The following is a 142,170-nucleotide window of genomic DNA, read 5'->3' on the forward strand; positions in this document are numbered from 1 at the left end:
CTTGTTTTCCTGCATTACGTCCTGACTGCATATTAAAATGAAATAAACATATGATTTCGTCAAAGTTGTTTACAGCTACTCACCATACGGCCCCTGAGATACTGTACTGAACTGTGCATAGGGAGGTTTGCCTGCAGCAGTCGCCTCCGTACCCACTGAGACAGCACTCCCCTCTCATTTCATTTACTCTATCACCTAATATTTATTCCACTTGTATCTCCCTATGGGTTGCTTCTTTCTCTCTCCTCGCCCACCCCTCCACCGTATCCAGCTTCATTAGCACATAACAGGCTATCAACATGCATAGCAGGGTCCTGATTTAGATGTTCAACCTGATTAGCTCTTAATGAACCGAGACCGGCTACCTGAATGGAAGTGCACACAGTGGCATAAGACAATAACATACAGTATATGTGTGTTCCCTCCTGCACGAACACAAACACAAATATAAGCCCTCAGACGTACATACATACATACATACATACATTCCCTGTGGAGGCTCATTATCACACCTTAGACGCTGAAGTATGAGAAACTGCCAACTAATTATACCATACGACGGCAGACGAGACACAATGTAATTTCTTCAAAGCAAATTCTAGAGATGCTTCATTGTAACGACAGACTTCTAAGTATAAGAGACCATATAATAGGTCACGGATTCTTTTACTTTCTTTTATGTGTGCTTAAACAGTGCATATACGTAGGTGCAATGCATAAATTTAGTAAAATAAACGGCAACACAGACGCCTGGTTTGTCTGGCTATTCATTAAATCTTGGATAAGGAAAAGTGGAAAGATAAACTCTGCAACATATGTATTATTAGTCAAAGAAAATTATAAAATCTACAGCGCAATTTTATTTAAATATGCTGTACAGTAAAAACAGGCAAAGCATGACATTTGCTGCGTATTTGTTCATTAAAGACAAAAAACATAGATGAGTGGCCTCTACTTTATCTCCCCTTTCCTCTCATTCTCCTCTGAGGGAGTTTATTAAAGGCCCACGCTGCCCTTGGCTATTCAATCACTTTTCAGTCAGAAGTAATGAATGAATGCAAAGGCTGGCAATTCATTACCACAATCAGAAAATGAACACCCCCCCTTTCCCTTTCTCCATCTCTCGTGCTTCACTCTCCTCTTTGCGTAGTTTTCGGCGTTGCACAGAATTCGGGCAGCTCACCTCTGGCTTGTTTGGGCTAATACGCTGAGTTGCATATACGCCCCTGCAAGTAATGCAATGTATTTTAAGCAGAATAATGAGTGTAACCCTCTAATGACAAATGGCAAGATGACGCATTAACATATAGCAGATGGGATGCATTGCAACGCACTGTTTGCTGATCATCACGGATCAAGTTCACACCTTCTGCTCTTCAAATCTGAAGCAGAAGGGCAGGTCGGTCACCGAACATAAAAAAATACCTTAGTTTTATTACATGAAAGAATACTTTTATGGCCGTGCTGTAGTGTGAGGTTATTTTTGCCTCAATTTTCTTGGCAATTTTTCATCTCTGCTTAAGGGCAATATATTTTTCCGCCCCGTAATTTTCTCATTATCGCCCACTTCGTCTCTGTGTTTATTTTTTCCCGTCTCTCACCCTCTGCTGCAGCTCTTGGAGTTCTTTCTCACTGACGGGGTTAGCCTTGGTCACCACTGCTTTCCTTCCCTTAGGCTCAACCACGACGGTCATGATGCAGCACATGTCCACGAGCCCTTCCTGACATCTCCTCATCCCGGCATCCAGCTCGCCTCTCCGGGCTGGGTCGCGCTTCAGAGCCCCCTTCTCCGCCACGGAGAAGCCCAGCAGGCTGGTCAGCACCTCATCGGACAGCTCCACGTCCAAGTAACCAGTTCCGTCGGATATCGTAGCGGAGACGCTCCAAACACCGCTGTTGCTGCTCAGCTTCCCCAAGAGAGTCACAATGAAAGCTTTGACACGGATCTCTGTGGTGTGGGGTTGAGGTTTGGACAACAATTCTTCCAGCAAACACAAGTATGTAAAGGGAGGAGAGGTCAGCGTGACAGCCGGTAGCGATGGAGTGTCAGATTCTGAGGTGCTTGAGGTATAACTTTGTCCACGAGGTGTGCCATGTGAACTCGCAATTGCACACTCCACCTTCATTTTACTAGGTCCTGGTTGAACAGAGGATTGATTTAGTTCTCCAGTTTCTCCCTCGACAAAAAAGCAGTCCATGTCTTCGCCCATAAAATCACTATCAGTTACAGAATCTAAATCATGTGAGGGCTCCAAAGCTGCTGGCCTTGACGCTCTAGGGCATCCTTGATAGTCTCTTTTCTGTGTTGTGGATCTTGAGCTGTTGGACGCAGCGCCATTCGAAGTGTGTGGTTTTGCAGCTCTGTCCAAACCGTTAGGATTTGCTGTTATTCTGATGTTTTGCGGGGTGACATTATTATTATTATTTTCCTGAAACATAACACCGTCCAACTCATCCAGGGGAAGATCGTCAAAGTCTTCATCAGGAAAGTCCTCGGCCGCCATGACCTCATCTTGATGAAAATCTTCTTGTTCGCCGACGTCGCGATGACCTTGGAGCGAACCACCTCTGTCGCTCTGGGTCAAACCGCTTGTGTAAGAGAGTGCGGAGGTTTCACTCCTGAAAGACACCAGCCAGTTGAGCAGGACTCAATTAAAAGAGCTCTTAAATCATCAGGGTTAATGGGGGCTCTGTTCCACGGCTAATGCTAGCTAATAAAATTCAAATGTGGTTTTAATCACATGACGATCAATGTGATACTCTTCGGAGACGTTTTTAAAAAATTAAAACCTCCAGAAATGAGGGGGACGAGACACCCCAACAAAGTGACAGCAGCAGGGTAGGCAAAGATACAGGCAGCCAACAACAACCACAAAAGCCTTTTCTAAAATAAGCTCCTAGAAATTCTTTGTACGGTATTTTTGCTGAAGACAAACGTCGTGCTAAAATTATATTATAAATATATTTGACCCTCAGTGTAAAGTGAAAAGTTGTAGCTTCTAAATGTAATCACGCCGTTAACCACCCACCTTGATGAGGCTGCTGAGACAAAGCTCCTGAGAGAAGAGCTCCTCGAAGACTGAGTGGGTGTCTCGCGCATTGTGCCGTAGCCACTGTCTTGAACTGGTTCAACCGGGAGCATCTGAACCTCATCCTCCAGACTGGCCAGCAGCTCTGCGTCATCAAGCTCCAGATCCTCCATATCCTGGTTACCTTGAGAAGAAAACAGCAACATATTTAATTAATAAAAAAAAGGTGCCATACTATGTGTTTGTAGCTTTGAAGCACATGATCTACCTGTATAAACAGACAAACTCTCATGAATATACCTTGTTGCAGTGCTGGTGGGGCCTCCTCTGCATCTTGCTGCTGCTGCTGCTCCTCAGGAAGTCCCAGCGTCCGGCATAGCACCCTGCCCTATCAGAGTATTATGGAAATCTGCCTTCATATTTGAATCTGTGTTATCGCATCTTATCCACAATTGTATAAGACCTTTAACAATGATTTAACAATCAGATTAAACACAAACCAGACACACGCATTGGTTAAAGTTTACCTGGTTATTCCTGTCCACCAAGTCCTCTACTTCACCACCGAGGACCTTGATGTTAGATGGCCCCAACAGCAGCATACCAAGTCTGCAAACCATCTTCCCTTGCAGCTGCAGCTTTGCACCGGGCCTGGCAACATCCAGATGTACGTAAATCACTTGAATGCATGTGCTGCTACGCTCCTTCTTCAAGCACACTCATCAACACAGCAGTCACGGGGTTAAGTTAAGTGTTTCACAGATCAGTCCTTTACCTCAGTGTTGCATTGAGAGCAGGGATAGACTGATACTCCATCGCCTCCAAGCTCTGGACTCCATCTGTCAACTGTACAATAGAGACAAGGACCAAGAAATACTGTTGACATTATTACAGATTTAGATTATCATAAGAGCAGATTAAAAGACAATTCTGTGTATTATTATCTAATACAGCTGACATGACTTTCAGTTACTATAATGTGTATGTCACGACATACTGTAGGTTGTTTCTCACAGCAGCTTTAAACACAGACTGTTTTTTTGTCACTATACATGCTGGAAGTTCCTGGCCTGAAGTTTTTGAAATGCAAATCCGGTCTTATCGGAACAGATCAGCTTTATTGCCCCACTTTTCAGCAGTAATTCCACCGTATATTTCTACAGCCGTAAGCCTTTGGGTCCTGTGACTCCTAGATTTGTGGGACCTGCTCAAAATGGTTTGAGACGCGGTAAAAAAAAAAAATAAAAATGTAGAAAGTCACTGCAACGTTTCTAAGCAACACCAGCACTCTGCTTGAAAAATCATAAAGCAGTGACAAGTGCATTACTTAAGGTGAAAATTACAGTCTGCGTCATATATTCCTGCAATTTACTTTTTCATATGCTCTCACTGATTGTATCTGTCCACTCCGCTTCGGTTAAGGGGAGAAGCAGACGTCTTCTTACAACTAAACACACCAAGATAAAGCCTGGTCACAGATTTAGGGGCAGGGCACCTGAAAAAAAATAGCCTAACACTGTAGTCAAGACTAGTTTGCGTATGGTGAATAAAAAAAGTGAGCAACAAGTGCAAAAAATTGTTTTAAACGATAGAAATGGACTGTGACATAGAGAAAGACATAGAAAGAGTGGTTGACAAGCATGTTAATTAAAGACAATTAGCCCAGTTGGGTTCTTTTTGAAAATACATTTTGTGTTTCAAACCTAGAAGGACTTATATTCCATACTATGTCCCTTCAAGGGAAAATGTTTTAGTTTACAAATGCCACTGACCTGCAGTACTAGCATACGGGTTGGTCTGGCTTCCCAGGGCCTCTGTGTGATCTGTGTGACGGCCGACACCTCGTCATTGGTACAGTCTGTGCCCTTCCACTTTTGTAGCTGACCATATGCAGGCTGACTGACGTCGAGTAATGAGTCAACCTAAAACAGAGTCCAACCTTTGATTATGTTGCCGTTTCTTCCATATTAATTTCCCGGAACATCTACTAGAGTGTTGCACAGTTCATAGTCCATATACATCAAAATGTATTGTGAATTACTAGACCAGGCTATCAATCTACGTCAAATATTTCCAGCTGGGTTTGTTGTTTTTTTTTTCATAATATAGCTCCTGACTAGACAACAATCATCTCTTTTCCATGAATTTCCCGAGTAATTTTCTGTATCACACAAAGGAACACACCAATCAAGAAAATAAGAACTGCAAATATCCATAGCGTTGTTAAATGTTTCACAACAAATATAACACAACAGATATGAAGACATAAAGTACAAAGAGAGCATTCAATATGACACCTCCATTAAATAAATACTGCTATGTGCTTTACATCAACACGATTATGGTCGTGTGTGGTTGTCACATGTGAGGTTTTCTTGTTCGAGCCTGTGTTCTGCTGCAGGGACACATATAGTCCTCAGTATAATGTTTATTGTTTAGTTGTAAGCAAGGATTAATAACCCTCTACTCTGGCCAAATAATATTTGTTTCGTGGCGAAGGGACATTATTTTCAACTAAAATATCTGAATTAAAATGGAATATTACAAAATAAATGACCAACAAGCCTGTACCTGGACGCAGAAGGTGCCACTGAGTTCGGTCTTCTGGGCCTGAGCGAGTCCTTCAGGGAGAACCGGGTGGTCCAGGTCTCTCAGGTCTGTCAGTAGCCACTGATCCAGCACCTAAAATGTCACATCGTACAGTAGAAGCACGTGTGGCTTTAGGCCTTAACATTGTCTGACATGACCAATAATCATTTACATTCACTCCAGTGATATGAATTGACATGTAGTCATAAAACCCAAAGTAAAAAACCCCATAAGACCAACATTGGTCACAGTCAGCGAGACAGATCCACCGTTACCATTAGCAATGATTCAACAAAAAGAGAGAAACGACTCATGCAGTTTGAGGCAAACGGACTCAGTAGTGTCATCGGGTTCTTGCAGATTTTTTTGTCTCTCGTTTCTGATGTGAACATGGTCCACATCATTTTTAAAAGTGCTCTGTGAGGCTGAGGTCTAGAGGACATGTGGGCCTCTTGAATAAAGCGGTATGACCGCCATGAGGAGATGAAAAATTAAGCATTATCCTCCTCAAGTATCTATATGAAAAGAGATAGAATTTGGCCATGGAGGGACACAGCTGTTGAGCAACAATATTTCGGTACACTGTGGCGTACAAATGATGCGTCAATGCAGGAAAACATACCCCACATGACGCCACCACCAGCTGGTACAGCTGACACCAGGCAGGATGGATTCATGCTGTTTACACAAAATTTTTGCCCTGCTATCAGCATGTTGCAACCGTAACCAGGATTTGTCAGACCACGAGGCGTCCTTTCACTCTTCAGTCACCCACGTTTGCTGATCATTACCTACTCTAGTGTGATCTTCTTGGTCTCAGCTGACAGCAATAGAAATATGCACAGTCTTGGGATTTGTTGTGCATCTGCTGCAAGCTTTAGTGAGTTTTGCTTCTGGTATGGTGAAAGTTTGCCCAGGGTCTGACAAATATTTAGCCCGCAAAGATATTGGAATTTCCTTCTGTCCAAGAAGAATGCCAAGGAGAATATTCAATCTGTACTACTCTTTCTAAAGTGATTTCTGGGCCATTCTCAATAATTTTTCTTATTATTTAGTCTGTGAATTATTATCAAAAGCAATAAAAAAAAATATGTGCCCGTCTCCTGCCCCAAAACCGGTCCAGGAGGACGTTCACATCCAATGCCAGCAGAGACCATGTTCAAACGGAGACGGGTTAACCATATTCACCACGCCAGAAGTGCCTGAACAGGGGTTTTAGTTCAGGGTAAACATACAACCCAATCTGATCTCAAGCGGGGCAGACCAGTAACATAATAACAACTCCAGATTTTTTTCCATTTGTTTTAGTGCAAAGCAGTAAAATACGGAGAATGTTAACATTTAATAAACTATTCTTTTTATTAAAAAAAATCTTAAGAAAAATAAGTGCAATTTGGGCACGCCATATACTGTATGATCACCCTTGATCATATGACCAATACCAAAGTTATGTGATAACAATGCAATAAGAAAGACTACAAGGACGAACGCTCCAGAATCAGCTGGGAAACTGATCTTAAATAACTTCACATCTGCCTACCTGTTGGTTGATTTGCTGCTGTGACAGACGAGCTGTTCCTCCTGCCTCTCCTTGTAGCCACTCTACGCAGGCTTCCAGCCAGGCAAACGGCACCTGGACCTGCCAGGTGGTCTTCAGCCAGGCCTGAGTAGCACGTACCGCTGCCTGGATCTCAGGGGCCATCCTCTTCCTCCGTGTCTTTAAGGCACTTCCTGATATCTTCCTCACCGTTATCTGCAAATACATACAGGAACACAACTCAGTTCTGGTAGGTGGTTATTTTACAGATCCATATAGTTGACAAGTGAATACAGTCATTCAGATTAAACTGCATTTATCATTAATTACTCTGAATAGCATGTTTACAGTTTACAGTTTCCTTAATGGTCAATAATTTTAAAGGGTTTTGTAATGAGGAAACTTAGAAAATCACTCAGTTACTTATAGTTTAAGTTAAGGCAGAGTAATCCACGGTTTTAAATAGTATTATTACTATATTATGTTTTCTGGGACTGTAGCAGCAGAATAATGTACGAATACTGTAGAGGAAGATGAGAGCAAAGGGATAAAATGTAGGCAGTGATAGCATGCTAATTATATATATATATATATATATATATAAACAACTTGGCTTCGTGTTGTTATGAAGGATCCCCCCGAGAAGCATGAAGGCAGACTCTTACATCAAGTGCAAAGGCGCCAAAGTTGACCAACCCATTTCACTGAATTAGCAACAGTGATGCTACTTTACCTTAGCACTGTGCCCATACAGAATGACACCAGACGCTCTTACAATAAAGGTTCTTAAACCAGACTGCCCTGTCTTACAAGTTCTTTGGAAACATACGCATTAGCCTCGGAGACCGTACCTTACCAACAAGATTAACTCCACTGTAAATAGCCGCTCCGAATCCGGAAATAGGGCGTTTTGCGTCTCTTAAGAAACGCCCCAGTTCCTTGATTGACGTCTGCTCCAGCCAATTACAGTTGCCACGTGTTTGATTGGCTTTCCGCTCAGCCAATGAGATCGTGTAACCCATCGTCTCATCTGGTGTTGTGTATTTCCAGGTTCGGTAGAGAAGGAAAAGGGGGACGAGCAAGGTGTTGTACTGCAGGTTTGTGTTTTGACGATATTTTTTCGCAACGTTGAGCTTAATGTAGTTCAGTTGCGCATGCACTTTCAAAATACTTGCGCCATTAATATACATTCGGTAAGACGTTTACTTCTTGCGGTGTGCGGGGTATCGCTGCCCAGCTAGCAGTGCTTTCTAGCTCCGTTTGTGCCCGACTGAAATGATGGCAACATGGCGATATTGGCTAGTGGCTAGCTTGAGTGGCTCGGCCTGCCCTCTGTTTTGACCGAGTGCTAATGTTTTAACGACCCCTTTCGCTTTGGATAAACTAAACACTACGATGCCCGACTCCCTCGGGAACTAGTTCCGTATCTGAAAGTAGTTTGAACGACTTTCATGCAAATCTCCTTATTCAAAACTACGCGAATTAGCTCGATGCTAACGCGTTGCCCTACAGGCTAGCTAGTTAGCTACGCCGGTAGCTAACATTTAACACACAGCTAAAGTAACATCGTCAGGTTAGCTTTAGTTGCGCTAGCTCTCTTTTAATGTCATCGTTTATTTATCTAAATACTAATGTGAGCTTTAGAGATGTACATTTCTTGAAATTTAGATTATGATGGCAACAAGTTTCAGTTTCAATCTGGCTTCTAATGTAAGTACCATTCGTCATTGACTGGTGATTATAGCGCCGAGGCAGTCGTGTTTCTGTTTCACTAACACTGCGAAACAATCCAATTAACGCACCGATGTGACTTGATAACATTACACTGATAATAGGCTCTCTTTAAACAACAATGGTCTTTGATTGCCCGCCAGATTGGGGATCGGTCGCATTGTTTAATATCAATCGCGGCAGCTCAGACTTACGTGAAATAAAATAAGCAGTAAATAAAATGTATGCGATCACATCGTGTTTTTAGACTGAGAGACTTCCTTGTGTGGCTGCATTTGAGTATTTCATGTATCCCTCCCTCCCCGACAGGTCACAGAAGCTGTTTGGTCCTCGCTTATTTAGATCCGCCTTCAACACGCCCTTGTCCTTGTAATAAATATCGGTGAGTCCCGGGTTTCTGCCAGTTTGTCACATTTCATCCCGCTTTCCTGAAAAATCATCGTCTCATTCACGCTGGTTTCCCCTTTTCCCGCTCCGAAAATGTCGACAGACAGCCGCAGCGTCCAGGGGCCAGTTTTCTACTTCTCTTTCCCTGCCGCTGCCACCACCTGTATCCCGGACCGAGGTTCTCACCTCTTCTCCCTCTCTGCCGGAACACCATGGAGACAGAAATTGACCAGCAAGAAGACACTTCATTCAGCAACACCGAGTCAAATGGTATAATTTAAAGCTTCTTTTATAATGTTGGGAATGTTTAAAATATTACTGACAAATCTGTGTGTTATATAATGAAATGATGACAATGGCAGCGGTACTCACAGCTCTAATTTGTGAGTTTAATGCATGATGTGATTTTAGATCTTTCACTAGTTTTTTTTTCTGTTTTTGTAGAATCATTTTGGACTAGAATATGAGAACAGGGTTTGAAACCCTCCCAAAGACTCGTTGCTTTCTGTGGTCGATGATTTAATTTAGTCTTGTTGAAGGTTGTGTGTGTGCGTGCGTGCACAGTTGTCAGGGTGTGTTTTTATCTCCTTATGCCAGGTAAGCGCCCTGCTGAGGATGCAGATGAGCAGAAATCATTCAAGCGCTCCAGGAACTCGGATGAGATGGTTGAGCTGCGCATCCTCCTGCAGAGCAAAGTAAATCAGCTCCCCTTTCATTTCACATTTCATGCCGAACCCTTATTTGTATTATTGTCTCGTTCCTTTGGGCACTCTTTGAGTCAGATGTACAATTTCTTGTTCTCTCTCTCCAATTTTGAAAATGTTTTATTTTTGTTGTCCTGGTCACATTTCTGCCTTACGCAAACAGTTATTGTGTTGTTGTTGTTGTTTTTACATGAAGTGAAATATTATTTTGCCTCTTGTCTTTTATTTATAGAGTAAAAGAGTCCTCATTTTCTCATTTGTATTCCCAGAATGCAGGAGCTGTAATTGGGAAGGGTGGCAAAAACATCAAAGCCCTTCGTACAGACGTGAGTACATATATTTTTTATATACTCGGAATTTTTTATGGTTAGCATTTTTTTTACTTAGCTATTAGTTATTTTTCTTGCCACCGGCCTCTCAACGTTGCACATTTTCGCTAGATAGCTGAAACCGTACTGTGGTATTTGACATAGGCATTTTCTGCCGTGTAAATAAGGGGTGTGGTTACCCGATTGCCCGGTTGTTAGGCTTTTGTTATTGAGATCTTTTGACAAACCCTTTGGGCATGGTTTTATCTTTTTCTCACATTAACATTCTGTTATTGTCTCAGCTAAACTGGCCCTAGGCACAAAAGCCCAATTTCATGTCCATTTGTTTCTCCATAATTCTAATTTATTGTAACACTGCTGTTACAGCAACACTGTTGCTCTTGTTAATTTAAATTTATGGCCACAGTGCCGAGTTCGTGAGGTCACCTGCAGCGCAAGCTAACATTTTTATATGTGTTAAGGCCAACCGGCCGTTTCTTAATTCATTCAATGTCATTGCCTCTTTCTCTACAGAGCCCTCACCAGTTTGTTCTCCCCTCTTTCTCACTGTCTCTGGTTTAGTCCCCAGCATTGAACTCATGTTCTTGATATGCCATAACCCATTTTCCAATGTCTCATTTTCTCTCTTTGACAAACCAATCTCTGAGAGAATCAACTTGAAGTCACATTTGAACAGTGTAGAGCCTGTATATTAAAAATGTATTCCTCTTCCCTCTTCCCTCTCCCTTGTTTATTTTTTTACTGTTTACTTTTTTGCCCACTTCCTCCTCTGTTGCCCATGTTCTGGATGGCCCCTCCTGCGCCCGCCCACCTGACACCCTGGTTGGCCCTGCCCATAATCGTGCCCTGTCCCTAAATGGGCGCCTTACTTGATTGACATCTGTGCTCGAATGGCCCTGGCCCCTGCCCATGCCACGCCCAGTACAATGCCAGTGTGTCAGTCCCAGACAGCAGTGGGCCCGAGCGGTATGTCCCTAAGCTCCTCCCTCTCACTGCCTGACTACAGGTCAAACAAGAAGAGATGAATAATAAATAGTCATCCTGCCTCTGTCAAGTCACTGTATTTTAACCTACCTGTTCTCACAGTATATTAGCCTGAATCAAAATACCTAAATGCGTTCATGTCCAAATCTGCCTGTTGAGCATGTAAAAGCCATGTGAACATCCTTAATATGCCATTGTTTAAAGTCACGTCAGCATTGAAACTTACTTAAAACAAGCTGGTGTTGTCAGGGTTTTTCCACAATCTGCCACTGTCTTTTTAAACCTCTGCTATAATCTGTGCAATATGTCCGTGTTTTGTTATATTTTTTTGTATTATTTTAATTGACGGTCATCTGTCCTCTTCTGCATTTTCACTTCCCTCTCCCCTCAGAGTGGATAAACTGGTGTCCTTGTTTTTTCGTTAGTTTCATAAGCTCACCTGTTTCTCGCATCATTCCATTCTTTCCTTGTAATGCCCTCCTTATATTGATAAACTCAGATTGTCCATCCATTCTGAAATGTAAGAGGCAAACTAAGATTCAAGTGGTGTGTGTGTGTGTGTGTTTCCTTTCCTGTCTCCTTCTTCTTCTTCTTCTTCTTCTTCTTCATCATCTGAACTTAGTTGTTGACTGCCGGAGCTATTGAAAGTACAGGATATCTTTCTTTTTCCCCACTCACACTCTTTTATTTTATATTTATCGCTTCTCCCATCCCTTAAAAAAACGCATCAGCTTGAGTGGTGGCAGACTTCATTTACCTTGGTACAATCTGCTCTGTCACTTTTCCTCAGCTGCCTACCATTCTGCTTCCATGTCCAAACTGTGCTTAAGTTCTCCTTTTTAATTAAATTCATTGTGTTTATTTTAGTATGGCAATAGGTGGATGCAGACAGCAAAACATGTAACTGCAGTTTGTTGTCCAAATTAAGCATCAAAGTCCCTGCCTAACCAAAACATCTAAGATTATACAACTTGCATGTGATTAACTATAAAATGCTTTTAGTAGTAATACGTTCTCTCTGTTCTGATCTTAAGGATTCAGTATTTGGAGTCCTTGTAGGCTTTGTGGTGTGCATCCACCAAACTTTAGGACTCTCTAGGAGTTCTCTTTGGCACCTTTGGTGCTTATTCCTGCCAGACCCCCTCCAACTTCACCCTCTCCGTCTTGCCCCTTCAGTGGTCACCAATGCAGTCACTTTTCTTTGGGTCCTTTTTAATTTTGTCTCTTTACTTCCTTTCTCTGGACAAAGACTTTCTTTTCGTTGCATTGTTTGGGCGCCAGCTTTTTGCCAGTTACAGTGTAAATTATGAGTGATATAGCATGCGAGGTTCAGAAAATACCAACTTCAACAATTAATTCAGCTGACTTAGCCTGAGAGAGTTTTTAATGGGGGTTGACTGATTTTTCTGTGGCAAAGGGGGATGTTGTGAATTCCATGATCTGAATTGTTGTTCCCTCCCTCCTGGGATACCTTGCTGGTACCCCAACCCCACCCTGGCTGTGCTCTGTTTTGTTATTGGTGGCTGAAATATGAAGCATCTTGAGCATCAGTGCCGACATCGAGACCGTTGGAGAAATCCTGCTGAAGATCATCCCAACATTGGAAGAGGTGTGTATACGTTGAGATCTTTATTATTATGTATATTGTAACCAACAGTAAATGTATATTGAGTTAAAGAGATGCTTTCAGAACATAACTCTGCTTGCTATACTTTTGTGGCTTAGGCATTTTGCAAATAAGTAGTTTAACTCAGCTGCTTAATTATGGTTATGGTAAACAATCCCATAAGAAGTGTATGACACCCATTGTCTATGAACTATGTTAATAGGTTCTTATTGACAGCCACTATACGTGCTACGGCAACACTGGTTCGTTTGCCAGACTGACAAAGAAGAGTTAAGAAAGGTTTCAAGGATGGCATCATGGTATGAATATGCTAATTGTTCCCTACAGTACCAGCAGTACAATGGCATGGATTTTGACTGTGAGCTGCGTCTCCTGATCCACCAGAGCCTGGCTGGCTCAATCATCGGGGTGAAGGGAGCCAAGATCAAAGAGCTTCGTGAGGTATGGTCATACAAAGAATGCCGTGTGCTGTTAAATTGGAGCAGCATGTATTCTTTTGCAGTCTTATACTGTTGCGTTTTCGAAATGTAACATGAATCTATAATAATAATTGAGCTGGATATAATTTTCTTTAATCTACTGTTTTGATATTGTTTCTGTTTTTGATTAAATACATTTGGTATTTTGTACATAGTGTGTGTCAAAGGTGTGGCGTTTCACCAAGAAGTATCTCAGCTTTGATTTCAGAGTGAAATGCCTGTTTGTGTTTCAACGGTGGAATAAGCTGTTGTGTCGTGTAGTAGCTTTCCCTTTTCTGTGCCCACTCATGTGTGGCTTCTATTTGTCTCCAGAACACAAAGACCAGCATCAAGCTGTTTCAGGAGTGTTGTCCCCAGTCGACAGACCGCGTAGTGCTCGTTGGTGGTAAAACTGAGAGGGTGGTGGAGTGTATCAAGACTATGCTGGAGCTCATTGCTGAAGTAAGAACCTTTTACAGTGTCTGAGAGGCTTTTTTGTGGTTGGTGCTCGATGATTGTAAATTTTACTTGATCATTTGAATTTTGAAGATGGGAATGTCCTGTTTGATGCAAGACTTTTTTCTACAATTGAAAAATTCATTTCATATTGTCCTAAGCAGCTCATTATATATTTCTTTGTTCTCTTTAGGCTCCCATAAAGGGCCGTACGCAGCCATACGACCCTAACTTCTATGACGAGACCTACGATTATGGTGGCTTTACCATGATGTTCGAGGAGAGAGGGGGTGGCCGCAGACTTATGGGAGGCTTTCCCATGCGTCCAGGCAGGTCCAGCGGTGGTGACCGTGGGTTTGACCGAATGCCCTCAAGCAGAGGGGCGCGGGGACCAATGCCCCCCTCTCGCAGAGATTATGATGACATGAGTCCCCGTCGAGGTCCTCCACCACCCCACCCGAGTAGGGTTGGCAGGGGGAGTGGACGTGGACGCAACATGCCCATGGGACACCCCCACAGAGGAGGGTAAGACATAGGCATATATGATGCACAGTTTGTTCTTCTTTTCTTTGTTGCTCTCCTGCTTTGCTTTTCTAGTGCACAAATGTGTCCTGTCAAATGGTATGGTCACTTCATTGAGCTTGTGCATAATACAGATTATTTTTGTTTACCTGAAAACTATTTGAATGCATGAACACAATCATGTTTGAAGTTAAGTTCTTTTACTGCTATAAAAGCCTTGAGATTTAAGTGTTTAGTATCGTAGACGTACAAGACTTACTCTTCTAGAGCACTTTGTTTGTCCCTTATGCATCTGCATACACAAATGTTTGCTGGTGCATTTTCTTCACCAGCTTTGCTTTACATTTTCTTGCATTGGGTAAACTTAAGTAGTCTGCATGTTTTCCAGTGTACTGCACTATTCTTGAAACACTTTTGTATTCACATTTGTCATTCCATCAAGTGTATGTGCTCACCACTGTGTGTCTTGGTGTTTGTGTTTTTTTTCTCCCATTTCCACCGTGCCCACAGAGACGATCGTTACTATGACTCGTACCGCGGCTCAGATGACAGGTCCAAGTAAGTTTCTGTTCCCAAACCTCTGACTAAACTTCTTGATTATTTTTAATAGGGATACTTTGACATTTTGCTGTTTCCATTCACCTGAAGCAACAGTTCATAGATAAATACCATTGAGTGGTGCTTACTGTTGAGTAGCATTTTACTCTTTGGTCTTTGTAAGGAATTAGTCACCAATGCTGACTGATGTTTTGCATAGTTTCCATTCACAAATGTGACAAATGATTTGACCACAGTGTATTTAAAATTAAGTGTTGAGGTATCCCTACAAACCCCTTATTTCACTGCCTTACTATGTCATTGTTGAATATTCCTGGGTATCCACTTATTCTGAAAAACTAACACTCCTAGTAAACTTTTGCCCTCCTGTCGTATCCTTAACCCTCAGTGCACACATCCATTGTGGCGTCCTGGCCTACCTTCCCACTTTCTTGATCCCCATTCACCTGTTCCACTTATTTAGAGTGCTTTGTAGGGAACAGCTGTAGTGTACATGACAACCTCTTTCCCTTGTGAGTAACCCATCCAATCTGCCACTCACTCCACATTGCTCACGTTTGTCGTGATTCGTGTGAGGGTTGTGATGTGATGCTGGCATTTTCCCTTTAGTCCCCTGCAAAAATGGCATGCTTTCATCAGCTGGGTTATAATTAGCCATTTTTCAGTGATATACAATCTCGTATGAATTTAATATTTTAAAAGATGATTAGTTATCTGCTTTCCCTCTTGAGGCCAGTTTAATAAACTATACATAAAATAAGTAAATTGTGAAATGGCAATTTATGTGCACTCCTCAAATCTGATATCTTATCCTCATCTAGATATTAATGGAAATCGAAAATATATATGGTTGATACTTATTTTAAAGAAATGTCATGACATTAGTGTATGATAGCTCATGCAGTATAGCTACAGAGAGACACTGTCAAGCAAAGGTAAAGTAATATTAAGTCACGCTAAGACATCATACATGTTGTCTTTCTCGTGTCCTTCTGCACGAGTACCGAGTACATCCAGACAAATTTCTTGAGCTAATTCCTTTATTTGAGCTCAGTCGTGGGGGGGTGGAGCAGCAGCAGCCCTTGGCTCTGATCATCATCACCACCACCTGTCACTCCTCTCACCATAACACTGTCAGAGCTGTTCCTGTTACTGTGTGGGAAGATGGCTGAGAGGAAATGTGTTTATACTGTAATCTTGCTCAGCGTGTGTGTGCAGTTTGACCTAGACCAGAAATTTTCTTTGGAATGTTGTCAAGGATTTTTTTCTAAGCATTTTCTATTTCTTCCCACCCCAACCCACATCTCTCCTCTTTCTCTTTTTCTCTCTCTCTCTCTCTCTCTCTCTTTCTCTATCTGCACATTTCTGCCCCTCCTCCCCGTCACCAGTGACAGAAGAGGCAGACCGGATCGCTACAGCGATAACATGGTTAGTGACCCTTTGCTAAATGCATGCAGCTCTGGTGCTAGCATCTCATTGGGTGCCAGTGCCACAGGCTAGAATACTGGTTGCTTCTAGCACTGGACAATATGCTGTGATTGTCCATTGTCCTGTTATGACAATAGTGGTTTATTGACAGTATGACCATAGCTGGTCACTCGTGCACATGCGTATATGCACACAGTCATGTGAGCCTTGTCCACGGATCCAAGCTAGCATCCCACTAAATGACCATAATCACCACAGCCGGAGACACCCCATAATAATCAGCTATAATTGCCCTCTTGCTGTGTACTTTTCACGGCCAGCCTGTTTTTCCTGCAAGGAGAGGGAGGATGTTGGGGGTGGGGAGGGTGGGGGTGGCCATGGTTGGTTGCTAAGCACTAATAACGCTTTGTTGACAGACTGGAAGGTCTCTCTCCCTCTTTCTCTCTCCCTCTCTGAGAGCTGGCAGGATACTGCCTGCCGTTGCTCAGCAACAGCTTTTTGAATTGCTTGTTGCCCTGGTGACAACAGCAGCTGAATAGCAGCTGAAAATGGGGGCTGATGGAGATGCACGGAGAGACGGGAAGGGGGGATGGAGGGAGGGAGGGAGGGAAGGAGGAGGAGTCTGCCTTATGGATGAAAACTGGGTGGCTTTTAGTTGATTCTACTCCATGAACGAAGCTGCTGCATTATCCATACATTTATGCTTATGCTAGAAAGATGAAAAGAACCAGCTGTACTGTATGTAACCCGTCTGTGTTTTCCGTTTGTCTTTACAGGGCGGCGGAGGATATGGTAAGTGCTAAGCCTCGTGTTTTTCTGTGGCATATGGATGTGGTTACAAGGCTGTTAATGTATCTTATGCGCCTAAGAGTACAGGCCTTGCTGTTCTTTCCAGTATAGTGTAGTGTCAAGTATTTTGACAATTCTGTACAATAGTAAACAGGCTGAAGAGACATTGCTGGTAACATTAATGTGTTTGGTTTATAATAATATTGTGCATTTATTGACTCTAATAGCATGACATTTTATTTAACATATCTCTTTACTACAATCAAGGGTATGCATGCACAGTTAATTATGATTCAACTGATTTCTTCAGTAGAGCTTTCTAACATGTATAAGTGGGAATATGTATTAGTTTATAATAGACATGGGTAATTTAAATAATAGTTGTTCACAAATGTCACATAAATAACTTGTCTCAATGTTTGTTACTGAGTCAATTTTCTGTTTCGTTTCTTCCCCCTGTTCAGACAACAGTTCCTCCTGGGATGGCTATCAGCCAGGTGAGTCTCTACCCTTTGTCCATCAGTATGATTAGAAAATTTTCCTGAAACACATGTGATTATGTTGGCAGCAAAGTATTGATTTTTAGAGCTACTTGTATGCTTTTTCATGACCCCTTTCCCTCTCACCTTCAGGTGGACGCAGCTCCTATAATGATATGGGTGGCCCCGTCATCACCACCCAAGTGACGATCCCTAAAGATGTGAGTGAATAAGAATAACACGAATCCAGATTTGCATAAAATCCCGCATTACCGCATGTGAACATGTTATCCGTACTCTTATCATTATCGTTGTAACATTTAAATGACATTTGGTCATGTTCCATCGTGCATACATGATATGTATCCCAGTTGTAGAGATTATTTGAAGTAATCTTGTGCCTCACACATGGTCTTTTTCCACATTCACCCACACTAGACTAGACCTTTCATAATAGGCTTTTCAGTATAATTAAAAATGAACTATTTTTTATCTTTTCATATCTGCAGAGTATTTTAAATGCTTGAATTATTTGACACTACATTTGTGTGTGTGATTGCCTCCTCTTGGCCTTTCCACACTTTTTAAAGATGCACGTTTGCATCCGTACCTTAAAATGTTTCTTTCTTTCTTCTTTCTTCCCCACCCCTCTTATTCTGTTTTTGGAATGCCCCTCTTAACAGTTGGCTGGCTCCATCATTGGTAAGGGAGGCCAGCGGATCAAACAGATCCGCCATGAGTCAGGGGCCTCCATCAAGATCGATGAACCCCTGGAAGGTTCTGAGGACCGAATCATTACCATTACTGGCACCCAGGATCAGATCCAGAACGCCCAGTACCTTCTACAGAACAGGCAAGTTCTTATTTGATGTAGAAATGATTGATTCAACATCCTAGTTGATCAAGCAAGCTGATTAACCATTTGAAAACCTTAATGAAATTGTTCTATGGGGATGTTTGTTTACCCCTCTTTCAATGCATGGAACTACTCATATATGGATGCAATAGATAACAATGTTGGGATTGCATATATGTATATAAAAAATATGTTGTTAACTTGCATTCTAATATTAGTTAGCCCAATTTTTGGTTGGTTATGCAGTTCTGTTTCCTGCTGTCTCTTTTTCACTAACCCCCTTCCTTTCTTTCCCATGCAACCTGCATCTAGTTCAAACCTTCCTCTTACATGAAATGGCTGTGAAGGAGTAGGCAAACTTGTATACATTGCATTATGATTATTATTTTTATTTATGTATTTTAAAAAGGGTCAGTGTGATTGACATGTTTCTTTGACTGTCACACTTGTCCACTGAATATGATTAGTAGAAGAAGAAAAAAAAAAAAGCAAAACAGTATGTCTATTTGCCATCTAAGCCGTTTCACTGTGAAGCAGGGAGTGGATTGATTCTTCCCTGGCTGCTGCTGTGTGGAAGACTAGTGATTTTGTTGTTTTTAGTTAGATCAACCGACAACAAATCACAGTCTGCCAAATAGCACAGGCTCCTCCTCTTCTGTCTCCCTTGGCAACCAGTAGGCACGTATAATACACACTACTTCCTTGTTGATGCTATCTGAGCTTTGCCCGAATGCTAATACAGCTGTAGACCTGCTGCCCTGTCTCATGAGTAGTGTAGTGTTGCCACGGTAACTAACCCTGCCTCCCTCTTCCTTCCTCTCCTCCCCCTTCAGTGTGCTGCACCTGCTTGGACACAAGGACTAACCACACCCCTCGTTTTCCTCTTCTTCACCACTCTCCTTCAGACACTTGTCAAATCTTTGACGACTCCCCACTCTGTCTCTCTTCCCATCCTCAGCCTTCTCCTCCCAGAGCTCCATCCTCCCATAGTCATAGCCATGTATTCACACTGTCATTGGCTTGTCAGTTGAATTTTTCTTCTTGTGCATTTTATATATTTCCCACTGTTTTTATTTCAGCGTGAAGCAGTACTCTGGTCATTTGCTGTAGACCCAGGAGGCTCAGATTGAAGCAGATTGCCCCTCCCTCCTCAACCTTTTCCGCCCCTGTCCAACACATCCGCTTCAGACTATTCTGGACTGTGGATGTCTTTTTTTGAATTTTATTTTTGTATTTTTTAATGAAATACATGTCCAACATTCCTGTGCATAAAGGAAATGTAGATGGTATGCGTTTCTAAGAGTGTAGTACATTAGTTTATCAGATACAATTTGCATTTTTTTAACACTCATATATCAGAATATCCTTTACACTTCTCACAAACAAAAACAAACATAACCTTTATTTTTTGATTGTTTTTTTTTATGATTTTTTTTTTTTAATGTGCAAGTTTGTGTCTCTGTGTAAATCTGTCCTGTGTGTGTATGTGTGTGTGTGTGTGTGTGTGTGTGTGCGCGCGCGTGTGTATGTCGGCGTGAGTGGGTTGTTGTGCTTTCTTTTGCTTCCGAGTCCCTTCACGCGCAGTTGTACCACATTACACGCAGAATGTAAGCTACATGTCATTTTTCTTTAAGAGCTGTGAGGAATTTCACCCTGTAGAAACACTTTTGGGATGTTTAAGTTGGGATTTGTGTACACAGATACAGGACAGTCTAAATTGTATGATTATAATAGATGTGTGATGAAACAAAATACAGAATCATTTGAGTAATTCCTCGGAAATGGAATGGTGTAGTTAGTAATTTAAGGCATTTTATTGGAGATTTGACAAATGATATTGAACTATTTTTTTTTTCCTGTGTTCTACACTTGTTTGCTCTCCATGTTGTAGACTTCACATTGTCAAGTTATAAGACAAATAAAGATGATGCCACTTTTTACAGAACCACTTTTGAATTTTAATGAGCGTCTTGGTTGTTTTTGCAGATGCTTCAGTCATATCACTGATGGCATGTTGGGATTAATAGTTATAACGTTGGGTATTTTCTAAAGCGCAAGGAGAACTTATAATTGTTTTTCAATCAAAACTCCTATTTACTACCCTGTAAGACAGAGAAAAGCAAAATAAATCAGCAGTAAAATGTTTTTACGTTTAGAAGATACCAGTTGATTATTGGAAGTCTTGCCGATTCCTCTAGCATTACACAGTTTAGGTAAGCATAGAAAATATACTTTAATTAAATATTTTTCATTATTTTGTGTAAACGTAGTTTATAAATTATATAATTAATTTACATTATATATTTAGTGTAATGTAGGTTCAAGGTTTTCCTTTTTGTAAAAAAAAAAATAAATTCAAGACGGGGATTGATTTCCTGTTTCCTCTCTTGGCGTCTTCTGATTGGTTTAGCAGCCAATGACGCGCCCACACGCGAAGCTCTGATTGGTCAACAGCTGTGAACCAGGTAGTGGTGGAAACAACATTGCACGAGCTTGCAGTTTACGGTCCTTGCAGTTGTAGGTAAGTAAAGTCCAACGTAATTGGATGCAAAGCCTGAACAATATTAGTGAGGAAATGCATTTTGATCCATTGTTAACTCATCTGAAAGCTCAGTGTACTTATTAATGGAATAATAATAAAAAAAAAACAGTGACCAACGTGAAGGCTCAGTCCCTTCTAAAATGCACTTTGCTCGTCCAGTTCAGAAACGTGATGTAACTGGTCTACTGACTAACACGGACTGTAAAACACAACACAGAATAAAATGATTTATTTTTAAAGCAGATTTCTGAGTGGAGGCTAAATCATGTGAGTCACCAGAGCAACAGCAGTGAAGCTGGATTTCATTCAGTAGGCCACTGTAGTTGTGCGTCACTGGCACCATTGACACACAGTCCCTGGACACTTGAGAGAAAGAAAAAGGATATAATTATCTTCTTTTGCTGTAAATAATGGGGTTGCACAGAGATGGTCCTGTGTCAGGGCTATTACTGTTTGTGCCCTGTCCTTTTTGTGAAGTGCCTACACAAAAACAAAGTAGTCCAGTGCTAAAAAAATTGTAAGACGAGTTTAGAAACCTGGCTCAATCTCAATTGAGAAGAGCAGAATTACTTTGAAAACGTATTTAGTTTTTGAGATAGTAAATGCTTTTACCTTGTTGCATCCCCTTTCTTAGTTGTGTCTTTTAATTATGAATTACACAATCGGGACGAGAGATCATCTTTAAAATGGCACTACCCCAGAGATATATGTAGGATATTGGTGTTTCAGCATGAAAAGGGCACTGGTATTCCTATCACCATGCATCAGCAAGGAAGCTGCTCCTGAATCCTGTATGTTTTATTAGAACTAGTCTACTCCAGCCTTATTTAGCAAATGTTAATGAGTTTGCAAATGTAAGAAGGCATAATTATTTTCTTGCAGTTACTTCAGACTCATTTGGTTTTAACTAATTCTGGTGAAAACCAATGCATTCTAATGTAACAGTCTTGCATGGCTTCATGAACGTTATGGTATTCAACATTTGCTGAACTTTTGTTTAAAATAATCGAGTGAGTTTTCATTTTGAAGATTTGTTTTTTTTAGTACTGTTATTGTTTCTGTTATTTTGACAACCCCATTTTACTGAGTGGGCTAGGCTGAATAACAGGAACACTTTTGTGTTTAAGTCTGTCAGGTTAAACAGCACCACAAATGATCATACAGGTGAATTACCACCTCTCTTACACTGTTTAGACATAAACTGTCTTGACAGTAATGAAGGGATTTAGTGCCGCACTGTTTGAGAATGTATTTGTTTTCCCTGGTGTACCCAATCAATACTCAGTGTGCTCATTTTCATGAGACCCCAACAATATATTTCAGTTGCGTTTTCTACTCCAGACAGTATTCATCATGGAAACGCCGCTCTTTCCCCGAGAGTCGGCCCAGTTTATAGCAGAGCGGAGTCGGGATGTATTTGTGGAGGATGAGGGAGTGCAGAAGGCGGCAGAGATGCTCTACGGACTCCGACACAGCGACGATCTGACTGCCAGTGGCTGGAAGAAGGCAAATCCACTGGCCCCAGTGCCCACATCTGACCAGGGGAGTTTGTCACCAAGGGCCACTCAGAGTGCTAAATGTTTCTTTACTTTATCCATAAGTAATGAATCAGATAGAGGTTTTTGTTCAGAGGAAATAAGGTAGTAGTGCAATAACACAATAAAAGTCAGTAGCAGGGTGACAGGTGATGATCCAAGGGACCCTTATGAAGAGGGAACACAAGAATCTGAGAGAGATGCATGAATGATTATCTCATTATTAACAGGAGATGTGACAGGAATTACTTGTGTCAAGATAACAAGGAGATGTTAGCTGATTTGAAATTGAGCTGTTCAGTGGAGATTAAATTTCAAACATTTTGTAGCAATGATTAAATGTGACCATATGTATTTTCAGATTTACATCACTGGATACAGAATATCTTTGGATTTTAGGATGTTAGGTGATCAGTTTTAGACATTTAAGGCATATGGCTCAGGAAGAAAAGGTTTGTCCCAAACACATTCCCCAAAACCGAGGCTCAGACTGAAAATGATTAACTTCTTTGCCAAAACTCCAAACCATGTGCGCAAACGTGCTCCTCATCACATGCTTATCCTTCAGATAATCAAATAAACGCTAATGTGAACAGTTCAAAACACTGCCATCAAAAGTGTCAGTGTGTGGTTTGGATTCGTGAGTTCTGGTTACATATTCAAATGTACACAAATGTGTTTTTTCTGTATAAAATGGAAAAAACTATGTGGGAAAACAATCTGCATGTTGTGTGTGTACTGTGTTTGTGAAATACTGGTCAAAAAACAAATTTAATTAGAGAAAGTCTTTGTACTTAGTAAGACATTAGAGACTCTCATATATTAGATAAGGTTCTTATATTAAGTGAAATCTGTCCCAGAAGTATTGTTATTAATAATAGGAAAATAAGAAAGGGATGTCTATATTCATGAGTCTCCATCACTAGTTGGCACACTGAGAAATTTAAGAAAACAGAACATAATCTCTTCATCAACTGGATGCTTTTGTTTTTCTTCTTTCATTCATAGTCATGTGCGTCTGTTCTAAATGCAGGCATTGAACTGGGTGTTTGTGGTAGACACCATGAACTTCTCCTTTTGGCCAGAGACAGAAACTCAGCAGTGTGAAGTGACCTATAAAGGGACGACATACACAGGCTACATGACGCTATGCGCTGCCATCACCAGGGCCATGGAAGAAGGTGAGAGCGCACATACCCTTTTTCACAGCAGACATTTTTGTCATTAGTGATCATTAGCGTAGGGGTACTAACGATGGCTCGGTTCAATCAAGTGTCCCGGTTAAACCAGCATGCACATAAGTGAAATGTGTTCGGTCTTCTGTACACCTCTGCTTCCACTGTGACAAGTCAAAAAAACGGTATTCACCGCACTTACACAAAAATAAACCATTAAACTTGATTAAAATAATCTGAGTGATATCAATATCTGTATTATGAAATGTTTGCCACATTGTGCTCTTTCACTCTTACATGACACCTTTGCCTTTTACAGAAACTGACTGATCCTTTCTGTTAGTTGGTCTCCGGAGAAAAAGAAATATATTTTGATGTCTCTCCTTGTCCCTCTATTGTGTGTCATTGCTTATTATTGCGTATGCGCCCTTTCCTTGAACTTGGGCTGCTGGCAAATTGCTTGTTGCTCTGCATGCGACTGTGCAACATTTATAATTAGCATGAATGGGTCCAGATATGAACCAATTATGGCTCGTATGGAATAGTGCTCTCAATGTGTGGTCGCTGTGGCCTTTATAATTACAAGAGAGTCTCTTAGAAACGCACAGGTAGCTTTGCTCCGGAGTGTGAGACTCAAGGGTTGGCAGCGTGAGATCAGAACAAATTATGTCTTTTGCACCTCTTGCAAAAAAATGTCTGCTGTGAAGTTAATATTCTTGTTATTACAGCACATTATAACTTCATAGCTTAGTATCCTTTAGAGTCCTCCTTCTCTCCAGTAGTTCCTGTGTAAAGATACATCTCTGTCGCTGCTTCTTCTCCACACTCCACAGGTATACCCATTACTGATCCGAAGTACTTCTCTCAGATGAGCGTGGAGGAGCTGGGACATGTCCTTCGATCAGACAATGAAACACCCATGCCGATGCTTCAGGAACGCCACCAGGTTCTTACTTTACCATGGGAATATGCAACAGCCGTGACACTAGGAGAGTAATGATGCCTTACTCTGGGGCTGCTTTCAGTAATGTTGCTTTACTGTCACATCTTCAGTCCAGAGAGGACATCTCGAGATTATATTTCTGCTTTCTGTTAAAATTATACGCTCGCCTCAAAACAGTCGTCTCAGCGGTAGTGTAGCAAAAACAAAAGAGGCGCTTTTCAGTGGAAAGACGAACAGATGTTATAAGAAAAACTGTCCGTATCATCTCATCTCTAGTCAGCCGACTGTGAACCCTGCGTCCTGTTGTGTTCATATATGCCACCTTGTGTTTGTATTCAGATGAAACTCGAGCCTTAACCACGACACTCTTTTTAGTGCTGAGATGATTTTATTACAATTTCCAACATCTTTCTGTGTTTATTTTCGTATTACATGACGCTATAGCTCAAATGATCATTTTGTTTATCAGTGACACATTATATATTAAATCTTTCCAACAAGGTGCTGACTGAAGGCGGCCGTGTGCTGCTGGAACATGGCGGAAGCTTCCGTAGTTTTATCCAGCAAGCCGGAAACGACGCCCGGAGGATGGTGGAGCTCATTGTGGAGAAGATCCCTTCCTACAGGGACGAAGCCACGTACGAGGTTAGTGCACCCGCTGTGAAGCTGTCACAATTTTCTTACAAACCTCTGCAACCGCTCTGCAATTGTAACTCATTTACAACGTATTAGATACTAAATAAGCATAATTTATGTATCCAAGGACAAGCCCTTCGAATTGCAAATATTAAAAAAAATAGCTTTGACCTTTTTATCTTTTAAATATTACCGAGTGCAATCCAGTAGTGCGCCCTTCAGTCTTCTCTCACAGTTATTGTATGAAAAATGAATGCATTATACAATTGTGCTGCCAGTTTGAATTCACAGCAGTGTAAACATAGACACAATGTATAAAACATCTCGGAAACATATAGGAAATATATGTGAACTGAAATTAATGTATGCATTCAGAGAAAATAACCTGTGATGTGAGAGTTCCACCTCCTGGCCAAAGATAGTGTGGCAAGTTTCGAATGCTCTCGTCTTGTGTTACAATCAGTGAATGAGTAAATTGAGTTAGGTATACACTTTGCTGTGTAAAAACACCTCTAGTAACAAATGGCCTTTTTTTTTTTACACAGGGGAAAAGAATCTCATTCTACAAGCGAGCCCAGATCCTGGTGGCGGATTTCTGGGGCGTCATGGAGGCCAGAGGACAGGGAGACATCATTAGCATGGACTGGCTCACCATGTTTGCTGACTACAGGGTTCCTCAGGCGCTTGTCTATTTAGGAGCACTACGATACTCTGACACACTGATGAAGGCGTTGAAGAGCGGTGAGGCAGGAGTGTGTGGGTTCCTCTTCTGGTACAAAATAAATCACTGAGAAATTATGAGCTCCAACCACGTGTGTGTGTCTTGCTTTTCCCTCAGGTGAGCTGCTGTGTTCAGGGGACCGGAGAGAGGTTGAGATCCGAGGTTGTTCGATATGGGCCGTGGAGCAGATTAAAGAATGTCTTTGCAAGATGGTGCGGGAGAGAGACGGACAGACCTGCGCTGTCAACTCCGCAATTATCGACTTCTACCTGTGGCCTTACGCCAAGCAGCATCATAAAGAGATGGCCCACATTCCCATACACCACACACGCTGTATTTACTACTGATGAGCTGTCTGGCAGCTGCACATACAGTAGGCTGCTCCTCACGGTGTGCAGCCTTGGCGTCAGTGCCATTCTCTGGGATGAAGCCAAACATGTCTCTGTGCCAGATACATGTACAAACAGGCTTCTCTTTGACTGTAACGGACACAAGTGTCAAGATTTAATAGAGTTTGTCGGGCTTTATCAGTTAAATGTTTACTGTTGATCATGTGGAACATTTCTAACAAACCTTTCTTTCTATGTAAACTGTGTAAACATGCACATCCAGGCGGGATGTGAACTTGAAATAGCACTGGTCTGACAGAAACTAAAATAAAATATATTGTTTGGATGCTTTGTGTTTCTTTTTTTAAGCGATTGTTGCAATGATTTGATTTCTGTGGATCATATTACCTCCTGCATCATCTCCTGCTGGATTTATAAAGCAGTAAACCTACTGTTAGTCAATGAGGGGATCTACACACTTGAGTGGTAAATAAATAAATAAATGGATAAGCCCAATGTTTAGACAGGTAAGCACTAATTAAATTAAAAACTTATTTTAGGAAAAGAAATTGACAGATAAATTTGGGATATTTTTTAAAAAGTAAACGCATCAACACACATAAACACACATTTGTGTCAAATAAAAATCAAAAATATAAAAAATAAAAACGTATTGGTATTCTAATACATAAAACTTGAGAGAATTTAACCTTATCAATCATTACTATTAGGTTTTGGCCGTTTAATCAAACGTTTATTTCAGTTAGCTATAATTCAATATCTATTGTTTTCAGTCTGTATCCTCCAAATATCAATAATAATCTGTGAAAAAAAGAAAAGACCAAATAAATGCCTAAGTAGCCCATATTAATGGGAAGCATCTGTCTCGGAGGATGGCGCTGTTGCCTTCACGGTACCGCTTGCTCCGTCCTTGAACGCCTCTTCCTGCTTTCCTCGACTGCTGCGGCGGTTTCCCGGGCAACCGAGAAGCGACAACAAACGAGATGGGACGAAGTAAAGAAGAAGAACAACAACACGAAAAATGACGACGAGGGTAAATAAACCCGCCTGAACCGACGCCAGGCGGATGGTTTTCACAAGTTTTAGTCAAGTGGCTCGTTTTAATTTCTTATTAAACAAGTTAGAGAGCTCAGATAACTCAGCTGGGAACAAAGTGTAACTCCGTTACTATATACTTCGCGGTCATGGGCGAGGAGTGTGTCCGGGTGGCGGTCCGTATTCGCCCTCTGCTGCCCAAAGAAGTCCTGCACCATCACCAGGTGTGTGTTCGTGTGGTGCCGGGCTCCGGGCAGGTGATGCTCGGCACGGACCGACTCTTCTCTTTCGACCACGTGTTTGGACCGACAGCCAGCCAGGACGAGGTGTACGAGTCCGGCGTCCAGCCCCTGGTGGAGTCCCTGGTCAACGGCTACAATGCAACCGTCTTTTGTTACGGACAAACGGGGTCGGGCAAGACACACACACTCGGAGGGGGGACCCAGGGTAAGTTGGGTAAATCCAGCCTCACTGTTTAGCTACAGTGTTTAGAAAGAAGCCAGATAAGAGCTGTAGTTTTTATTCATGTGGACTATCTATAGTGATCACGGTATTGTGTGGAAAAAGAGATGTAACCCAACCAACCCAAAAGATGTATCTATTGTTGTACAACATGTACCTCACAGCAAATTGTCTCTCCCTTACGAATCCCGTCTTAGATGAAGAGGGGGGAATTATCGAGCGCGTGGCCCAGGATGTGTTCTTGTTTCTGGAGGACAAGAGGAGTGACGGCGTGGAGGCCACGGTGCAGGTTTCATACATGGAGCTGTACAGAGAGGAGCTACGAGACCTGCTGGAGCCAAACACTGTCCACAAAGAGCTTCATATCAGAGAGGATGAGAGGGGAAACACGGGTAATTATGATCTGTCTGACTGGCAAACAAATAAATAAATACCACCACAATAAAAACTACTTAAAGAGGAGCTTACACTCACTTCACAGAAAGTCCTTTCTTTGCTTAAAAAGGATCGTTGTGTGTTTTCAGTGGTGGTGGGAGCCAGAGAGGTGGTTGTCGCCTCAGCCGAGGAGCTGCTCAGCGTTCTAGAGATGGGAAATGCCCTCCGCCACACGGGCACCACAGGAATGAACGAGCACTCCAGTCGCTCTCACACCATCCTCACCCTCCAGGTCATCCTGGGTTGCCGCAAAAACAACTCCTCCGTGAAGTCTTTCCGCTCCTCCAAGCTCTGTCTGGTTGACCTAGCAGGTTCAGAACGTGCTGGAAAAACTGGAAACACTGGGACGCGACTCAAAGAGTCTGTTCATATCAACACAGGCCTGCTTGCGCTGGGCAATGTCATCCGCGCCCTCTCTGACCATGGTCGCAGTCGCCGTGGTAACAGCTGCAGCAGTGCACACATACCGTACCGTGATGCCAAGATCACCCGTCTTCTCCGTGATTCACTGGGAGGCACTGCACACACGCTGATGGTGGCATGTGTAAGCCCTTCCCACCACTTTGTAGCTGAGACTCTGAGTGTCCTGCAGTTTGCATCAAAGGCGCGTCACATTCGGAACCGTCCAGGAGCAATGACTTCTCACACAGAGGTTAAATCGTGCTCCACAACCTGGCACCCTGGTGAGGCTCGGCTAGGCGAGCTGGAGTTTGAGGTGCAGACACTGAGAGAGCTTCTGAAAGAGAAGGAGAGAGAGGTGGAGATGGAAAGAGGGAAGACAAGGGGAAGAGGGGAAGAGGAGGACAGTCACATCGGGGTGTCTGAACCACATAAGAAGACGAACCAAAAGGAACCATCACAGTACCTCCTTTTAGCGCAGGAAGCTGCAGCTCTGCTAGCAGAAATATCTTCTCCAAGTGTTTCTTTCAGGCAGCGACTGCGAGACTGGGAGGAGAGACTGGCAGCTGTCGATCAGTCAGTTCAAAGTGAGGATAAGGACTGTTCAGAGGAGGGAGGAGAGCAACCTGGCCATGTTACTATTTTAAAACTCAGAGGAGAACTCAAAAAATGCCAGGTAATTATAAAAAGTTTGAAAAGAACATTATGATAAAAGGTCCCAATGATTGTTGTCACGAAGCTGCGGAGGTCATCCAGAAAAACACACACAGAATTGGTTTGACTGCTAAAATAAACCCTAATATGTTTCTGTTATTTAGCTTAACCACTAAATTCAAAATAATGGAAACATGTGTCGGTACAACGCAATACAATTCAACTGTACAACAAACCACAGCCTCCAAAATGAACACACAGCTATCTCAGTTATTTTGAACAAATCCTAAATACCACAACCTTTAAGATTAAGTTATATTACAATGCATTGGTTTTCACTAGTTTACCTAATGAACATGGTGCTGTTCATACTGGCTTAGTGGCACCATATGCAGAATTAAGCCATTGTTAATTCCTTAAGGTATTCCTGGGTCTCCGTTTTGACAAGTCAGATTTTCCACCGCTGCATCTTTTATCTCCAGGGAGCCTAAGATGTGTTAATGCGAATGGAAGTAGTATATGTATTGGATTAGCTGAGTTAGACAGCTAAAATAGCTGGTTGGACCAATTTATTCCTTTTTGTTCTGACTTGTTTTTCTCTCGTATCTTCAGGAAGTTCTTCATATAAAAGAGGAGCTGCTGGAGCAGAAAGATGCAGAACTGAGACGGTTACAGAAAGAAGTGGAGGAACTTCTTGACGAGAGAAAAACCTACCTTACAGCCTCAGAGGAAGCAAAAGAGCGTATTCGTATACAGGTGAGGAGAAGAACAGAGAATACTGCCCTGTAACTATAACATGGCGGAAAACAATACTGCATTCAACACAGGCTTTTATCTGCAAATGAAGCTTCAAAATTGTCCTGGAATTTAACAGCCCCTTCGCTGTTTTTCATCCGTTGTTTTAATGTGAACGTTCAGACCGAACACCTGATCAACCAGCAGATTCTGATCGATCGCCTTTGCAGCGACCTCTTGACCTTTCAGGGGGCAAACTCAGGACAAACAGTGGAAGCTATTGGGTGCTCAGACAAGAGACCCCACAGTGTCCCTCTGATGAGACACAGCAGCGTCCACAGGCCTCCCAGGAAGGCAAGTAGCACCATTTTTGTTCTGTGAGTTTTTCAGTTCTGCCAGCTGCACTCGAGTTTTCCTTGAGGCTTTGAAAACCTCATTTACTGAACACCGTTGCTCCATAACATTTATATGTGCATCCACACGCTGTTGTTCATGGCTGTGCATATTTTTGTCCAAACACCGGCGTGTTTGTAGATTCACTCCAGCCCGCCAGCCTATTCACTGGAGAGGGTGATGGCAGCTTTTAAGATGCGTGGTCATCTCCTGCTGGCTGAGATCGAGGAAAAGGATGAAGTGTACTGTCCATTCATAAAACGGCAGGCAGAGAGCGACGAGAGGGGTCAAGAGAAGGAGGAGAATGGCAATCTTGGGGGCGGAACTGGATTTAGGTGAGAGGCTGTATATTTTCTTCAGAAGTGGTAGCATTTATTCCTCACCTCTGCTCACTTTTTACAGCAGTGACCTTCTATGCACCACTGTGGAAGGACAGAGTCAGTAAGGGGTTTTGTACCACTGGTGACATGCTACATTTTTGGTGTGACTGCACTTTGTGCGGCCAGCCACCTGCCGGTTCGGACAACAAAGCACCTGTTTGATGCGTTTAAGTAGACCTCTGAATGTCAAATTCACATTTTTATACAACTTTCAACCAATAGAAACCTTTAAATGACTAAAAATAGTATTTCAACTCTGGCAGTCTGCACAATAATAATGGTGAAATACAGGTGAAAAGAAGAAGTTGTCACGAAATACTGAAATCTGTGCTCTTGTGCACCTCAAAGCCTCCTCATCTATGTAGATCAGATTTTCGGGCATATAGTTCATCTCTGCAGGTTCAAAGCAGAAGGGAACCAGTCTCTTTTAATATACACAGTAAATGTTTAACAGTTTCTCCCTTTTAATACAAAAAAAGTGTGTGATCTACGTTTCACACATCAGTAATCTTTAGTTCAGAAGATATATTTTTTTCACACAGCAGCAAGTTGATCTGAAATCATCTGCCTGTGACGTTATTTCAGGCGTTCTTTAAATCGAACTTGGACCGGCCGGCAGAAGAAGTCAGCTCGAAAAGACAAAAACACCCAACTCAATCAGACATGTGCTGGAAACCAGAATCCTCAGCGAGCCACAGGTGCACTTTGTCTTGCATTCTTTCATTTCCTGTTTGTTTTGTTTAGCTAGTGGCATGTGTCCCTGCCTCCGATCTCTTCTGTTTTCTGTTCTAAGGGGATATGTTGTATCCAGAGGTGGTTTCCTTTTCTTACTGTCACTAGCTGTTCTTTCTCAGGCACAGAGGAAAAACAGCTCAAACAAAACCATGTGAGGAAGCTGGGAATAAGAGCCAGTGTCACTGAGAGAAGGATCCAAGATCTGTCAATCAACATGCGCATGAAAGAGCAGCTCATTAAAGAGCTTGACAAAACTGGTGTGTTAACATAATTATATTATGTGTATCCCCGAGATTTGCTGAGATGAGACAAATGGAAATGTTTGACTGATTTTTCTTGTTTTCTTAGTTTAACGCTGCTTCCAGAGGCTTTAGTGGAATTCAAAGTTTACAAAAGAAATTTGATGATGTACAAAAATGCACACTTATGACCAGGGTATATATAATAATATAATGTCATAATTGCATTATCAGTTATTTATTTTACAGATAATAATATCAGTATATAAAGAGTCTTTCTGTGCTGTTTCCAATGGATGGGCTAATTACTATTTACCTTACAAATGTGTTCCTTGTGCAGGCAACAACTGTGCAAAACCAGCAAATCATAATGATTTCTGATGTCTTTATGTGTTATCTTTAATACTGGATCTCTAAATGTTTACTTTTTGTTTCTCAGACAAGCAAACTCAAGCAGTGAACAGACACGACAGGAGCAGTGGCGATGGCCGGGAAGACGTCGTGTTGGCGAGACTTTCCATGCAGAGCCAGCAGGTGCGAGAACAGATGTACCACAGCCTGCAGCACATGAGACTGCAGAGAGCACGGCTTCAGACCAGTCTCAGGCAGCTGAGAGAGACCGGTGACAACAACAAAGACCTCCACCAAAACGGGGTTAGCTGCACAGCTACAACAGACATGTTATCTAGATCGTTGAAAGTGTAACGGCCGTCTCTCAGCATGGGTAAATAATCAGTGACTTTTATGTTGCAGAGCCAAAGTGCAGGAGATCTGAGTGCGTCCAAAGACTCTCACTTAAAAGAGACAAACAAAAAGGTAAACTATTGTTACATACAGCTCCTCAATCTAAAATTAACCGTTTAAAGTGTTTGTTTTTTATACCTTTCTTTTTCCTGATACCACATTTAACATCATCTGTTTATATTCTCTCCTCACTGTAGCTGTGGGACAGTAGCTGGCTGGAGGAAGAGGAGGAGCGGGTTCTTCAGAAGAGAGCACAGCTGCAGGAGCTGGAGGAGGAGCTGAGGAGGAGAGAGGAGGTGCTCCTGCGCAGGGAGGCCTGTCTGCAACAAAAAAACAAACTAGAGATCAAGATGCTGCGCTCCAGTCAGGTTAACCTGTGTTTTTGTTATAATTCATTGAAAATATTGTGACAACTTTTTTATTTTTTTTAAATGACACTTGGATTTGAATTCACTTGCTTTTCAGGCCTTAAGTCAGGACCTGCTGCACGTGTCAGTGCAGTTGGAGTCTCTGGAGGAGAAGCTGCAGAGGAGCAACAGAGTGAGGAAGACTGGAGGAGTTACTATAGAGGAACTGGAGAAAGAGAGAGACATGCTCAGCAAGAGGAGAGACGCTCTGGACGCCCAGCTGAAGGACAACAGAGTGCTCACACTGGAGGTCAGACTGTGTGAATGATGTAAAACGATCATGGGTATTTCTTGGTGCATTTTATTGCTTGCAATTCCCTTTGCGCTCTTTGATTTGTATGTGTTTGTGCAGGAGGAGCATTCCCTTCTGCAGCTGGAGGAAGCCATAGAAGCTCTGGATGCAGCTCTGGAGTTTAAAAACAAGTCCATCCAGGACAGACAGGAGAAGCTGTTAAGCCCTGACTCCTCTTTGCATCAGACCCAAAGCAGTGACCTCTGTGATGTCATCGGGAAGCTGAAGGAGCTGTCGCCACCTGAGGCTTTGGAGCTGCTCATCAAATATTTCAACAAGGTAATATACCTAACTGCAACATATAAAGGCTACATGCCCTTCATTTGAGGTCTGTTCAGGTGCCTCATGATGATGATGCCGGTTCTCCCTTTATGTACCTGCCTGTTGATGTGTGTTGGGCATTTGGTATTGCCAAATAATAAGGCTATATATCACATTTTGAATTGCTACAGTAAATAAAATATACTAGGAGATAATTCTGATTTTCTCAACATAAATTCATTCAACAAACATACTGTGCGAGGTAAATTAAGAACCTATGCATATGCCATTATCCAACTCTGCTTTGTGCCTTTTGAAGCCAGGCCACAACATTACCACATTCTTATTATTTATTATTCGATTCAAACTGGAGTCGTGCGACACATAGTGCCCCTGGGTAATGTAGTTTAGGTGCCATTATGAATAGACAGGAGAGGTTGCAGACTGCTTATGAGCCCTGATACACCAGTGTATTGGCCCACTTAAAGCAGAGAAAACAGTGACATGCTTTATGCGGGTGAGGAGACACAGGGAATGAAGTGGTGGGCCGCTGCCCCCTATTGCTCCCTTGTGGCTTCAACACTTCCATCCTTTTTCTCATTATTTCATATTCACAGGTAAATTCCTTGTGCCTGCTGTGTGGCGTATGGTGTGCTTTGCTGAAACATTTTTTCTTCTTCTATTATTTACCTTCTCTTGCTTCTCTCTCGAGGTGAAGCTCTTCTATGAATCAGAATCTCAGCTGCTCTATTTCTTTATTGTGAATGCAGTTATACTTCCTCTTTCTTTCTGCTCCCATAATGCTTCCTTTGGCTGCCTGCATTTTTTTTTATGTTTTATTAGTTTAATATTGTGGGTTTTTTTTAAAGACTATGTTTTTTGTGTTTTCTTTACACTTTACTCCCCTCTTTATCAGGTTGTTTGTCTTCGTGAGGCTGAGCGCCATTTACATTTGCGTTGCGAAGAGCTGGAGCTTCATGCTGGAGAGCAGGAGGTGGTGCTAAGGGAGATGGAGGCTGCCATGCAGCGTCTGGTCCTGGACGCAGACCGCAGGCTTACCCAACAACACAGAGATCACCAGAGCAACATCCAGCTACTGCTACAGAAACTTAAAGGTGACTGGAATATGTCAACTTGTCAACTTCCTGTCCCTCTCCATGATGTATATGCAGAAATTGTTAACGAAGTATTGCTGATTAATTTAATTTTATCTCTCCTTGTGCTTGTGTGTGTGTGTGTATATATAGAGAGTGTTTCAGGGGAGGCACAGGAGGCTAAAGGAGACAGACTGCAGCATCTGGAGAAAGAGCTGTTTTTCTACAAAAGCACCAGTCGACAGCTCAAAATGAAACTCAAAGAGCTCCTCAGTGATGCTGTGCGCCCTGATGGCCAGTCCTTACACCCACAGGAGCACAGACACGTGCACAATACGCTGATACATGCAGGTGCAAATGAATCTCCTGCTCATCCTGAGAAGGGTCAGACAAGTACACGTATTTCAACAACATACACAAAAATACATACTGAGCAGACAGACAGAAAGACACATAGCTTTGAGAACAGAAATGCTGGCCATCCACAATGTTCCTCTTCATCTTCTGACCGACAAGCACTCAAAAAGACAAAAACTCCTGAATACAATCAGATACAGGCCCAGGGGAGGAGTGTAAGCAGTTCATCGGGGGAATGTTTAGAGATGACGCCAGTTCGACTGTGCCGCAGAGAGCTGAGACAGATATCTGCAGCGGACCTGCAGGTCTCTGGTTCTGCCACAAGAAGGCGACAGTCTGTTGTGGACACCAGCACTGAGTCAATGGTGGAGGACTCTATAGAAGTGTCCAGAAACGGTGACAGATGATCACTTGCGTATCTATTCAGTGGCTTTACGTAGATGGTAGTACTCACATTTAGTGTCTACTCACGTACTGCTTGATGGAAAATACTTGATTTATGGACTCTGTTGGGCTTTAAGGTCAGTGATAAGTGACCAGAAGTGTATTAAATTACTTCATGTAACATCATAATCATATAATTACAGTGAGCAATATGTGCAGAACAACTGGAGCAGTTGATGTTCCTTGACTTTTTTATGTCCTTTGTAGAACACATTCTCCATGCCACTATTGACGCATTGCCACAGGATGGTAAACCCATGAAATGTGAGAACTTTATGACGTTGGGAGAAGAAGATGGACTAGTTCGTCTCCTTTTATTTGTCCGTCTTCCATGTCGGTCACACGTTTCCCAGATCATATCACTGCTGGATGTTGTTTATAACAGAAAGTGTTCTCACGGCAGAGGGAAACTCTCTGTTTTGCAATGATAGGCTGAGTCAGCTGTTGTCACGCACAAATACAGCACTGCACTTCCCATGTTGTCCCTCTCCCTACATTATTTGGAAATCTTAAGTGTGGTTCTTGTCCTAGAAAAATCTTTGTCATGCCATCAGTTATTCTGAGGTGAATAAGTTGTATGCATACCCTGTAAGAAAGGGGTTTATGATGTAAGAATCAGCACTTTTATGATACTACTTCTATAGTCAATACATTAAATTATTCTGTCTTCACCATCTACATCCATTAAATCTCCCCTTTTGCAAACACCAGTAGTTCAGAATACACTGTAAGTTAGGATCTTAAACCTGTCGTTAAATATGATCAAAACAAACTTTGTCTTTTGTCTTCTTAATTTACACTATTGAGCACTTAAAATGTCCAGTAGACAGAGTTTATTATTCTGCATTACAACTGTGATAAAAATCTTTGTAGACTTTTTTTTTTTTTATTTATTTATAGTTTTTGATATAAGATTTGTGTGCACTTCAGGTGCTGTTCATTGTATGTTGATTGCAGTGTAATTAATTTCTTTCCACATTTTCCACTCCTGTTACACTAATATATTAAAATTCCTCAAACGCATGTGTCACTGTTTTGTGGTTATTGTGTTGGCTCATTCCTCTGAACCTCCATTCATAAATAATAATAATAATAATAGCTTGAAACTTATTTGATTTGACAGAAAATAAAAAAACAAATTTGCGGAATAACACAAAATAGATCCGATAACCTTTGAAAGAAATTAACAGGTTTCTTTTTTTCTGCGTTTTAATAGGAAACGCTTAACAATTACTTTCAGCCAATCACAGCCTTTATCCTTTTTGGCTCCGCCGGGCTGCCGTACACGGTTAGACAATCGCTGGTAGCATAACCAACGGTAACGGCAGTACCTCCACGACCAGGTAAAAGTAGGAACTTTTCTTGTGAGTTGTGCTTCTTCATCGCGGGTCAGTGAGTATATTAAAACACGAAAGGCCACCACGGGTCCGTGAATGTATTTCTGAGTGGCATGTATCGTTACTTTTGCACTTGTTTAGAAGCTAACACAGCGCCGGCTAAGCGTTGAATAGTTAGCTTGGTTGTGTTGCTGCTAAATGAAGCTAACTTAGCTGCGTCAGACTGTTAGTAACGGCACGGTGCAAATCACTTGACATTGATCTGCAACACTGTCCGTCTTCATAAAACACGAAAACGGTTCAGTCTGTTAAATTGTTATGAATGTGCTGCTTGATATATAGTGGGGAATTGTTAGAAAACAGGTTGCGACTATGAGCTAACTCGCTGTTTTATTAACTCAATTAATATTCATCTGTTTTTTTTCTCCATCATATAGTTTAATTAATCACGATGGCATCGTCTGCTATGATCACCGTCCCTACAACCGCCTCCCGCTTCGCCCTGCTCCAGATAGACTCGGATTCGGACTCCGACACCTCGGAGCCGGGGAAGACCACCACCAAAAACGGACGGGACTCCTCCGGGAAGCCCCGACAAGGAAAAGGGGCCGGGGGCAAATCAGCTCAGGGCAACGACAAGAAGAAAGACAAGAAGAAGAAGAAGAAGGAGCAGCAACAGAGCGAGGCCAATGAGGTGAGGTGAACCTATGCCCCTCTGCTTCCTTGTTACCTGTGTTATTAGGTGACACAGATAGTGATCCTGCCCTTCAGTTGTTTCACTTCGCCCGAACAGAAACTGCATGGGTGGTTGCAGGCACTTCTTTTTTGCAGCAGAAAGGAAGAAAAGTATTGCAGCTGTTAAAACGGGAAGAACTGAGCTTTGTGTTTTCGTGAAATCTGACTAAGATCAGTGTCACTTCATGAGGTACACTAGGGGAAAACAACGGCTTTGTAATTTAACACTCCTGCACCAAATCTTAGCTTGGTGTTTACATTTTGGAGGTTGTCTTTTTGCATTAATATCTATAATTGTATTGCCTTGTACCAACACATTTCTATTATTTTGACAATCCCACTTTAGGTTTAGGTCTAAATGATAGATATAGTGTTTAATGCAAGGCAGTTTAACTGCACCACAAACCACATCCTCCAAAATGAAATGACTGCCTGTCATATTACTATACTGTTATATTATAATGTAATTGTTTTTCACCGGTGAACCTAATAAACTATTCAGCTACTGTTAATAAAAGCTAGTAAAGTATTAAAGTGTCTTGGAGTAGTGAGCGTATCCTTTAGTTCAGTGTTTTTCAACCACTGTGCCGCGGCATATATATATATCTATCTGTCTGTCTGTGTGTCTGTCTGTGTGTGTGTGTGTGTGTGTGTGTGTGTGTATATATATATAAGACTTTTTTCTTTGTGTTTATTTGATTCCTGTTCAAGACACTTTGACAAGAATGACTTTATATTGTTAATATAGGCTACAGAGTTTCATTTTTTTAACATTTTCAGCTGGTGGTGTGCCTTGTGATTTCTTCAATGGAAAAAAATGTACCTTGGCTCAAGAAAGGTTGAAAAACACTGCTTTAGTTGTGTTGCACCTCATTCAGTATTTAAGGTGCATAATCTCAGAAACTAATCTTTCCAGTTGAATATTTTCAATTATTGGGGTAGCCTGGAGTAAATTATTATCACAATATGAATACAGAGAGGTTCCAGACCAACTTTCCACCACAGAAAAAAAACAAAAAAAAAAACGTGGGCTGAAAAGTTGGTCTGGCCTCCAGGTTAGGTATCGGGAGTATTTTGATGACCTTCATTATCACAGTGCACATATCTTCTGATGGCTACTTCCAGCAGGATAACGTACCACGTCACAAAGCTTAAATCATCTCAAACTGGTTTCTTGAATATGACAATGAGTTCACTGTACTCAAGCGGGGTGGTGGTGGTGGTGGCGGCAGCAGCCTGAGCATACAGGAAGTCATCATAATCCAGATCAGACAGAATGGTGAACTGTGTAATGTTTTTGCAGAAGAGCTGATTAGGATCAAAAAAAAGAAATCTGGAACCGATGCAATTATTAGTTCAGTTTTTCAAATCGTAGGTTTTCACTATCATCTCTAATGTGTAGATTTACTTCATGTCATTATGATATATTAAAAGAATCGAGGTTACATTGGACTTAAAGAGGTTTGTTATTCATTATCTTTGACATTTTATTGACTAAATTATATATTAATGCAGAAAACAGTTTGAATTAACAACACAGAAAATTAGTGTCGCTGCTGCACATCAAAATGTACGTGGTGGATGACTCACACAGCAATACAATAGAACAAGCCCTCGCTCATAATAGTAACTTTTTGTCTCTTGTTTCAATCAGTTACGTAATTTGGCCTTCAGGAAGATTCCTCAGAAGTCCTCTGCCCCTCCGCCCAACATGACGCTGTCTGGAATAGCCAGCGAACTCCTCAGCCCTCCATCAGGGGACCACAGTGTACCCCCAGAGGGGTGGCAGCAGTGGAAGCAGAGAGATGAGCAGGTAAGACGTGACAATGACTCGCGCAACAAATGTGAGACCTACTGAGGCTCGTTTGATCGCCACGGTACCACTGATGTCCCCTTGAGGAGGCTATATTACTTCTAGGTCTTTATTGTCAAGTTGTTTAGTGGTCAGAAGCGAAGGAAAAGTTGTTGCTGGCATCTTCCATGTGTACATGATGTACATTATGCTGTCTGTACCTGATATACACTGTCGTCATTTCAAACTGGTCACGTCTGATATTAGAGGCTGTACCAACGTTCTCCTTCACCTGTTTTCCTTGTCCCTTAGATAACCACAGAACTATATGAAGCTGACTTGGAAAAGGCCTTGATTTTAAGTAAATTGGAGTACGAACAACAGAAACAGGTAAATTACAGAAGTTATGCTGAATCAACAGCTCTCTCTCCGTTATTACCCTAACCCTAACAAATGACAATGAAGATAAGAATAAAAGCAGGACTGTTATATTTCAATGCATTGGTTTTCACTAATGAACAAGTAGGTGAGTCTATTTTAAAGTCATATACTGCACATTTATATTTCGTTAAGAGTAATTAAGACGTTTGAAACCTTGATTATGATCTGCTTTCAACCGCCAGAGCACCACAAACACATCCTCGCCGAAGTCACGAGGGGGAAAAGAGGGTGGAGGGAAGAAGGACAAAAAGAAGAGTCAACAGGCAAAAGACAAAAAGACAGTTTCGCTGCAGGACTTTCAGGCTGAAGGAAGTGCAGGTAATGAGACATTTACTGATCACTTTTCAAAAGCCGTTAAACTAGGATCTTCTGTGCTGCAGTCCATCACACAGCAGTAATTGTATTTGTAATCTTGTGTATTTGTCTCTCAAATTTTTGCATTGCATTTTGTGACATTCTGCGTCTTTTCCCTTTGCAGAACAATTGAGTAAGAAACAAGAGAAAGAGGTGAGGAAGAGGTTATATTAATTGTATACTGTGTATACAGGATCGCATGTGAGTAATTGCTGAGGAACAAATCAGTATTGCTTTCTATGTAGCTCATCCTTTTTCTGCCTCCTGAAGTAAAATAAAACATCATCATACAAAACTAAACGGTACGGGCTGAGTTTTTGCTGAAACAAATCCAGTCAGTTCATTAATAACAAGCCCAATTTATTAATACAGTATCTCAATCTGTTTTCTGTCTACTTACCATTTTCGATTTATAGTCCTTGATTCAGTTATATAGTTATTTAGAGATTACTCATTAACAGTTGGTTAATTATCAAGTTGTTTATCACTAATTTCTCAGCAACTACTCACATTTCGTCGTCACATAAAAACTTCAACAACGTATTCCTTGCTTTATTTATTTTACCGGTCGGTGCACACTGCGAATGAAAATGCTGACCACATTCCATTCCAGGACACCAGAGCAGCTAACGTGGCGCTAGGAGCCGGGCAGGAGGAGCGCTTTTTTAATAAACTGGAAGACGACGTCACTCGCATTATCCAGAGGGAGAAAAGACGCGAGCAGTATACGAACAGCCAGGGACAAGAAGTCAACACCTCCACAGAACACGAACCAGTGAGTGGACAGAGACTTGTACAACAAAGCTCTCCTCGAGCTGTCTGTGTCTATTAGTCAGTAGGTATTAACATGAACCAGGAGTGCACATTCCTTTGAGATTATTTTTTTAAGGTCCAGAGGTACAGCTGTATACTCTCTTGCCTTCTACATCTTAAAGCTTTGTTTGAGCGCTGTTGGAGAGAATACAAATTGAAGTGTGTTGTTTATTACGTGGCAATTTTTTTTTACAGGAGGCCTAACGTTGTCCTGATTTTCTCTTTTCCACCCTTTCTTCCCGTCAGGACCCCCGAGCGGAGCAGCTGAAATATGAGCTGGAGAAGAAAGACCGGGAAATCGCCAACCTTAAGAAGACCATATCACAGTGGGAGGTCAGCGGTTATAAGCAGTTACCCAAATCTTTTTGTATTTTTTGCTGCCAAATTGTCATTTCACCCACTTCACCAGAGAACTTACACATACTCATTTGCCAGTATTTAAGAGCATATGTAAACATATTTTGAGGTAAAATCTTATAAATCTGATAGGAGAGAAGTGAATCTTTACACCGTTCTCCAGAATGAGTCTCCTTTGCAGCATCAATGCCCCTTCTCAGCATCTAGATGCTCGATCAAACTTAACATGTTCATATGTAGAAAACTGGCACAGGAACCACAGAACGGTACTAAATGTGACTGTTAACAGTTGTGGTCTGTTATGGTCCATTTCCTGAAACCCTGCCTGTAGCATGAGATGCTTCTCTATACCTCTCTGTTGTGGCAAATGCTATTACCCCACCATAAACTTCTTTCTTCTCAACTCTGCAGATGAAATACAGAGAGGTGAAAGCAAGAAATGCCCAGCTGCTTAAAATGCTGCAACAGGGCGAGAGTGAGTTGAGCGTTACACAGTAAACTCTCGCTCCTTTCCTAATAAAGACCTGATATGATGTCTCACAATGTTTCTTTCTCCTGCAGTGAAAGACAAAGCAGAAATCCTGCTACAGGTAGAAGAACTAATGCACATTAAAGAAGAACTGTCGTCACAGGTGTGTAAGCGTGTGAGAGAGAGGAAGATGGATTTCCTGTATATTTGTTCATTTATACATATGAATAATGTTTTTGTTGTTTTTTTTATTAGGTAACATTACTACACGCCGCCCTTGAACAAGAACGGTCTAAAGTCAAAGGGCTTCAGTCAGATCAACCTAAACATCAGGTGAGGGTACAATTAATCATTCACTTGTATGAGTACTACTGTGTCACCATAAAGAATCAGAATAGAATCAGTGTTGTGTCTGCATTATTTTACACTGGTCAGAGGTGGGGTGCTGCTTTTGCTCTTCATAGACAGACAGAAATGGTCCCAGCCAGTAAGTCAGGTGAAGTGAGAAAAGTTTCAGTGTAAGGGAGCTGCAGCACAGACGTTTGGTAATAAGAGTAATTTAGTCTATAGCTAGTCTAGGGTTCACATCATTTAGTTGTCATATGTGATTGTTTGATGTGTTTTAAGGTAAAATTAGTAAAACTGTATTAGGTTCATGACTCATAATCCCACTGATGGCATATGTCTGCATTAATGCTTTTTTCTTGACCTTTAAATTACATGTATAGAAATGTCTGTTACACTTTCTTTACCAATAATTGTGTTCTGGGCTTTTCTGGTTGGCAGGGAAACAAGAAAGGGAAGAAAGGCTCAGAGGCGGATCTATGAAGGAAAATACCTGAAAACAAAATGAACAGATGAAGAAAACACTGGCGGTCAGAATCAGGATTTTCTTTCCTGATTTCCTGTCTTTTTGTTTTGTTTTGGATCAGACTCCTTGTCAGCCTATAATGCATGCCCCCCGGAATCACACACACACACACACACACAGAACACACTCCAGACGTGGACAATGTATTACACAACTGAACAAGATTCCCAGAAGCTTTTTTTTTTTTTTTTTAAATGACTGCGTTAAAATCTTGTGTTGAGGTTTCTTTGCACTCTGTGCTGCCCTCTGCAGGAGAGTTAGTGTCACTGCAACTTGAGCTCGGCTCAAGGCTGACATGTGCCTGATGTTTGAATGGGTTTGATGCCAAACTGACAGATTCAGAATCTTAAGTTTTTGTTTTTTCTGTCCCACTGTTAAGTGAATAAAATACTTTTTCAGTGAATAAAACGAGTTTTGTCTTTAATATCAAGATTTTAAAACACGTGTGTGATTGAAAAACAGAATTGAGCAGCACAGTTTTGAGAATGTGTAGAGAGCAACCACAACTTTCTGTAATATGTCTATATACACATACGTATAGTTGTGGAACGCTTTAGACAAAGATTGCAAATTATTAATTAGATTTATAGATAAAAAAATATGTAATGTGAAATTATTTAAACTTTAATTCAAAGAAGAGCTCAAGAAAGGTACAAAATGATGTTTAAAGAAGAGATGTAACTCCCAACACCACTCAAATTAGGGAAGTCTGAGATCATTGTGTATATTTTACTTTTGGACATATTGCTCATCCACTTTAAAAATGTTCATAATAAATAATACCGTTTTCACTAAACTGAAAGGGAAAGAACTCAAATGACAAATTTGTGGTGCGCTATGTCTTTAAGTTGATCCGGTTGCATAACACATTATGTATGAAATGATTTAACCTAACTCTTCACTGAAAGCTTCATAGGCTCGATCGAGACTCAAAAATATCTCTTAATAGCAAGGTGTGGGGGTTTGTGTGTACACCACGCTGCGCTCTCAGTCGGGTCACAGCTGCTTCAGCTCCACACAACTTTCTGTCGAGTCATCGGGACAGACGCGCTCCTCCGCCCCGGGACTCTGCGTCTCAGATCCGCTCATCCTCATCTTCAACCCGGACAACCAGGACTGAGATGCCAGGCTCGATGAAAAATGAACCGAGGGACTGTCACAGGCTCGAAACCGTCCACGTTTCTATCAGAAGCGCCACTGAGAGCAGAGACTTCACGGTTAGAGGAGACTGCACCGTCGGACAGGTCAGGAGACTAAAAGCATCCACCGTCTGCTTCGTGCGTAAAATGACCTGATTTGATTTATCTACTCCGCTCAAGCGGCTTTAATGCCATGCATTTAGAGTTATCATTAAATTAAGCCATTATTGGTGACATTGCTAATATGGTTGCAGATGCTGTTGTTGGTTTATTGTGAGTTTTTGTGCCTGTAAGATGAGGTGGGACCTAGCAGAGCGCCTGGGATCCAAGGCCGAGCAGCTGGTGCTGATCCACGCCGGCCGCGTCCTCAGAGAGTCAGAACTCATGAGTCACCTTAAAGGACAGAATGGGTCTGTCAGCCTCCGCATGATCCAAAGGTACAAACACAATTACTGTATGTAGGATGGACACAATGAAGCTTCATAAACAAGTTTAACTGTGAGTTTGAAGGGTGGACTCTTCAGTTCAGCCAAACTGAAGTTGACAAATTTGTCTCTGCTACATTCTGCTCAAGCTCGTACTAATTTTCTGTTGTCTAAGACATGTTAGTGGCAAAAAAATATATGAATGAGTCTGTTTTCAGTATCAATCATCACAATTATGCATGCAATATGATTTTAATGAAACTTATTTGGTGTGATCAGTGTGTGGATGTTTTGTTTGACTTCTCCTGCCTGTCTGTGCAGCACATCAAGGTTTGTTTGATGTCCAGAATATTGTAAAAGTTGTTCCACAAACTCCTCGCATGCTCAGTTTTAGCCTCACACCTTGCTACCCTGGATTCAGGCTCAGTCCATCTTCCTCAGGCCTCCGTATTCGTCTGCTCCGCCCGCCAGTGATGCAGCTCCAGAGACGGTCCAGTCAGAGCTCACAGCTGTTCTCGATCCTAACATCGATAACTTGACGCCAACTCCCACCTCCCCCCTCTGCCTGGGTGAGAACCTGAGGAGAGAGAAACCCCCCTCTCATTGTTTTCAGCCCTCTCATACCTCAAATGTCATAGCACATTTGTAGGACTGGTTGAAGGATGATTATGCCTCAGTCAGCTTCCCACTGCATTTACATACTCCTGTGCTTGTTTCAACAGTAGAAGGACTAGACAGTCTTGGCCTGGAAAACAGCGGGCCTGGCTTCTTCCCTGCACTACAGCGCCAGATGGAGAACCAGCTGCTGGCTAACCCAGGGATGTTGCGCCATGTCCTGGGCAGCCCCTTCGTGCAGAACTCCCTCTCCACCGCCACCCCTCAGCTAACCAGACAGCTCATTCTGTCTAACCCCCAAATTCAGCAGCTCCTGCAATCAGCCCCAGAGTTTGAAGACGTGCTAAACAACACAGATATCATATCGCAGGTGTGTGATGTTGATTTATTCAAAGGGGAAGTCTTTCATTTTTGATTTCACTCCGACTTGGAACATGCAGTAGTGTCTCTCTCTCATATCTACGTGCTTGTTTCCCTCTCCAGGTAATGGAGCTCATCAAGAACCCTGACATGATTGAAGAAGTGATACAACCTGAAGACAGAGCATTAGACAATTTACAGCCAAGCCAGGACAAACCTGAAACCATCCCTCATCATTCTGATTGTCGACAGAGGACAGATTCAAAAATTCAGGACCATAGTCTTAAACTGTCGCAGGTACCTGCTTGAAAGAAATGTTTCATGAATCTCATATTAGGTCAAACTGATCTGGTTTGTTTAACCTCTTCTTTGAGATATCCCATTCTGCTCTCTGTCTTTTAGATTAATGGGATAGAAGTACCAACAGCAGAGACTACATCATCAGGAAATCATCAAACTCCAGAGGGAGAAAGTTCCCAGACACCATCTTTCTCCACGGAGCCTCTCAGGGGATTCGCTGCTGCTTCCAGAGCTGCTCCAAACTCACAAAGCAGCAGCGCTGCAGGCAAGAAAATATGCACACACACACTATGTTTAACTACCCAGATTATTAATGTCCTTATTACACAAGAGCTGATTCATATAGAAGTGTAAATGAATGCCTCTAAATCTACAGTTAAGCCATTTTCCATCATCAGCCCCTCCTCACATCATCCCATGCTCTTCCTTCCTGTTTAATCAGGCATGCAGTCACTGCTGGAGGAGATCACGGCCAATACTAGTCTGATGGAGAGCCTGCTGTCTGGGCCGTATGTCAGCAGTCTTCTGAATTGCCTCAGCCAGAACCCTGACCTGGCCGCGCAGGTGACGCAAACACAATTTATGTGTGCGTGCAAACCCGTGTGACAGGTCGCATATTTTCAGGTGTCACTGCTCGTACTGCTCTCTTTTTCAGATGCTGCTGAGCCACCCTTTGTTCTCAGGTAATCCACAGCTGCAGCAGGAAATGAGACAGCAGATTCCTCTCTTTCTGCAACAGGTATGTTTATTCTCCTCACTGTTAATCTGCCATGTAGCTCTTCGGATACCGGTGCCTTTAAAATATATGTTAGTTTCTTCAGTGGCTTGAGAACCGTGGCCTTGCTCAGTCAAGGCTTCCAGACTTGTTCTCTTATGGCACCAGTGTGTTTATTTAAGCCTTTACGTACACATGAATAATCATTTTAATGTTCAGCTCTCACAGGTGTTATCTGCCCTGACTTCCTTGCTGAGTTTTCATTAATATCTTTCATTAATCACCAATGATGTGTAGATGCAGAGTCCTGAGCTGCTGTCAGCCATGTTGAACCCCAGAGCCATGGAGGCTCTACTCCAGATCCAACAGGGCCTACAGACTCTGGCTGCAGAGGCTCCCGCCCTCATACCGGCGTGAGTAAAAACAGACAGCTCACCTCAACCTAAAGAGATCTACTGTACTGTACATTTACCACCACCACATGTCTTTCCTGCAGGGCTGGACTCGGAAACATTGGAGCCAGTGGTAACGTCGCATCTGAGTCAGGCCAGAACAGCCAATCAGGGAGCGGCCCTCGGGTTGCCACAGTGACAGAGCAGCAGCAGCAGCAGCAGTTTGTCCACCAGATGCTACAGGCGCTGGCTAACACCAGTGACGAGGTAACTCAGGGTCTCATTATAACTCTGCTGTCTGCCTCTGTCACTGATATGAGCTATAAATAACATCTTTATAAAAAATAAAAAAAATCACAATGCTGGAGTCTTGAAATGATACAAGCTCCTTATTAATGAATCCTGCTTACACCGATCAGGCATAACATTATGACCACCTTCCTAACAATGTGTAGGTCTCCCTTGCGCCTCCAAAACAGTTGTGACTCATCAGAGAATGGACATGGGCCTTCTGAGGATGTCCTGTGGTGTCTGGGATCTTTGGGTCTGGGGTCTTTGGGTCCTATGGGTTGAGGGGAGGGGCGTCTGTTGATCATCCCACAGATACTTGATCAGTTTGGGATCTAGTGAATTTGTAGGCCAGGTCAACACCTTGTGCTGTTCTTCATCTTTTTTGAGTTGTTCCTGAACCGTTTTTTGGTGTGTGCCCATGTCAGGCTGCAGCTTGCTGGGGATGGCTGCTGCCATTAAGGAGTGTCATTGCTATGGGGTGGTCTAGGTGGGTGGTACATGTCTAAGTAACATCCACACGAATGCCAGGCAGAACATTGCATTGTCACAAGATGGTCAATGTTCTCCTCCTCCTTTCATGTTCATTTATCTGTTTAATTTTTTCTTGTGTGAAAGACTTGTTGTGAAGTGCAGACTGCGGTGCACGTTTGGACTCCCAGAAGCAAAGGATCTCTCTCTCTTCTAATTATTTTTCAAGTCGATGTAACAAGTGAGACTTTAAATAACTCTCCCGTCGTGTCGTGTCAGGTCCACCACGAGGAGGCTGAGTTCCAGGAGGAGCTGGAGCAGCTGAGCGCAATGGGCTTCAGAGACAGGCGGGCAAACCTTCAGGCCCTCATCAGCACGGGTGGAGACCTCACCACTGCTATACAACATCTGCTCAGGCTCTGACACACACACACATTCATAAGTGACTGCGCTGACATTTACAGTACAAATAAGCACCTGCACTCAGACACAATAATTATAGATATAGCAGCAGCAGTGAAGGGACAAGGTGAAAAGTACTTCTCAAGAAACAAGCATAGGAAAATTGCAAGCCATATTTACTTCTGCCGCACTGCCACAAACATAATTATTTTCAATCAACAACTTCCTATAGTAACCTGTCTGCTGTAGTAAATTATATTCAGTCTTAGCAAAGTACACTTACAGTATTTGTCCCTTTCCAAATGGAGGGTTAAAGGATTGTGGGTGCTGACTGACAGAGTCTAAAGCACCTTCACCCAAATTTGTGATTTATGATATTAGGCTGTGTACTGCCTGTAAAAACTGACATGGCTTGCTTTTTATTAAGTGAGGATTTTTGCTTCCCTTTGTCCTTCGCTGCTTCACCACTCATCACTTTCATTCTGTTAATGCCCTGCACCATGCAAGCTCTTAAAACCACCGTACACACTGGTACATAAATATTCAGAAGCAGCCCGAGTATTGTTAATCTCTGAGCGGCCGCACACAATGGAGCCCGGGCCTCTTTTCATGTTGCCACCTGGACAGAGTCTAATAAAAAAACCTATAACAACCAGAGACGGGTCAGATGTCCTCGAAGCACCGCAGAAGATTCGCGCTCAACAGACTGAACCAGGAGTACAATCTGTTGTGCGGTGTTCCCACACTCCCTTGATGCTCTCGTGTCTTGTGCACACAGGCTGTAAAAAGGGCAGACGCACCAGATCATTATAAAGTCTCCGTCTCTGAAGGTAGATTTAAAATGGAGAGGATGATTTTGTGAAAAGCCAGAACATGCTTGTAAGTCATTGTTAACCCAGAAGCTGCACAACCACAGAAACTCTCATTAGCTCCAAGAAAAAAGTGATTTTAACCCTCTAAGACACAACCCATGACGATGAAGTTTATAATTTATTTTGCCTTGGTGAAGATCTGTTGATGAACACTGTGCTTAACATATTCTTCTGGGACCTTTGTGCCATAAAAAGTGTATGTGTAATTTAGATTATTGTAGATTTCTCATGAGCAAATGTCATGACTGAGCGACCGTCTTTCACTAGCTGACTCATAATTGATGTGAACAATCAAAGCTATTAAAGGTAGTTCTGTTATTTCCCCGTCATTTCCCATGAATGTGTGATCCTGCTTTATAAAATATGATCCCTCTATTTTTCTGTGTTCGTTGTAACATCAACAGTTTGTTTTACAGTTAGTTTAGTTAATTCAGCAGCGTTTTAGTCCTGTTAACTAATGTATTTTTTTGTATATGATTCACATATTAAGCATTTAATCCCCAAAATGACACAAAGTAGGAGGAAAATATCTACCGTGGCTTTCAAGAACCCAAGCCAGTGTCTTCAAATTCCTCACTTTGTTCATAAACCTAAAGTTCTTATAATCTTTCAACTACATTTAAAATCATCTCCTTCGCCTGAAAAGCCCTCTACTAATCTAAGTTAGCTATCAGTGAGTTAAACACAGATTTTTAAAGTAGGCAGTAGAATATTGTTTAATGCTTTTCTCTCTGCCAATAGTTAATCTTGTAATATTCCACTAGAAACACTAGTGGGCAGTCACATTTAACTTTCATTTAATTTTCTAACTGGATTATTTATGTGATTTAAACAGTGTGGGTTCAATCATTATTACTCTCATATTATTTAAATTCAGTTTAAAATACAAGCCTGTTCACTTCTGCAGTTCCGCTGAGCATCCAAAACACAAATCAGCTCAAACTAAGCCGACACAAGCAGACGTAATGTTAAAAGGTGACGCTTTACCAGCTTGAGTGTGTTTTGTATGTGTGTGAGTGGGGAGACCCGCAACATATATGCAAGACACTCATGAGACTCATAAGATTTGTGATCTGCTTGACAATCTGTGTGCATTTGTCTGTCGCTGCCAGACTGAGGGGGTTTTTAATCTTCTGCAGCGCGTGTGTGTGTGCGACTGGATGTGTGAGATATGAGAGTAGCCGAGGGGGGTTTTTCTGGATTAGAAGCTCCAAAAATATTCGGGCTGAGGTTTGAAGATGAGTCACACCACAAAAGTGGCACCGAGCGGAGGTATGGGTGCATGTTTGAGGGAGAACGTATGTCACGGTCAGGGTCAACTACGTGTGTGTTGTGTGGAGATACCAACTGGTCAGGAAACGGAGATCTTCGGCCTCATTTGGGCTGGATTGTGAGACACTATTGTGAGAAGAGCTGAACCTCGCCTATGGAGGTGTGTAGAGGTGACGCATTCAATTTAAATCACTTTAAATCAAGATTGAGCAACTTGATTGGTTTGACAGACTGAATACAAACTTGTTTTAACGTGACTGCTACCAAATCCAAGTTTCTGGATTTAGTCAGATATGGTTCAAAGTTTAGGGGCAGTTGAAAAACCTGAAATGGACATGCCATCTAAACCTAACAATCTGTGTTAGGTGAAGCAGAGGCACAATATTAATGTACAGTAGTAGGCTGTAAATGTAAGTTTTATTCCCCCCACGGCATTACACCAAACTTAACCTAAATCAGCTCTGAAATTTACTTTTTACAGTTTAAGAAGAATGTTTATTTTCTGCAGAGCTAAAACTAATTTTCAGCTACTTTTATAATTATTAATGTGTTAGAAAAATGTTAACTAGTTTCTCAATATGGGTTTTATTGGTTATATATTTTGCCTGTGTGATCAAACTGAATATCTGACTATCAGAAATATCAAAAATGGGAGCGGTAGTGCCTTTATTTCAAGTATTAAAGATCACGGCTTGATGATCAGACAGATAATGATGCTTTTCTACTTTAGAAACCTCTTCAACCACAGTCCATTTCATAAGTTCACAGCACTCTCTTTTAGTACTTGTATCAACGTCTAACATTTTTATTGAAACCTACTGCAATTTCAGTCGCTCTTTGAACTAACACACGATCACACGGATCCTGTGCTTCAAACCAAAATTCCCACTACTGCACGAGCTTCTCTGTGGTTTTACACCACAGCTAAACTAGATACAGACTATTAATTAACTGTGGATCATTACAAAGACGAACAGAATACATGCCGCTAACTCGCTGAGTCTCTTCTGATGCCCACTGGTGCACTGAGCTAAACATGCTAACAATGCCAACGCTGTCACCTGATCTTTACCGTCATCTTAGTTTAGCTCGCGAACATGTTAACAATTGCTAACCAGCATTAAACCAAAGGTACAAGTAAAGGATTAATTCAAAGTCAGCAGGTTGCAGGCATTTAATTATAAATCACTCTGATAATGGCACCAAATGAAAAGTAAAGGGCATTATGATAATCACTACAACTAACTCTCTGGAGCCCCTGGATATCCACAGCAATCCAGTCAGTAATATATCTGAGTAGAAACGCACAAGGTCAATCTGATGAAATTACACTGTCATAAAAAAATATACATAGTAGGTGAGCAACGATTAAGAAACTTCAGAAGTCAGAAGTAAAAAAAAACAAAAAACAAAAAAAAACAGAAAAGAGCGAGTGATAACCTAATTCCAACCTTTCTAACCTTAATCCAATCACTCCGCTTGTTGTTAAGACTCTGGATCACAGATGTCAACCTCTTGGATGCATGTGAGGAAGAGTCAGGGGATTATCAAAGCAGAAGCAACTCTGTGCACCATGAATAAAAGGTCAAGGCAATCCGGTTAGAAGTCGCTGAGTTATTTCAGTTTTGACAATTTAGCCACCAGCATGGCTAAAAACTCAACAGTTCATGCTGAGGGTGGCCTGGTTACGGCATCACTGGTGACAACCCGAGGCTGATAAGGTGCTGTTCGACCTCCGTAGCCATGTCAGTGATGCTCCTCCGGATGTCCAGTGACAGCACGTTCTCCTCGTCCACTGGGGGCTCTAACGCATCGAACTGTGAACGCAGCAGGTCTGCTTTCATGTAATGTCCCCTCCGGGCAACCATCCTCTCGTAAATGAGATCATAGTCGCCATGAAGGAAGAGAAAAAAGACATCAGGACAAGCGGGAGGCAAGATATCTTGGCCTGGGCAGGAGGAGGAAGCGAGGGCTTTAGAGCCATAAAGGAGGATCTGTCTGTAGTGGCGCTTCAGGGCAGAGCACACCACAAGAGCATTAGAGCCTGAACTACGTTCTCTGTAATGGAAAGACAAACACACATGAATATAGCTGGAGAGGCCAGGAATGAATGACGGTACCCTAAAATGCTGCATAGATGATGAGAAAAAGTTAAAAACTGTCGGGAAACAAAGTTAACTTTGGTCGCATACTGCTAAAGAGAAGAAGGAGGTGAAGAGAACAGGAGCAATACGAGGACGAGGCGACGGAAAAATAAGTGCGACAGAGTGTGGAAGAGTTAAGGGAGAGAAGGCTTTGATGTTGTCACAGACAGAAAAAGATGGCACACTTTTTACTTCTCCCTCACCTCTTCCGTACACTCTCACTCACCCAATCTGTCTTTACTCCCAAAACTCCCTTCCCTCGCTCTCTGGTTTTCATCTCAATTTTCAAAACCACCTTTGATATTTTTGATCTTCTTTGACAATTTCACGCCCGCACATTCGTACCTCGGCGCTCCGCTCTTCATCGCCTAAACCCACCATCTCGTCCTTATTATCATTAAAAAATATGTTGTGTTTTCCTGAAAGTGTCTGTGTGTGATAATCTGTGCATTGCCAACGTTGTGGGGACATATATGGCAGTTGTATTACAGTCCCTATAACTTAAATGATTGCATTTTAGCATGAGGACTTGGTTTAAGGTTGAAGAAAGTCATCGGGAAATTAATGTGAGTCAGTGTCATGTAAGTGCAAGAGGTCGGTTTATTCTCACCTCTCAATGACTCCGTGAAGTTTAAGAAGCCAAGGCAATCTGTCCTGTGGAGACAAACAACAACATCCTGATTTAAGATTGTATATCTTATTGAGAGATATTAGAGAGCAGCAATTTGTTATACTACTGTCATTATTTAACATTTTGAAGTTAGATAGATTTTATTGTTGTACAAAGAAGCAGTTCTTTGTAAGAGATATTTAGGTGCTGGGCATCAAGTGCTGACTGCACCGTCTACAGCATCCATCCACTGACCGTAGCTGCATGTTGCTCATTTCCTGTAATTTATCTTATCTCTTTTGCCCACAGAAACAGAAAACTCTGTGTTTTTTGATTCAGAAATAATGTGGCTTATAGTTTCCTTCAGAGGTTAAGTTAACCTTGAATTTGTTTTCAGGGGTTTACAGCTCTAAGCATTTCAGCTGCAGAGGAAACCAAACAAACCAACCAGAGGCTTTACCTTGGTTTTGGAGGCATTAACATCAGTACAGTATGATTCGATGTATTTGACTGGATGCATGAATCCAATAACACCCAAACACCCCTAGTTTCACTGTATCATCGGCCAACTTTGAGACATTACAAAGTCTCACAGGATGAGCTCAGCTTGCAAACGTTAAGATCTGTCTCTCTGTGTTAGCCCTGCGATAGACTTGCAACCTGTCCAGGTTGTGCCCCGCCTCTCGACCGATGACAGCTGGGATAGACTCCAGCCCCCCCCCGCGACCCTTCACAGGACAAGCTGTTACAGAAGATGAATGAATGAATGAATAATATAATGTAAAATATATAAGTCAGGGTCGTTTCCTAAAATAACCAAACATATTCTTTAAACTATGTAGGAACAAACTGTAAAAAAACTATCTTCGTAGCTGCCGAGCGCATAATGCTGTTAAAACTGTGGGTCTACACCGATCAGCCACAAAACTAAAACCGCCAACCGGGAAAGTGAACGACACTGATTGTCTCATTACGCTGTAATGTAGTTCTGCTGGGAAACCTGGGTCCTTGCATTAATGTGTACGACCTGAACATTATTATAGATCAAGCACTCACCTATAGCAACGTAATCCTTGCGTCCCATATGTTCCTCAGCTAAGCAATGCACACCCACCAGGTGACGTATAAGAGAAAGTGAGTCATCAGACCAGGCCACCCTTTCACTCTGTCCATTGTCGGTGCTTTCAGCAGTGGACAACAGTCAGCATGGGCACCCTGATTGTTCTGCACCCCTATATAAACCAAAATGCGATGCACTGTGTGTTCTGACACCTTTCTATAGGAACCAGCATTAACTTTTTAAGCAATTTGAGCAACTGTAGCTCATCTTGCAGAAACTACTGTTGCTCACATGGATCGATAAGCCATAGTCTCCTATGTCCCAGTCACCATTTCAGGTATTGATCACTGCAGAACAGAAACACCCCTTAAGAGCAGAAATTTTAGAGATGCTCTGACCTAGTTGTCTAGCCATCACAAGTCGGTCGTAATGTTATGGCTGATCGGTGCATATCCAGAGTAAGGACTGACTCATATTTTCTCCTTAATGGACTTGTCTCAAAGAGGTTTTAAAGAACCAAAAGGGGAATGAAACCGGGACCATGCAGACAGACATGGCAGCACAAAATCATCTTTGACTTAACTACAATCAGAAATAGAATCGGTCCTATTTTAGTTAGAGCTGAAGTGCAGTCACATTTTTTTTTAAGAGGAATCACATTCTCTTACATCCAGACTTCTGAGCGCACTCGCGTCCCGTTTCCTTACTCCAGCCTCAACCTGCCAACTCTAATGAGACACATCCTTTTTAGCCACAGCCTGACAGTAATCCTGTATTTTCTCACTCAGCTACCAAAGGGTGACTGTTTTTTAAAATATGCCAGAACGCTGGACTCATCAGGACCCGGGGTAATTCTCCTCACTGTTCAAAGCTGACTTCTGAGTGGGAGGTTATCATCAGCCACCACCAAACACTGCTACCAGCAAACTGCTGCCAAACATTGTCAGGGGCGGCGCTGCCTGTAGACTTGTTCACTCAACTTTGGCAGGCAGCCAGTGAATTGTTTGGACGTCTCAGCACGGACAGGAAAAAATATAAATATTGATCAAACTGAAAATAAGTGACTCAACTAAAAATTATTTTAGAACCGTGGACTGGAATGAAAAGCTGTCTGCGTTGTCTGTCTCCTCCTGTGAAGCTTCTGCCAGCTACTTGTTGAGTTTTGTGTTACTGCAAGTCCGAGAGGATAATTTACTCATGACACACCTGGTCTGTGAGTGGTTCACCACGATCCATCTTCTCTATGTTCTCCTGAGGGTGGAAGTCATCCCCTTCATGCAGAGGCCAGCCCAACTGATGAGTAAGATGGACAAGTGAGTGTCATGTATACCAGCACATAGAGACATAATGGAGGTGAGTGTGTGTAGGGTGCTGGATCTAGTTGATCTTTTTTTACCTTTTCAGATAGGAACAACCCTAAAGAGCTTCTGCATTTAAAAAAAAAAAAGAAAGAAGAAAGAACAGGTCAAATGGACAGAACTGATTGAGTCACTTGACAAATTTTACAGACAAAACAAAACTGATAGGACATTATATTGAACATTATTTTCATCGACTGTGGGGTTTGGGATGATTAATTTAAACAAGCAATCTGAAGCAGTCATGCAGGTCTTTAAGACATTTTTTCAGCACCACTAAAGTATAAAGCTTTTATGGTTAAAGTGCATCCCTGTGGACTGTGATCCATTCGGTGTACTGTTTTTCTCAGTGAACTTGAAACCCTGCCAGTGTAGCTGTAACTAACTATATAACAGGACACAGCTGTTAAATTATTAGCCCTTTATGGGGCAGGGAACCATATTTGGTAACTTCGGCACACATTTTAAATTGCGTCCCAGTGGCTTTCAGTGAGGTTTAGAAGCATGTGGTTTTCACCCAGCCAATCAGCAAGGATCAAGGCAACATGCTCTGGTTAAAGCAGAGTCAAATGTGGTCTGCAAGGTCCACCTCTGCATGAACGCTGCATGAGCATAACTGCTTTATTAGGCACCAGGAAGAAGTGGCCTGATGTTTTCTAGTGTGATAATATGTATGTTGACAAATGCCTGAATCAGCACTTACGTTCTAATGGTTTAAATACATGTTTACATTTGTTACCACTTAAGTGCAAGGAACCATATATGGTAAATTCATTAATCTTGGTCAACTAATGATTTCTAAAATAAATGATAAACTAATGTATTATCTCTGAACAGAAAATTCAAGATACACAAGACACTTAAATATGTCCCAAATAAAGATAAACATACAGTATACATACTTTCCACAACCCGAGACTCCCATTATGATGTAGATCATCCTGTCTGTGGATCTCTAGACACATACAGGCAGATCCTACCCTGAAATGGATTAAAAAAAGAAAAAAGAAAATCCATTCATGGTCATTTTATTATTTCTGTTTGTATGTTCAAGACGTCTTACATCGTAACCACAGAAATAACATCAGTGCTGATGTGAAGGGAATATTCAGATCTGTTACTTTATTGCCAGACTGTCAAAATAAAATGTTACTTGGGTCAAAGTATAATCAGGAAAATGTATTGTGTAGGGTACAGACTGCTTTATTTGCCCTAACAATACCAAACCACAAAAATATTTAAAAATAATTACTTATTCATATGAATTTTGTGTGGGTCTATTTTGTAAAACAAGAAAAAAATAAAATATTTCCCTCTAAATTATAGTGGCCAAAGATTTATTTTTTATTTTTTTTTATGTCATTGTTGTAGTTGATTAAATGTACTTAGTTACACTGCACCACTATTATGACTTACCTTTATAATGAACTGCTGGAGCTTCCGTAGTTGCTGGGAACCTCAAGCAGTCGTGTATTATTGCGAAAACAACCTGCCATTCAGTGGGCATATATTTTATTGGCTGTTAATGTGGAGACATAGTGGTGCTGATAAAGAGAATAATAGCTGCAGTTTCAGGTAGAAGTGTCAGTCGGCGGGTCTGTCTACTTGCTGACTCTCCTACTTCCGGGACTTGGACGGTGACCACCGGTTGTTTTGCTAATTTACGTGATGACGCATGAGCAGAGCACGTCGGTCGCGGTCACAATTAAAGGGACAGCTCCAATTTATTGCGTTTCATAAAACGTGTCTTTGACGTCATTATTAATGAAGATAATATTAAAATATTTAAGTTAATGTGAAGATTTGACCACAGTCTTTTAATTTCACCATCTTACTAAATAATGTGTAGTAATTTAATATATTTCACTTACAGACGTTTAAGTTCTCAAGTTGTAATGTGGCTAAACAAAAATAAAGCAATTTTTCAAATGGCACTCCCTATTATTTCACTCTGAAATGAAACTTGAAGTATGTAGTAGTAGTATATGTTTGCTATATCGCTAACAATCTCTAAGTTGGTATTTTTCTGAATAAAAACAATATTAAGTTGCTGACAAAGGATGGGTTATCTTAAACTCTGCAGGGCTTGATTTACAACGTAACTGCAATGTGAGGCGACTCAAGTGAGACGAGAGAGAGAGCGAGGGAAAGGGAGAGAGGGAGAGAGAGAGGGGGAGAGTTGAGGTAGCCATCCTCCATCCAGCAGATCCATCAGTGGGCAGGCAGGAGACGGATCCCGCGCTGTTGCATCCATCCATTCTCTTATCCATCCCTCCACCTCCACATCGACCCATTCATTTCCAAGGGCGTCTCAAGGGGTGACAAGACCCGACTGCACGGCGCATACATGTGTGCGTGCGTATGCGCGAGTCCCCCGTATATGTAGCTTGCGTGTGCGTCTGGTCTGTGTGTGAACCGCTGACATGAGGAGCTGAAACCGAACCGACAGAAGGATGAAAATGCTCCGGTTTCGCAGCCCCAGCATCCGCTCCTTGGACCAGGAGGTCCTCTGCACGATCCGGCTCCTGGACGACTCCGAGATCTCCTGCAGCATTCAGGTAGACGAAAGCCTCGTCCACCTCATGTATTGTGCTCTGTGATCATTGCAAATATCACGTGGACGCAGCCGATGAATTTCATTTCATTTTCTTTTTTTTTTTTTTTTTTTACGCAGACACAGAGGTTGGGTTAAATCTATTTCTGTTTTAAGGCTTTAATAACAGCACGCTGTTTAGGTATCTCATTATACAAGACAGAGCATTTGAACGTGTTGTTTTTGCAGATGCTGCTGTGATTTACTGGAGAGGTTGCTGCTTTGCTCCATGCTGCCTATATGATGAGATATGTAGTGAAGATGGGGGGAAAAAAAGCCTGCCAAAAAGTGACCAGCGCATTTGTTTTGGACGATCATTGTAAAATGTGTCTCACATGGAGAGAAGTTAGGATGAACTTTGATCCATAGCCGAGGAAATTATGGCGCTCCATGGGTGTGGTGATGATGATAGTAATGATGACAGGGATAGAAACAATCTCCTCATGTGAAGATGAGTGGGGCTGAAAGGGAGGTGCACAGTTGTGCTTTACAGATGTGCTTTTCCCTTCTCCCCGTAGACTTGATTATACGTGTCATTTCAACCCAGTTTCAAGCCTCTCTTCAAGACAGTCGGGGGAAGTGACTGCATAGTACTCGGCTGCAAGTTAAACCAAAAGATAGTATAGACTGGAAGGAAAGGATTTAATATAAACTCTGCTGAAAAATACCCATCAGCGTATCGGGTTTGAACATTTGGAGTCACAAACACTTCTGTTCATGTCTTGTCTTCTGCATCAAAAGCGGATGCATGCACAATACAAGCAGGAGGAAGGCCCTTTGGTGCTGAGATGTTATAAAAAGTTATCGAGTCAGCGTAGACGCGGACTGATGAAGGTGTGGCAAGTGGCAATGTTCAGTTTTGAGTGGCTTCTGTGTTGCTGCTGCAGCTCTGAACCTCAGGACCTCAGATTTTCTTATTATTTGGCTTGTATTTAACAATATCATAATCTCTGACCAGATATGAAGGCAGTAATTTAAGATGACATACAAGGGATGTGCAAACCTCTTTAAAAAAAAAAACTGTGAAATGAATGAAAGGAATAAAACCTGATGATTGAATCCAATCAATGTATGCTTTAACAATTCTCTTTCAAGATCTGATACTAAAACCCTTTTGGGTTGCACAAACAAATTAGGACCTGTGTGCCTCCTCTGCCTCTTCAGCCCTGAGCTGCGACTGCTGCCAGCGAGGTAAAATCCTGTTAATCTGCCAAATTATGACTCACAATTAGGGAGCACGTGTTTTGAAAAAAGGCAACACATGAAACTGTGTGCAGGTCACAACACAGGTGTAACGATTGAATTCATTTGTGTTACATCTTCAGCATTGCACCAAATCCTCCAAAGAAGCACCGGCTTGTTGATAACCCAGTGAGTTAAACAGAGTTCAGAGCGCAGTGAGCAGCCCCTCGTCTCATCCTAAACCGCCTTCAGACAAAGTTGTCCGCTGCCTCAAGCACTGAAAATGCTCACTGCGCGTCAGACTAACTGACTCGCTGGTCTTCTGCATGTATCCAATCAATGATTTACAAAACACCATTAGGTGCACTGTGAGAGAAGTAGGGAGTAGAGAGCGAAAATGAGGTTATGCCAGTTTCTTTGTGTTGAGTGTTCAGATACACTTGTGTGCTCGTGTCTTTTAGCGCACAACAGTGTGTTAAACTGTGTACCCGCATCAGAGAACATTAAAGTACGGCTTTTCAGTCCACAGATGTGAAAGTGTGCATGTGCTTTTAGCCGCGTGTCTGCGGGTCTGCGAACAAAATGGACATTTATATTTCTAGCTGACTGCATTTTCCAGGGCTTTCTTTAATGGCTTTGTGTTCCGGCGCTGAGCTGCTCCTTCCTACATATTTCATGACATCCTGTGCTCCTCATGCTACACTTCTGCTGCTCAACAACAGCACTTCTCCTCTTTCCACTGACTTCCATCCCTTACTTTATCAGCTCTTTTTTCCTCTCTGCGTTGCCTGTCTGTCTTGTTTCATCTGTTGTCTGCTTTTCCCCCATTCTGCAGACTATGTAGGTCAGGAGAAGATGCCAAACACCGCTCTAGACACAATGCATAACATTAGAAGAATTGTGCGTTTAAACTGTTCTCAAATTGTGCTTGTGAGCGCAGGTCACAGCTGAGTAGTTTGCTCAATGTGTTTCTGTGATGTGATGGCCTTATTTCCTTTAACTTTCCTCTACGGCATTACTTCTTGACTTTGCATAAAACACAAAGGTATTATCCAGGTCCCTTTGGGGGACTGCATGTGTTCGGCACTGCATAGATAATCCTGTCTTGAAACACCACAATAGGTGTAAATATTTCTAAGGAAACAGATAATGCATTTTTTGCCTAATAATTATCAGGATTTATGGTTTGAAAGGTCACAGCACATGCACTTGTATGTCACTTTCCAACAACAAGTCATTTCAGCCAGATTTGCATAAAACATTAAAGACATTTAAACAAGATGCAAAAGACACACATGGTAATATAAGAAGATATTTGGAGCAAAGTCTAATAAGAAGCTAAATTTGCTAAAACTATAATAACACTGAGCGTGATAAGTGTAGTTTCACTGCAATGTAAGTTTTAAATGAATGGTCCCTAATTAAATTTAATAAAAGGCAGCGCAGACAATTATTTTGCATCAGAGCAGATTTTACGTTTAATTTAGCAGATTACCTTTAATCTCGTGATCACACTTTGAAGGGCTGAGGAAAAAATCTTGGGTTAGATAGTGGATTAGATGAATAAAGACATAATTTACACAGGAAACCAATATTAGTAAGTTGTTTTAAATGTTACCGGATGTAAATACTCGCAGAGCACACTTATTTCCACCTTCTTTATCGGTCGTAGATAACAGCTATACAAAACGTTACCAACATCCTTTGCTTATAAAGGTATAGTATAAGAAAAGTATGGTAAAGTATGGTTACTTAAAACATAAATAGAATATTCCAAATGCATAAACAGGTTAAAAACCAACATTGGTGTTCTGTGAGGCTAATTTTCCAAACAAAATGTACAACAAAGTGCTAAAAAAATAGGTTTAAAATAGACGTTAATATTGTATCATGTACATTATAGTAGGCACAGACTTTACTCAGCAAAACCAAATAGGAGGAGAAGGGTTTTTTTTACATTATAGAGTGGGGAACTGAGATAACGCAAAATAAGACACACCTCTATTGATCCAACATCGTAGGAGAAAGTCAGGGTGACACAGCAGCATTAGATGTGCCAAGAAAATAGCAGTAATGTTGTTATTGCAGTACACAAAAAATATGACCATATGCAATCTTCAATTAAATTAAATAAATAAGAAAATACACAGTGTATGCAATCGCATCGAAGAACAGTGTCTCTGTATGTGCAACCATGAGCAGTATGAAAATGTATAGTATCTGTATGAGTAATACATGTGTCTCTCTCAGTGTACACATTTAGATGGAAGATGTTGAAAAGGTGGTGGGCCATGTCGAGTGACGGCGGCCAGCCTGCAGCAGAGCATGAGTGTTTTTACTTCCAAGTTGTCTTTGAGGCAGGTAGAGTGAGTTTTATACGTCTACAGCCTGGAGGGGTGAGCGTGTCCAGCCTGCTGCTCTCATGTCCAGTGGTGATGTTGAGACAGACCTGCTGCAGGAGAGACATGTCAAGATCAATACACGCTGACCTCCTCCCCGCTTTCAGCTGCTCTCCCCGTCATCATTCACTCTTTTTCTTCTCATCCTCCCATCTCCTTCTCTCATCTCCATCCCTCCATCCCCTGCTCGCTCTTTCACCCCGCTTCTTCTCTCCGTACCTATTTCTGGTTTTCAGCTGCACATTTATTCCTCTGGTCACCTTTTTCTCACTTTCTGTTTTTACATCTCACATCTGTATTTTCTTTCTCCCTCTCTTTCCTCAGTCTCTCTCTTTATCCATCCCTCTCCATCCATCTCTCTACTTCTCCTTTCCTGTGCTCTATTTCTCTCTGTCCTCCCCTCCCTCTCCTCCATCTCTCTCTGTCTTTATCTGTTCCTCTCCTTTATCTCTGTCTTCCTCCCTCCTTCTCTTCGGTCCCTTTCTTTTCCCCTCCTTGTATCCTATCGCTTCCTTTCTCCTTCCATCTTTTCTATCTCCCTATTTCTTTTTCTTTCTCCTCTAACTTTCTCCTCCTCCTTCCATCTCTTCTATCCTTCCCTTCCTCTCCCTGCACCCTATCCCTCACCATCTCCACCTCATATCTCTCTTTATCTGCCCCTTTCCTCTATCTCTCGCTTCCTCCCTCCTTCTCTTATGTCTCGTTCTCGTTCTCCATCCCTCCCCTCCATCTGGTTTCTTCTTCCCTTCCTCACCGCCGTCTCTCTCTTTCTCTGTCCCTCTCCTCTATCTCTCTCTTCCTCCCTCCCTCTTCTCTGTGACACGTCATGTATAATTAAGGGAGATCACTGTTCTTCATGAGGCCAACATCAGTCAGCTGTCAGCGATGCGCTTACACATTACCAGTGTATGTGTATGTGCGTACATGTACTGTATGCATGTGTGTGTGTGTGTGTGTGTGTGTGTGTGTGTGTAGGTTGCATGAAAGATTTAAAAGTAGCCAAAGTTCTGCCGTCACGGACATTAATTCACCGTACTTTGCAAGAGATTACTGCTCGGCACCGTAATAACTTGCAATTGCTTGAACTTGTGGAAGCTTGTAATATATCTCGCCCTGTTTCTATTCTTGTGTAGGTCATATTATCAATAAATCACCGGTGCTTTCTATTTAAAGGTGCAAATCGATGTAGGTATTGCTTTACACTGCAGCTGACTTTTGCTTGATGAAGGAGAGGTGTGGGTAGTTTTTTTTTTCTTTTCCTTTTGAAGGTGGCTCTGTGTGTGTGTGTGTGCATGAGTGTGGTCTTGTTGTGTGGATGGATTTTTGATTGAATATCAACGTTGGGGCCATTTTTCTGGGCCGAGTTAAGGTAAGGGTTAGGGACTGGGGAACACATTATGCCCATGGAAATCTAGAAACATGAGTTTGTGTGTGTTTGTGTGTGTTTGTGTGTGTTTGTGTGTTGAGCAAAGCTGAGGCAGTGCTCTTGTTTCTGGTAACAGGCATTCTTCGGAGCAGCTTATAAATAGCATCAGTTTTCTATTCTTATCCCACTTGCCGGCGCCTCTTTGATGCTCCTCCGAAGATGACTAAAGAGAAATAATCCTTTTCCTGACTCGTGCCGGCGACTGAAAGGAAGCAGGGAGGAGATGAGACGGCGGGATCGGAGGGAGGAACGAAACAGAAGAAAAAACTGAGGACTGAGGAAAGAAAGTGAGATGGCCGTTGAGACAAACAATCGGATGAGATGGTTGGTGGCGACACGTGAGCTGTTTACGAGGACGGCGAAAAGTCAGGGTAGGAAGGAGCAGGGGAGAAAATATGATGGGGCGGAAGGAAAAAAGATTAATCAGATTAAAACATGATGCAGATTTTAAATGAAGCTGGCAAAGGGAAAGAGAGGAAAGAGTAAACTAGGAAAGGGGGGTGTATAAAAACTGAGCGAAGGATCTTCAAAAATAGAGACTTTAAAAGAAAGAAAAGACAAAAACAAAAAAATCTCAGATAGGTCACAGATCACACACACAGAACTGACAGATATGGAAGCCACTGAAGAAAATCGTTAAAATAATAAATGCATCCCTACCCCTAACTCTGTGTTATTTAGTCCACGTTTTAATTTGTCTGTTTTGGTGAAAGCTTTGCTAAAAGAGGAGAAATCGTGTCCAGTGAAGAGAGAGGTGGCTGAGTTTTGTAAAATGATGTTTTGTCATTAGTGCTCATTTAAATTCAGTTTAAGGGAGAGATCACTGGAAGAAAAAGAGATTTGTTTTCACCAATGTATGAACATATTTTTAAACGGAAAATGTTCTCCCTGTGTCTACGTGGGTTCTCTCCGGGTACTCCTGCTTCCTCCCACTGTCCAAAGACATGCTCGTCAGGTTCACTGGTGATTCTAAATTGGCTGTAGGTGTGAATGTGAGTGTTAGCCCTTCGTCTGTGTTAGCCCTGGGGGGACTGGGGACCTGCCCAATGACCCTTCACATGAACAAGCGGTTACAGAAGATGAAGGAAAAGAGGGAAATCACAAGTCAAGAGGGTTTATTTAAGGCCCTTTTTCTCCATTGGATCCATTTTAGTTTTAACCAGCTTTTCCCATGCCAATAATGTATATTAAAAACAGCCGAGCCACCTTGTTTAAGAAACCAACTTGACTCAGTTACATTCAGTTTACTTTATTTCACCAGGATAATCCATTCAGCATCAACACACCTTTCTGGGAGGCCTGGGTTCAGTAATACAGAATAAATCAAACATCAAACAAGCTTGGGTTTTCAAAAACGGTCCAGATGCATTAAATTTTGCTTGCCGACATGTTTCTCTATTAACTTTCCTTACAGGAAGCACACACACTTTGTGCTAAATACACGCTACTAACTAAGCAGTCACATTGACATTTTCTAAACACACAGTATGTCTTTTTTTTCTCGTTGATTGCATGGTTGTCTGGGACAGCGTTTCGTACCTGCTGCGCTGCAAAGATAAGACAGCTGCTTCAGAGCGAGCGCTCATTTCAGCCGGGTTGCGGCTGGAGTCACAACGTTGTCTTCACACTTTTGCTCTCCTGCCATGTCGTGAGTTACTGTCCAGCTATACGCGGAGCGAGACGATCCATTACAACAGAAGTGGCTCCTGCTAATTTATAGCTCTACTTCACAGCGTATTAAGGCGGGTGCCCAGCCATGAACTCAGTGTGTGAAGGCGCACATGACATGCTTTATATCACATGTGTTAATTTGTGCACGTGTACAGTATAGTGTATGTGTGTGTGTGTGTGTGAGCACCTCTGGAGCGTGCAGGTAATGATAATTGGTTTCCCCCTTTCAACAGCGGAGCAAGGTCACAGTCACCGTGTTATGAGTGCCGCTCACAGCGGTAAGGGGGATTATCATCTAAATAATTTAAACGGTGATATTCAAAATTAAAGCATATTTAAAGATGGAACAATTTATATCACACGTATCACGGGAGATAAGTGCTCTTTATATTTATACTGACTTCATGTGTTTGACCTTTAAGACGCTGATGATGATTATTAAAATAAGTGATGATTGCTTACTTATAAGCAATGTGAGACTGAGTAGCTTAAGTGGCAGTCAGGCTAACTTTGCTTTTTACTCTAGAAATTTGGGAAAATGGCAAGGTTTTCAAAACAACTTAAAAAATTAATCTCCCAGCAGCTTTTACAGGAACTGTTTTGAAAGGTTTTTTTTTTTCTTTTTTCAAGGCTGGCTGAAAACGAACACTTGAAATCACCCGTCTGGAGAGGCCATTTTGTTAACCGTCTTTGTCGGGTACAACTGGGCGGCTAACCCAGTCGCCCTGCGTTTATATCCATACAATGGAATGATTTGGTCCTAAACTAAAGTGTTGGACAACTGAAACATTGGACTTGATTATCCAGCAATTAGCTATTATTAATAATTTACAGAACAAAAGTCAGGGCATCACCAAAGTCAACCTGCGTAATGTAGAAGACATAAATCAGTGAACTGTCACTATAGAAAAAACTTTCACTGGGTTAGAGAGAACTTCAGTCCTCGTAGGACTGTGAATGTCTTTGGACTAAAGTGTTGGACTAGCAAACCAACCCTATCATTTCTAGAGCCACTGAATCCGGTGATCTAATATGAAGAAGCTCCTATTCCACAGTTTGTTACATAGAGAGATGGGAACATTCACGATTCAGTGTTTTGATCACACTACAATAACGATAAGACAAGCAAGTCTCTCCATATGCCAAGTCTGTAGCTAGCAGGCAGGCGTCCATTACCGTCATGGGTCACTGGTGGAGGAGGTTAAACTCAGCACACTCTGTAATGCAGCTTGTGAGATCAATACCACACTGGAGCTGTGTGGGTCTCAGTCTGACATCTGACATCCTGCTTTGTCTCCTTTGACCGTCTCTCTTTCTCGCTCAATGTCCTTTTTCAGTTAAAAAGAAAATAGAACATTGGTTTACTACTCAAACATTTACTCGTAAATGGTACCGTGCCAGGACGCTATTATTGAGAGGGATGATGGTTATGAGGTCAGTCCAAATGTTTCTCTTTTTACACTTTAAATTGGATGCGTTCCATAATTCAGCTCCACGACTGGAAGTGTTTGATCCTCTGCTGCTCTCCTCCGATCTTGGAGTCAGCGTTGCCCCAGAGGAGGGTTTGTATTTGCATCCTGCTCACTTTCAAAATCCGTTTTAATATCATTACAAACTATGTGCGTGCTTTAAATTCTAATGGACGCCCCAGAGTTTCTAAAAATGAGAAATAAGTCAGACTACAGTGTATTTTCATTTTGCAACATCATGCAACCGTAAAAAAGTGTTGTTGTGTGTCTGAATATCTTTCTTAGAGTTTACAGTGTGTAGCTTTAAATAAAAAGCAGGAGAAAACCAATACAGCATAGTTCAGTCAGACAGTGAGGACATAAAAAAGGAAACAGTGCAGAAATAGAAAGGAAAACAGTTTTAACTATTATCTCCTACTTTTATCCTGCGCATTATTTCCCCCACACCCCATGCCCAGTGCATTGATTTGTCTCTGTTGCATCCTCATCAAGCCTCTGGATCGATCCGTTCATTGGCTCGGGGCCTCGAGTTTTGGTTGGTAAACACAAACTGGCTTTAGATACAATGGCACCCCTAATAATAGGAGGACAATGTTGCCACACATGCACTAAAGCCAGCTTGCAGACTCCTAATTGGCAAATAAATCGGCGAATTGGTTCACTTGAGTCTTAAATCTTGATTTCCCTGAAGAGTAGCACCAGCGGAGAGAGGAAAAGCCTTGAATTAGAGTAGCATTTGTCTTGGTCAGCTACTAAGGCTTTCAAATTGGTCTGTGTGGATGTAAAAAGGGCCATATCATTATCCTTAAATTCCCCATCCTCTCCTTTCAGTCTCTTGTGGTCCAGTCCCTCACAGAGTATGCAGATAGGAGAGCGTGTTCTTCACAGGCACGTCACAGAAATGTTACGCTTCTTCTCTCGCTGCGTTTCAACCCCAGCCAATTAGGTATGCCGTGTCATGAAATGAATTGTGTCGCAGTCGATAAGGACCAGTCATAATTGAGCTGGCATGCATATTAAATAAACAACGAGGGGTGTTTAACTGGGCCAGGGCACCCAGGGTCCTAATGCTTGACTAGTCCCGATCAGAACAAGCCACCTGTGTTGGGCTGCAAGTCAAGTGTATGATACAGTGGGTCGATTTAAAAGGTAATCCATTAACATTTAATTTACAATGAAGAATAGCACCATCATTTCATTTATTTATAAGCTGTATTTCATTGCCGACTGTTAGTATTTGTCTTGATCTAGCTCCAGTTGTTTCATTTTAGTCAGAGAGCTGGAAGATGAGTCCTTCAACAACAACATGAAGATGTTTCCAAAGTCCTTAAAATTTCCTCTGCCCATCTGGATAAAACAAGATCTTTTGTCAGCTAGTGTCTGTTTGAACCTCTTAGTTCATCTTCAGCTTCCTCAGGGCTTTAACAACTGTCGCAGACCAAAATGTCTCTGACGTAGTTGGATGGAGACTACAACCAATCACAGCAGCAAAACGTGTGACGTAGCCCTCAGTGAAGGGCCCTCATCGTTTCAAACCTGTCCCACGAGATAAGCTGTAGTTATTGGCCCAGCAGGAGAAAGACGTGGTTGAAATCTGTCTTCACTAGTGGGAAGAATTACTCCAGAGCAAATGAAGCATGAACTCTCAGATTCATCTCATTCCAAGTCTGGTTTTCATACTGAACGCAAGGTGAATGCTAGATGCTGTGACTGCATGCTAAGTCAAGGGTAAGACAGGATTAGATATACACTGATCAGCCACAACATTATGACCACTGACTGGAGAAGTGAATAACATTGACCATCTTGTGTCAATACAATGTTCTGCTGGGAAACTTTTGGACCTGGCATTCATGTGGATGTTACTTAGACATGTACCACCCACCTAGACCAGACCAGGCACCCCCACCCCATAGCAATGACACTCCTTGATGGCAGCAGCCATCCCCAGCAGGATGCAGCCTGACACAGGCACACACAGAAAAATGGTTTAGGAACAACTCAAAGCATGAAACATTAAAAACAGCACAAGGTGTTGACCTGGCCTCCAAATTCACTAGATCCCAAACTGATCAAGTATCTGTGGGATGATCCACAGAGGCCCCTCCACTCAACCCATAGGACCCAAAGGCCCCCCACTAACAACATCCTGTTGGCAGACACCACAGGACACCCTCAGAAGGCCCATGTCCATTCTCTGATGAGTCACAACTGTTTTGGAGGCACAAGGGAGACCTACACAATATTAGGAAGGTGGTCATAATGGCAACAAAAATGTTCAGTGGCTTTAGGAAGATACTCATACAGAAACAATAAGAAAAATAAAAGAAATACTGCAGGGGATTATTAGAAGAAACTAGAATTTGTGCTGAGTCCAACATGGCTGTTGCCAACTAGCTCACGTCTAACATCTGTACAGATGATATGGTGGCTCTATGGATGAAGGACCACAAACATCTCACAACAAAGTTGCAACAAAGTGAAAAAGTTTTACAGAGACAGGGTTCTTCAAAGGTTATGGAAATAACTTTCAGAACAGAGTAAGGAGTCTGTAGCAGTGAGCAGCGATCTATCTGGAAGTCTACTGACTCAAATGTAAAGTTAAAAAGTTATATGAGAGGCACACAGTGGGGTGTTTGATCAAGAATCTTAAATCCACAGGTGAAAACTCCCATGCTTCCTCTTCCTTAGCGGACAGTTTTGTGAATTCTCTATAAATAGAGAAATAAATAATTGAGTGCATGTGTGTTTTTAAACTCAGCATGTTGATGGTTTGCTATTTTTTCCTACTCTGTTTTGTTTGCTTGGCTAGCTTCTGTACCCGGCTGACAGTAGGGATGGTTGCCTTATGGAGAAAAAAAATGGCAGAGGATGGTCACACACACTCGAACACACAAGTCAAAGTGCACTTTGCTTCTGCTAAACTGAATCCCCTCCACACTGAGGCTCTATGTAAAGTGTGTGTATGCGTCTGTGTGTTCAAGCGAAGGCCGAGAGAGGAGCACTTTGCTGTCATTAGGTGAGATCATGTAGAAACAGGATGACAGGGTTAATTTTTAATGGCCAGCCTTTGGATATATAAAATATGTATTCAGCCCTTGTTGGACATGACATAGACTCTTTATATCTCTCTTCCTCACTCTGTCGCTTTCTCTCTGCCTTGCAAGTCAATCTTTCAATCTCTTTTTTTAGCTCCGTCTTTGCCTTTTCACTCTTTCAGCCTCTCAGCATGTTTGGCCCTGTTTCAGTCTCTGTCTGGTCTGTTCCTCTCTCTTCTCGCTTGGCGTCGGTCCACCTCTCTTCTCCCGATGAGCGTCTGCCCTGAGAACCAGACAGGGGAGAGGTGTTGTTTGATGATCTTGCAGGAGACAGCTTGCAACGTACCCGCTTTTGTTCTGTTTCTTCTATTTTTTTACCCCCCTCCTCCCCCGTGTGTCTTTCTCTGTTTGCACTTCAGATTTAACGGCTTAGTAACACTATTGTCACGGATCAAGAGATGTAGACGGAAACACACAAATGTTGACGGAAACGTACACAGACTGGCTTTTTACCCAACACACACACGCCACGGGCAAGTTAGCATGGAGACAAACAATCACAGCTACACTCACGGGGACACACACGTCATTTACTTACTGGTGTCACTGTGGTGTTATGGCAGAGCTGATCCGGCCAGCAGGGACATGCTGTCTCTAAAATCAGCTGATCGTTTCTGTAATGATATATCAGAGGTCACTGGGGACACCCACATAACTCTAGAGAGAATATTCTTCATGTTGGTCAATTAAAAGAGTAACTGCATTTATTATTAATCAGCTGCAAAAGTCGGTGGTTACATTATTTGGTGATTTGTTATGTGGCCCAACTCCTCAGCACTGTCCTCAAAGTCACATCTTCATGTGCAGAAAATAGAAAACCAGATTTAATTATGATCCACCCCGCCACCAGACTACACTGTAGAAGTTTTACTGATCAACAGCTTGATTAAAGTCACTTCAATCAATGTTTTTTAAATTATTACATAGTAGTGTGAAATGAATGTGAAATGGATGTCTCAGAGTGTTGACTGTGCGACTCTGCAGTTCCCCTTAGCTTCATAATGAACTGCAGCTCATTGTCAGTAGAAACTTTTCTGGTATGGTTAACTCTCTGGTTTGTGTCGCATCAGGCAGCTTCTTTGTTGGTGGGAAAAAGCTCTAAGGCAGGTGAACACAGTGGAGCATTTAGCGTTAAGAGTCAAATATGTTGTTCAAGGGCTAACTTTTCAGATACAAACGAATGAGGATGTTCCTCTGGTGGTTACGTTCAGTGAATCCCTTCATGATACCACTCATATTGCTAAAGAGCAGAGTAAAAACTGGCATGTTAGTGTTGCCGGTTTAGACTTCTGCGTCAATTTGACGCTGTAGCTATGGCAACAGCGCTGTAATTGACGTGCCCCTCCCCAGAAATGTAACTATGCACCGTGGTGCCTCAGACCGCAAGAGCTGTGATTGGTCCGCTTGGTAGTAGCGTGTTTCTGCTTTAGTATTTTTTCCGGCTGCTTCTCCACCTTCGCAATTTTCGAATTGATTGTTTTGGATCAATAAAGATGGAACACATCAAGGAAAGGTTAACTGAGGAGGTTTGGAGATTCAAACATTTGTATGACTTGTCTTCGGGAAAATGTGGGAGAAAGTTTCAGTCACCATTGCTGAAAGTGAAGCAGGAAGTGGAATGTGAAGGAGGAAGTAGAAACAAAAATTAACCCGACATTTTTTTTTAGACCTGGAGTTTGCAGCTTGGTTATGTTACCAGCTCACAAAATGAGGTCATGATATATCACAGTGTTGGTGTTACCAGTTTATGCCCAGAAAAATCAGTTATCCATAGGTTTGACGTTAGTCTGCACAAGTCCCGACTTCCAAACAATATCCAAACAAAAATCTGGTGTTCCTGAATATCAGAGAGTGAATAGTAATGACATCAATCTATTAATCTTTCCCAATCTTCCCCTGCACCTATGTGGTGTCTATATGTGATCTTGTTTGTGTCTGACAGTCTTCGCTAAAAATCTCTGAAGGGACTGAGAATGGTGCTCAATTAAATATTGACGTGATAATGTGCACTCTGTGTTTGTCAGATTAGCCTATATGCGAACTCCTTCTGTGTATTGTGCACTTGTTTCATTTTTAATTGTTTTCTGGATGCATTGGCCCGAAATCGTTGGCTGCCTTACAGCTTTAACCGTTTTTGCATTTACTAAATCTGTCTTTTTTGTTCGAGCCGTTTCTACTCACTAGGCTGTTTCTGTTTTTCAGTGTTTGTCAGTTGTGGCTCTGACATTTACTGAAAACATCTTATTTTCGTGGCTATTCTGTCACTATGCTGCAATTACTGTACATAAGAGGTTGTTGACTGGGAAATGAAGCATGACTCAGTAGGAAATTTATTTAAAAGGTTGCCTTGGCAAGGGATTGCAGTGTTTATTGCATATATTACAGTTATTGAACACAGACCACCTTTAGCAAATAAACAAATTTCATAATCTGCGGCAGCCACCGTGAAGATCTGTTTCAATGAACTGAACATAAGGGTATCAGACGCCGCGTGACTCGTACTTCTTCTGCTCTGCCTGGAAATTAAGTCATTTATTTTTTCTATTTTTCCCCTTTCCCCCAGCAGAAAGCCCATGTATAATTCAACACAAACGAGAGACAGTCGGTTTTAAGAGTTGCGGGAGATTTCAAAATGGAGAAATACAGGCGCAACCTCAGATCATATTTCAATGAAGAGAGGGTAACTGGGAAAAAATCTAACATTTATTGAGCCTGGCAGTGAAAAAATACAAAAATACAGCTTCCACTGACATGAAGGAACTTTAATAAACAAAAGTCGATGAAGATGGAGCAATATTGCACAAAAGTAGGTCTGAAAACTCAGGAATGGGAAGGTAATGAACATCAGAGTAGTAACACACTCCAGCAAAGTATTTATTGATCACTTCTACGATCAAATCTACCTTGAGTCTTACTTAAATAGAAGAAATTGCTTTGTTGAATGCTGCACCGTCACAAAGATTACTGTGGAGCAGATGATTCTCATTTGAGGCTCACAACCTTTAGCCTGAAAGAACATCAGCCTGTGCAGAAGTGCTGAAAATGTCCCTCTTCATTCAACAAAGTCAGCTGATGTCAGTCACTTACGCTACGATGGATTTCAGTTGCAAATGTCTGCAAATAGCAATGGCGAACAAAGCTAATGACTGAGATCCCCACCTTGCTTGCTGACGAGGTGCTGAACAAGGTGCTGAACACGCCAGTCGTTGCTGATGGGGCAACCACTGGACAGAGGCTGTAAGGAGCTTTTACCTTTGAATCACATCCTCCTCCATCATCTGCATCTCAAAGTAAATACGAAGGAGGTGAGGCGCCGTTAGCAGAACGCATAATGCACCTCGAGTGCACTAGAAGTCTGTAAAAACGGTTCACAGTCGATAAAGACAACCACGACAGCTTAAAGTGACGACAAACGCAATAAGACTTTAAAGTGCAAGTAATCAGTTGCCAAGGAAACATCGCTTCATTTTATGGTGTCTTGATTGTCAGTTTTCCTTGTTTTAATTGCACGGCGTGGCCAAAGAGACAGCTGTGGCTCCGCGAGCGCGTGTTGACGTGAACGTTCATGCGTGTCCCTGCTGGTGTGTAAATCACAACAAGGGCAAACGGACGATTTGTGGCTGAGTCAATCAGTCCTGCTTAGCCGAGCGCAGAACCACCTCCATCAGCAGGTTATAGAGTCGTTATAGGAGACGGGCACACGCGGGGAGAAGGAATCTGTGATGAGTAATGCTATGAGGAAATACAGCTTTAGTCAATAGGCTGAAGGTACGGCTGGAAACTATAACGATGGCTTGTATACTTTTTAATTTTGCCGTGCTGGTAAAGACACAAGCGTACGAGAATCCTTCTGAGCAGCTGTATGTGATGAGTAGATATTGACTGAGGAGCAGGTAATAAATGCAGAGTGATTATTGATTTCTCTTGGTCTGCACTGTGTTTAGGAACATAAAGATCGCATTTACCGTGTGGAATATGATTGCAACAGAGATATCATCACCAAGAGACCAACATGTCGCTGACGTATTTCTTTCCATGAACGTGTTTTACACTGATGATGCCACTTGTGCATCACCAGAGTATTATCCCTGAGGGGGGTCATTCACTGTGATTGTGGTGCAGTGATGCAGCATCTATTAGATGCAACTCAGAATTTTTGTATAAATTTAGCATAAATGGAAAAATTGCTAAAATGAGAATGCTTGATGCTGATAGAATACAAAATGACATCCTGGACACGTATGTGGTTTTTTCTTCTTTCCAGAGAGACACCAAAGGCCAGTTCCTGTTGGACCACGTGTGCAATCACTACAACCTGCTTGAGAAGGACTACTTCGGGATTCGATATGTAGATCCTGAGAAACAAAGGGTAACTACGGCACAGACATCCAACAATCAAAATCTGTAGGGCAGTATTCATTTCATCATGATCTCTGAATGGTTATATGTCATTTTCTGTATCAAGTGTCAGAAAGAACGTTAAAAAAATACTCATCACAAGTTGAGGTCTTCAGATTCAGCTTGTTGTCTCAGCACAACAGTCCAAAAAGGAATCGTTAACGTAATACGATGCAAAAAATAATAGAAAATGAGAAAAACTGTTTCAGAGACTGGAATCCTTGAACTGATCAATCACCTAATGATTGATTTTTCCAGGAAAGAGTTGTTGAGTCTTATATTTTCATTTGTTGTCGTTCTTCATTGGGTTTCTATTAAAATATTACGGTGACATAAAATCTAAATTGATATAAGTACAAGTGCATACAGACACTCACTTCTGGTGAAACAAAGGTGGAAACATTAAAGTCAAACCTAAAACAAAATTTTCAGGTTAAATCAAACCATAAATCATAAGTTAAAGCTTAAATCTCACCTTTCTTTTGTTTGTCTGTGTACCTGTTTTGCTTTACTGCAGTGTCTCCTTTTCCTCATTGTCATGCATTAAGCCAGAATAAGCTCATTACTGCCCCCAGAGGCTAGGGGTGGTCCTAAGCCACTCATTGATTTGGTACTTCACAACTGAAGTGAGATTTATGATTATTGACAGTATTTCAAACAATACTTTTTTTTGTTTTACAAGACAAAACACTTCAAAGACAATGACTGAGCGGTTTGTTTGGCAACTTCCATTAAATTTTTCATGGGACTTTCCTGGACTGTCGCCCAGGCACTAAATCAGACAGCTTTCTGAGCTCTTACCTTTGCAAACAAAATCAATACGTCAATTTAGAAATTACTCTTCGCTGTTGACAACTTGACCCCGTGCCAAAAATATGTGGCTGCAGAAGAGCAAAAACACAGAAACTGACTCATACCTTCGAGCAGGAAACAGTTGCGCTGAGTCAGCACTGCCAGAATGAAAATATTGGATATCAGTCAGGAAGCAGTCGGTACATTACATTACAAGTTCAAGTTACAAATAAAAACAAGACCATTCTCCATATTTCAAACAGCCCACACACGGACGAGACCAGACGGTCCATCTCAACAGAGGCTCAGCTAGACTCTCAAACTGAGGAAGAAATAGCAACAAGCAAGATGTGTTACACACAAAACTAAAAAGCACGGGTTTAACAGTGAGATGAAATCTTACAATAGAACATAAGCTCTGTATTCAGAGGCGAGACGGTTTTCACTACAATCTAAACCTGCAGTTGAACTTCTCGCTCACTGAGGCTATAATCCTCCCTGCAGTGTCACGGGTTCAGTTCCACTCTGTGCCCTTTGCTGTGTGTTGTCCCCTCTTTTTTGTGCCATCACTTCCTGTCTGTCTGCACAACCACCTATCGAACTAAAGGCATAAAAAGGAAGGTATGCACTCAGAAGCAGCAATACAGTACAAAACAAATAGAGCATATTTATAATTTGACCTGTTTATTTATTAAATCATCATTTAACACATGATGAAATCTCACCTTTTAAACTTTTAAAACTTTTCTTTAAACTGAGTTGCAGAGTTTTAAAGTTTTTACTTTTTATAATTCATCTAAAACACAACACAACAATACTGGCAATTCCGTCAGGTGCAAACACAAACATAAACATCTCTACCTCTCTCTCTTTCAGCACTGGCTGGAGCCCAATAAGCCCGTGGTGAGGCAGATGAAGTGTAAGTGTTCCCTCTGTGCGTATGTTTATTATATGAAGCAAGGAGCGCTGTACGTCTGCATGTTTGCTTGTGTCTGTTGTATTTGTCACCTGAGGGTCTCTTTAGTGAGAAGGGGTCGAGCTCAGCAGCAAGCAGACAACACCACAGTGGCTGTAACAGGATCACATCATACTCAGTGACCGGATATACAAAAAAAAACCTACCTGCACGTAACCTTGTGCATGAAACATTGATCACCTATGGTTAAAAATAGCTCTAAATATGTATTTGTTTTAGGTTTAAAGGGCTTATCAGTGCTACTTCTGCAGGGACTAGTGGCAGAGACAGACAGTGTCAGACGGAGACTTTTTCTTAGAAATGCCGCTGGGAGGCAAATGGAGACACGATGAAGACAGACTAAGTGACAAAGGGAGGGTTTCTGAGAAACAAACTGCCGGAGGGGCAAACGACACAAAAAGGAAATTAACTCACGCACAAAGCGACAGGCGAGCACAGGCTCACCATAGAGGACTGTGACAAATAAACAGGCTCCCGTCAGTGGATGTGCACGTCAAAGGTTCAAGGAACAGGTAGAACTGAAGGCGGTTTTTACATCAGTGGAAATTAGCATACCCATTACCCAGCTACAGATAGGAACACGTTGTTTTAAGTGGTACAAGCCGTCACCGATGAAAAGACTGGACTGTTACTTGGTGGTGTTGCGTTATTTTAGGAGGGTGGTGGGAGTGTCTCAGTTACAGGAGGACTTTGGTGACTAAATCTGAACAAAAGGCTGCTTAACTGATGAGGGCTAATTTGTTTAATACTGACCCGCTCCCACCCGCACATCTTAGTTTCCCTACGTTAAATTGCGTTGCAGTGAAATGTGACAAGAGACGATATTTCTACCTTTACTTACGTACTTTAAAACAAACTGTCAGCCCCGCTTTGTGCAGGAGATTTTACAATATCAAGAAGCAAACATTTAAATTGGAATCTCTGCATTTCTATCTGCTCTAAAAAGACTTTAATCCCTCGCTCTCTCCCTCTCTCGCTCTCTCCCACACTCCTCTCCTCCCTTTCTCTCGTCATGTCTCTGTCTGAAGTTCACCCGCCCTTTTAATGACTGTCCTGTTCTTTCCGTCCCGTTATAAATTAATAAAAGAGCTATTAGCGGTGCATTCTGCTTCATCCGAACATGTGCGAGAGGACGGGAGGCGGGAGACCGATGATTTCAGTGAAAACTGGGATGAGGGATGGAGGAAGGAATGTGTGGGGGCTAATTCAGAGGGGAGGAGGAGGGGAGACAGTGATAGACGATGCAGCTAAAGAAAGAAGTCAGATCAGGGAGGAAAGGAGAAAAGAGGAGATTGGAGAAGCCGATTGGAGAAAGAAGGGATGAGAGAGGAAGGGATGGAGGAAGAGTGGAGCGCAGAGCTGAGTTGCACTGACACATCAGTTCTCCCCGTGGCGGGCTTTTCTCTCAAATTAGATCTGTGTGCGTTGTGTTTTATTTCGCCTTCGTGCGTCCCAGCTTACGCTCTTCGGCACACGTCACATTTACACAAGTGTGCGTTTGAACGTTATCGTGCCAATTCACTCCCTCTGATTGTGTTTTCTAAAAAAGCATATTTTGTCCCTTAAGCCTGAGCAAATAAAGCAGCTCGAGATCTCTGGGAGCGGGTGGGAGGATTGCGTCTTTCGGATTGCTCAGCATGTATTATGTAGATGTGTGCTGTTTTTCATGGCTGGATAATACCACAGAGGATCCAGCCAGTAAACGCAGAGCGGTGAGGGCACTCAGTGAAGACTCCTACTTCCATGTTAGAGATCTTCCTCCATGATGATCATTTTGGGATGGCAACTGGAGGATCTTGCATGGTTTTAGCATTTACTTTGAAGTGAATCTTAAACCTTGGACTTAGAAAGACTTTATTGAACCACAAGGGAAATTGCTTGGCGGCAGTAGCTCAGTTGCACATAACAAAATGTAAAAAATACTCTTGAAAACTGCTAGTAAAAGGAGGTAAGGTGTAAAAAATAATAAAATAAAATACCATAGTACAAGCCATAAATAAATAAAAATAAAACACTGTACAGATTTGCCTCTGTACAAATCTACAAGAAGAAGAATTAGAAGTAAATGTACACTATATCCGTATATCTCTTTATTCTAAAATTCACTTTACTTTCGACATCCTACCTCATAATAACATTTTTAATCTTAATATTTTATCCATTTTTCCAAAGATTATTGTATTACCTTTCAGAACACCCACAGTTTTGGTTGCACATTATTATTTTTTTAGGTACATTATTTATACTTCATTATACCGTTCATCTAAAATGCCAAGTGGTTTCTCCCTCCCTGAATCATACAACAAAATAATGCTGTCAACAGACTGTGTTATTCTGTGTTATTACCAAAATAACACTTCAGGCTGGTGGTTCGTTGGTCCCACCCGTATTATCGACTGACAAGAGCCGAGACTTCCGAGCAGGATTTCACAGTTTGTTGTTGCTTTTCTTAAAGTGTGAGCGAAAAGGAGACGGGAGGCAAACACCAGTCTCATTTAACACACCTTACAGTGAACAGAGGTCGTAAGGAATATGAAATGAATTGAATTTAAGCATAATTGTGCCACTTTAACTGTCACAGTGTAAAGTAAATTGTGTTCATATGCTTTGTCAAACTGCACACTGATTTATATAACTGCTGACATAATGACATTGCCTCTACGCTGTGTATCTGTTTGTACATTTTCCAAATGTGCCAACTTCGCAGGGTAAACTTTGAGCATGAAAATGTGCATGTGAGACCTCAAGAGGGAGTTTAAGCCTCCGCTGTTGTTTGATATCCAAACCCAGCAGCCCATATTGACTCTGTGTGTGAGTGTGTGTGTGTGAATGTTATTGTGCATATTTAAATAGCATTCAAAGCTCAAATCCACGCCTGCAGCCACTACACACACACACACACACACACAGCGAGAGAGACAGAAATGAAATGCTTTAGGACTCAGATCAAAGGAAAAGAAACAGACCTCAGTTCAAGTGTGTGTGTGTGGGTGTGTATGTGTGTGTGTGTGTGATGAGTAATTACTGTAATTATCAAATGACTAGAGCCGTATTAGAGCCGTACTGTGATTCCTTTTCTTGTCCGCATCTTCTTGTCCTCTTCAGGTTTACATAATCCTCATTTCTCTATGCTCTAAATGTATTCCTCCTTTTTGCTCTCCCTCTCCTCCCCTATTTGGGTCCCTCTCTTTTACTTCTCTCAAGTTTTTTTTCTTTCATGTTTCAGTAACGGTTGTCAGCTCTGCCTTCTGTAACTTTCTTCACTGTCACTGTAATTGTCTGGAAATGACCTTTTCTTCTTATTGTTGTGCGTCCCGCCTCTCCAGCAGCTCTTCAGCCGTACACCATGTGCTTCCGGGTCAAGTTTTACCCTCACGAGCCGATGAAGATCAAGGAGGAGCTCACCAGGTAAAGAAACAAACACACAGCAAAGAAAGGATAAAAAGTAAGAGCAGGACGTTACTCTTTCTTTCTCTCTTTCTCTTTGTTGAGAGCATCTGCATTACTTTATTCATATAAACTAGCTTAGTTAAGTTTCACTGGCCTGGTAGTAGTAGTTTGAGTGGTGACACGGTTAAAAACAGGGAAGTAATAAATGAATAATAGATGTGCAGCATAAAACACCCCCATCCTCACCACCACCACCACCACCAAAACACACACACACACACCTGCTCTCAGGCGTAGTGATAATTTGAAATGCCCACAGGCTTTTCATGTCTGTCTCTGTCTCATCTGAGCTGTCATGTATTACCATCTCTGCTTCTGTTCATCAGTCACTCCTGTCTCTTCCTTTCCTTCCACCCTGCTTTCCCGTCTTGCTTCCTCTCTTTCTCTTCAAATCTCTCCACTCTCTTCAGCTCCGTGCCTAAGGTTTCTCCTCCTTATCGTCTGCTGCTCTCTCCTTCCTTGTCCATCTTCTTTCATCTCATCAGCACAGCTCGCTCTCTTCCTTCAGGTGTCTCTCCAAATCTCTCGACTCACTTGGACATCTCTCTCTTCAACTTTAAATACATAATGGTAATAGCTGCACATCATTGGTGTACTTAAAGTGTTGCTTCTCTTCCTGTCGGTTCCTCTTAGTCATGTTTCAGTTCGGTATGCCTCTCTTTTAACCTCCCTCCCCTGCATTTGCTTTAGGCTGTATTTCTTCAAGTCTGGTCATTAGTGTCTCTTAAAAAAAAATCTACCACCTCATCTCAGACTCCTCGAGGAGTCACCATTACAGCAGCAGATGAAGATGAGTTTGAAAAATTCTGAAGAAACTGCAGTCAGTGATGAAATCCTGCAGACTGCTCAATATCATTTTTTTTTTTTCATAATTGAAATCTTTTATGCTAATGTGTGAGCTGAGTGTGCTCCACTTTTCAGGATGCTATTTTCAGTTTGCTCCCCCAAAAGTTTTTCCCCAATTATCAAAAATAGATGCAAAGAAATGTATTTGGCCGTCCTGCACCTCACATTTAAATCCCAGTGCTGACGAAGTGTATTGTATTTTTCATGTAGCTGTGAAGAACTTGGCTGGGGAGGTCGGGTTGGTGGAGGGGCTCGTAGAACAACTGACGTCATTCAGGAGATGGAAATTCATATTGCAGCAACGACTTTCATGCACATAAACTGCAGAAAACTGTAGATGTTTAAAAAAAAATAATTGACCTTTATGTCTGACAATGCATTTATAAAAAAAAGTTAAGTTTAAAGTATTGGTATATTTGGTAGACTTGACCTTAAGCTTAGTCACAGAAGAGGACTATATGTTTGTAACCTGCTGGGTGATCCCACAGTGTGCTGTTGCTCCTGACCTACACAAAGTGAACGGCATACAGGAAATGAGAAAGGGAATAATAAACCACAGAGTGAGGGACGAAGAGACAGGAAGAGAGAAGGAGAGAAAGAATAAAAAGTAGGAAGGGAAGACTGAAAAAAGGTAAAATTTGAGTTTAACTTTCAAGTTGAGGGTATAGACACTGTAGACATTGATCAAACCAGAAAAGTTAGTCTGAACTTCCTGTTACATGAAACAAGGAAAGAGTAAAACATAATGTAACTGTACGATCAAGACAAAAGTTCAGGGAGGTAAATTAAAAAACGATGGGAAGACGGACAAAGAAGCTGGCTTGGCCTTCAACAATGAAAGAAAACAGAGAAAGACTAAATTAACCGCAACTGAGAAGGTTGTGGAAATATAGATATCTGTGTTTTTAGGCCAACGTAATAAAAACTACATGATGCTGGAGACTGGCTCCATAAATAAAATAATAAAATAATAAAATGAAGTTCAGCTACAGCAGTTGGCTTTTCACTCCATTCGGTCTTTTATTCTTATCTGCTGCTGCTTCTCAAGTTCAAAGACAAGTTTACTGAGTCAGTCGATTCAGGCGGTGTGAGCCTCTGACGCTGTCTCATCTGGAAACTCATCTGTATCCATGGCAACACACAAGTCCCCAGTTTCAGCACCACTGTCCTTTTTTTGCGTGTGTGTGTGTGTTTCCTTGGTAACACGAGGCAAATCAGCGTGTCAGTAGCAGGCCTAAACTTATCTGCACCGAAGCCATTTCCATGGTGACTACAGCACCAGCCTCTGCTGTATGGTCCACGTTTCCATAGAAATAATCTTGTGTCTTCAACTGCCATGGCAACACAGCCGGATTATTATTCTATCATCACAGACTGAGGCCGTGTTTACTTCATGGCTTTCACCAATAACCATTTGAATATATCATTGTGAAGATACAGTATTGATTTTCAATCATATTGTGGAAATTTACTTTTCATGGCAACATGAACTTAAACGTTCACATTAAATGCACAGTTTGATGCAGAAAGAATAACCAGGCAGACCTTTTTCTGCCATTCACTGCCATACTGTATAAAGAAGTAAAGCCTCAATATGAATAAGACCTGTAGAGGACATTCAGGTTACAAATGTATGTTTTTTGTGTTTACATCCAGGTACCTCCTGTACCTCCAGCTGAAGAGAGACATCTACCACGGCCGTCTCCTCTGCCCTTTCGCTGAAGCAGCATATCTGGGAGCCTGCATAATACAGGGTGAGGACTGTTGACAACCACTTCATCTAATATAGCCTACACTTATCTAGATAGATAGATAGATAGATAGATAGATAGATAGATAGATAGATAGATAGATAGATAGATAGATTCTTTATAAATCCTAAACTTGGAAATTTCACTGTTGCAGCACTCTATAGGGACTTAGCATACCATACATAATCTATAAGTGATGTGTATATATATATACATACAAAAAATACAGTTATTGAATATCAAAAATTCAATTACAATGACATGCATGGATGAAATATGGGACACAGCTTTTCTGTTAGGTCTGAGATGCACAGACACCTTGAACCAACATTACTCTGCTTGGATCAGAGCTTTTCTTTCTTCATTTCATTATTTCTCTGCGTGCTTCATCATTGATTATATGCGTTCTAACTCTAAATCTGATGTTTCATGGCATTTTAATTGCTATTTCATTCTTTCTGAAACAATCTGCGATACCAAAAACTGTTTCAGGGTCCAATGATCACTTGTGATTGTGAATGATTACTATTTAAAAACCCGTTAGCAGCTATCATCGTTAGCTGACAGTGATAAACGAATAAATGAAAAGCTATGCTCTGTGTTTTTTAGCTATTTAGTTTTAGCATTTTGTAATCTGATGTACACATAGCTTTTGTGTTATTTTTTACATTAACATTCTTAATTTGTGTAGTGTCAGGTTTTATACAGCAAATGTTCTCACATCCTGTCTTTTTCTCTTCAGCTAAACAAAGTAAAGCTTTAGCATTTCCGAGTATCAGCTTATTATTTAACCTGACAGCTGTATTTAATAATAATATTGTGTGGTGCAACCTGTGTAAACACTTGTTGTTATAACTAGCTAAGATGGAATTTAGGACAAGCTTATGCAGCTAGCTGTGTCACTCTCACTGCTTGGCTGGTCTCTGCCTCATTAACTGGCTTCATTTCAAGTCATCAGACAGTTGTTGTAATCCTTCAGTTTAAATCACCAAGAGATGGATGTGCACCACTGGGAGAAGGAATAAACAAGGATTTCTTTTTCCTCAGTCAGTTCGCACTTAACAGTTTAAAGTCGAATCACAGCGCAGAGCCACTTGCTTTAATATGGATTAAGAAAAGAATTAGCTGAGCAGTATCACACACATAAACCCTTCTGGCCGATAGGAAAATCTCTGAACTGTGCTGCTGACGCGCTCTGATTGGCTCATATCCCCAGAGAGCGGAGTGTGAATGGCTGAGTTATCTCAACCCTCAGCGTGTCTGCAGCGTATCATTGGCTCCTCTGATTAACCGGGGCAGGTCCTGTCCCACTTCGTCGGGGTGTTGATTATAGAGCCCAGAGAACAGTTTGAGGATTATTGTTTAATTAAACTCCAGGCAAGTTTTTGAGTTAACCTTTACCGTGACTGCTAATTAAGAGCGGATTTAAAGGACAAATTAGTGTCTGCTAATGTTCAAGAACAAATGTATGAACCCATCAGGGTTATCTGACTCTTATTACTTATGAGTATCATTAATTTATTAGAGAAAAAAATATAATAAAAACATTTTTAGTGCAACCAGTCAACTTGCTGTTTATACAAATCCGTTTAATCTGAGTTTTTAATCATTTTAAGATTTTGGGATTTATGCTTATGGTAACAAAGTCCACCAACCAGCATCTGTAGAGGTCACACATCAAAATGTTAAAATGATTTTTAATCCACGAGACTCCAAGTCAGCCATATACAACTTTCGCATATTCTTTCCACACTTTTTATCTGTTTCTATGTGAAAATGATATATAACACATTTTTAGATATAGCCAAACCAGCTAAAAGGGCTGCTAGCCATAGCCACATAACTGCCTCCCAAAATGCTGAATTATTCCTTTAAAACATCTCACCGCTACCATGCTCTCCTTACAGCCGAGCTCGGGGATTATGACCCAGAGGAGCACCCATCAGACTACATCAGAGACTTCAAGCTGTTCCCCAAACAATCCCTCAAACTGGAGAGGAAGATTATGGAAATACACAGGAACGAGCTCAGGTAACGGAGGAGTGTTTTTGTGCGTCTGGTTGGGTTGTTTGCTGTCTGGAGCAGGGTCTTTGTCGTCAGTTTAGTTTGACATGGGTGACAGCGGTGGATGCTCACTCCTGTGATCTTTGCTTTCCAAACAGGCTACGGAGACAGTTTTGTACTCTGCAAACAATAAAGGGCTGTCTGCTGTGCTGTCTAGAAACACAATACTTTACTACCCAGAGATTTGTGGTCCACTGCATCGAGGAACGTCTTTGAGTCTAGATTCAGCTGATAGTAAAGCCAGAAATAAATCTGCCCAGGAATTATCATGAATTGTTTATTTCAAGCTAAACACCTTGCTTTTTCCTGGACACTTGGAATTAAAAATTTAATCTTCTTGTCCTCATTTGAATTTGGACAAAGGACCTTCTTTTGGCTACCTTGAAAACTGCTCAGTCACGGAGAAAAAATCTGTGGAATAAAATAAAATATGAGGAAAATGTGGATTTAATGCACCAATAGGTTTCTGCATGACAATAAAAGTACAAAAAAGATGAAAACATATTCAAATTCAGTCCCTTTTCCTGATTTTACTGTATTCTGTAGTCAGCCCGGACAGAATAATAATAAATGTGGTAATATATACATACCCGTCCACCCTTGGCTTGTTTCTGCATCACTGCAGCTGATAAATAATGTCGCGATGTTTGTGACCGTCACACTTACAGCGATCATAGAACATCAAAGAGGAAGCCATGAGTTCCCGAAGCACAAAGGCAGATGATGCCAAGTGCCTGTCTGTCTGTCTGTCTGTCTGTCTGTCTACCCCAGTAATGACAGGATTAACAGCATGCAGATTAGCACTGAACTGTGGAGACACTTCAGGTGATGGGGATGAATGTTTGTGAGTTTTATTTTCATAGTCAAGAAGTCCTTTAATGTGTTTTTAAGCGTTTCATTTTCTGTGCACGTTGAGAGACAGATGCAGTTTTAATGATGACTCACAGCGTAATGTTGTTTGGAGACTGCCTTCTCAGTTCTTTAACTTTGCAGCACTTGAGAGACTAGTGAGCAAGTAAAGCATCGACACATCTGGAAGCATGTGGCCGCTGTTAGTATTTCTACGTAATGGTCACAGATAATCAAAAACCTAGCCAAAAGTATCAGACTGATTAGAGAAATGTGCAGTTAATTGATGAGGTCATGTGTTTGCACATAATAGAGAAGAAAAGGAGAAGATAAAAAAGTGCCCTATATATCTCTTGGAGGAACAATGTGAATCTTTAAATGAAAGAAATCAACACAAATATATTGTTGTGCTGTTTTCCCAACCGAGCTGATGCTTGTTTGTGATAGAAAAATCAGTTTGTCATATTGATTTGTTGTCTGACATTTATGTGAAATCCAATCAAAACTAATCCAACAGAAGGACGCACACTAACAGCACATTCTTCATTGTTTCAATTAGCGCCTCTCCTCCCCTCCCCTCCCCTCTCCTCTCCTCTCCTCTCCTCTCTTTTAGGGGTCAGTGTTCTGCATTAGCAGAGTTGAACATGCTCCAAAGGGCTCACAGCCTTGAAACGTATGGAGTCGACCCTCACCCTTGCAAGGTATCGTAGATAACGCACACTTTTATCCAGATTTGAGGCCTGGTGCAGTTGATATTGACAATGTAACAACAATGTTCTTCTGATCATCTCCCTCCCAGTGTTTCACAATTTGTTTCCATGGCTTAGTAATTTATCTTACGCAATTTGTTGATCTTTTACAGAAACATATGTCGCCTGTGTCAGAAGTACACATACTATGCATAATGGCTTTTAACGTCAGCACACGCATGCAGTGATTTACACAAACATATCATCTATCCTTCTCATCATGTCATAGTGAAACCTGAGGTCACAGCTTTAGTGCCTGCTGTTAGTTTATTAAAACGGCAGTAAATATTTGCCATGAGCAAATTTCTCTCATCTGTTTAAGTGGCAGTCCATAAGATTTCAGTCTTGGCTGATTAGGAAACAACTGTCAACTGTGACTCTTTGCCGTCGTCCTATGATCTGATTTTAAGCTGCACAGGGCATAAGTCTGCAAACACGTAGGCCACATTGAAAGGAGGTCGGTTACCTCGCTGTGAAGTTGGAGGTGCGCAGCTCTTCATCTAACAGCTCACTGTGGCTGCTTTCTGAAACATATTTAAGTCTCCTGTCAAAATGTGACGGAAATAGCCATGGTCTTTGTCGGCAGGCACATTTTTATGAGCAACGGCTGTAAGTGCTGTGCTCACTGACGAATTGCACCTCCTGCGACTACTTCATGATAAAACTCAGCTCATGTTTTACCTCTTAATGTGAAGCTGGAGCAGTAGGAAGTATCCAGTTTGCATTGGCAGCAATCTCTGAACCTGTATCGTGTGATATCATTTAGCATTCTGGATTCATATCTAGACATACATAGAGATTACATAAACGGTAACTTAATACTTTTTGCAATGCAATATCTATATGAAAACTCATCAACATTACAATGCACTTTTGTGCTACTTAGCGATAGACAGCGACATAAGATTGACTGATGCTTTAATTACAAAGTTACCCTTACTGTTGCTGTAAAGTGACTCTAAGAGACAGAAGTTATGTTAATATTGTGCTTCATCTCACACTGCCATGACAGGTAGAACAGACTGTATCTGTAAAACCATATTTCACAGCTCCCTCTTCCTCTCCTCCTCTCCGTACGTCCTGCCTTCAGTCAGTTAGAGTGTGAAACCCCATCATGATCACACTGTCTTTCGGAGAGGATCCCCTTCATCCGCTCCACTCGTGTTTTTAATTTGGTTTGCTGAGAATAGCTGTCGTTGCTGCGGCATGTGTCAAGCAAATCTGTCGAGAGTGTGAGAAATCAAGCAAGAAAATGTTGGGAGCACATAATTAAAGGAAAGTGATTCACACAGCGATACAGAGAGGCATGTCAACAGAAAGTAGCAGATTTACAGATATTAGAATCATATAGACAGGAACATATTGTGATCCATCAAACTGTATTTTTTCTGCCTCGTTCTTGATGTTAATTGAAGGGTTGAAGTTTGAACCACTTGCGTAGGTGTCATTAGCATAGAGATAATTAATGGCCCTACCTCCACCCTGCTGTTAGTCTTTGTGTATATATCATAACGCCGTATGCTGCCTCATATGCGCCGTGTGTGTGTGTTTTTCAGGACTTCACAGGCTCCACTGCCTTTCTCGGGTTCACGGCCACGGGCTTTGTGGTGTTCCAGGGAAACAAGAGGATCCACCTCCTCAAATGGTACAAAGGATGTGTCTTAAATGTTAACTGTTAATGTTACATGGACATTAAATGTGTAGCCTCAATCAAATCTGACCAAAACAAACTCTCACTCCATGTTTCATCCCTGAAATGATGAGCAATTTGAAACCAATGATGCAAAAGCAGTGGTGTTGCTGTGCATGTAATATTTAGTTTCTTGATATACAAAATGATTTAGTCTTGCTTCAGATTATTGATTTGATTTTGGTGAGCAGCGTGATGTTTTTATTGATTAAAATATATCTGAAAAGAAATACCCACAATCAATGTTTGACTTAAGAAAACATTTCAATTTATAGTTTAATAGTAAACTACAAAGAAGAACTAGCAGGTGAAGCTAGCAAGTAACTTAAAATAACAATATTTAAACTTTGCAGTGCACTTTAGACTCATTATGATGTCTGCTATTGTATACGTAAGAGGTTAGTTTTACTTGCTTCTGATCTTATACTAGTTTTTACTCCTGATCTTGTAGATGTCTTTAACGCCACTGTTCTCTGCAGGGCTGACGTTAGCAAGCTGAAGTTCGAGGGGAAAACCTTTTACGTGATCGGGATTCAGAAAGAGGTGAGTGTCGCGACTCTAAAAGGTTCAAAATGTTGAAGCAAATGTTTAGTTTCCTCCGTTATGATGATGTAATGTGTACTCTCATATTAAAGTCACCATCATGCTGACTTCAGTAAAAACAGACATGAGATGTAGACGCACAGTTACATCTGTGTTCAGTGAATGTTTGTGAACCTCAAGTGAACTGTACATCCTTCATTCTCTTTCCTCCTTCTTCTCCCCTCCCCCCCTCCGTCCTTCCCTTTCCCACCCTCCTTCGTGTGTGTTACGGTTACGTCAGATAAATGTGCTAAGAAAGTGTACTGTTTGTTCTCCTGTCCACCATCACACACACTGTATATGTGTGTCGCTGTTTCAGATCTCCTTAACAGGCAGGATTCACTGTAACAGGATGGTGGGTGTGTTACGACTAACCTCCTCACTTGCATTATGTGTCGACTGTGACCCAAATATGAGACTCCTTCGCTGCTTCACGCCTTTGACTAATTTAAATTACACAAATCTCTCCCTGATCCTGGGACAGACAGGTGTCTTGCATTTGGGACACACGCTTCATCTGTGCGCTTGGTGTTTTCCATCCAGCAGAGCTGTGGTAGATTCTGAGCAGCAGCTTCGGTGCCTCATCTCTATGCTTTCTTTATTTTGCAGGATTTGAATCGGATGTTTTTGACTTAATTAGCAACCCACGCTAATTCTACCTGAAGTGGCTTTATAATACCTGATGAATACCTAAAGCCAGTTTGCTCTTTAATCTACCAACTAGTCAATTATTTAGTCAGTCTCATAACTGTTCTGTTCATTACAGAAGCTTAAACCAGCTCTCTCTCATCGCTGCTTAACTTGTCAGTCTGTCTGCCTGTTTGTTTCTTTGTTTGTTTGTTTGGCGACTCATGAAGGGCTGAAGATTTTATCTTTGTGTTTCTGTCTCTTCTCTCTGTGTGTTAACATAGTCATCACTGGTGAGTAAATACAAGAAATAGTAGCAGCACAAAACCGTGTCGTACTTAAATCCTCAATCTGACGCCCCAGTCCCCGCAGTCCTGCCCCCACCTCACCGTATGAGTGGACTATTTAGATTATTTAGCTGTTTGCTGTTGTTTGTGTCTTTATTTTATTTCATTTTTTTGTCACGTTGTTGTCATTCATTTTCAACTTTTGTAGATCATTCCTGCAAACGGTTATGTTGGATGTTTATCATTAAATGTATTTCGTTCTGTCATTTCAGTTTCTGTCCCCGTCCTCTGCAACAATATCACACTTGTGAGCTATGGATTATGTAACATTATAATGCATAATCTATACCCGTTGTCCGTGTTTGTAACCTAAAATGTTGAACACTGTTCAGAGAGTTGTTTCATTATACGTACAGTATGTCAGCGTGCGTTTGCATACATTATTTTGTCACGGTTTGAACTGTGTATTGACGTCTGCTCTGAGTTTTCCACCATGTCACACCAAAACCTCACCTCTGTTTACCTTAACCTACTGTATGTACATGTCCCACCTTGAGCTGATCGCTAGCTCATTTCGGGCTAATCTAGTCTTCTGCAAAGATGCTATTTCTGTAATTAATTACTAAGTATTCTTAGATGATCTGTCTAACAGTGCATGTAAATGCACTGTGCATATTTGGAGTGTGATCATCAGTTAAATCAGAATCATAAATTATGACGTCAGCCAAAGTGGGATCGAAGACAGTTTGTCAACAATATTTTGCAGTTCAGGCACTTTCACGCACACGTGACCACACACACACACACACACACACACACACACACACACACACACACATGGCCCCAGCAGCACATGTGTGTAAATCACAACTGTATACCTGATATAGCTGATACATGGCAACGTGGGGGGGGGGGGGGGGCTGAGCGATATAGCCGACTGAGTGGGTAGAGCAGGGGTGCCCAAATACTTCTCAGTGGAGGGCCAAAAATGAATCAGGGTACAGGGTCACGGGCCAAAACTAAACATTCATGTTGCAGTGCATTTAATTAAATATGACTATGATATAACTTTGCAAAATAAACAGTCATACAAAGTAATTTTGAAAATGAATGGCACTTCTGTTTATTGAAAGCAGAAAAATAATAATAAGGCTACCAGGCCTATGTCTTCAACAACATGGGACAACATGCCCCTACAAGACTGAAATATTACACTCTCTTGAACAATCATTTTAAATAGTAATATAATTGGACAACAGCTTCAGCTTTTTAGCTTTTTTTTGACGATTTCCTACTGCAATCAGCCTCGAAAGCAGCTGACTGAACAATGACATGCAATATGAAATCATCATTAGCCTAATGATCAGCCTGCAAGGCACTACTCTCTGCAATTAGCCTTGAAGGCTGGTGCCTTTTGTATTAACAAACAAACAAGCTAAGCTAACGTTAGCAGTAACTTGCAATTAAAAATTTCTAACACATACAAACTAACCAGTTTATTTACAAAAATACTCTGTGTAGTCTTGGTTACCTATAATTTGTAAAAATTATATTTGTAATTTCGTAAAATCTAGCTCGTTTGCATTAGTCGAAGCAATCAATTAGCTTAAATATATAACTTACTTCAAAAAGCAGTTTGCATCTAACTTAAAGCAGTTCGCTCGGTGGCTCACTCCGCTTATCGCTTCGTGTTCAAACGAGTCGCGCTCACTCGCTTCGAATGGATGCCGCATGAGCTCTGATTGGTTGTGCTGGTTGTTGTTGAGGGTGGCGCTTGTGCAGCCTCCCAGGCTGAGCAGCCTGGAAGTCGACGGCTGAAGGCAGATTCACCCTGGAGCCATTAGGCGCGTTCGACTTGATGCAGATCTGTCTGAGTCTGACTTGACGTGATGCATGCTGGGTAGAACAAGTTCATTTTAACCAATCATATTCGAGATCTATGAGCATGACAACCCAGCATGCATCACGTCAAGTCAGATCTGCACAGATCTGCATGAAGTCGAACGCGCCTATTGACTATACTAGAGGGCCTGGAGCATCCCAGCATCTTCTCACTCTCTGGTCACGGGCTTCCCGCCGGATTTGAGCTGACGGGAGCTAAACAGCGCCACCCTACCCCCAATGTAACACAATGCTAAGTTGTGGTCAGGAGAGGAAGTGCAACAATAAATAAACATTAAAAGAGATATTCCGACTGCTGGCAGTGGGAAAATAATAATAATTTAATTATTAAAAATATGAGCATGGGCCGCGGGCCAAAAATAATCAGTCGCGGGCCAACTTTGGCCCGCGGGCCCCAAATTGGGCAGCCCTGGGGTAGAGGGAACGGCGGTAGTGAGGATGTCTGGACCAGTTCGTGAATCAAGGTCCCAATCTTTTTCGTTTTTTTTTTTAAAAGAAATTCACTGTGGCTGTTGCCGTGTTACAGTAACTCACTCTCAAGTCATTGATTTCACAGTTTCCTCTCTGCTTCTCGCTCCCCTCGCTTGTATTGATCTTGTATCTCATGTTACCAGACACCAAGGCTAAAAACGAAACATTTACAGGAATAAATTCCTCCTCTGATCCGTAAAGACTCATGTCCTGCTCGCTGTTTTTACAGCTGAACAGTGGCTAAAATAAAAAAAACACTGTATCTCCTTTATCTCTTACTAAGCTTATAGCTTTGGGTCCGTGGGTCAGCATATTGCTCAGCTCCCTCTCGTTGTGTTCAGCACTTCTCTTGTCCTTATTCACACATTTTACGGTAGTCTCATTTCTCATCCTCACTGTCTCTTTCTCTCTCTCGCTTGTCTTTGTCCGTTTCTGTGCAGAAGAAACTGGTCTTGACATTTCACACCTCGACCCCTGCAGCGTGTAAGCACTTATGGAAGTGCGGGGTGGAGAACCAGGCCTTTTACAAGTGCGTCTACACACACACACCCCCACACACACACTTATTGAGTTTACCCTGAAAGGATTATTAAACCCAAAACTACAACTTCCTTTAGAAAAGAAATCCGCTCTGCAGCAGTTCTTGTTCATGTTTTAAACTGAATTTATTTATTATATAACGTATTTATTTCCTTTTGTGTTGTCACATCTGGCTAGAACTGTTTTTGCTCGGCTTTTATTTTTAGCACAGTGAGTCTTTTTTTTTTTTATATCTTATTTTGATGCCTCTGTGTGGCCCTGCAACAACATGCTGCTGTCCTTCACTGGGGAGCAGCTGATTGCTCTGAGGCCTTCGCTCTGATCTGGAAAGACTATTGACCCTGCTGGCATGGCAGGAATGGAAACAATCATGGGGTGAAGGTGAAAGTGTGACGACAAGAGACACAACTCTAGTTTTGTCTGTGGCGAGCACATAAAAGGCATGAGTTCTTTGCTTTGGTCAAGGTTTGGTAAGAATATCAGCAGCGCAGTGTGATGAACTTGATAGGAATGGACTAGACTCGTGATGAGATTGAGAAAAAACAGCAGCTCCATCCAGTCAGCTTCTCCTAAAATGTGAGCTGATGCTTCCTGTGTGCAGAGAGATCAAGCTGATTTTGTGAAGATCATTTTTGATCCAAGAAACAGCAGTTGAGGAGAACGTCTGAGAAGCTGAGAAGAAGCAAAGAAAACAGGAAGTAATGGAGTGAAGGGGCAAAGAGAAACGGATGTAGTGTGAAGAAATTGTGGATTGGGATAAGAAGGATCACTGGATGTGAACAGCTGGTCAACTTTAATGTAGAGGAATCTCTCATTTTATTAACTCATACTTATATTTTAGTTTTTTTAAACATTTTCATATACATTTCTTTAGTCTTTTACCTCTTTTCATGTGCTGCAATGCAGAACCTTTCCTCGCAGATCATCGTGTTTAAATACAGATAACGTACAGGTTAACTGTGAAGCTGTAAAAGCGTTGTGACTGTAGCTCTTGTCCGTATTACCCTGGATGTTGGCTTCTTAATGACAGCAGCTCGGGTGTCTCCGAGAGGCAGGCCGAGGGGGAGTGGATGTCGTCTCGAATGTCAGACAAGCATCAGAGCCGCTAAATCAAATGAGAGTGAATTGAGTTTGTAAATGGCAGCCAGGCAGAGCTTGGCGAACACATGGTCCCTCGCACACTGACGAGAGCAGAGGTGTGTGCCTGGACTCTGGCACCGTCTCTGCTGCTCTGCAGCCTGGTGTGGCATGATAAGTGATCCCTGAATCAAATATTGAAGGTTTCACCTACAGCGTAAACTTTTAAAATGGCACACCTTGAAACATCTTGCACTGCACAGTCTAGACTGTAAACATGAACACACCGCTGACATACAAGCTTTAGCTTAAGGTAGACATGTTGTGCTGAGGCTTGATGCTTGTGAGAATGTAATACTCAGTGTTTTGGGTGCTATGTAATAATGACATGCTTTTGCTTGTGTCTCTTTTTGTTTCCTCCTCTCTTCATCTGACAGGTGTGCGAAGTCGAGTCAGATAAAGACAGTTTCCAGCAGTAATATCTTTTTCAAAGGCAGCAGGTTCAGATATAGGTGAGACAAGCTGTTTTCATGAGCAAGCGTGTACATTTTCACAGACAATGTAAGACCGAATTGTGACAGTAAAAGATGAGCCATGTGCGATAAATGAAAGCAAGAAGAACCCATGTGAAGACGAGGAGAGAGACAGAGAGAGAGAAATTTATGCTGGAATTGAATAAGTAACACTATTGACATATAAAGACAGTCTTTCAGTCCCTTACAGCGCAGATCCAGGTATTTGTTGCCGGTGAAACAAAGCTCATCGGATTTCTGGAATCATGGCGAACTCGTCTCACCATTACAAATCTTACATATTGACACTCTCTGTGCCAGTGAGCTCCTCAAAGCACCGCAGACACAAAACGCTTCTCCTCCTCTTTGTAAAGCCTATATCCTGGTTTTCTGTGATTTACTGACCCTAATATCACAGGAAAGCTTCTATATAGGCTGTTATTGAAGCCGTGTAAGCCCTGATTTTCCTCCCAGACAAAGCTCTTTACCAGGCTTACACTTACAGTCTGCTCCATTTCATCAGCCAGCCAAAGCAGTTCGGCTTAAGGGCTCAGTGATGAGTAACAAAATACGGCGGAGTTTGTTCTGAAATATGGGAATTGGTCATTTGTGCAAACGCAACACAGGAAGGAGATTTGCATCCCCCAAGTGAAGGCAGTTTGTGTGAAGCAGAGCAGATCAGGTCTTTATCCAACTTGTGTCGGTCCATCTGATTCCAGCATTTTCCAGCATGCGGCATTGACGCCGGCTCTCTGGAGAAATGAAGCGCATGCCCACCACGCCCGATGTTTTATTTCACCCTCTAATTTACGACCTAACCATCAATCTCGGCAACAATAGACTAATGGGTGGGAGGGTGGAGCTCGCTGGCCCTGAAACAGAGTGGTCAGAATCCAGAAACTGAAATTGTTCAACAATCAGACTAATGGAGCTGGTAGCAAGCTGTGCCCAGTCGACACTGATCACGACCAACAACAGAAAAACTCAAATCAAATATGTGTTCTTTTATGACATTCAATTCAATCCAGTCTTAAGAGTCAGTCCGTGTGTAGGACAAGGACTATTAGATCTTCTAAAATTGAGATTTTAGAAGATCTAATCAAATTGCTTATATAAATATTAATATTTACAGCAGTTTCACATCGTTATCTTCCTTGCCACAACTGTGTGTTTCTCTCTGTTAGTGGAAGAGTAGCCAAAGAGGTGATAGAAGCCAGCTCCAAGATCCAGAGAGAGCCACCGGAAGTGCGCAGGTAAGGACGAGTGACAGATCACCTGCAGTCAAAGTCAAACTGTTAACAAATTGCTGCATTTTCAGCACACTTGCTCTGTTTTTATCCAGCTGCTTCTGTTATTATCTAATCTTCTGCGCGCCTGAGCTCAAAGTGCACAACAACAAAAATGATGCAAAAAAATCGTCACACATCACAAAGCAAATTGTGTTGTTGTTGTTTTTCCAGAGCCCAGTTTGGTCAGAGTCGAAGTTTCAACTCTCTGAGCCATAAAAACCTCATCATGAACATGGAGCCTCTGGTACCCGCTCTGCCCTCCACCAACGAGTACGAGGAGACGGCAGCAGACAGCGGTACGAGCACGGCAGACACACGCACACACCCGTGCCCTCTTGTCACAGACCTCCAGAAAGTCACATGGGGTCTCCCCTGTGTAAGAGGAAGCGCATGCACAACTCTCAGACGGAGTGCGTTAATTGAGCAGCTGATGCTCCCGTCCCTCCATCAGTCTTGTCTCCCTGGAGACGCCAATTGCAGCACACTAAAAATACCCTCCTCATGATCCTCCCTAAGGATCCCACCATGCCTCTGTGTGTCTGTGTGCCCATGTGTCTCACTTTCTGTGTGTGAGACACTCTTTATTGCGACACAAAAACACAGCAGTTTGTGTTATCCTTGCGGAAAACTCAATTAGAAGTTATTTATTTGGCTCCGGGGTGTCTGTCTCTGTTTACGGTCTCGTGTGTCTCTGTGCATATTGCTGCTGTTATTTATCCCGTGTGGATGTTGCGTCATTCGGTGGCTACAAGTTGAGGACACGTGTGTGTACAGACTACACTTTCATAGTAAAAACCATCACCCATTGTTTTTTTTGCATTTTTCAATGCTTTACCACAGTTTAATTTATTTTGCTTCAGCTTTTGAACTGTAATAACATTATTTCTTTAAGCGGGCTACTGTATTTGTATCGATTCATGATAGGGTTTATGATACGAGATGCGAAGCTGGCAGAACTGGGAGCAATATAACACAATAGGCAAGTCATATTTATTATATTTATTACATAAGAAATTCAAAGGAGACCAGCATAATGTGATTTAAATTATAGCAGAAATTTCACTGTGGATGTTTAGCTGAGCTGCTGCGCACAGAAGGCTTTGATCCGAATTCATTAGCAGGGTATACTATGAACTGTACTTTCCCTAAAACTAGTATCATAATAGGAGGATGTAGGAAATTAATAAGCAGTTTAGAGTATAATATCATCATATTCAGTCGGTTCTCTCCCCCTGAGATGGCAGAAGAGGAGGATCAGTTTATACCCTTATGAGGTGGTGGGAGAAGAGCAGCACTGTCCGGTAGAGAAACCAGTGAAGCAGCAGAGAATAGGTGGTGTTTTCAGGCTTTTCACCAACACACAACCTTCCCACTGTAGATTTATGAAGTCCATAAAAGGCACTCACAACACTGTAGGTTTAGTGTTTCCACCGTGCCTTTTTCTTTGCATGTTATCATCATTCTTTGTCGCTTTTTCTTCTCTGTTATTATTCCTGACGCTCTCCACGGCGACCTATTATCTGATTGAAGCATAAATCTTGTTGTTAGGGAGAATAAAGGGGGGGAAAAGGAGAGCATGGAGTAAGGTTACACAAGACTGTATGAGAGCAGGGATGGAGAGAATATGAGAAAGGAGAAGATGGACTGTAGGGATGAGCGAATGGAACAAAGGTCAGGAAGGACGAACGCCGCGAGCTCAGTTCAGGGGTAAGGATCTACATAACAGGGAAAGGCAGGTGAATGTGAGACAAATGGAAGGTGTTATAGACACTGGATATAAGAAGAGGAGTTAAACTGAAGCTGAAGTAATGCAGTCAGGCCGACTATAGAGTGGATGGTTTCCAAAGAAAACACAAAATCTAAATTACCTAAGAGAAAGAGATGGAGGAACATCACATAGCAACATCCTTTACTGCCTCTGACTGATGTTCAGTTATCTGTATGGGGAAATAATATCTTTAATTAAATAACGATATGCACGAGTTGTCTTTACCTTTTAAGCCCTGAGTAGCGTCTGAAATATTGTCTGAGCCACTGCCAATCACACCCATGTAGAGGAGCTGGTAGCCTGAGAGACAAAACCCAGGGCAGAGTAGTCAAAACATTCACTGAAGCAAGATTTTGAAGTTCCTTACAACCTTCACATTTGTATTGCAGCCCTCTAGCTCTTTTTTTCCATCCATCCATCATCCCTTCAACCTGAGCCGTGCTATTTAGGCCTTCACACATGTACAGCACAATCACGCTCCCCCCTCACAGTTAATAGACTTATTCCTTTCTCTCTCTCGCGCCTCTTTTGACAGAATTCACGACCATCTTCTCGCTTTATGCGCCTTTCTCTATCTCTTTCTCTCTCTCTTTCTCTTTCTCTCCGACAGTCTTTTTCAAATCTCCCCTCGTCCCATTTAGAGGAAAATCAATTCTTTCTTGGCTCAGGGTCAAAGAGCTGCAAAACGAACCGTCTCTGCTTTCTCGGCCGGGTAATTTGGGAGGGGCAGGAGGTAGTCATCAAATCAAGGGCTCCATGCACCGCCGACAGGATACAGTAATATCTGAGTAATAACACGAGATTCAATTTGAAAATGCCTTGTTTCCTGCTGCGCTTCCAGTCACTGTTACTGAATAAAATATTAAATGTTTGAATTAATTTTAATGGATGGAGAAGCCTTAATATTTTGTCGGACTCTCCTTGAAGGCATTTGTTTTGTTCAGTTGTGCACACCAAAAGTGAAGAAGTATGAACACACACAAAGGGAGCTCGAGATTGTTCTCAGCCTGTAAGTCACTGCATGAAGCTGGTGTGCTTGTCGGATTGCACCAAAGGTTAAAGAAATAGTCTCCCTTCCCCTCTGCTTTCTACTTTCCACTGATGGAATGACAATGTCTTGCATTTGAGAGAAAACTGATCATTTTTACCATGGTTGAACGCTTCCACCCTCAGATGTGTTCGGAGAGCGCATTTGTTTCAATCACCACCCCACCTGCAAAGAGCCAAGTGCTGACTGGGTTAAGAAGGCTGCTGCAAGGACTTTGGGATAAAGTGTCCTCGAGATGGTCTAGGATCACCGTCTATATTCAGAGTACTAATCTCAGCCATTAGAGGGGAAACAGGAAGCTGACCCAAGGTCGGTGCTGACCTTGTTCTGTTTGTACAGCCTGTTCCCCCATCTACCAAAATCCACACACACACACACACACACACACACACACACGATGGTTATGTTTTGGTAAGGCTATCATCGTGGAGATTACGCTACATATTTGTGGCTCACAGTTGAGGCTTCATGCACAGTGCTGCATCACTTATCCTAACTTGGGACACTGAGAGTCATGCCAGATTTAGTTCCTTCACCAGTCTAATTTACTAAGAGGGGTGTGTCTGAGTGGATGAGGTTTGTCTTTGTTTTCTTGCGTTCCAATATACTGTAGAGTGGACAAAATAAGAGAGAGAGAGAAGAAGTTGCACAGAGGAAAGAAAGTGATCCCCATCCTATCCTGGGTCAGGCCTGCCCCTCCATAATCAGAGTTAGATTAGCTGCCCCTCTGCAGCCAGGACCACCAGGTTATATATAGAAACTGCAGCTTTGGGCCTGATCCTCCTCTAATGCCCCCTCCACTCTTTGTTAACATCACTGACATTCGCAGGAGGGCCCACCAAGTCTGCGTATAAGAGAGGGAGAGAGAATGTGTCTGGTGGACGTCTCTCGCCGTCTCTCAGTCTGTGCTCATGGGTGTGTGTCTGAGCTCAGTCAGGACGAGGGGGCCTTTCCGCAGACAGCTGGTCAGAGGTTTGTCGTCAGTCTGAACGATGGAGCTTCTCGAGCACAGGAACAGCAGTGATATCGGAGGCGGCCTCATACAGAGTAGCTTGGAACTGGCGGTTAGCGATCGCTCCAAAGTCGGCGACTCTCGCAGCAAGACAGGGGGACTGGACCTGTCACCAGAGAGACTGCAGGATGAGGGCCTCGAGGAGGGAGAGGCCGGGCCTCTTGAAGTTTTCCACCCGGGGGAGGCGGCAGATGAGCGGGCAGCATCAATAGTGGTGGCCGAGGCCTTGAGGTGCCAGGTGAAGATAACAACCCGGCGGAGCCTGCATCTACGCATAGCCAATCACACCGCACGGGACGTTTATGTGCGACTGGTGGGGCATGGGGGTCGCATCGCTGGAGCCAATACACTGGAACAGAGTAAGATGAGTGGAAAAAGGCAGAAGTACAATATATATTTATGAAGTATTGTCAATGTAGTGCTGAACGTAGGTGTTCTATTGTTTCATATGAAATTAAGACTGGAGCAAAGGCCTTTCCAACTTTCCCAGTGAAGTTTTAAACATGCACATTACATGTGTGTGAGCTCAGTAGTTGGGTTGCCAGGTCTGCTGTGGCAACCGTCTGGTGCAAACTGTAAGTGTAATCTGCCAAATATCCGGTGACTCTCCAGAGACTTCTTCAGTGTAAGTGTGTGTGTGTGTTTGTGTGTGTGTGTGTGCGTGACAGAACTGTAAACCGCAAATGTGTGTCGGTGCAGCTACATTATACACTGTGCTGCTCATTAAAAAAACATAATAGCTACAGTACACTGCATGTTATGTTTTATGTTTGCATGAGAAACAGAATAATTATTTGGATGGTAGATTTGTGAACAGAGGGATATTTCATGTGATCACTTATGAGATGAGCTATTTCTTGTCTGCACAAATGTTAAGAAAGTGAATATAGACATTTAACAATATAAAACGAAATGAAACTATGAATTAATCATTTGTTAAAACATCTCATCATAGTTTTTACTTAATAACTTCCCACTCTTCTCTCTGATATGTGCCTTTAGGACGTAGGGCTTACTGCCTTCACTTTGTCCTTGAGCGTGACACCGAATCTTCATAAGGTTTAGGACCGGCACATTTGATCCTGCTCGTTCACTTGAGACCAAAGGGCAGGTGAAAGAGACTGTTCCTTCAGGATTAATTAGTAGTGAAAATCTACTGGACACTGAGATTCTGCAAAACAAATACTTCTCACAGTGCAAACGCATCATTTCACCTCGTGCCGCTTTGCAAAATCATGTAGAAATTTGCTTTGGAGGAAAATTAGGCGAGATTTAGTGTTTAGTAAACATTCAGCAAATAGATTCATTTTTTGCACAGACGTACAGATAAAAATACTGCGGAGGTGCTGAAGATGAGGTTGCACGACAAAGATAAACAGGCCTGTCGACACTTGCATAACGGGGGGAAAACGCTGGCCGGTGCGTGCACGAGTGTGTGTGTTAGCGTGCGTGTGCCGTGGCCACGCAGGAATCTAGCACCGTGTAGTGTGAATAACCTCATCTGAGGAGAGGCTTGAATGTGAGCTAACGGGACAGAAGGCAGACCAGAATTACAAATAGGAAACAGCAGCAGCAGCAGCGGAGGAGGAGCAGCTGTATTGTGCCTTCAGGATGGAAGAGCTCAGGGTTTCTTATGTTTAGAAATATTGTTTTTCTCCACCTGATTTCAGGTTTTACACAGTCATGATATCAACTGAACATTGTTTTATAGCTGGTTAAACTCAACATGTGACTTATGTGGTCACTGGACTGCACAGACATTGTGAATGACGTGTTTGAAGGAATACAGCGTACAGCACATCTGTGTTTCTGTACCATCTTTGATATAGAAAGAAAAAGAGACCAGATATTGATGCACTAAGCCTAATTAAAGTCAGTTAAGGACAATCGGCTGCAGAAAATGAATGAATGAATAAACTACCACCAGCCCCACACATTATATAATCAAGCCTTCTTTTTCTCCATTGTAACGGAGCTCCTTTGCTCATCAAGTCCTTCTGCGCATTATTCATGAAGAAGACCCAAGACTCAAGTGTGAAAAACTCTCTTGATTCATATTTAATTATAATAATTATCATATATTATATTTATTTATAATAACTATATCCGTTGCCCTCTGGTCCCAGCCTGTATAAGCTGCTTTAATGTGCACGGCGAGAAGATGAATTGTGATAAATTCATTCTGTTACTGGCCAATATTTTGCTGAAGGTGCACACGGTAATGTTTGAATGTTTGAATATGTCTGATTTCCTGATTCAGCTGCCAACTCCTTTGCCTCCGTGTTGTTTTTTTTTTTTTTTTCTCCACTGCTCCTGCTTCATATTTATATGAAAACCTCCCTGAGTTCAATCACTTGTTGGCTTTTTGCTGACTCTGTTTCCATGGTAGCTGTCGCCACTCGCTCCTAAGGCTTTCCACTCCTTCTCTCTCCTCTTTTTTTTTTTTTTTGTCCATTAATTTTTCTTGATTCATGTTTGAATCAGTTGGCATGGTAACTGATTAGTCACTTTTGGCCTTGAGTTTCTGTGGCTGATTTGGAGAAATGGACCATATTTTTATTATTTTTTTTTTGCTTTGATATTTCAGTCGTTTCTCAGCCACTTTCTCAAAAATCTTTCAATCAGCTGATAATCCATGATAAAATTTTTAACTGTGGTTATGTCTTTGCCACATGTGTGTGATCACAACATAGAGTCTGGAGTAGAGGTGTTGACTGGCTGAGTCACACGTCGCTGGACATTTACCCTCCAGCTCCCACTTAATCCACAGCAGGAAGACAGCTGGGCTTATTTTTAACACTCCCTCACACACACACACACACACACACAGATCCATCTTGTGCATCAGATATGTCTCAGAAAGTCATCATTAAGTCACAGAGAGGACTGCATCCACGCACAGCTGCTCTGTTGTCGCTGTAGCGTACGTCACTACAGCAGCAGTGACGTACGCTACAGCATTATTTGGATTTATTTTATTTGAGCTGTGTAAATTGGAGCGTCATGATGTTCATCACAGCCCTCACAGATTCATTTTCCCCTGCTGGCATCCACAGGTTAAAATCCAATGGGTGAAGTATGGCTGTGGCTCGGATGCAGGAGGAGGAATAGGAAAACCTTTACATGTGCAAATTGTGTAACTGCCCTTACATTTCACGGTTGAATGGGATGTTTATATGTTGCTGTTTTTGCATTTTCTGCTCAATTTCCATACACTTAAGTAATGCAAGAGCGCCATCATGTGGTCAGTGTATTCAACTGCAGCATAAAAAGCACAAACAAAAGCAGTTTCAGATGTTTTTTATGCAACACACTTTGGACATTGTCATTGTCGTCCCACACTAGAACACACGTCAGACCATAAGACATTGTTTTTAGTGTTTCTAGTAGCAGTAGCACAGTATTATTTCCATTAGTAGTTGTAGAAGAACTAGTTTTAATAGGAACATTGGCTTATTTATGTATTTTTCTTTTTAATCATTGGTAAAAGACTTTATCTTATAAAACATGTTTTTTCCGTCTCCTTCCGTCACCAGGTGTTGTCGCTGTTAAGGACTCCGTCCCCTTGTCTCCCCTCAAACCTTCGGCTGCGCCTCCAGATACAGAGCAGCAAAGCACCGAAGGAGGAAACTCCGCTCTGGGCAACGACCTGCAGCCTCCCCGTGTTTCCATGGAAACCTCAAACCATCGACCTCAAGCTCCCAGAGCTGAAGCAGAATTGGAGGAAGACGACGAGGCCAGTGGCGCGTGCACCATTTCTGAGCTTACCTACAGGTCAGTATTTTTCTTTCAGGTTCTTTCAGCAGAAGAGCGTATAATGTTGTGGTTCAACATAGAAACACTCTCATTGGGCTGGCTTCGGCCATGGTAGGAACATTTTTATTTTTTTTTTTCAAAACCCACTGTTTCACCAAAGCAGAAGAAAAGGTGGCAACTAACAGGTGAAAAAGAGCATTCATCAGCTCAAGACGCATCAAGACATGTCCCTCAGGAGTGAGTTTAAACTTTAAACTGAACTGAGAGGAGACTGAACAGTGGACTGAACTCTACGTTAATGCTAAAGATGCTCCATGTCTACTAGATCTGTAAATACCCCTCTGTTAAATAACAAGAAATGATTGGTGCTCAGGATTTAAAGGTTGAACGTGAACCTGGCATGTGCTGTCATACAGAAATGTTGTTCTTCCAGCATCACTCTTGTATTTGGTGAATGTCAGACGTTTTACTTGTCCAGATCTGAATTTCTCTGTGGCCTTTAGGCATTTTTGCTACACCTGATTTGACAGTCATTAATGTTTCCTTTTAGTTAATAATAAAATGTGTTTTCAGAATGTAATCATCCTCCTCCTCCTCTCCAGCCCTTGTGCCAGCATGCTTCCCACCCCCGTGGATGACAGTCAAGGAGGCGTGGACTTGCTCTTCTCCTCTCCAGTCCAGAGCCCGGCCAGGCTGCTGAGGGAGCTCCACGCTGACCCCGACATCCAGGCCCAGCTGGAGGCCGAGAGGGAGCGAGACCGGGCCTACGAGCGCACCCGTCAGGCCGCGAGAAGTCGAATGAGCGGAGTCCTGACCAGCAGCCTGCGTCTGCTGTCCTCCAATGAACGAGTCAACGCCTGTGTGCTGAGCGTGGCCCGCTTTGTTGCCGTGGTAATGGGCGTCCTGCTCGTCACTGTGCCCACACTTCTTCTGCTGCTGGAGTCGGACATCGACGTGTCCTTCCTCCACGAGATCCGTCAGACGCCGGAGTTTGAGCAGTTTCACTACGAGTATTACTGCCCGCTTCGGCGCTGGATCCTGTGTAAGATCAGCATGGCCTTGGAGAACATCTGGTCTGACTGAAGAGGAACAGAAACAGAAGGAAAAGGAGAGAAAGGAGTCACTGCAGGGGGAACAAATAAGGCCAAATGTCTGTCTTAACATATGATCTGATCTAATCAGTCTTAACAACTGGTTTCTCTTGAGGCTATAGTCTGCCAGTGGGATGAAGTTATTCCACTCGTTAAAGAGCAAGTCCATTTTATTCTGTGCAAAGCTGCAATGCATCACTTATGATGACTCACAAAGTTGTATTAACATGGTCTGATAAAGCAAGTAGATTGGTTTCACTTATTTGGCAGCACGTCTTCATCATTTGTTAAGATAGACACTTTTGGCAGCGCCGAACTATAAAAAGAAAAGGCAAAGAAGACAAGAAAAGAAATTGTGTGTTCAACGAGAAACTCAGAGAAGGGAAATTTATGAAGATAACAAATAAGGGAAGTCATGGAGAGAGGAAAAGTTGCAAAAAGAGCAAGGGTTTTTGTTTAACTCGAGGTGTTATCGGCCTGTTCACTCCTGAAGCTGACAAGATGAAGCAGAGACTCTTTAATCATGATCACAAACCATTCTGATCGGTTCTCGCCCTCAGAGCGGAGCGCCTGATTGGCCACAGGGCCTGTCAGTCATGACGGAGTGGGGGGGGGGCAAGAAAGAGTAAACGATTGATTTGACAGTGAACGCAACAATAGCCACCATCAGAGGTACACTATATCAATATATATATATTAAAAAAAACAACAGAGAGATATTGATAATTAATACCAATCTTAAATAAGTTGTTTTTAAAGTTTTGTACATTTTTATGTGATCCAGATCTTTCAGGAATTTTTCAGTCAGAGGATCTCCTTTGAGCTTATTTTCAAATTAAGAGTTTACAAAAGATTACTAAAAAAAAAAAAGAAAAAGAAGAAAAGCAAATTTATTGAAGTTTATCAGGGCGGTGGGTGTGGAGAAATTTGAACTATTTTTTAAGACTACCGCCGACATTTGTTGGCTTGGTAGCACCCTGGGTTTTTTCCTACAGAGGTTAGAGCACAAATCTTTTACACAGACCACAGATTACAACTGTTTCAGATTATGTGATGTCATTTTGGAAACTGGAGGGAGGCAGGTAGATAAACGTTAGCCTGTTGGTACAACGCGCGTGTGTTTTGTTTGAACTCCTAAATGTCTTCTCAACTAAATGTTAGCTCATCGGTTACGTGCATCTTTCATGGTGGAAGGTTCTGACTGAAAAAAATATGAAGAAACGTCACAGTGGTAAATGTAAGATTATGGACTTGAGGTTTGTTGTTGACTGTTAGCTGATGGTGTGCTACTTCAGGGCGAGCTCTGTGCGTCCTCCAGCTGCACAGGTGGCAGAAGATACATGATCAGACAAGCAAGTAATGGTCAAAACCTCACATACAAATATATTTCTTTGTGCAGAGGTGACTGATAAGACTGTCACATTTATTTAGCCTGCAGAAATAGAAATGATTTGTAGCCATTTCTAGGAAGACCTGTGGTAACATGGTGTTGAGAATTTGTCTTTACATGTGAGTATATGATAGTGTTTAGTGACCAACATGACAGAGGCGTCATATTATAGAGGGGGAGGATGTGTAATGGGGAAATTATGGATGATGTGTTCATGGACATTCACTGATGATATGAGTCAAAGTTTAAGAATATCAATTAACTGAAGAATAGTCAAGGAATGAAATGCCAGAAGTTTAAAAGTTGAGAACATATCACGACTCAAAACCAAGACTCCTGTCAAGTGAACTTATGGTCATCAGTGTCTGTTCACCAGACAGACGGTGTCAGTCAGATAAAGTGTAGTGGCTCTTAATGAAGAGGACAACAGAGGGGAACAGTGACGAGAATGAAAGCAGACGTTCAAAAAAAGAAAAGGTAGTTTGGATAAACTTCTCAGGAAAGGGCATTAGTAGTTTATGTTCAAAATACATGTCTAAAAATGCAAAAAATACAAAAAAAAAGAAGAAGAAAGAAATGCATCTAATCACAACATAACATTTTCACACGGGTCTTGTTGTTACGCTGTCATGAATATCCAAACGCTGTATGTGCAACCAGACAGAAACACGGCCGCAGACTCACTAGTTTGCTGTAGCATATCCACGTATGCATACATGTCATTGTATTGAACCGATCACAGAGCCGGTGATTAGTTTAACCATCATAGCTCAGCCTCCATACTGCTTTACAATTTTAGGCCAGTCTCTCTATCAAGGCTCTCACACAGTATTTATTCTCGTATAAAGAGCAGAACTAATGCTTTAAAGTTTATTTTCATAACTCACTTTGTAAACTGGCTGCTACGGAGGCCGCTGCTCGTTTTTCCATCAGCTCACCTCTGATTCTCTCTTACCCAGTGTTGCTGCCTCATGTCATATTGTCGGCTGTGTTGTCCTGTAACTCTGTAGACTTTATGCATTAACAATCTTTATGCATATAGCAAATATGCAGTAACAGCAGAAACACGGTCTATTTGGGACAAAGCATTTATTTTCCTACTACAGCACATGCACTGAGTTTCAATGGCGAAACCGAGCAAAGGGCCAAACCACTATGACGACAATGTTTGCATTTTTTTGTAAAATAAAACCAGCTTCACTGTCGAGGCTGATCTGTATGCACTGCTAAATGATCGTCATCACCATCGTCACGATAACTAACAGAAAGGGATATCGTCCTGTCTTCATTTGTAACCGTTTCTCCTCCAGCCTCAAAATGCTCGAGCTGTAGATTTAAAAAAAAAAAAAAGACTCTGCTCCATCATCCTCCAACTGAACCGGGAAATCTCTCACTTGGCTCCTTTTGCTGACCTCTCAATGCAAATTGCATGCCCTCATTTGTAAATAGTGTGTTTATAGCTGTGGCAAAATACCCGGTCTGGGTAAAGATTTCCTTTCTCTCTTCCCTCTGTGTGTCTTGTCCGTGTAAAGCAATCTAGATTTAGGCTTGGCTGTCTCAATCATCATAGACGAATGCATGCTCTCTGTTTTTTATCAAGAGGAGGGAGGAGAAAAGAAGCAAGTCTGAGACATCAGAGGCTTTTATCTAAATTAAAATCAGGCACTGGTCATCTGAGCAGTTTTAAAAACCTGTCACGCTGTATGCTTTGGGGTTTGTTTCAACCTGGATACGTGTGGTCGCTAACGCTGTTAGCTTCCTCTCGACTGATCCAGTCAAATTATGCCTCACTGGCTTCTAACAAGTTGTCTACTTAACTTGTAAATGTCATCATGCTTCTGCTGTGTGTTTCTAAATCATTAACATCAGATGCTAAATGTTAGCGCCAACGCCTAACCTCATTGCTAATGGAGCATGCTAGCATGTTAGCTAATCGTATATCACAAGCAGGGTTTGGGGTTCATTCACTTTCAGCTGAAAGAATCAAAACAGTTCATTGTATCTCAATTATCTTGCTATTAGTTGAATATCAGACAAACATTTGCGTATGTTAAAAATGCTGAACAGAGTCAATGCAAAGTAAAACGACACCTCAACTCATTGCAAACATAAAGGCCTTTTAGTTCTGTGATTTAAAAAATAAAAAATAAAAATGGCCGTGGCTCCATATGACACTGTAGCATTATATTAGTTTGTAGCTTATTTATCAGTTTAGCACCCTCTAAAGGGGGATTTAACCACAGATGTAGCTCTTGTTTTGAGCTACTCATCTTGAGTTCTTGTGTTTGACCAACAGCATATAGATGGACTGAGAGTACAACTATTGTTGCCTACATAAATAAAACTGTGATTTAAAAACAACAACAACAAATCAAAGATCACACATTTGAGGTGTTACTTAAACTTTCGTGACATGAGTCAAGTATTTACAAACCTTAAATTTAATTATCTTTAATTATGAGTAAAGTTAAATCCAACAGAAATGTTTTACCACCACCGGGAATTCAAACTGTTTAAACACACAAATACTACTTCTTAATTAATTTATTTAAGATTTTAAATATTTGAACTCAGGTCTACTATATGCAAAACTACTGGACGTCACATGGTATAAGAAAATAAACTGTATGTTATCTCAGTGTTGTGTGGGCATGTACAGTAGCAGATTCTCTTGCACGGTCCCTGTGTTGTTTTTAATTGTTAGTCAAACTGATTGTTTTGTTGTTTTTTTATTTAGTTGTTGTTTCTTTTTGTTATTTAGTCTCTTTTAATAAGAAACTCTGGGACATTTAATTTAAGAAGAATCAGAAAAAAGGAAAAAAAAAATTCCTAAATAACGACCCCCCTCTCTTCTGGGACAACCAAGCCTTATGAACTTTGTGAAGTGAAACTTTTAAATGTTTGTATGTTACAAAAGAAAAGATGGATTGTTTTATATGTTAATACTGCCACAATAAAGCTCCCTAATGAATATATATATATATTAAAATATATATATTGAAATATGGTCTCTACTGTGTGGGTTGTTTTTGTGTGAGCAATCTATATCAGCTATCCCAGCTGTCATCGGGCAAGAGACGGGGTACACCCTGGACAGGTTGCCAGTCTATGGCAGGGCTAACACACACTGTAAATTTTTTCACTGTGAATTCACAATAAATAATTGGATAAGTTTTGCATGACTTTCACAGTAGGATTACAGCAATATACTGTGAAATGTACTCACAGCAATTTACTGTAATTTCACATCTGTGATATTACAATGCATTGTTGTGAAAGCACAACTGTAAACTGTAACTTTACAGTTTCAATGACAAAGCAGTTACTGTGATATTACAGTACATTACTGTGGAATTACAACCTTTTGCTGTACATCATCACAACAAGGTCCTGTACTTTTACAGTGTGTACTGTGAAAGTAATGCACAGGTTGACAGTAATTTACTGTGAAAGTAATGCAGATGAAGTTTCCATTAACTGTGAATTTACAATCATTGTAAATTCACAGTTAATGTGAACTTCCCCCCCCCCACACACACACACACACACACAACTCTGTGGTAAATTCAATGTTAGCCCAATGGCATATTTATTTACAAATAGAAATAGAGAAATTCAAGAGTTCCAGAAATTCAGCTCCATCATAAACTTTCCAAAAGCAAGGTAAGAGAGGAAGGGAGAGAGCAATGAATGGATGTCACAAAGGGGTCAGGCGCTCCCGTCTCAGTCATTGTATAATGAGTCCACACACAACAGTGCTGTGCAAATATTTGACTTAAAAAAAAAATTACAAAAAGAACTTCTCAAAACTGAGCCTGACAACTGCGGCTGCAAAAAAAAACTATGGGAACTATGATGCCCACTCAAAGTCAATGAGTTTCCTTAAAAAGGTGCTCACATGTGGGTTCACTCGTGTCCGCTTCTTGGTCTTTGAGCCTCTTTCTGGATTGATGCCCAAGAAGCACCTGTTAATAAGCAAAGATAGTTTCAGTTTTAAATAGATTTTGCGACTATTGCATGCGGAATTTATCAAGGTGTTCATCTGTGCCTTTTCCCATATCAAACCCTAATAGACTTATAATCCATCTTGGTACAGTATCAAACCAAGTGAGGAAGGGTCAGCTTTCAACATTGGATTACTCTGAAATCTGAAATCCTTCTCCATCCTTGACATCCTGATAGACAGCATCAGTAGATGGCTGCAAACGTGTCAAGGTATGCTGTTCTCGTACAGACTCATTTTTAAACAGCGTCACCAATGTCTCCTGTATAGGCACATACTGAGCAAAACATTCTTTGTCATTTTCATCATTGCCCAAGAGCAAAGGCACGGGATGAACATAGTTAAAACACTCTTTATAAGCAGCCTTCCTCTTTGCATCTGTACTGAGCCTTCCCCTGTTATAGAGTGTGAGTAGATCATCTCTGTTCATTTCCTCAATGATGCTGCTTATAGTGGACTGAGGGATTCTGAGTTCTTTCAATTTCTCACTCAGAATGTTAAGTGAATTAGACAGGCCAAGTTCATGAGCACTTTGAAAGTCGTCAATAATGGTTTGTATGGTGCTTGCTGGTAAGAGTAGCTTAGATTGCAATTTCAAGTAGAAAAGTGTAAGGTTCTGTAAAAATAGATTTTCGTCCACAGCTAATGGCATTTCTGGTTCATTATATTCACCAGCAGCTTCTGAATACAACTGACTGGGTCCTGGCAATGGCTCTGTTGTAACAGACTTGTCTAGAACAAAGTCATCTAAAACTGAATCCTCTGCACACCTATGTTTCCTGGAAATATGTGAAGCAAAAGTCATCACGTGTGTGAACCTGCAATCACAACCTCTAAATGGACATCTAGTTTCCATTCCTCCCCTTATGTGTGTCTTCAGATGCTTAATGAAAGAGGCCAAAGTGTCACACTTAAATGCACAAGCCTCAAGCAGACATTTCATGGATGTGTCAGGTGGTAGAACTGATGTGTCAGGTGGTAGAGCTGATGTGTCAGGTGGTAGAGCTGATGTGTCAGGCAGTGTAGGCCCAGCAGCTTGCAGGTAGGACCTATGCTGCCTATACATATGAATTTGTAGTCCTGTGTGTTTTCTGTACCTCCGTGAGCAGTCAGGCACACCACACTGGTAGTGATAATTGGGGACATTACTATGCAGCTTTGTGTGCTGAACAAAGCTATACACATTCTCAGACACATGCTCACATCCAACCAATTTACAGTGGAACATTGTGATGCATTTTAACTGATCACCTACCCAATCTATTTCTCCTCACTCTTAGCCTGACACTAAACTGACACTGAATGGGATGGTTAACTTCGCCCTCTGATGACCTAGAAAGAAAAGAAAAAGGAGAAATTACACAAAGGCAACCAACAATACGAATTTTGGTTTGAATGCAGATTATGATCATTAGTATGTTGTTAAAAACATGAAATCTGTCGCACTAAAATAAATAATAAAATAATAATCCATTTAGATTGATAATTTTGTCAAGTTAAAACCATTTATACATAAATTCTAAAAATGTTCTAGTTATGGCAAAATATGCACGTTTTACTGTGACTTGTAGGTAATATAATAAGTTTAGAAACTAAACCAAACAAAACTAAAAACAAACAAACAAACAAAACACGTATTCTATGGCATTTGTTTTTGTTTTTTTTTTTGTTTGTTTTTTAAAAAAAAAATAGTTTTTCGTGGTTGTGTGTTCGGAATCTCAATTAGCTGCTGTACGGCCAGGTCGTTGTGCGTCTTTCAGCACCACAGGTGTGGAAAGCAGCGAGGAGAAAAAGAGGGGGAGGGAGAGGCGCTCTGTGCTTGTTTATTTTATTTTATTTTATTTTTTTGTTTTAAATTGTTTTGCAAGTAGTCCTCGTAAGGGTCATTTGTGATGTAAATAATAAAATCTATTATTATTATTATTATTTATTATTATTTCTATTGCATGTGTTATAATTTTACGGGTTTACACGGTGTCTGGCAACTTCGTGGTTTGGGCTGGTTTTTATTGGATTGGGCGGGTTCTAAGATGTGATTGGGCTGGAAACTGTCAATCTGATCTGGCAACAGTAGGCGTGTTCGGCTTCATGCAGATCTGTGCAGATCTGACTTGACGTGATGCATGCTGGGTAGAACAAGTTCATTTTAACCAATCATATTCGAGGTCTATGAGCATGAACAACCCAGCATGCATCACGTCAAGTCAGATCTGCACAGATCTGCATGAAGTCGAACACGCCTACTGCTTCTTTAGCTAAACACCCAGCCGTGCTTATAGTCAGTTTTGGAAAATTGTACACACAAATGCCATTGACAAATACCGAATAAATAATGGCTTCAACGAAATCTGCTCTCCAGTTTTTTCGGTGAGTGAAACACTGTTTTTATTCTAAATATGATCACACTAATTAGCAAGCATTGGTGTTTGCGCTTATCAAAACAGGCGCGTTAGCTCAGCTTGTTAGCTAGCTAGTTAGCCAGCTAATGAATTAGCCTTCGGGTATTTCATTAGCTGCGATGTTAACGGGAGCACATTGTTGGTTGTCACGGTTGTTAAACCGACTTGTATAGAAATCAATACGTACTATGGAAGTAATATAGACTTTACGATGATGATACCTTTAAACCTACTGCCTCTGTATAAGGTTGGGGAAAATGGTGCACCTCGTAAGTTAGTTAACATTCATGTAGTGTTAATCTTGAACTTGGTTTTGGCAATATAACGTTAACAGGTAACGTTAATGTCAGAATAGCTTAAAATCATTAAAAAGTGGTGATCTATGTGCATTTACAATATGATTTGTGTAACTTAAAATGATTAATGACAAACCTGAACAGACCTTTGTTGCTACAGATGTGCACCAGACAGGCCATGGTATTTCTTTCCCTGAATGCATTTGATCCTAACTTGTTAAACCACTGCTTGTATAACAGTAATATTTTTGTTATTAAAATAGAAAAGACTAAATATAATTTAAATTAACAGCAAATGTTGGACTTGCTGACATTCATCGGTTTTCAGTGTTAATATTGTTGTCATTTTAGCATTTTTGTTACCTTTTTACATAAACTACAATTCTATATTCTATCTCGTGTGTTGAACACCATTGATTATTGTTTTTTAACTTTCAGATTAACAGTGACATTTGTGAAAGATCTACAGTAAGCATAAAAGACAAAAGGACTGCAAATACAAAAAGAAATTTTAATATAATATTTAAAAATATTTGTTACAGAACAAAAGAGAAAAAAAGGGAAAAAGGATTTTCCACCGCAGTCCACCCCAGCCAAACCAACAGATGAGGACATCCTGCAGACTGAGGTTGCTTCCCATGGCGGTCACAGCTCTCTAGGCCCCATGCCGTCACCAGTTATCATCACTGTATCTGTGGAAGGGAAAAAAGTATAAGTTAACGAAACTATTATGTCACATTTAAAAAAATAATACCAGTACATATACTGACAGTCTCTAAATAAAAGTTATTTGTCCTTATATCAAGCCAGATAATGGAGGAGACATCAAGGGTAGCCATGATTTGAACCAGTTACTGAAAGATAATCATCTTGTAATAAAAATAAATGTACCTGTCTTTTTCAGATCATGATGTCATGTATGGTAAGAACTTTAAACAGCAACCAGCACATGTAACGTTGTTTATTAACGATAGTAAACATATTCAAGGAACATAATCCACTAAAGTTGTGTAAAATATGAATTCAATAATAAAAATATAACTTAAAGTTTAAATGTGAAGTTATCTGATTCAGGTTCGTTGGTAGAATGCTGTAGATGTTTGAGTAAATGTTTTATGACAACATAAGTCGACAAAATCTACAGCTATTTAACCAAGTTACTACATTTATTATTTGTATAGTATAACTAAAATTAAGACATAACTCATGATTTCGAGTGTTATATAGCTTCGGGTGAACTTACCTCAAGCAAGGTGAGCTGGGGTGCTGGGAAGACGGGTGAGGAAAAAGGGGGAGTTTGCCGCTTTGCCGTGTTAGCCGGCTGCTAGCACCTCGGATAGCGGTTAGCCTAGCTCAGTAGCCTGAGCTAACACGGTAGCGGGAAGTTGAGCGGGCGGGAAGTTTCAACGTCCAGGCTGCCTTAGGTCCGCCCCAACACGACGCCCATGCCCATATTTGGAGTATCCGCGTGTGGGCGGAGTAAAGCAAAACCAAAATGGCGACCGAAGGCTCCGCTCACTACGGCCATTATTTTTTGAATTCAGAATCTAATGTTTTTTTTTATTTGCTTATTTGTTTATTTAAAAAGGATCCCCATTAGTTGACGCCAAGGCGACAGCTAGTCTTCCTGGGGTCCAGACGGTACAGGCATTACAATCTCAAGTAATTATATATATATATACACACTTATAAAACAAACCAAAAAAAAAAAAAAAACAGCCATGCTTCAATCGGCCACCGTTCAGCAAAACCGCTTTTGCTCTCGGGTCATGTTTCAACTTGGGGAAACCCCGCTCCAATTAAAAAAAAAAAAGCCGTAAATGTAAAGGTAAGGGTTTAATTTCGCGACGTGTACTTTTCAATGTGTTATATGGTTAGTGGTTCAGCTTCATATCAAACCGAGAAGGCTGTGTCTGCAGACCCGGGGACTGCAGCTTCGGATGTAGACGCATGGTTCTTCGCGCCCGCGCCTTTTTCCCTCTATGTCATTAGAGCAATTGTTTAGCACTGGGGTGCATTAAACCTTTAAACTGTTGGAATTGATGATGTAATAAACCTTCAAAAGTGTTATTAGAAGGGAGAATTTTACCTTCATCAGAATCACTGAGTCCTGGAGGGAAATTCTTTAGTTTCAAGCTTCATCTACATGGTTGATCAAACCTGGGGCTAGTGCCCTAACCATATAACACATTTAAAAGTACAGTAGCGACATTAAACACAAACCTTTTCACTTACTTTGTCATTCGTTTTTCTTATTTCTTGCTCTTCTTCTCACATATAGCAAATAAAAACTTGCTAACAAAATATGAACTGTGTCATGCGATAAACATTCATTTGAAAGTAAATATTATTATCATATTGAAAATAATATGTGGGTGTAAGTGCTGCAAACAGAAGTTATGGATGCTGCTTACCTTCTCCACTCAGCCCAGAAGAGAAAAGAGAAATTGCGCCTTCAGTTCAAAACCAAGTTCAGTTATGTCACGGAACTTACCAGGGAATATGAATATTTCAGTACAATAGTTCACTGTAATAATACTGTTGAATGCTGTGAAATCCTTGCAATTTTTGACTGTGTTGCTGTGATATCACAGACCTTGTTGTGACATTACAGGGGTTTTTTCATTGCAGGATTTTACTGTAAAATAACAGTTAAATGCTGTAAAATCCAAGGATACTGTAGTTTTTACAGGTATTAATTGGGATATTACAGGGGAACTTAATTACAACATGTTACTGTAAAATAATACTTTTAATTATTGTGAAATGCTGGTAATTTATTACAGTGCAGAGAGACAGACAACCATTCACACTCACACCTACGGCCAATTTAAAATCACCAATTAACCTAACCAGCATGTCTTTGGACGGTGGGAGGAAGCCGGAGTACCTGGAGAGAACCCACACGGACACAGGGAGAACATGCAAACTCCACACAGAAAGGCCCAGTTGACCTGGATTTGAACCCGGAACCTTCTTTCTGTGAGGCGTCAGGTGAGCATCACATGTTAAATGAAGTTTAGCATTCAGACTTGTTTCCTCTGAGCTTTGCCTCCTCCATGTGGTGGAAACGAGTCCCTGCAGCTTTTGTTTGCCATCTCTATGGTGACGTTTGGGTGAGCGACCCAAGATTTCTAGGATACGAGGAGTGTTGGAAGCTTTACTGTCTGGAGTGCAGTCTGCAGCCAGATTAGATATATGTACAGTTTTGAATATTTATTTACTTAAACCATGTTATAGCAGATCTTCTCTGTAACTGGGAGTCAGTAAGCTGCTGGGTAAGAGTATCTATTTATTCTACTAAACCAGGTCAAAGTTTATCTGTTCTAACGTGATTCATAGAGAAGATCATGTAGATGTGTGCGAAGTAAAGACTTGTTTTGCTTCTTTTTTACAGGACATTGTTTTTATAGTATTGGCTGATCTTAATCTCTTTTTTTGCATCAAGAGAAAACCTGAAGGCTGTGTGAGGTGCCCCAACATATGACAATGGATAAATCTGTGGAACATGTGGCACAGACAGCTTTTCAGATGGAGGTACGCCCTGTGTCTGAACTCCTGGAGGATTCTGGGAATCGTAGGCGGAACTTCCACCAGGAGCTGAGCTTCCCTCTCCTCAGTGACTCTGACTTCAGTGAGCAGCAGAAGCTGAGGCTGGTGTTGGGCTGGGCTAATGGATTCCTCCGTGGTAGATCAGAGGTTTGCCATGAATTGGGCAACGTGAACAGTTTGATATCGTCTGATATAAAAAAGAGAGCAACAGAGGACAGATCTGATGCGTATAAACATTCATCTGCAGCTAAATACCATCTGCCAGTTTCACTTGGTAATAATGGGATATGTGGAGGAGAAAGGAGTTTGGAGAATATCTGGCCACCTGGCTCATCAAACTATAAAAATAATGAGCAAAATAATTACCTCTGTGGACACAAACCTCCCTCTCCACATGATATCCACGACCCTTTCTCCTTTTCCTTTAATGAAGATGAGGAAACTTTGCCTGAGAAGAGGGAAGATGTGAAACCAGTGGAGCTACAACACACCATCAACAAACTGACTCCTCTCCAAGACAACTGCAGAAAAAACAGGGTCCACACATCTAATCAAAGGCACCAGACAGACATGCCTGACAGCCGCACAAATCAAACGCTTGCATCAGACGCTGCAACGCACTTGATCAAAGAACCCACGGCATCCTGGAGCAACGGCAGCCGTGGAGAGAGCGCAGTGTTTGCTGCAGCGAGTGACTCAAAACCGTTACTTAGAAGCAACGATTTCACCGTCATGATTTATAGAACAGCTGGAGCTCAGTCAAAGGGAGAGATGTTAGAGAATCAGAGGGAACTGAAGAAAATTGAGACTGAAGATGATCAGAAGGAGAGAATAGGAGATGACAGGGTGGAGGAAAATTGTAGAAAGATTAAAAGAGAATCAAGCTCAGATTTAGTTGTGTGTGCAAGTGATAAAAAGGGAAACAGTGATCCAGAGGAGCCCAATTCCACCTGTCATTTGAACCTACCATCACATTTGACTGTTTATGAGCAGTACCAGCTATGTGTGCATCAGCTGCATCACATCAGACTCAGACAAAGCCAATGTACTGAATCAGGAAGCTTCAGACAGTCACCTGACAAAGAGCTGAAGAAGTCTGAGGAAGCGTCCGTGAAGGCAGTTTCTTCCGAATTAACAGCATCTTGCCTTGACCTGACCTCTGCCGCCACAAGTCCAAAACAACTCACGGGAAGCAAAAGGGTTACAGCTCTGGAAACCGCAGAGGAGAGGGAAACATTTGTTGTCAGTAAGAAAGAGACCAAATCTAGCGAAAGTGTCAAGCAAACACCTGCAGCCTGCGAAGCTAAAAGCACACATTTGTGTCAGAAAACCACCACCACGGCACATTCGGTCCCGAATTACATCAAACGCGCTGATTTAATGAAGAAACCTGCAGAAGCCGTGACGTCAAACGATGAGGTTAGCACACAGACGGAGCATTTGAGGACCAAACCTGATGACGTTTCCACGATGGAGGAAGGCGCTGCTCTTACTGCTAAACCAGGTAACAAGTGTCACACACATGAAACTCCAGCCTTACATGAAACTACTCATAAATCATAAACATGATGCAGCATGTGCGGAGAGTTAGCTCTCTCTACTACTTCAAGGCATCCTGAGGTGAAAGCTGTTGAGTAATCAGCTGTGCTCTCAGCCTCCCTCTATGTTTGTCTCTGGTCAGGACTGAAGCAAAACGAGATTAGACGTCACCCAGACAGGAAGGGTCATCAGAGGGCCGTCAAGAGTCCACAAAAGAGAAGTGGAGCTCGACGTCCCGTAAGGCTCTGGGAAAATTCAAACACGTCCTCGTCCAGGGGAACATTACCATGGTAACAGATGAAGTAATCCCATGAACACATACTAAAGGATCTTCTTTTGTTGTATAATTTGTGCAAAAGTAATAATAATGTTTGTCTGGATTTAATTCATTATAAATCAGGTTTTGCTCAAACATGCAAATTTTTCAAGTATTGATAATGGATGTCAGATCAGTTTTCCAAAATAAAAGCATGGCTCCTTCAAAAGCGGCCTAAAGTGTCTGATGATATAATGTGAAGCTCACCCTCTGTCTCTAACAGCGTCAGTCAAGACGAAATCAAATCCATGAAGAGGCTGAACTCCCCAAGACACACAAGGACACCAGATGACGGACTGAAACGTGCATCACCTCACAGGGACAGGGGTACGCCAACACTTCTGCAGCCTACAGAGGCACGTCATCATCATGATGACCCTGGATTAAAATCATCAGCAGAGGGTAAGTTTAACACCAAACATACACGCACACCAACAACAAGCATCATTGAATGTTTTTAAAGAAAACAAAAAGCAAAGTCACAAACGCGTCGTATGACCGATGTATTTTTAGCAGCTTGAACACGACTCTGTGTCTGTTCCTCTTTGGCGGGCCTTGTTTGAAATTAATTTCACGTTTCATCAGAGACTGATCCAGCAGCAAGTCACAAGACAAAAAAAAAAAAGATTTTCATTTGAGCTGAAAAATAGCTGGTGTTTGTGCTTCATGATTTCAGGACAGAATTTTGTTGACACTGTTACACTGTGGGGAATGAGTAAAAGTTGGTTTTCAGATTTTTTGCTTGTTTGTTAGGATTACATTGTTAGACATTTCATAACTCTGAAGAAGTATAACTCTTAAACTCTACCAGAATATGAATATATATGTATGTGTGTGTGGTCGGCACAGAGACATAGTGCCTCACAGCAAGAAGGTTCCCGGTTTGAATCCAGGTTAACTGGGGCCTGCATGTTTGCATGTTCTCCCTGTGTCTGCATGGGTTCTCTCCAGGTACTCTAGCTTCCTCCCACCGTCCAAAGACATGCTCATTAGGTTAATTGGTGATTCTAAATTGGCCGTAGGTGTGCATGTGAGTGTGAATGGTTGTCTGTCTCTCTGTGTTAGCCCTGCGATAGACTGGCGACCTGTCCAGGGTGTACACCGCCTCTCTCCCGATGACAGCTGGGATAGGCTCCAGCCCCTCCCGTGACCCTTCACAGGACAAGGGGTTACAGAAGATGAATGAATGAATGTGTGTGTGTTATTACAGGTACAACATCGCTTGTCAATGTGACCAACAGCTGTAAAACCAGCGTAAGAAAGCTTTACAACTGATTTTGTTTATAATATCACTGCACAATCTTGAATTTTAATTGTTTTGCAAAAATGTAGTTCTGAAGATTTGGAGTTGAAATAGTCCTGTTTATTAATACATTTCCAAGTTGAACTGTGTATTCATGTGTTGTTGCCGTGTTTCAGCCAGCAGGTGTCCCAAAGTGTGACGGCTGGCTGTGTTTACCTGATGAGGTGTGGATGTCCATCTTGTCTCTGGTGCCTCTGAGCGATTTGTGCAGAGCGGCGCAGGTCTGCCGCCGCCTGCACAACCTGGCCACCGATCACTCGCTCTGTGAGTCAGTCTGCAGATGCCGTAAACACAACTCACTTGAAAATAATGCTGCGTGCTGTGGCTGCAGCTACAGTATCATACAGCTGTTAGGCTATTTAAGGTTCAGGTTAAACATTGGACACAGGTCAAAGGGACGTCCCAAACTTTCCAAAGTAGCAGCACATGGTGTGTTCTCATGATGTAAGTCCTGTACAGTACCACTCCCTGGACAAACATTCAAATGATAACTCAGACCTGCACTCAAACTGTAGGTTAGAGTCAAATGTTTGCACTGATAATAATAACAATAAAAAAAGCAGCATACATTAAGCATTACTTTACGTTTTTCTCCTCATTTCTCTCTCTGAAGGGAAGAATCTAAGGGTTGAAAACTCTGCTTTAACCGACCGGTGGTTGCTGTGTGTGGGCAGACGTCGTCCTCGCAGCCTGTGCCTGTACAGCTGCAGTGGGTTGTCTGTCTCCTCCTCTGGGCTGGAGATGTTTTTCTCTCTGTGCAGAAATTCTCTGCAGGTATATATAAAAAACAAATCTACAGAGTCAAGGCGCTTTATTGATTATTTAGGATCGGAGGGTAACTGATGAAAAACTCTGATCAAGGAGGGATGTTTGGTAAAAGCTTTTAGATGTTTGCTATCACATGACTTCACAGCGTAGCACTTGTGGATGTTTAAGGAAAAATATTCAGGTGGATTTTACTGTCACTTAACAATGAAATGCACTTACAATTTACAATGTACTGACACATTATTTTATGGACCTCACACCCTGAATGCACCAGCCTGCTGTCAGCGTTAATAAAACACATGACACTACAGTATATAAAATGTTACTGTCTGCTATTAATTCAGTCAATATGTACAAAGTCCTTTGTTTTAGACACACTTGAAAATGCTCTCTAACCATAGACACATGCACACTGAATAGTTCATGTTGTGTTCATTCTGTCTCTTGTTAATTACAGGAACTCAAGGTCACGAGTTGTACCGGTCCCCGTCTCCATGGCGACCAGATGCTCTCTCTGGTTGGTCAGTTTTGCGATCACGTGGTCGATGTGGACCTGAGCTGGAGTGGAGTGACGGACACGGGAGTGAAAGCTCTGAGCGACTGCGCCTCAGGGTCAGTCCACGCACACACTTCAGAAGACACAGCACACACTTACATTCATTTCCTGGAGACTGACCCTGACCCCAAGTATTACAACAGCTTCTCTAACCCGACCTTCATGATAACCTTAAGACAAATATTCACCTTTAATAACTTGAATTATGGGACTTACACCTTATATACTTCAGGTAAACTGGCTACTTGAAATGGTTTACAATCATTGCTATGATTGTAATTAAAAGTTAAAATCACTGCAAAGTAAAAAAAAAGTGGTCCTGGATGGCAGCATGTAGCATGGATAGATAAATGAATATATGAACGCTTGTATGGACTGTTGATGGACTAATCATGTGTTAATCCTTCGTTGATGTTCATTTATTATAGGATAAGACTAAAATCTGTTGTCCTGAATGGCTGTCACATCACTGACGTTTCACTAAAAGAACTCGCCATGAATCACAAAGAGAGGTCAGAATTCCCCACTGTCAATATTACACTTATGTGGTGTATAGCGCTAGCGTGGGTCTATGGTATGTGGATGTAACATTTGTAAGTGTGTCTTATAAGCTTGTGCATTTCCCTTTTCGCCAATAGCATCCGATCCCAAATCACTGCACACTGTGCCTGATTTTTGTGGCATTTTCATCTCGCTATGCATTGGGTTTGGGTTGATCCACAGTGGGAATGTCTGCTCACCATCTTGTTGGGACATGCCTTGGTCAACGTTAAATTTTTCATCTGCCATTTTCATGTGTAATTCATTCGTGTTATCATCTGATATGCTTGTTTATGTTTATGTGTGTTTTCACTTTAGCCTGTGCAGGTTGGAGGTGTTTGGATGTCAGTTTCTCACTCCATCCTGTCTTCAGATGGTATATGAGGTACCTTATTTTCAAAATGCAATTAAACACAATTTATCTAGTTTTAAACTTATAAAACATTAGCTACCATGTCTTAACTACTGTATGACATCTGCTTTGTATCAAGGTCACTCCGTACATATCTTCATATCTCTTCCCAGGATGTACAGTTGTTCTGTCTCTGCTTTTCAGATGTGTCCAGGCCTTCAGCATCTAAACATCGGGCGTGTGCCAAAAGTCAACCTACACAGTCTCATGGTGATGACATCACACCTCAAATGTCTCATTTCACTGAATCTCACCGGACTGCAGGTGGTGAGTTGGACACTTCGTTACTTGATCCAACCTTTGTGATGAACTCTTACCCAGGAGTTAATTACACTTCACAGCTGGATGATTCCACAGTGGACTCTTTGGTCCACAACTGTGTCGAACTTCAGAGTTTGACCTTCAGTTCATGTCCTGGAGTCACTGACCTGACGCTGCACAGCATCAGCAAGTGCACACCTCGCATCAGGTACGCACACGCATTTTATTATTCTTTGAACATACCCTAACTCTGCGAAAAGTAATGAAAAGTAACAAAAGTAACAAAAGAAACAAAAGTAACAAAAGAAACAAAAGTAACTAAAAGTAGTAAGTGACGAAAAGTAACAAAAAATAACGAAAAGTAATGAAAAATGACAAAAAATAACATAACGTAATGAATGTATCGTAACTCATGAAAAGTAGTAAAGTAAAAAAGTAGTCAAAAGTAATCAAAAGTAACTAACACAAACAAAAGTAACTAAAAGTAGCAAGTAACGAAAAGAGTAATGAAAGTAACGTAAGTCATAAAAAGTAGTAAAGTAAAAAAATTCACGAAAAGTAATCAAAATTAACAAAAGTAACGAAAAGTAACGAAAGTAACAAAAAGTAATCAAAATAACAAAAGTAGCATAAAGTACATTACTTTTCGTTACTTATGGAGTAATATTCGTGGATTAATACATTTATGCTGAATGCTAAGACCCAGTTTTTAACCTTTAGCGTAAACTTTGATAAAGTGGGTCTGGTGTTTACGTCAACAGAAATGTCTGAAAAAATTTATAATACTTTATAATGCAGAGAAAAAAAAAACTGCTTGGTCTCATTCTGGTCCTGGTCTTGCCTTCTTTACAGTAAACAGATGTAATGTGTGTGTGTGTGTGTGTGTGTGTGTGTGTGTGTGTGTGTATATATGCATGTATTTTTGTGCAAGTCAGATCCCTTGATGTGAGTGGCTGTAAGGCAGTAACAGATGCAGGCGTTCGATCTTTGGCACTGGGCTGCAGAAGACTTCAGCAGCTGGATCTCAGCTCCACTGGCGTAGGAAACAGAGGGTAGAACAAACTGATCAGTGTCACCATATCCTCAGGTATCCACAATAACAGAGATAATTAAAATGTTACGCTAAAGCACAGGTTCGTGTGTGTGTTTGTGTTACACAGGGTTTCCCTGCTGGCAAATTACTGCAGCGACCACCTTCATACTGTCAAACTCAGTTATTGCCACATCACATTAGAGAAGATACTGAAGCTCTGCCGACGCTGTAAGAGGTAAACACACACACTGAAATGAAATCTTTCCAGAAAACACAGTCAGGATGTGTCAGCGTTATTTTCAGAGAGCAGTGCCAACAGCCTCTGAAAACACAATAAGACTTATCAGTCTATGAAGATTCACTTTAAGGTGAAGCATCTGCCTTACAATTCTCCTTCAAAGTGAATCATTACTAGTTCTCAACACTGTTTTCCAAAGCTCTCCATTGTTCCACCCTTAATTTAGACACTAAAGGGAGAGCGTGTAAAAATGTCTCAATGACTCTTAGCCCTATTGTGTGATGCTACTTTTAAAAACTGCTCTGTAAAGAAGCTGTTCAGAAAACTGAATCGTTCTCTTACCTGTAAGTGGCAGACCACTCGTGGTTCATTTGAATCGTTGTGCTCCAAATCTATTAGAGTATGCCTTGATTGGTTGTGTAACTCATTCAAACGCCCCACACTGGTTTATTATAGCCTGACGCCCTGACAACCATGCTCCTGCCAATACCACAGCTCCATCCACCTTTGTGACTCTTTCCTTAGGTCCTGATGGCTCCATGTTTGGTGCTCACTGATGATAATGTCAATATAAAAACATATATTTTTATGTATGTGTTTATATGTTAGTTTAACTTTTGATGAAGATGTAACAGCTACAGTATGCAGCTCTACTGATACACCGATCAGGCATAACATTATGACCACCTTCCTATTATTGTCCAGGTCTCCCTTGTGCCACCCAAACAGTTCTGACTCATCAGAGAATGGACATGGGTCTTCTGAAGGTGTCCTGTGGTGTCTGGCAACACAGTGTTGTTAGTGGGGGCATTTGGGTCCTATGGGTTGAGGGGAGGTGCCTCTGTGGATCAGGCTTGTTCAAGTGCATCCTACAGATACTTGATCAGTTTGGGATCTAGTGAATTTGGAGGCCAGGTCAACACCTTGTGCTGTTTTTCATATTTTTTGAGTTGTTCGTAAATTGTTTTTGTGTGTGTGTCTGTGTCAGGCTGCATCCTGCTGGGGATGGCTGCTGCCATCAAGGAGTGTCATTGCTATAGGGTGGGGGTGCCTGGTCTGGTCTAGGTGGGTGGTACATGTCTAAGTAACATCCACACGAATACCAGGTCCAAACGTTTCCCAGCAGAACATTGTATTATCACAAGATGGTCGATGTTATTTACTTCACCTGTCAGTGGTTATAATGTTGTGGCTGATCAGTGTATTCTCTCTTATATTTACAGTGCAACCATTTTATTGAAGTTCATGTAAGTGTGAAAGATTTAAAGGAAATAACATTCAAAACATGCTGAGGAGCTTAAAAGGCCTGAAACGCTAAGTGAAGCTTTCATAAGACGTGGCTTTTATAAAACACGGAGCAAACAGGCCCCAAATTCTTCTTATGATGAGAACGGTGAAAAATCAATTATACTGACCATGGAAGTAAAGTGTGTCAACACTGCAACGATGAATACCGACTGTGTGATGCCGCTGTTTAGAAAATAGAAATCAGCTGCTTGTGGTGTGAATACGGGTGTGATATGTCAGAATGACAGGAAGCCCCCCTACTACCACCACCAAATATCTAGCTCTCTCTAATGATAGCTCATTAACACACTGTTATGTACTGGCATGCTGTTTCCATGCTTCTCTCTTTATAGGCTGAAGGTGCTGCATCTCTACGGCTGTGCCCGTCTCCCCACTGAAAGACAGATCAGACAAGTTCACAGTTCTGTTCAAGTTTATCCTCTGCCCTGACTCCCACACCTGTACCACCTGTGGACAACTGTACAGATATACACATGAAAGAGGAAAATAAGGGACAATCTCTTCTTTTCAATTGCTTCTGTGATGTTAATACAATATGCTGAATTTATTGAGGTATCTGGCAGACCAATAAAAAGCATTTAAAGTCACCTGTAGGCTCTTGTGAGTGTGTTTGGGGTTCAGATTTCCGATGCGCTCTAACCTCACATCCTGAGGCTCTGTTACCTTCAGGGAACCCGGTATTGTATCTCAGTATGCCCCAGTTGATACTCATTTGGTTCTTGTTTATTTTTGTAAGAAGAAGACAACCTTTCTTGCCATCTCATCATATTTTACTGGAGGGCTTTGTATAATTTGCCACACCTTCTCTGAGGGAACTACCCTGGGAGGAGTGTGGATATAAAAGAACAGTATCAGAATGACTGTGTCAATCCTGGAGCTGCAGTCTGCCTCCTCTCAAAAATGGGACTTTCTTCAGACACTGAGCAAAAGGTTTTACTCTCTCCCTAGGTAAACTTCAAGAGGCTCTGGCAGTTTTTGTTTCACTTTTGTCTGCCACCTATCATCTGCACCCGACTGTACCAGTCCTACCTCAAACTGTTGTCTACTTCATTATTTAAAACCTCTTCCTGTACCGTTTGGTCTAAAACTAAATACTATGGCATCAGCAAAGAGAAACAGCGAGGAGCAACAAAACCGCCTGAGTTCGCTCTTTCACGCCTATGATGTGGATAAGTCAGGGCGGATTGAAAAAAATGAGTTCTCTGCCATTTGTCGGGAGCTCCAAGTCCCGTCCCGAGAAGAAGAGCGGATTTTCAACCGCCTGGATGTCAACAGAGACGGCACAGTGACGCTGGAGGAGTTCATCAGCGGCTTCAGAGAGCAACAGGAGGGCAAAGGCAACTCAGAAGGAGACAAGAAGTCTTCGAGCATTTCAAGGTGAGAGGATGGGAAAGTCATACTTCAGACATAACTGACTGGAGTGTAATCAGTTCAGTCAGTGGCAATTAAAGAGGTTGCACTCGGCATGGTGCAACACACACAGTGAGGATATTGTGTGTATTGTGCCCTGCAGGCTTGGGTCTTCTTTTGTGGCGGGTTAGAAATTACGAAGGTATGAACATGTAAGCTAACTTTCTTCAAAATTACCCTGTAATAAAAAGGCCACTAAGTCCTGGTCTTGTTGCTACTAGGATATGTTTGGAGGTCACAGGAATTGACCTCACGGAAAGCCGAATTTAGATCACTGTACGTTCAAGAAATTGTCCAAGCAAGGTTTTGTTTTTTAAAAATTTGTAACACTTTCCTTTGATCAATAAGTGTTTTTCATAACTCAAAAATTTTAAATACAGCTGTCAGGTTTTAGATGTTCATGGAGACTTTCGTCGGGGACTTGTTGTTTATGGTATCATATTGTGAATACATGCATTTGGCAGTACACATGGATGAGGAGGGACCATGTCTCTCTTTTGATTGACTAGTTGTTTAAGGTAATATGTACATTAAGTTTCATTTCATGCCATAATAAATCCTTCTAACAGAGTAAGCGCTCAAATAAAACCAAAACTGCACTCAGGTATGAGGTTGCTTGGAGGAAATAAAACTGATCATATCTGGTTTTAAAATTTAAAGTTTATTCAACTGCAGGCTATTAACCTGTCCCCACAATAGAGGCGCTTTCACCTGGCCTGAAGCCTAGACCAGAATTGTGAATAGAGAGGAGTGAACACACACACACACACTCTCTCACACACACACTCAGGCAGGTATACTACCGACGGCAGACGCGTTACTCTACCTGAGTCGCACACAACAGCATTTCAGGGGACTGGCTGCAACAAAGGAGAACATTATTTGGTGAAGATAATGCGGGAGGAGAAGTGATGTTTCATTTATTTTTAGTTTAAATAGATTAACTCGATACGAACTTTTGTGGACGCGCAACAGCTGTCGGAATGTTTGGATAAGAGCGAGCCTGGGAGTTTGGACTTGTTGAGCTTCTTATCAGTCTGCTGGTGTCCGGAGAATAAAACACTAGCAGTTCTGTAGGTTTTCTGTTTCCTCGGTGGAAAACCCGATTTACCGAAACGCCTTCTTTTTTTCTTAGCCAGCCACATCCCCCCAAGGGCATGAGCGCACAGGAGCAGGACCGACTGCGCTCCCTCTTCCGCGCCTACGACGTGGACAACTCCGGGCGGATCGAGAGAAACGAGTTTCTCACCATCTGCACGGAGCTGCAGGTGTCTGCGGCCGAAGCCGACCGGATATTTAACCGGCTGGACGTGGACAACGACGGGACCGTCACCCTCCAGGAGTTCATCAGCGGATTTCACGACCGCTACGGAAAGGACGTAGATATGGAGGAAGGAGACGTGTCCGCCGCTTGGGAGCGCTTCGAGAGCAGACTAGGCGAGCAGGCCAAGTTCATACCCAGGTAAGAGCGCGCACTTGCTCACCGGGGCAGTCAGGGATGCGTTTAAAATATGGAAATGTCCAGGCGATAAGAATGAGTTCAACAATGAGCGCTGTGTGCGTAAAGAGGATAGTGAGACTGTTTTTGTCGTCACAGGGAAATTAACAAATTACAAGTTAAATTAAAGTGAAATACATAAAAAAATAAAAAAAAAATAAAACATGGTAAAGATCAACTAGAATATATTTTAAATTCGTGCAAACAATGGTAATAATGATAAAACCCATGATGTGACTTTGTGTGAATGGACGTGCTGTTTGTGTGACTGCAAGTTCTTATAAACATTTATTTCATCATTATCCAAGGACAGATAAATAAGTTTTCATAATCATGAGAAATGTACAACTGAAGTTTTACATGTCTTCTGTCAAACAAGCAGATGTGTGGGGAGCTTTAAGTAAAAAAAAAAAAAGACAAAAGGCAAAACTTCTTAAATGCAGTTGATTATTTTGTTGCTTGGAAATGAATGGTCAGCAGTTGATAGATCAGAATAAAAACTATTTATTTTTTGTTTTGTTCCGTTTTTGCCGTAAAAAATACAAGTGATTCTTGTGTTTTCGTAGAATTGTGCATTAATGTAGCCCGTTTTAAACTGTAAATAAGTCAAAATCCTTTCGTAAATGAATCTTCCCAGCACTAGTAAAAGAAGACGAGACACGATTTTCAAGCTGTATCCTTTCAAACAACAGCAAAGACATCTCTGTCATAACTGGAGCAGGGTAGAGTCAAGAGAAACTAGGCTGCGCCCTTTACAACATCTAAGGTCACTGAACGGTGTAAAGGCATTCATAACATTTACAGCAGCACACTGACATGGCGTTGCTGCACCATATTTTTTTTTAAAGCATTTAAACCATCAGAATAATAAGAATATCTTTAGCAGATATTTGGTAAAATTCAAAAAGACGCTGAAAAGAAAAAGAAAAAGACCAAAAAGCAAAAACTTTAGTAACAAACCTGAATGGTTTCAACCGCACACGAGCTACATACACATGTAAGACAGTATGTCAGCACTGACCAGTATGTCAGCAGATTCACCAGAGAGATTTACTGAAGCAGATCTGAACTAAATTAAAACAAATATAACTATGTCAGCATAATTATGCAGCACTGTAGGGTCAGTGTCATGCAGCTTTTCATAGGACCTATTTACTGACACTGCTTCGTGGGTCCATGCGTCATTGTGTGATCCCTGTCAGGACAGGCAAGCCAAGTAATTGTTTTGGGCCCTCGTGAAAAAGATGTCAAAGGGCCCCAGTGAACCTAGGATCGCCACCGGAGACGTCTGTCTGTTCTTAAAAATGAAAAATGTTTGCTGTTGGACAAAGAAGAGCCGGCAAAATGAAAAACAATGAGAAACAATTCTAATAGGAATATATTATCAAACTGAGATGCCGTTTTGAAACCATACAGCAACTCTCATTTTGTTATGTAGGCCTGTTAATAACATAAAAAGTAGTATTATTACATAAAGCAGGCCTGAAGTTGTATTTAACATACATTAACGGTTTTCTCCATCAAGTATCTAGTGCATTTTCAATATGTAACAGTGAGCTGGGCTTTCCTTGGAGTGTCATCACGTTGTGTTTTATCTAATAAGCATCAAGGTTTGCCTCACAGGAGGCGCTCTGAATCTTTCTTAAAAGTCAAAACACACAAATAGAATACATATAATTCAGGTTTGCAGCTCAGCATCTGTTACATGAGCCTTAACTAGATGAAGATTGAGCCGTTTGTCTGACCTATTAGGTAATTCACATTAAAAGTCACATGTTTATTTTGTAACCTAGTCATTCATTAGTCCTGTTTTTAATATTTTATTCCACTCAAATTAATTTTCTTAGAACTGACCTGACTTTTGATAATCCTCCTTTAACCCTCATCTGATCTTTTCTAATTGAACCATATACAGATCTATTTTTGCATAGTTCTTATCCAGCACCTTGGAACAACAATTAACATTTCAGAAGTTTGACTTCTTTTGTAGGAAAACGTGTTTCTGGTTATTGTTCCTGGTTTTGGTATCAGCACCAAAACTCAGGTATAGAATTAATAGCAGTATCAAAAACCTTTTTATTGGTTTGTATTCATATATTTTTGAACTATTTATACATTTTATACACTGACATGTGCGTTTTCAGTTCAACACCATGTATGATATGAGTGTGTGTGTATGTGTGTTTTTGTGTGAGAGTGCCCCCAGGCCTGGCATGGGACTCGTCCTCGCGCTGCTCTGCTGTAGCATCAGGACATCGATTACCACAGCGGTGCCGTCCGTTAAATGCAGTCTCTTATCTTAAAAGCCGCTACAGTCACTGTTACATAAGTCAGCTGACAGATGACAACATGGAAAATACAGAACGCAGCTAATCTCAGTGTCTGTTTTTCAGGAGATGAAAGAATATTTTGCTCGACTACAAGTAAAATGATTTTCCTTTTTGTAAATTTATCATGATTGGGCCTGATGTAATCAGTTTGGTTTTACAATGTTCAGCCTCTCAGCTGACTTCACCCAACTCAAAATGATGCATCCTCTGCACAACATGGCCGATAAGATGTCCTCCTTTTAGTTTTGCTTTTTAATCATCTGCAAATAATCATTGGTGCACAGTATATTTATTCTTCTACCGGACGGATGAAGATGTTTGGTTAAGATTCACAAATAACAGTTTCAGATGTTTTTAACTCACAGCAACTGTTTGAGTTGACTGTGATAATCTTGTGTCATTGTTTTCAAAAAACAGATGTGTTATATATCCATCTCTATTTTTCTGCAATGTGAGGTTGGACTCTCATTGCTTTTCCTTCATCTTCTGTGCTAAAATGGCAGCTGTGGGTCAGGGGTGCACCTTCAGGACAGCCATACCAGAAAACAATTTGGAGCTCCATCAAAAATGAAAATGGGGGCCTCCAGATATGTAACTTTTGACATATTTTTACCACAAATCTTCTTAAAACTATCAAGGCACTACAGTGCATCAAAAATACTCCAGAGCCATAGGGACTGAATTAGTGCCACCAGGGCATTTAACTTCTAATACGGTGACAGTGCATAGCCAACGAAGCTGTTAAATACGACTGAAACCCAAACATTTAGAGAAATGCTGCGATGGTTTGACAAAGACGCTTGCATCATTCGTTCACTTTCAGGGTTGCTGGAGGGCTGGTGGAGCCTATCCCAGCTGTCATAGGGCGAGAAGCAGGGTACACCCTGGACAGGACGCCAGTCTATCACAGGGCTAACACACAGAGACAGACAAGCATTCATACTCACACCTACGGCTAATTTAGAATCACCAGTTAACCTAATGGGCAAACTCCACACAGGAAGGCCCCGGTCGTCCTATGCATTCGAATCCATAGCATTCTTGCTGTGTGGCATCAGTGCTAACCACCACACCACGTGATTCATTAATTGCAATTATTTGTCTGACAATTAATGAAAATTTAACTGTTAAACACTTGTACATTGGGAGAATAGGAAAGCCTAGTAGTACATAGAAACCTTTAATAACCACTAACTTTGTTTGTATGTGTCAGGTATTTTTGGGTTTTCAGCAGCTCTGGATCAGATGAACTCCTTCCTAGCAACTGCTACTGTTTCTCTCTGTTTATATCTCACCTGATGTGATGCCGGATTGTTTGGACGCGTTTGTGTGGGTTTCTGTCATGATGAGTTTATATGTGACGCTGTTAGTCACTCTGAGCTATTGACAGCCATTCAGCAGTGTCTATATGCACAGGATTACAGCCTGTCCGCCCCGTCAGACGGCAAACACACACACACCGCAGACTCACATGACCCATTTTTACTATGGTGCTCTGATGCAAGACACTTTATCATAATGACTCGTCCAGTGGATAAGCTGTGTGTTTAAACAGCTGATATTGAGGTTAAATTGACACATCCTTATGGGATAAGTCTTTTCTTATTACTGTACTGGTGAAACAAACTCTGTGGTACGTCACTGCAAACGATAAGTCAGTCATTAGTCAAAGCCAGCAGTCAGTTTGACTAAATAATCAACTCATTACTAGACTTTACTCTAAGGCAAATGCATGCATACTATAACAACACCACCGTGGAAGTACAGGTTTTCTTTGTGGGCCTCGCAAAAATCCCAAAGTGTCATGTTAATTGGAACTAAATGTATAGCTAAATTTCGTACTAAAACTAGTGGTCTTTTCTTTTTCTCTGGGCAATCAGGAGTAGCACAATATGTCAACCTGTCAGACCACTCTTGACTCAAAGCATGCTCTTATTTTGTCTGTCGTATCGGTGTAATTCAAGCTGCACGGCAATCAGCAAAAATCGTATTCAGCCAAAACCGAAACTAGAAGTGTTCCCAGGAACACACAGAGGTTTAAGTATTCAAAATGTAATCCAGAAACGTCCACGTGTTGTCCCCCCGCCACCTCTCATTAATGGTAAAACTGATGATGTAGGTTTTGACCCTAGCTTGACCCCAGTTAATGTCAGATGTTGGTTAAACATAATTAAACGCATTCATCAGACAACAAAACTCCAAAAACTGATCATTTTGATTTTCTTCCAGGCATGAACAAGCAGCGATACTGTACCAGAACATCAGTCTGACTGAGCCCAGACTCATTCCTCACTTTGAGAAAGTCATCATCAACTTCACCAAAGAGATCAAACAGCAGAACTCGGAGATGGAGAACCTGGCACTCGCCATCAAACGGTGAGCAACACGCACACACACACACACACACACACACACACACACAGCCAATGCTTTCCTGAGCGACAATGAAAAATATGGTAGACAGCACTGTGAATATTTTATGATCCTAGTCAAACACGGACATGATTTCCGGGGAATTATTCTCGCTAACTGTAGCGTCATTTGATGAGTCATTCAGAGGGAAGTTTGTCTTCGTGATAATGGGTCTGCAGCAGCGTGACGATGTGTTAAAATGTTCTAACACCCTTGTGAATACAATGGAGGAATCACACTGCAAAACTTCACGATACGATAAGTCTTGTGTAAAGACACGCGATGTGTTCATCCGCCTGTTGATAATGTGGTAAATAAATATAAATGTCCCTTATTAATTGCAAATCTGATGTCCTCCTGTCGTTATATCCTTTTGTATAAATTACATATATTTACTGAGCAAAACTTGTAGATCTGGTGAATTAAATGTCTCTAATTTGGCTCTGGCTTCCGGTTCCCATGCACAGAATAATCCAGTGAACAGTAGATACTGTAGTTGCTGCAGTTTTCTTTGTAGAGCAGTGAGATGAGCCCGTTCTGTTTTACAGAGCCCAGGACCAAGCATCAATGCAGCTCAGTGAGATGGAGGAGGAGATGGACCAACGTATTCATGCAGCGGAGAGAAAAACACGGGAACAGGTGAGACAGACTCAGAGCCCTTTTTTTTCAGGGGCTCAAAAGTGATTCTATAGTTGACTCAAAAGCTAGCTCAAATGTTGGATTTGCCGCTTTATCACTTCCTAATTTGTACGGTTTGGAGTTGTTTCCAAGTTTAATAGTTACCTTTGGGTATTGTTCCCATTAGCCCACAATATGCATTCAAATGAGCACTGAATGCAAGTCAACGGGCTTGCAAAAACAAAACAAATCCACCAGAGAGGTAGCAGAAGGGGTGGCCAGATCATCACACTTGTGCACGGTGACAGTTTGTTCTGGAGGGCCTCAGGTGATGATATGAACTGATAAGCTGACATGATTATTTGCTAGTACTGTGTTATATAACCTAAAACTAATTAAATGCATTTGCATTCACTGTATTATGGGTGTATCCACTTACCAATGTCTCGTTGCTGTTTTTCTTCTTGCCTTTTGTTTTGTTTTTGAAAACCAGAGAGGTGCTGCTTCATTGCCACAGTTCGTTTAACAAGTGGTGAGGTTTTGGAGCATTGTCAATGGTTGTCATTGAAAAATATGCCAAAAGGTAGCCACCAGGGCCCCCTTTCTCTTTTTTTTTTTTTTTTTGAATTTTTGAAAATCTCTTGGTTTGCCTGTCCCGATAGGATGCCCCTGGCTCTGCTATATTAAAGCAGGAGAAAACACGTTCCTTCACAACCAAGTAATAACAGTGAACATTTTATTTAAGATAAATGCTGTGTTAATATCTGCAGTTAAGGCCCTAAAATCATAGTTTTCGTTCAACACCTTGAATCCTCAACACCTTTTCTGAGAGTCTGTGAACCCCATGTTTGTTGTAGAACAGTAACATGATTAAAAGTATATATATGGACCAGACTGTATAAATATGACCTTGTGATCTAGTTTTCTAGTTAGGTTAGACTATAGGCTAGATGCTGTGGAGTTTGTGTAAGTGATAAGCAGGGTGCGTTTGCTCAGCTCTTCCCTCATGTCAAACAAACATATACCACAGTATATCAGATTACCGATCCGAACTCGGACACGCCTGCTGATCATTGGGATTTCACACACTCTGTGGACATAAAGTAGCGTAGAGTTAGAGGTGTTGGAGCATGATATATCCTCCGATTTAAAATGATCAGGGTGTACATGTTTGTGGACGATAAGGCCGGGCGGTGTGTGTGGATGAAGATGATAATCTATAAAGGCCTCGTGCTTGGTGATCCACACGATGATACGTGACACATGAACTCCTAAACCTGAGTTAAGAGCGAGGTCTCTTTGGTTGTGTGAATTCGGATCTCTGCGAATTCGTGCATGGCCACGATGACAACATTTTGGCGCAGTTGGAGAGGAGTGAGCGCAGAGGCTGGAATATTATATTTAGCTCTTTCATTGTGACTTTTATGGAAGCTGGAGATATTTACTTTAATTGAAATTGTGCGTTGTGTAGCGTTCCATAAACTTAAATGAAAACAGAAAAGAGAATTTTTCACCTCATGTCACCTTTGGTGCTGATGTTTCCTGTAAACTCGCTCAGGTAACTGTAACTCTGTCTTATCACTGCCTGTGTGTGTATAAACTTATGTAAGTGTTCTCCATCGACTCAGGTGACTCTGGAGCACCTGTTTGTTTTGTCACAGAACACCCTCACCTGTGCAGCGCATGCACACGCACTTCTGACCCCTTCAAAAGGGGATTTTATTTTTGGAAACTGCCTCTGTCTGTGGTTCAAAACCGGCATTGAAATAGCACAGGTCGTCACACGACTGTAGAGAGAACAAACACACCTACTCGCTTTGCAAAAAAATATTTTATATCACAGTAAAGTTATGGTAGTTTAACAGATGAATTATGTTTTTCCTGTTTCTTTTTCTGTAGGAAAAGAAGCGAACTGAAGCCGCGCTGAGCGACCTACGGAGAAATTACGAAGCTGAAGTGTGCGAGCTGCAGTGTAAGATCCAGAGGATGCAGATGGTAAATGTTTCATCTGTTTGTCTGAGCTCTGTTTTTATCAACGCTGCAGGTCAGACGCTGCTCAGTGGTGTATGTCTGTCTTAAAGGAAGCCAACATCGCATTAAGCACAACGAGGCGCATCTTTGTGAACACATGCCGCTCTATATCCGCTCTCTAATGATATTATTCACACTACATGCACAACACAAAATACAATCACACACTGTTGTACTAACCTAAGCGCACTCTTGTATTTGGCCTTTTTAAATACATAAAAACAATCTGGGGAGTACTGCTGAGCAGTGGAATAACAGCGAACGCTTTCACAAGAAGCTGAACCAGGACTAATTTATTCTTCTGACCCCATGAAGAAGCACAAACACCATGATCACATTTAACCTCACTGGAATCCACAGAGGGAAACTTCACCGTTTCACAGATGCGATCCTCAAGTTAATTGAATCCATAGGCAAACATTTCCAGTTATCAGATAAGCAACATTACAGAAATGAAATCTCTAGAAAAGGCAGACACCTTGCATACTTCAGTAACAGTAGACTGGTTATAAAGTGTAGCTTATTCACATATCCTTTAGCCTCCTAGCTAAACTAACATTAGCTATGGAGAAAGTGGCGACACAGACTGCACAACCGAGCTGGAAACCCTGCCCTGCTAGCTAATTTCACCGATTTTAACCATCAAAGAAAGAAAAAACAAAAATAATGTGATGTAAATGTTTCTTTAAATGTCTCTCCTACATAGTTAAGGCATTACATGTTTCACTCACCACTGTCTTGACTTCTTTTTTCCTGTTACTCTTTCTTTTTTTTCTTGTTTGAGTCATGCAAACGACATGTAAAGGTCATTGAATGTGCAGGTCTGACATCTTTTACGTCATAGAAGATTTTGCACATTGTCCACTGTTTGTCACCCCCTACTGGCTCTAAGCATTTCTCTCCCATGCCTGTCGACAAGTTGTGCCTCTGCACAGTTCCCATGAGTACTGCAGTGCCTAAAACTACTTGAAAAGAATGCAGTCTGTTTCAGGCCTACCTGAAAGTCAATTAATCCTAATCCTAAATGTGTGAACCCATCAGATAGAAGAGAAGTACAAAAACATCACGGTGAAAGACGAGAGCCCAACGTTGAAGAAGAGGATCAATGAGTTAACGCTGGTGAGGCTGAATGAATTTCAAACCTAATGCCGTTTCAGTAAGTTTAATGCTCCTACACACTCATGTTCTTCCACGGTGCGTCTTGAATCCTATCTCTGCAGGAGAACCAGAGGTTAAAACAGGAGCTGCTGAAGTCCCAGACCAAAGTGGCCTGTCTGCAGAGTGAGATGGACTCACTGAAGACCGAGCTGACCGATCAAAGCATCAACTCTGAGAGGTGAGCTGATTAGTAGTTTCGTGTACTTGAGTGTATGATGTGTTGGAGTTCAGTTTTGGATCTTCCTTTATTTTATGTGAAGCGTACTCTAAAGGCCAGGCCTTTTTTGGGTCAGGTGTCTCATATTAAGAGGTAGATTTTTAATCTCCTAAAGAGAAAATGAAAAGACATTGTTACATGAGACAACACACCGTCTTCTTTCCTCCACACACACACTGGTCGCTTTCACTGTGAACTCTGAAAGTCTAAACCTAGAATTAGTGATGACAAGAAGTTACCCAGCTGGTTTTTCCCCAACCTTTTCCCCTCCTTATTTGCTAATTAACTTGAGAATAGTAAATATTTGCACCTGTGATCCAGACCGTACATTTTAATACATAAATGTCTGTGTTTTGGAAGAGTCAAGTAATTCAATCTGGCCACGAGCTCTTTATCAAATGAGCTCACCCGTGAGAAAAGTTGTTGCAGGACAGAGCCGTACAGAGAGATGGAGGGAGCCTCTTCCCTCGGTTGGCTGACAGTGCGTTCCCTCCCGAGGTTTTTTTTTTTTTTCTAAATTTTGTTTTGTCACAGCCGAAACAGGATATCCTGGAGAGACACAATAACTTCTTCAGAAGCGTTACTTAGCAACAGAAGCAACAGAGCCACAGACAGGGTAACTCCCCACCTCGTTGACAGTGTTGTTCCTCCATCCTTTGAGGTGTCTGGTGCTCATTCATGAATCAGACGTGATGTCTTTCAGGGACCGATGGAGGCTACCTTTGTGCTGGATATGAAAAGAAAAATGAAATGTTACGTAAAAACATCAGCTGCAATTATTTTATCTATTTGACTTCAGTAATTTATTTTATTTATACAATCTCTGCAACGCACTGTCCTTAAGCTGTCGTCTCAGACAAAGAAAATAATCCTCAAAAAAAGCAGGGAATAATTAAACATCATTAGGAGCAGCCAGCACAACTGCAACCAACACACCAGACTGATAATATAGACGGTACAATTCTAAAATATAGCAGTAAATAGCATTATTATGGCATATATTTATATGTATATATAAATAGGTCTGACTATAATCTGACATCGTGTGGTGGAAGTAGTAGCCTACTCATATCTGTTACTTAGATAAAAGTCCTACATGCCTTAATTAAAATGTACTTACAGAGTATAAAAGTACACCAAAATGAGATCTTCTCTTAAAATAAAATGTATACTATGGGTTATTTTTATCGATCTATTAACAAACAAGCAGCGTTTAAATATTGCTACTGACTGAGGTAAAACTGAACATTGCTGTGGACGTCTAAATGTAGTGTTAAACAATTCAGTGTATTTTATATCCATCATTCATTTGCAAGGGATTTTTAAAGTCCTAATTTTCTTTTAGCTGTCAGATAAAGGTAGAGCAAAAGTTACAATATTTTCCTCTGAAATATAACAGAGTCAAAGTAGCATCTTAAAAATGTCCCTGAAGTTCAGTACTTGTGTCTCATTTAAGCCTTAGTTCCTTTTATCAATCAAAAGACGGCTTTTGTTGTTCTGTCAGCTCTTTTGTGCACAAGCAAAAAACAATAATTTGCATCCTCACTGTATGTGACGCTAGCAATAATTTTAATGTGACAAAATCAGATTAATAGATTTAGTTATGGTCCTTTTTATATCGAAGTCAGTAACTGTTTCTGACTGTGTTTTGCTGCAGAGACGAGGAGCTCATGACACACTTCTCTGATGAGCGAGACATCCTGGAGAGTCAGATTGAGATTCTGCAGTAAGTCAGACACACACACACACACACACACACACACACACGCATATAAATGAAAAGAAATACATTAAAAAAAAAGTAATAACATTTATTTTTCTGTGCGTGGACAGGACAGCCAACCGAAAGCTCCATGACAGTAACGATGGTCTGAGGGCCACTCTGGAGAAGATCACCAGGGTAAAGCTGCGTTAATAAAACTAGTTACCAAATTACAGATTAAATGAATCTGGTCATACTCTAAACGTGATATTGTGACGCTGCAACATGTTTGAAAAGACATTGGTCATTTTAACAAAGGATAACAATCAGTCTTTAAAGACATTTATATTATTATTTAAAGAATTTGCAGTCAGCAAAATAATCACAGTAGAACTACATTTGAATTATTGTGTGTTGCAGTCTGGTAACGATGGGACACCAGGACAAACTAAGGACAGAAACAGAAGTAAAAGCATCTGTCACACGTCACCATACGCACTAATGGACAGGTAAGACCTACAAACAATGCAGATGGTAAAGACAGGTCATCTAGTCTATTTCTATTCCTTGTAGGTTTGCACATTGGCAAATCTTGTATTATTACAATTCTTTTTGCTTATACTGTTATATTTTATTTATTTCTATTAGTTTTTAAATCGTTTTTTATGAGCAACTGAGCTACTGTGACCAAGCAGTTTCCCTTGTGGTCTAAGTCTATAGAATCCATCTATATGTGTGTCTACACTTATCATTTATATCTGCACAAATGCAAAAAGTCTTCCTCGAGAAGTTAGTTTACCAATTTATTATTAGGGTATATAATTTATATTTTTAGAAAGAAATAAAAGTGTGTAAAACTACTTTCAGTTCTGAAGCAGACCGTCTTCACCACGTTTCAACCATCTGCATCTCAACTGCAAAAAGGGATTTGTTCACAGTGACACACACCTCTGATCAAGATGTTTTTTTAACTTGAAACTGAAGATTAGTGGAAGTAAATGTTGAAAGTGCTTGTGAGATATTTATTTAAGGTGTTGCACAAACTAAAACGCTGTGAAGCTGAACGTCAAGCTCTAACGTTTAGGGACAAAACCTTTTTGTTTTCACATGATAAAGTAGAGTTTACAGAAGCACACTTCAGAAATAATGTGTTGTATCTGAAATTGTGGAGGAAGGGAATGAATATGAGTGTGTGATGATTTATTCTCTGGGCACAAGACTACACATACTACATACTAGCAACAGGACGATGAACAGGTTGTTTACGGACTATAATGAAACTTTAACAAAAACACTTGAAGCAAGTTGAATGATTTTGCTGTTTTTATTCGACAATGTGCTCCTCAGGTTCTGCCAGCGTATGGATGAGTACCCTCTGTACAGCCGCCGGCCCAGCTGTGACACCCTGGCCTTGGCCATGTGCGACCCTGGCCTGAGGCGCCGGCACAGCAGCGAGTACGAGGAGGACAGCCTGCCCGAGATCTACGTCGACAGCGGCCTATCGACGCTCAGGGGCTCGCACGGAGGCTACGACTCAGAGCACGAGGTCAAAGAAGAGGATGAGGAAGAGGAGGAGGAGGAGGAGGAGGAAGAGGAAGAGAGGGAGGAGAAGAAGAAAGAGGAGGAGGACAATAATGATAGCATGATGGGAGAGAGCTCTGACACTGAGGTGACGTGCTAACAAAGATCCTGATGTTTAGCAGGAAATGTAGAGCAAAAAAAAATTATAATTAGCACTAATCACAGCTAAGGCTGATGGGAAATTTTGAGGGGAAGTCAAGGGAATCAGTAACATGAACACTTATCCTCTAGGGACAATGAATGTCTCTACTAAAACTCATGGCAATCCATCTAATAGTTGGTGAGAGGTTTCAGGGTCATGTATACCGTGCAGATCTTTTCTTTTAATGTTAATCTGTCTGTTACCGTGCGTCTCCATCACAGCCTGCAGATACGCTGGACGGCGAATCAGCCTTCGGGTCAGACAGCAGCTCAGTTTTGGACTGGAAGCCGTCTGAACCGATTATCGCCAGCACGCCACCTGCCCCAACGGTGAAGAAAGCCCTCAGTGCCATCAGTGTTCAGGTAAGAGATAGAGGTTGTGAAAGAGGGGATGATATCTTTTCTGTTGTAGTTTTTGTTGCCTCAGAGCGAGAGATCTCAAAATGTCAGACAAATGTTGTGTTATTGTCTATAAATGTTGGTTAAACTACATATTCTTACAGATACAGGGGAGCGATTGGTGCTATATTTTCATTAAATACTGCAGATGACAGAGACTCTACTGGGGCCTTAAGGAAAAATGAAGGGATAGATTTTAATAATTGCGTTATTTCTACGTCCTCCGGATGACCTTTAGAAGCTCAGCAGAAACCATCACTGTATTCTTTTCTCATAAAAATAAATATTGTGTACACTGCAATCTGCAGCTGCTCCTAGGGCTTTTTTATGTATGAATCATCCCTGGATGAAGTCAATCGTGAAGGTCAACTGCGGGACAACTGTGACTTAGTGGTTTGAGAAGTGGGCCTGAGTGGCTTTTTCTCTTGGCATGAAGTGCCCTTAAGCAAGGCACCCATGCCGCCTGAGTTCCATGGGTGCTGCATACATCTGCTTGTGTGTGTGTATGAATGGATGAGTCAAATAGAGTGAACTGATTTCCTATGTTTTCACCTCATCTTACTAAAAAGACACCTGCAGTACCCTACATCCATGCATGATCTGGCTGGGTTACCATTACTCATACTTCCATATATAGCCTGATAAGAGTCAGTCCTGTCCTCCGTATGTTGCCTTTTTTCTTGGGTGCAGTTTCATGCAGGTCATCTATCGGTCACGGTCATACAGCTGTGTCCTCTTTTTCCTCTAACTACAGTTTGGTTACATGATTACAGACATAGTGTTGTAGATATGGTATTAATTCAGTAGTTTGGTTATATGATTAAACCTCATATATATGGTGTTAATTCAATCGACACATCAAATCATTATTTTTATCAGAGCCACATGTGTAGACGTCCTTTGTCTTCTATCCTCTGTCAAACTCTGTCTCTCTGCCACTCTGCAGAAAGAGGACAACGCTGACCTGGGCTACATGACATCAGAGAAGGCCTACAGGATCGTGTTAGCTGGAGATGCAGCTGTGGGGAAATCCAGCTTCCTGCTTCGTCTCTGCAAGAATGAGTTCAAACTTAACTCCGGCACTACTCTGGGTGAGACTAAACTCGCCTCTTTGTTGATATCAAGTTAGATAATCAAGACAGTTTCTTCTCTCCTTCTGTGAACACAATAGAAGTGCTGATAATAAATGCTTAGAAGTGTCAGCTGACTGATTAATTGTTCATTTCAATGCCATATCTGCTGATCCATTATCGCGTCTCCTTTGTGTTTTCCAGGAGTGGATTTCCAGATGAAGACACTGATTGTTGATGGAGAGCCTGTTTCACTACAACTGTGGGACACTGCAGGACAGGAGAGGTGTGTGTTTAAGGAATTTATTCACATTATTTTAATAAACCAGAGAGAAAAGTGGGATTAACCTCTTAATGGTTTACTCGTGAAGCTAAATTTGTGTAACAGTCTGGTGGATGTACTGTATTGATTTAATCACAACAAACAATACTAAGCTAGTGTTAAATTTGATCAGAGAAACTATGGTCTATATGTATGTTTCTGTCTCTCAGGTTTCGCAGCATTGCAAAGTCTTATTTCCGCCGGGCGGACGGTGTGTTGCTGCTGTACGACGTCACCTGTGAGAGGAGCTTCCTCAATGTCAGAGACTGGGTGGATATGATTGAGGTAACGCACTTCTCTCCTCTTCAAGATAATCTAGCAAGACAAAAAAAGGTCCAACATTTATTGCTATACTTCAGTGTGATTGTGATTTCCTGACATCGTTTATCTTTCAAACTAAGCGACTTGTTTCTCTTTCTACATGCAGCAGAGATGTAAGTGTTTGCATGTAAAGCTTGTACAGATGGTGTTGTGCTGTCTTGTGGGTTTTTATTTGTTATGTGTATTTTTTATTATTCAGCCACGTGTAATGCACTGTGTATACCCAAATAGTTTATTTTATTTCTGATTTTTATTTTTTTATCACTCTTCTGAATTACACAGACTATTAATTGTCTTTTCGTTTTGTTTGGTAGGATGTGTCCCGTGAAGATATTCCCATCATGCTCGTGGGTAATAAGTGTGATCTCAGAAAAGATGTAACTAGCTGTGTCCCTACCAGCTACGGGGAGAAACTGGCCATGGTAAGTACAGATAAAAAAATCTGACATGTCATTGACCATGTAACTGTGAAGCATCTCCTTGCTCTTATGCTTGTTTAATCCAAATATAAATCCAAGTTGAAACCCTTAAAATATTTATATAAATATAAAATATTTCCCCGTCTTTACCCAATAGACCTACAACACCCTGTTCTGTGAAGCTAGTGCTAAAGATGGTTCCAACATCCTGGAGGCCGTGCTACACCTGGCCAGGTGAGATCCAGATGTTTCAGTCAGCTGAATGTGCAAAAGACTGTGGGTTGTATTTGCCGTCAAAGTGTGCTCATGATATGTACTCACTGGCCACTTTATTAGGTATACTACTGAACATCGATGCATTCTAATGTAACAGTCCTGGAAGACGTCTTCCTGCCGTATCAAGTTAAAAATGTGCACACATGAAAGGTTTATTACCAGTATTAACAGTATAAACGTACATGCAATAATAATAAAGTATGGTTAAAGTGAAACCAAAAAGGCTGTTGTAAAGTAAATAAATCATACGGTCTCAGTTCTCTGCTGTGACGAAATTAGCAGCAACCAACCACATGATAAAACTTTCTTTTCCGCCTCACAGGCAGGTGACAAAGCAGGCTACCTTTGACGATAAAAACCGCTACCAGACGCTGCCCAGTTTAGACGCTCCCAGGAAGAAACCAAACTTCTCCTGCTGCACCTGATCAAACTCATCCGAGCTGGACCTCCAAGCAGGAACCTGGCAGACAGCGGCAGGAACAAATCAACATCGTGAATAACCGGGAGAATTTTAAACATGGTCTGATCGAGTAGACGAGAGACATGAGATTCTGTATCTGTAAATGTAAATCCGTGAAAGTTATGTTAACTTTTTATTATCCTTACCTTTGATATATTTGATTTGATATGTGCCGTGTTGTGAGGATAATGCAGGTGAGTCGTGAAAAGAGCTGTGGAGGTGAACGAGCAAACAAATGACAGAAACAGAAAGTAAGTTTAGCATATGAGAGAATAAGACAAATGGGAGGAGATTCTTATCTAGTTCTGCTGTAAACTGTGGCACTTACTGTATATAGTTACTTCTTAACATCCGATATCTTCAGATTATGTCAGAGTTATTTAAAATGGCAGAGCTTAAATTAATCAACGCTGAGCCTCGTCTTTGTTCATTGGTGCAATGTCACAACTTACCTTCTTTATTAGAATACCACAACAGTGTTACATTTCTTGTCCTCGCTTTGAGGATGACCTGGTGTTATAGAATTTATATTTTTGAAACTGAAAATATTGCAGATTATTTTATTTTCCACGGTTTCCATAAGTACCTTAAACTAAAGTTATTATCAAGAGTAGTTTAAAATTAGGTAAGCATGAAAGTGAGGAATCGGGACGCGGAGTCCTTTTTCTTTCTCTTAAATGCACGCTGCAAACCGATGCTGTAAAGTGTGTTTTGTTAATATTTATCTCATTAATAATAACGATGTGCCTGCTGAAGTCAGTACGCTTCAAATAAAAGGCTCAAACTGCATCTGAAATCCTCAGATACTCATCTCAGAGTCTAAGGGTTGCTCTGTTCAAATCAAATATGAATTTAACAAAGAAAGTTTACTTCATTATATACATAATGATAATTGTGTTGTACATAGACGTATAGGACCACTAATGTCTTTGAGGAGAGACTGAAAGTACGATCACTCATCTCCTCTCAGAACAGGTATCAAATCTTCTTTTATTGTAGATGTTTTCAGATGCTGCATTGTAGAAACTAGTTAGTTTGAAGCATACCATCTCACCTGACTCCCAGCATCTCTCTCCGTCCTTAATTTTGAGTTTGAAGGTGAAAAGTTTAGAACTTTTATGCATAAATGTCTGCGTTTAAAGTTTCTTTCTCAATAAAACTATTTAAAATGCCACAACGGATTTATTCACACAATTTGTTATGAACCAGGGTGGCACAGTGGTGTGGTGGTTAGCACTGGTACCTAACAGCAAGAAGGTTCTGGCAGACTGGGACCTTTCTGTGTGGAGTTTGCATGTGTCTGTGTGGGTTCTCTCCGGGTACTCCAGCTTCCTCCCACTGTCCAAAGACATGCTCATTAGGTTAATTGGTGATTCTAAATTGGCAGTGTGAGTGTGAATGGTTGTCTGTCTCTCTGTGTTAGCCCTGTGATAGAGTGGCGACAGGTCCAGGGTGTACTCCGCCTCTCGCCCAATGACAGCTGGTGTAGGCGCCAGCCCCCAC

The 142,170-nt window shown here is 41.5% G+C and overlaps 9 protein-coding genes across 11 annotated transcripts in view; 7 read left to right on the forward strand and 2 right to left on the reverse strand.

Moving 5' to 3' along the window:
• Positions 1–774: 774 nt before the first annotated feature.
• Positions 775–8,022, reverse strand: rmi1 (RMI1, RecQ mediated genome instability 1, homolog). 2 transcript variants are annotated; one of them, XM_084552270.1, is made up of 9 exons: positions 7,889–8,022; positions 7,159–7,371; positions 5,601–5,711; positions 4,802–4,951; positions 3,805–3,875; positions 3,557–3,680; positions 3,330–3,417; positions 3,030–3,213; positions 775–2,619 (listed from the first exon to the last, which is right to left on the reverse strand). In XM_084552270.1, exons 2-9 carry the CDS (start codon positions 7,318–7,320, stop codon positions 1,581–1,583), a joined length of 1,929 nt encoding a protein of 642 aa, XP_084408396.1. In that variant the 5' UTR covers positions 7,321–7,371; positions 7,889–8,022; the 3' UTR covers positions 775–1,580. The 2 variants fall into 2 exon arrangements, with proteins under 2 accessions (XP_084408396.1, XP_084408395.1); XM_084552269.1 differs by lacking the exon at positions 7,889–8,022 and having other exon boundaries at positions 7,159–7,488.
• Positions 8,023–8,211: 189 nt separating this feature from the next.
• On the forward strand, positions 8,212–20,425 carry hnrnpk (heterogeneous nuclear ribonucleoprotein K). The gene is made up of 17 exons (XM_084552459.1): positions 8,212–8,252; positions 9,196–9,268; positions 9,377–9,543; positions 9,871–9,968; positions 10,247–10,303; positions 11,229–11,272; positions 12,827–12,899; positions 13,245–13,358; positions 13,709–13,837; positions 14,025–14,356; positions 14,864–14,911; positions 16,300–16,339; positions 17,116–17,131; positions 17,593–17,625; positions 17,761–17,828; positions 18,291–18,460; positions 19,543–20,425. Exons 3-17 carry the CDS (start codon positions 9,486–9,488, stop codon positions 19,571–19,573), a joined length of 1,311 nt encoding a protein of 436 aa, XP_084408585.1. The 5' UTR covers positions 8,212–8,252; positions 9,196–9,268; positions 9,377–9,485; the 3' UTR covers positions 19,574–20,425.
• Positions 20,426–20,776: 351 nt separating this feature from the next.
• Positions 20,777–26,690, forward strand: qng1 (Q-nucleotide N-glycosylase 1). The gene is made up of 7 exons (XM_084551124.1): positions 20,777–20,984; positions 22,347–22,544; positions 23,571–23,721; positions 24,549–24,661; positions 25,160–25,303; positions 25,840–26,035; positions 26,133–26,690. Exons 2-7 carry the CDS (start codon positions 22,359–22,361, stop codon positions 26,360–26,362), a joined length of 1,020 nt encoding a protein of 339 aa, XP_084407250.1. The 5' UTR covers positions 20,777–20,984; positions 22,347–22,358; the 3' UTR covers positions 26,363–26,690.
• Positions 26,691–27,510: 820 nt separating this feature from the next.
• Positions 27,511–35,435, forward strand: LOC311493665 (kinesin-like protein KIF27). The gene is made up of 15 exons (XM_084552405.1): positions 27,511–27,847; positions 28,060–28,254; positions 28,387–29,372; positions 29,963–30,106; positions 30,269–30,439; positions 30,620–30,813; positions 31,444–31,556; positions 31,713–31,850; positions 32,272–32,486; positions 32,586–32,648; positions 32,774–32,944; positions 33,042–33,233; positions 33,336–33,554; positions 34,453–34,651; positions 34,784–35,435. Exons 1-15 carry the CDS (start codon positions 27,550–27,552, stop codon positions 35,392–35,394), a joined length of 3,909 nt encoding a protein of 1,302 aa, XP_084408531.1. The 5' UTR covers positions 27,511–27,549; the 3' UTR covers positions 35,395–35,435.
• Positions 35,436–36,702: 1,267 nt separating this feature from the next.
• gkap1 (G kinase anchoring protein 1) lies at positions 36,703–43,031 on the forward strand. Of its 2 annotated transcripts, none has more exons than XM_084551505.1 (12): positions 36,703–36,774; positions 37,206–37,462; positions 39,158–39,316; positions 39,608–39,685; positions 39,919–40,054; positions 40,215–40,243; positions 40,704–40,865; positions 41,150–41,236; positions 41,672–41,735; positions 41,822–41,892; positions 41,985–42,062; positions 42,516–43,031. In XM_084551505.1, exons 2-12 carry the CDS (start codon positions 37,220–37,222, stop codon positions 42,555–42,557), a joined length of 1,149 nt encoding a protein of 382 aa, XP_084407631.1. In that variant the 5' UTR covers positions 36,703–36,774; positions 37,206–37,219; the 3' UTR covers positions 42,558–43,031. The 2 variants fall into 2 exon arrangements, with proteins under 2 accessions (XP_084407631.1, XP_084407632.1); XM_084551506.1 differs by having other exon boundaries at positions 36,739–36,819.
• Positions 43,032–43,996: 965 nt separating this feature from the next.
• Positions 43,997–47,870, forward strand: LOC311493220 (ubiquilin-1-like). Its single transcript, XM_084551780.1, has 12 exons — positions 43,997–44,197; positions 44,340–44,343; positions 44,444–44,494; positions 44,586–44,733; positions 44,887–45,149; positions 45,263–45,436; positions 45,542–45,704; positions 45,882–46,003; positions 46,095–46,178; positions 46,452–46,567; positions 46,651–46,813; positions 47,585–47,870. Exons 1-12 carry the CDS (start codon positions 44,034–44,036, stop codon positions 47,726–47,728), a joined length of 1,596 nt encoding a protein of 531 aa, XP_084407906.1. The 5' UTR covers positions 43,997–44,033; the 3' UTR covers positions 47,729–47,870.
• A 2,631-nt stretch (positions 47,871–50,501) lies between these two features.
• Positions 50,502–56,761, reverse strand: LOC311492852 (putative gluconokinase). Its single transcript, XM_084551270.1, has 6 exons — positions 56,440–56,761; positions 55,926–56,004; positions 55,062–55,092; positions 54,872–54,958; positions 52,606–52,649; positions 50,502–51,909 (listed from the first exon to the last, which is right to left on the reverse strand). Exons 2-6 carry the CDS (start codon positions 55,961–55,963, stop codon positions 51,537–51,539), a joined length of 573 nt encoding a protein of 190 aa, XP_084407396.1. The 5' UTR covers positions 55,964–56,004; positions 56,440–56,761; the 3' UTR covers positions 50,502–51,536.
• A 432-nt stretch (positions 56,762–57,193) lies between these two features.
• Positions 57,194–102,993, forward strand: frmd3 (FERM domain containing 3). Its single transcript, XM_084552271.1, has 16 exons — positions 57,194–57,581; positions 73,126–73,230; positions 74,928–74,970; positions 78,354–78,435; positions 80,980–81,077; positions 82,982–83,105; positions 84,601–84,688; positions 86,293–86,381; positions 86,906–86,969; positions 87,328–87,363; positions 90,736–90,824; positions 92,350–92,424; positions 93,609–93,677; positions 93,885–94,009; positions 101,078–101,315; positions 101,900–102,993. Exons 1-16 carry the CDS (start codon positions 57,477–57,479, stop codon positions 102,378–102,380), a joined length of 1,911 nt encoding a protein of 636 aa, XP_084408397.1. The 5' UTR covers positions 57,194–57,476; the 3' UTR covers positions 102,381–102,993.
• A 20,379-nt stretch (positions 102,994–123,372) lies between these two features.
• The window catches only part of rasef (RAS and EF-hand domain containing), a 19,853-nt gene continuing 1,055 nt past the window's right edge, over positions 123,373–142,170 (forward strand). The window contains exons 1-18 of the mRNA XM_084551893.1: positions 123,373–123,679; positions 124,848–125,174; positions 129,770–129,916; positions 130,501–130,591; positions 132,470–132,565; positions 133,643–133,720; positions 133,822–133,937; positions 135,634–135,702; positions 135,810–135,876; positions 136,099–136,187; positions 137,026–137,347; positions 137,623–137,763; positions 138,746–138,890; positions 139,074–139,155; positions 139,362–139,476; positions 139,827–139,934; positions 140,089–140,165; positions 140,530–142,170. The exon at positions 140,530–142,170 is cut by the window's right edge and continues 1,055 nt beyond it. Coding sequence (XP_084408019.1) covers positions 123,399–123,679; positions 124,848–125,174; positions 129,770–129,916; positions 130,501–130,591; positions 132,470–132,565; positions 133,643–133,720; positions 133,822–133,937; positions 135,634–135,702; positions 135,810–135,876; positions 136,099–136,187; positions 137,026–137,347; positions 137,623–137,763; positions 138,746–138,890; positions 139,074–139,155; positions 139,362–139,476; positions 139,827–139,934; positions 140,089–140,165; positions 140,530–140,632 — 2,454 coding nt within the window. The 5' untranslated portion in view covers positions 123,373–123,398 and the 3' untranslated portion in view covers positions 140,633–142,170. The remainder of the gene's footprint in view (positions 123,680–124,847; positions 125,175–129,769; positions 129,917–130,500; positions 130,592–132,469; positions 132,566–133,642; positions 133,721–133,821; positions 133,938–135,633; positions 135,703–135,809; positions 135,877–136,098; positions 136,188–137,025; positions 137,348–137,622; positions 137,764–138,745; positions 138,891–139,073; positions 139,156–139,361; positions 139,477–139,826; positions 139,935–140,088; positions 140,166–140,529) is intronic.

This window comes from Chelon labrosus, assembly GCF_963514085.1.
Source record: "Chelon labrosus genome assembly, chromosome: 9".
In the NCBI taxonomy this organism is placed as follows: Eukaryota; Metazoa; Chordata; class Actinopteri; order Mugiliformes; family Mugilidae; genus Chelon; species Chelon labrosus.

Bases quoted from the DNA above. Each gene is read 5' to 3' on its own strand.
- rmi1 (XM_084552269.1), bottom strand. From the start codon at position 7,383: ATGTATTTGCAGATAACGGTGAGGAAGATATCAGGAAGTGCCTTAAAG. The intron at 5,712-7,158 runs GTAGGCAGATGT...GTGACATTTTAG, and splicing joins AGCAGCAAATCAACCAACAG to GTGCTGGATCAGTGGCTACT. The intron at 3,876-4,801 runs GTCAGTGGCATT...TCTATTGTACAG, and splicing joins CCCGTATGCTAGTACTGCAG to TTGACAGATGGAGTCCAGAG.
- hnrnpk (XM_084552459.1), top strand. From the start codon at position 9,486: ATGGAGACAGAAATTGACCAGCAAGAAGACACTTCATTCAGCAACACC. The intron at 9,544-9,870 runs GTATAATTTAAA...TCCTTATGCCAG, and splicing joins CAGCAACACCGAGTCAAATG to GTAAGCGCCCTGCTGAGGAT. The intron at 10,304-11,228 runs GTGAGTACATAT...TGCCACGCCCAG, and splicing joins TCAAAGCCCTTCGTACAGAC to TACAATGCCAGTGTGTCAGT.
- qng1 (XM_084551124.1), top strand. From the start codon at position 22,359: ATGGAAACGCCGCTCTTTCCCCGAGAGTCGGCCCAGTTTATAGCAGAG. The intron at 23,722-24,548 runs GTGAGAGCGCAC...CACACTCCACAG, and splicing joins CACCAGGGCCATGGAAGAAG to GTATACCCATTACTGATCCG. The intron at 26,036-26,132 runs GTGAGGCAGGAG...CTTTTCCCTCAG, and splicing joins GATGAAGGCGTTGAAGAGCG to GTGAGCTGCTGTGTTCAGGG.
- LOC311493665 (XM_084552405.1), top strand. From the start codon at position 27,550: ATGGGCGAGGAGTGTGTCCGGGTGGCGGTCCGTATTCGCCCTCTGCTG. The intron at 33,555-34,452 runs GTAATATACCTA...CCTCTTTATCAG, and splicing joins TCATCAAATATTTCAACAAG to GTTGTTTGTCTTCGTGAGGC. The intron at 34,652-34,783 runs GTGACTGGAATA...GTGTATATATAG, and splicing joins ACTGCTACAGAAACTTAAAG to AGAGTGTTTCAGGGGAGGCA.
- gkap1 (XM_084551505.1), top strand. From the start codon at position 37,220: ATGGCATCGTCTGCTATGATCACCGTCCCTACAACCGCCTCCCGCTTC. The intron at 40,866-41,149 runs GTGAGTGGACAG...TCTTCCCGTCAG, and splicing joins CCTCCACAGAACACGAACCA to GACCCCCGAGCGGAGCAGCT. The intron at 41,736-41,821 runs GTGAGTTGAGCG...TTTCTCCTGCAG, and splicing joins AATGCTGCAACAGGGCGAGA to TGAAAGACAAAGCAGAAATC.
- LOC311493220 (XM_084551780.1), top strand. From the start codon at position 44,034: ATGAGGTGGGACCTAGCAGAGCGCCTGGGATCCAAGGCCGAGCAGCTG. The intron at 46,004-46,094 runs GTGACGCAAACA...TCTCTTTTTCAG, and splicing joins ACCCTGACCTGGCCGCGCAG to ATGCTGCTGAGCCACCCTTT. The intron at 46,179-46,451 runs GTATGTTTATTC...AATGATGTGTAG, and splicing joins TTCCTCTCTTTCTGCAACAG to ATGCAGAGTCCTGAGCTGCT.
- LOC311492852 (XM_084551270.1), bottom strand. From the start codon at position 55,963: ATGATCTACATCATAATGGGAGTCTCGGGTTGTGGAAA. The intron at 54,959-55,061 runs GTAAAAAAAGAT...CTTACTCATCAG, and splicing joins GGTTGTTCCTATCTGAAAAG to TTGGGCTGGCCTCTGCATGA. The intron at 51,910-52,605 runs GTGAGAATAAAC...TTTCCATTACAG, and splicing joins CTTCACGGAGTCATTGAGAG to AGAACGTAGTTCAGGCTCTA.
- frmd3 (XM_084552271.1), top strand. From the start codon at position 57,477: ATGAAAATGCTCCGGTTTCGCAGCCCCAGCATCCGCTCCTTGGACCAG. The intron at 93,678-93,884 runs GTAAGGACGAGT...TTGTTTTTCCAG, and splicing joins GAGCCACCGGAAGTGCGCAG to AGCCCAGTTTGGTCAGAGTC. The intron at 101,316-101,899 runs GTCAGTATTTTT...CCTCCTCTCCAG, and splicing joins ATTTCTGAGCTTACCTACAG to CCCTTGTGCCAGCATGCTTC.